Source organism: Myotis yumanensis, unplaced genomic scaffold, assembly GCF_028538775.1.
Source record: "Myotis yumanensis isolate MYYU_CA2020_CCGP unplaced genomic scaffold, mMyoYum1.0.hap1 SCAF_9, whole genome shotgun sequence".
Classification (NCBI taxonomy): domain Eukaryota; kingdom Metazoa; phylum Chordata; class Mammalia; order Chiroptera; family Vespertilionidae; genus Myotis; species Myotis yumanensis.
In genome coordinates, this window is record NW_027223760.1 from 6469174 (window position 1) to 6613352 (window position 144179).

At 42.6% G+C, this 144179-nt stretch overlaps 2 protein-coding genes and 5 pseudogenes across 3 annotated transcripts; 3 read left to right on the forward strand and 4 right to left on the reverse strand.

Annotated features, from left to right (window-relative positions):
• The first annotated feature begins 18961 nt into the window (after nucleotides 1-18961).
• On the forward strand, nucleotides 18962-20179 carry LOC139016707 (GTPase IMAP family member 7-like). The gene is given in 2 exon segments (XM_070424960.1): nucleotides 18962-19381; nucleotides 19384-20179. Coding segments are annotated over 2 exon segments (867 nt in total). The 5' UTR covers nucleotides 18962-19194; the 3' UTR covers nucleotides 20064-20179.
• Nucleotides 20180-49204: 29025 nt separating this feature from the next.
• On the reverse strand, nucleotides 49205-74544 carry LOC139016719 (GTPase IMAP family member 5-like; annotated as a pseudogene).
• Nucleotides 74545-81215: 6671 nt separating this feature from the next.
• LOC139016722 (neurofilament light polypeptide pseudogene) lies at nucleotides 81216-82069 on the forward strand (annotated as a pseudogene).
• Nucleotides 82070-92889: 10820 nt separating this feature from the next.
• Nucleotides 92890-95200, reverse strand: LOC139016723 (GTPase IMAP family member 5-like; annotated as a pseudogene).
• Nucleotides 95201-117500: 22300 nt separating this feature from the next.
• Nucleotides 117501-119785, forward strand: LOC139016725 (GTPase IMAP family member 1-like; annotated as a pseudogene).
• A 2134-nt stretch (nucleotides 119786-121919) lies between these two features.
• LOC139016107 (GTPase IMAP family member 7-like) lies at nucleotides 121920-129206 on the reverse strand. Of its 2 annotated transcripts, XM_070423732.1 has the most exons (3): nucleotides 129134-129206; nucleotides 124509-124618; nucleotides 121920-123609 (listed from the first exon to the last, which is right to left on the reverse strand). In XM_070423732.1, exon 3 carries the CDS (start codon nucleotides 123568-123570, stop codon nucleotides 122680-122682), a length of 891 nt encoding a protein of 296 aa, XP_070279833.1. In that variant the 5' UTR covers nucleotides 123571-123609; nucleotides 124509-124618; nucleotides 129134-129206; the 3' UTR covers nucleotides 121920-122679. The 2 variants fall into 2 exon arrangements, with proteins under 2 accessions (XP_070279833.1, XP_070279832.1); XM_070423731.1 differs by lacking the exon at nucleotides 124509-124618.
• A 2056-nt stretch (nucleotides 129207-131262) lies between these two features.
• On the reverse strand, nucleotides 131263-132498 carry LOC139016108 (lactoylglutathione lyase pseudogene; annotated as a pseudogene).
• Nucleotides 132499-144179: the final 11681 nt, after the last annotated feature.

Here is a 144179-nt window from a genome sequence, read left to right on the forward strand (position 1 = left end):
CATGCATAGGTTTATTTTGCGCTATTTTTTCCAAAGATCTATGTATCTGTCTCTATGCTGTGTCATACTGTTTTAATTACTGTTGTTTTGTACTAAAGTTTAAAATCATGCATGATGCCTCCAACTTTGTTCTTTCTCAAGATTGCTTTGGTAACTAGAGGTCTTTTATGTTTCTATACAAGTGTGAGCATTATTTGTCCTATTTCTGTGAAAAATGAACAAATAACCCTCACTATAGTTGTGCCTTTTCTAGAATTTCATACTATTGTAATGTAGAAGAAGCAGTCATTTGTACTTGGTGAGTTTCACTTAGCATTTTTGTTAAGATTCAACCATGCTGTGGCATGTATGTCTTTTTGTTCTCTTTCATTGCTGACTAGAAGTCCATAGTATGTGTATTGGTAACTTAGGGCTGCTGTAACAAACTACAGAACAACAGAAACTTATTCTCTCACAGTTCTGGAGGCTAGAAGTCTGAAGTCAAGTTGTCTTCTGGGCCATGCCATCACCATGGGCTCTAGGAGAGAATTTAATCTTAGCTTCTTACATATTTTTTAGCTTCTGGTGTTGCCAGTATCCTTGGTGCTCACTGCCTTTTGACTCATCACTCAGGTTTCTCCCACCATTATCATGTGACATTCTCTTCTTGTATGGACACCAATCATTGTAGATTAAGGGACCCCCCAGCTCCAGTATGACCTCATTTTAACAAATTATATCTCCAAAGGTCCTATCCTATCTAATAAAAGAGAAACATGGTAATTAGCCATACGTCTGCTACCCTTCCCATTGGCTAATCAGGGCGATATGCAAATTAACTGCCAGCCAAGATGGCGGCCGGCAGCCAGGCAGCTAGAAGCGAACATGAGGCTTGCTTGCTTCAGTGACAGAGGACTCCAACGTTCCCCGCCTGCCTTGCTGGCCTCTGAGCTTGCAGTTTGAAACATTGTAACAAATATAAAAGCTAAACAAAACCCCAGAAACCCACTTTCAGCCAGCCGGGATCTCAGAGCTGGAGTTGATACAGTGTTTCGATTATAATAGAACCCAAACAAACCAGATACCTGCTTTCAGCAGCAGAAGCCTCAGAGCTGGAGCCAAAGCTAAAGCTGGCCCAGAATAAAAAAAGAAAAAGAAAAAAAGGAGCAGTTGGGAGCTACAGTCACCCGCCAGCCTGAAAACAGCCCTAAGCCCCTCACCCAGACTGGCCAGGCACCCCAGTGGGGACCCCCACCCTGAAGAGGGTGTGACCAGCTGCAAACAACCATCAGTCCCTCACCCAGACTGGCCAGGCACCCCAGTGGGGACCCCCACCCTGATCCAGGACACCCTTCAGGGCAAACAAGCTGGCCCCCACCCATGCACCAGGCCTCTATCCTATATAGTAAAAGGGTAATATGCCTCCCAGCACCGGGATCAGCGGAGCCATGAGGCCTCCCGGCACCCAGATCACCATGACAGGGGGTAGAGCCCAAACCCCCTGATCGCCCTTCGGATCTGCGTGTGACAGGGGGTGTGACCACAACCTCCCTATCCGCCCTGCTCTGTGTGTGACAGGGTGCGGCGCCCCAACCCCCCAATTGGCCCTACCCTGAGTGTGACTGAGGGTGGCATCACAATCTCCCGATCCGCCCTGCTCTGTGTATGACGGGGGGGGGGGGGTGCCCCAACTCCCCAATCGGCCCTGCTCTGAGCCCGACCAGGGGTTGCACCTAGGTATTGGGCCTGCCATCTGCCACCTGGGAGCAGGCCTAAGCCAGCAGGTTGTTATCTCCCCAGGGGTCCCAGACTGCGAGAGGGCACAGGCTAGGCTGAGGGACCCCCTCTCCCCCCCGAGTGCACAAATTTTTGTGCACCGGGCCTCTAGTCTACACTAATAAAAGAGAAACATTCAAATTTGTTGTTACTCCGCTACACCCATCAGCCATTCAGGAGTGAGTACGTAAATTAGCCAAACAAAGATGGCAGGTTAATTTCCATATGCAGCAGAGCGAAGATTGAAGCCTCCAGCCTGAGCAAAGACTAAAGACTGAAAACTGAAGACTGATGATTAAAGAATGAAGACTGAAGACTGAAGATTGAAGACTGAAGAGTGAACAGGCTTGGCTTCTCTGCTGCAGCCAGAGCAAAGGCCTGGGTCCCGGGTGTCGGAGGAAAACCGGTGCTGGCAGCCAGGGGAAGGAAGACCTATTGCATAAATCTCTTCGTGCAACGGGCCTCTATTTTTTAAGTAAGAACACATCCTGAGGTCTCAGGTGTTAAAAATTTAACATATCTTTTTGGGGGCACAATTTAACACACAATGATATGGTTATAGCAGAATTTTTTATTCATTCACCAATTGAAGAACATTTGAGTGCTTCCCATGTGAGCTATTATGAATATTATAATTAGGTGACATTCATATACAAGTCTATGTTTTTATTTCTCTTAAGAAAATCCCTAGAAGTGGGATAGCTGGTTTGCATGTTTAATTTTATGAGATAATGTATTTTTTTCCCCCACACAAAATGTGGTAGCTTTATATTTTTTTCTTTTATAAAATCTTTATTGTTGAGATATTACAGATGTTCCCTTTTTTGCCCCCATTGGCCCCCTTTCACCTGGTTACTGCCCTACCCCAGGTCTCCACCACCTTATTGTGTGTGTCCATAGGTAATGCATATTTGCATGTAAGGTCTTTAGTTAATCTCTTCCTGGTCTCCCTCCTCCCTTTCCTTTGAGATTCCTAAGTCTGTTTCATATGTCCATGCCTCAAATTCTATTTTATTCATCAGTTTATTATGTTCATAAATTTCTTGTTCATTTATTTTGATTCATAGACTAAATTGTTAATAGATATGTATTTATTGTCATTTTAATGTTCATATTTTTTTATATTTTTCTTTTTCCTCATCTTAAAGAATACGCTTCAACATTTTATGTAATACTGGTTTAGTGGTGATGAACTCCTTGTCTGTGAAGCTCTTTATCTGACCTTCAACTCTAAATGATAGCTTTGCTAGGTAGAATAATCTTGGTTGTAGGTCCCTGATATTCATCAATTTGAATATTTCTTGCCACTCACTTCTGGCCTGAAGTTTCTGAGAAATCAGCTGGCAGTTGTATGTGTGGTCTCTTGTAGGTAACTAATTTTTTTATCTTGCTACTTTTAAGATTCTCTCTTTATCTCTAAACTTTGGCATTTTAATTATGATGTGTCTTGGTGTGGGCCTCTTTGGGGTCCTCTTGTTTGGGACTCTCTGTGCTTCCTGGACTTGTAAGATCATTTCTTTCACCAGGTAGTTTTCTGTTATTATCTTCAAATAGGTTTTAAGTATATTGCTCTATCGCTTTTCATTCTCTGCCCCCCCCTTTGATGTGAATGTTGGTGTGCTTGAAGTTGTCCCCATGGTTCCTTAGACTGTCTTCATATTTTTTAATTTTTTTTCTTTTTGCTCTTCTGTTTGGGTGTTTTTTGCTTCCTCATATTACAAATTGTTGATTTGATTCTTGGAATCCTCTATTATTGAAACCCTGTGAATTATCCTTTAGTTCTACTAGTGTAAGCTTAATTTCTGACTGGTCCTTTTTGATGTATTTGCCATTCTCACTATGATCCGTGAAAGCCTCAATACATCCCTTGATGCTCTCTTTCAGTCCCTTGAAGCTCTCATTAAGATCCTTGATTAACCTTATAACCATGGTTTTGAACTCTGTATTCAGTACTTTGCTTGCTTCCATTTCTTTCATTTGTGACATGTTTATTTGTTTCCATATTTTGGCTGCTTCCCTGTGTTTATTTTTATGTATTAGGTAGAGCTTCTATGTCTCTTGGAATTTGTAGAATGACCTTATATAGTAGGTGTCTCGTGGGGCCCAGTGGTTCAGGCTCCGCAGTCACCTGAATTGGGCACCTTAGGTGTGCCTTTGTGTGGGCTGTGTGCAAAGTCTTATAGGTGAAACTTGATTGTTGTTGGTGTAATCGGGAGAAAATAACCTCCAAGCCAATTTCCTCTGAGGACCAGCTGTGACTACAGTGAAAGAAACACTGTGCAGGGAACACCCCTATAGAACAGATTTTGCTTCAGTGGGGCTTTTATGCTCACTGAGTCTGCCCCTTGGGTGTGTTGCTAATGGATGTATAGAGTTGTAATATTTTATGATCTGAAGCTCTCCACCAGGTGCAATGGCTCTGGAGCCATCCGACAGGCACTATAAAGAAGTTTGTAGATGGCTGCTACCAGTATTGGACTTGTGAAGTACCCAGGTGAGGACATTACATAGTTAAGTAAGGTGCTAGTGCTGATTCTTAGGCCTTTTGTTGAAGGTGTGGGGCATTCTGATGCCAGATGCTGCTTGTTTCAGAGACTTTAGCAAAATCTGAAGCCTGAGGGATTGATTCAGAGAAAGTTTGGGCACTGGTCCTTTAAAAGCAACATCTGTGTCTCCAGCAGCCTCCATAACACTTAGTCACAATCCCTGCCAGTTTATACAGCCCCAAATTACAGGAATTTCTCTTCCCAGCTTTGGAACCCTGGGCTGAGTGTCTGGTTTGGACTGGGACCTGTTGCTCTTCACCTGAGGTAGGGGTGGGAGAAGGGAGGCTTTGCAGTGGAAATATCTCTCCAGATTAAAAAAAACGGCCCTCATGGTTGTTGGACCAGCCCAGCTCCACCCCTCCATCAGTCTTAAGGTGCTTTCCTCTTTACTTCTCCAGTTGAAGGACTTCCATTTAGCCAGCTTTCAGGCAATTCTAAATGGTGGATGTTTTGTATTTTAGTTGTAATTTTTATGTGTTGTGGGAAGCGCTGAGTATCTGAATTTACCTATGCTGCCATCTTGGTAGCTTTTTCTATGCTTGTTTGTAATCTAGGAGAGCATGTCCTTGCCAACATTGATCTTGTCAGTGTTTTTAACTTCAGTTGTCTTAATGGGTGTGTAGTGGTAGCTTGTTATGATTTTAATGTGCATTTCACAAGAGATTAGAAAAGCTGAGCATTTATTAATGTGCTTATTGGTCATTTATATTCTTCTTTTCGTTAAAATATTTTTACCATTTTATATTGGGTTAGTTGTGTTTTATAATTATCATAACCATCGTCATCATTATTATATTTCCAGAGGCCCAGTGACAAATTTGTGCATGGGTGGGGTCTGGCCAACCCACCCCTATTGGGGCCGATTGGGCTGGGCTGGCTGGGGAGAGGGGCCATGGGCAGTTGGGAGGTCAGCCCTGCCCCCGATAGGGCTGAAGGGCTTATTGGGGGCAGGGCCAGCAGGGGGGGACATCGATGGTTGGTCAGCTGGCCCCGCCCCTGGTCGAACTCCTGGTTGAGGGAACAATTTGCATATTAGCCTTTCATTACATAGGATATTTTTAATGAATATTCTCTATATTCTGGACAGATGCATATGTCAGATATGTTTTGCAAATATTTTCTCCCTGGCTTGCTTTTGCATTTTCTTAATTGTATCTCTAAAAGAGCAAAAGTTTGATGTCTGTTTTTTTGTTTTTTTGTTTGTTTGTTTGTTTTTTAATATGTTTTTTGCTTATTGTAGAGAGGAAGGGAGAGGGAGAGAGAGATATAAACATCAGTGCTGAGAGAGAATCACTGATTGGCTGCCTCCTGCATGCCCCCTACTGGGGATCGAGCCCAAAATCTGGGCATGTGCCCTGAGTAAGAATCGAACCCTGACCTCCTAGTTCATAGGTGGATGTTCAAACACTGAGCCACACTGTCTGGGCATTATGTAGCCTGTTTTTTGGTTTGTTTGTTTTGTTTTTTGTGTTTTTTTTTGTAGCATGTTTTGATCCCACTTCCTCCTGCTTCAGATTAGCAGGTCCTCTTGGACCTTTCTGACAATCCATTAAGGTACAAAGTTGAGGCAAGTGATGGGCTATCTCTTTCTCTCTAACAGAATCCGGAAGTGAAATATAATTTGAAAAAAGCTGTATACTCAGCCAGACATCTGTGAGACATGGAAAAGGGAAAAAATAGGGAATTTCTTTAAGGAATTCAGACTTGCTTGTGGAACAGGTGGGGCTGGAATAATTACTTCAGTATATGTGTGTTTCCTTGATTCGACTGGGGGCTTGTTGGGGGCAAGGGGTTCTTGTGGCCTGTTTACCTTTGTATCCCTCCCTGGGCGGAATGGGCATAGAATGATTACCTTGGGGTTTAGAGCAGCATTTCTGCTAAATGTCAGACTGGTGACTTGCCACCTCAAGTTCACAGAAATCTTTAGAGGACACCATTTACAGTCCTATTTAAAAGGTTCCAGTCAGGGGTAACCTTTTGTTTGTGTTCAAGGTTAGGTACCTGCTGACCCCACTGTAGGCTTCATTGGAAGCTGTGTGTTTGGTGGGTGGCTTGGAAGGAAGGCGATCCTGCATGGGAGGGGCTGACTTGGAACCCTATTTGGAAACCTGTTTCCTGAGGCAGCAGTGGTGGGACCTGGACTGTACTTAGTGACTCAGCCTGTGAGATATTCCGAAGGCGCAGACCACGTGCTGCTAGCAGACACAGCTGTGGAACAAATCATCACCAGCAATGGAGGCCGCTTTGAAAGAGACAAGGAAGGACTGATGTCTGTTTTTTTAGCTTTTTCATTTATGTATTGTATTTTCATAAGTGAATCTTTAAAAGAGAAAAATTTTGATGTCTGTTTTTTTAGCTTTTTCATTTACGTATTATACTTTTTTGTCCTAATTAAGGAATCTTTGTTCAACACTGTTTCACAAAGATTTTCTTTTATACATACTTTCCTGGAAGTGGAATTATGTTAGTTTTTACATTTAGGTATAAGTCCATTTTTTAAATTTATTTATTTTGTGTATGTGTGATATGAGCTAAGGATTTGGGCTTATTATTTTTCTCACAGATATCTTGCTATTTCAACACAATTTCATGAATGAACTTTTTTTCTTAGTTATATTGCTTTGACATCTTTATTGAAAATCAATTGATGATTTAAATATGGATCTGTTTCTTGATCCTCTATTCTTTTCCATTGATCTCTGCATTATTCTTATACCTCTATAGCATTATCTAGATCAGCGGTTCTCAACCTGTGGGTCATGACCCCTTTGGCGGTCAAATGACCCTTTCACAGGGGTCTCCTAAGACTATCCTGCATATCAGATATTTACATTATTATACATACCAGTAGCAACATTACAGTTATGAAGTAGCAACAAAAATAATTTTATGGTTGGGTCACAAAAAGAGGAACTGTACTTAAAGGGCCAGAAGGTTCAGGACCACTGATCTAGATTAATATGTCTTTATAGTAAGTCTTGATAACAAGTATTCTTATTCCTCCATATTTCTTCCTTTTAAAAAATTGGTTTGGTTATTCCATGTCTTCTGCCTTTCCATGCAAATTGAAAAATCTGCTTAACAATTTCTTTCAAAAATTCAGTTAGGATTTTGTTTGGGATTCTACTGAATTATAGATCAATTAGGGGAGGGTTACCACCTTAAAAATATTGAATCTTCAGTCCACAAACATTGCATTTACTTAGGTGTTGGTTTCCTATCACAATTGTCAGTGTACAGCTTTGTGCATCTTTTATTAAATTTATTTTTAACTTTTTATTTTGAATTGTATTATGTTTAAAATGTAACATTCCCATTGTTCATTACTAGAAAATAAATATATGTGTTGAATATTAAGCTTGTATCTTGAGATTGTGTAAATTCTCTTATCTACCATTTTTTTCATAGTCCTTAACATTTTCTACATACATGATCATGTCATCTGCAAATTATAACAGTTTTACTTTGTTCTATCCACACTTTGTGGTTTTTTTTTTTGTTTTTTTTTTTTTTGTCTTGTCCCATTGTAATGGTTGAGTCTCTGAGAAAATATTGGAGAAGTAGTGAGAACTGACATTCTTGCCTGAGGCCTAAAATTAAATCTAAAACAATTGGCCTGTTACTGTTAATTATCATGGTAGATATAGTTTTGTTTTCCCCTAGATGTCCTGAATCAGGTTGAAGAAGTTCCTTTCTATTCTTAGTTTGCTAAGAGGTTTTAATTATGACTAGTTCTTATATTTTATCAAATGTTTTTTCTGGAATGGTTGAAATAACTATATATTTTCTGCAATCTGTTGATGGTCAGTAATGTTTATTATGAAATGTTAAACAAACTGAGCAGATAAGATTAACCTAACTTAGTCATAATATAGTATTTTTATGTACATTGTTTAGTTTCATTTGCTAATATCTTAAAAAAGATTTTTGTCTTTTTTCATTATGGATGTTGGCCTATGGTTCTTTTTTGTGTGATGTCTGCATCTGGTTTGATTTTGTGGCATGTTTGGCCTAATAAAATAAAATGAGAAGTGTTTCCTTCTCTTCTATTTTCTTGGTTTGTGTTAGATTGGTACCATATATACTTTTTTTAGTCTGTGAGAGACACACTTTATTTTAAAATTCCATATCACTTTTCAACTTTTCAACACTGCTCTTTTATTCATTACTATATAAGTAGATTTTAGGTTAAAAAGAAATATTTATGAAATATATGTTTTTCAATCCAATGTTGTTTTTTTTACCAATACTCTTCAGATTGTGCTAGAGTCCATGGCCAGTGTGGCTTTCAAGGGTCCAAAGACTTGGAGGGAGGGCTGACGTGCAAATGATACACAAGGCGAAATATTATTTTTTATACCAGGGGAACCAGAGGACAACCCAACTAAAGAAGTCAAGTTCTCTCCATTGCTCCATTCCCAGCTGCTTTTATTAGCTAGAATACACAATTACCTTTAGGAATGCAAACAGACATATCAATGGTAATGCTTAGCAAACAGTAAGATTGTCAGGTTTTGGGGGAGTTTGCTTTAGGCCATTGAATCAGCAGCAGGTAATAAAATGTAGATATTTACCCTGTGAATATCAAAAGGAGCCCTGGTCAGCCTTCTGCCAGACTCCTCACATTTATATCAATTACTGTTAATCTTGGTCTCCATCAAGATTGTCTGAGTTCCAAGAATCAATATAAATTCTAAATATCTTTAATTTAAATTTTTTCTATTAGAGTTGATATTCAATATAATTTCATGTTAATTTCAGGTATATAGTATAGTGGTAAGATAGTGATATGATTTACAAAGTGATACCCCCAAAAATTCAAGTACCCACCACGCACCGTATTTAGTTTTTACCTTAAGTATGTGCCACAGCTTTTATCCTCTCATGTTTTAATTATATTCCCTATGCCGTACTATATAAAACCTGTGAATGATTTTGTGTTTGTATGTGGTTTAAATTCTTTTTTCACTCATTCTATTACAGGTTACATTCAATATTATTTTGTACTAGAGGCCCGGTGCATGAAATTCGTGGAAGGGGGTGATCCCTCAGCCTAGCCTGCACCCTCTCCAATCTAGGACCCCTCAAGGGTTGTCTGGCTGCCTGTTTAAGCCCTATCCCAGTGGGCTGCCCCCCCCCCCCAACTTTCCTGGTGGGATCAGGCCTAAATGGGCAGTCTGACATCCCTCTCACAATCCAGGACTGCTGGCTTCCAACTGCCTGCCTGCCTGATTGCTCCCTAACCACTCCCCTGCCAGACTGATCGACCCCAAACTGCTCCCCTGCTGGCCTGATTGCCCCTAACTGCTCCCCTACAGGCCTGGTCTCCCCCAACTGCCCTCCTCTGCAGGCCTGGATCCCCACAACTGTCCTCCCCTACAGGCCTGATCACCCCCAACTGCCCTCCCCTGGTGGCCATCTTGTGGCAGCCATCTTGTGTCTACATGGGGGTGGCCATCTTTGACCACATGGGGGCGGCCATCTTGTGTGTTGGAGTGATGGTCAATTTGCATATTACTTCTTTATTACATAGGATTGGTTTCAGCTGTACAACATTTTGGTTAGGCAATCAGAAAATTTGCAATGTGTTCTCCCTGATATTTTCAGTGCCCACCTAGCACCATACATAGTTATTACACTATCATTAACTATATTTCCTATGCTGTACTTTACATTTTGTGAATATTGTATAACTACCAATCTGTACTTCTTAAACCCTTCATCTTTTTCAGCCAGTCCCGCCAAGCCCCATCCCTCTCTTGCAATATTCATTCTTCTATTGAATCAACAAGTCTCTTTCTGTGGGTGTGCTTTTTTATTATTATTTATAATTGTCTTTAGGTTCCATATATAAGTGAAATCATGTGGTATTTGTCTTTCACTGACTGATATTTCATTTAGCATAATACCCTCTAGGTCCATTTATGATGCTTCAAATGGCAATATTTAATTCATTATTATGGCTGAGTAATATTCCACTGTATATAAGTACCACAGCTGTTATCCACTCATCTATTGATAGGCAATTGGATTGCTTCCATATCTGGGCTACTGTAAATTATGCTCCAATGAACATTGTAGTACATATATTCTTTTGAATTAGTGTTTTGGGTTTCTTCATATATATACCCAGAAATAGAATCACTGGGTCATAAGGCAGTTTTATTTTCAACTTTTTGAGGACGCTCCAAATTGTTTTCCATAGTGGCTGCACTAATCTACATTCACAAAGTGCATTCACACCAGCAGTCAAGAGAGTTCCCTTTTCTCCACATCTTCACCATCACTTGCTTTTTGTTGATTTAATAATGATAGCCATTCTGATAGGTGTGAGATGATATCCAATTGTGGTTTTCATTTGCATTTCTCTGATGATTAGTGACATGAACATGATTTCCTATGTTTGTTGGCCATCTATATGTCCTCTTTGGAGAATTGTCTATTCAAGTTATTTGCCCATTTTTAAATGGAATATTTTTGGGTTATTGAGATGTATGAGTTGTTTATAAATACTGGATAGTAGCCCTTATCAGTTGTATCATTGGCAAATACCTCCTCCCATTTAGTACGTTATCTTTTTGTTTTGTTGATGGTTTCCTTTGCTGTGCAAATATTTCTGAGTTTGATTTTGTCCCATTTTCCCTCCTTTGGTTTTTCTTGCCTGAGGAGATATATGAGAAAAAATATTTCTAAAAGAAATGTCAGAGATTTTATAGCCTGTTTTCTTCTAGATCAGCGGTTCACAACCTGTGGGTCGCGACCACTTTGGAGATCAAACTACCCCTTCACAGGGTTCACCAAAGACCATCGGAAAACACATATATAATTACATATAGTTTTGTGATTAATCACTATGCTTTAATTATGTTCAATTTGTAACAATGAAATTGGGGGACACCACAACATGAGGAACTGTATTAAAGGGTCATGGCATTAGGAAGGTTGAGAACCACTGTTCTAGATGTTTTATGTTTTTGTTTTGTTTTATTTTTTAGATTCCCCAAATCTTTAATTTTTAAAACCAAGAGATGTACAAGGACATCAGAAACTGCTACCCCAACATGCTGTTCCTGGTGACCAAGACACTTCAGTGCTACCATGTCCTTGGCAGTGAAAGACATAGTCGCAGTGAGGAAAGTGAAGAAGGTCTTTGGGGCAATATCCATGAGCATGTGGTATCCTGACAAGGAGAGCTTAAGGGCCATTTTCTTTGATTAGTATGTAGCCAAAAGGAGTAAATACAGCCCTCCGAGCCTGTTCCAGCAGTATGGGAGAATTTACTGTGCCTGCAAAAACTGGGCCACTCAGGGGGAGCAGAGAGAGCAGCTGGCAGAGCTGGTGGCTGCGGTAGAGATCCTGGAGATGGAGCATGAGGGAGCTTTCTACAGGAAGGAACTCTTCTTCAATTCCAAGATCCTCCCGGGAGGTGGGGGAGGATCTCATAGAGCAGACTCCAGGTACTATAAGGTGAAAGCACAGACAGTAAAGCAAAAGAAAGACATGAAGAAGATGTTACTGGGAGTAACTGAGTGTTGAAGGTAGTCCACAGAATCAAAAATTGTATGTTGTCTGATACTTGATCTTCTTTATTTTTTTTATTTAAATGTTCATGAAATAACTTTTCCATCTCTTTACACCCAGTTTCTGTGTGTCTTTTATTTTGTTGTGAGTCTCTTGTAGACAGCATATATGTATGTCTTTTTTCTTATCTATTTAACTCCCTTATGTCCTTTGATTGGAGCAATTCATAAATTTACATTTACATTTATTATAGATAAGTATGTATTTATCATCATTTAATTATTTGCAGCTATGTTCTTCTTCTTTTCTTTCTTCTTCTAATAGAAATTTTTTGATGGCTTTTCAACTCATTTAGGTTTTTCTTGTCTGGGAAGCTTTTTATCTTTCCTTCCATTTTAAACAATAATCTTTGTTGGGAGAGTAATCTTGGTTGTAGGTTCTTACTTTTCATGACTTTGAATATTTCATGCCAATCTCTTCTGGCCTTGAAAGTTTCTATTGAGAAATCAGCTGTCAGTTTTATGGGTGGTCACTTGTACAAAACTGTCTTTCTCCTGCTGCTTTTAAGATTCTCGCTTTGTCCCTAGCTTTTGCCATTTTATAGATGATGCCTGTTGGTGTAGGTATCTTTGGGTTCATCTTATTTGGGCCTCTCTGAACTTCCTGGGCTTTTGTTACATTTTCCTTCACTAGGTTAAGAAAGTTTTCATTCATTATATTTTAAAATAGGTTCTCAATCTCATGCTGTCTCTTTTCCCCTTCTGGTTTTCATATGATGTGAATATTGTTATGTTTTATATTATCCCAGAAGTATACCTTTTTGCTCCTCTGATAGGGTATTTTCTTCTACCTTGTCTTCAAAATTGCTGGTTTGATTCTTTGTTTTATCTAATCTGCTATTGAATCCTTCTAGTGTATTCTTTATTACCGATATTGTATTCTTCAATTCTGACTGTTTGTGTGTGTGTGTGGGGGCGGGGGTTATGTCCTTCTTTATGCTTGCTATCTCTTTTTTGAAATTCTCACTAACTTCCTTGAGGACTGTGTCTGGCAGATAGAATATCTCCATTCATTTCATTGTTTTTCTGGAGATTTCTCCTGTGTTTTTTTTCCCCTTTGGGGAATGTTTGTCTCCCCTATTAGGCCACCTCTCTGTACTTGTTTCTGTGTATTGGGTAAATTTGTTATGTCTCCTAGTCTCACATTGTAGGTGGGGCTCCGTGGCACAGTCTCCCTGATGACCTGAGCTACATGGTTCAGGAAATTTTCAAATGGTATATATGTTTGCCCTCTTGTTGTAGTTGAGTCTTGATTGTTGTTGGCCGATCCACGGGTTGGGTTGACCTTCACACTGGCTGACTATGAGGTCAACATCAACCACAGTGTACGATCTGACTCCATGAAGCAAAATTTGCCCCATCAGCACCTGATGCCTACCAATATATCTATTTGAGTGTGTTGCCTGAGGGCTCATTGGGTCATGCTCTGATGTGGTCTGAAGCTCTCTGGGACCTATTGGTAGGCACTATGGGTCAAGGCAATGACTGTATCTGCATGTGACTGAGCCTGGGTTACATATTTGGAACTACAAAATGATCTACAGGCTGTGGTTGTCTCTGCTGGGCCAAGCTGTCCACCAAGGATAGCTTCTACCAGCACCAAATCTGGGACAAGTTCAACAAAAGGCAGGTAGATTTTTTAGGTGTTAAATTGGGCCTGTCTCTTACCTGAGCAAGTATGGACAGCTTCTCCCCTCACTTCCTCTTTCCTTCTCAATATGTTTGCTTGGCATTGCCTTCAATGTCAGGCAAGGGAATAGGGCCCAGATTTTCCAGGTAAAGCAACATGGGTGTTTGTGTGTGTTTTAGGGGGAGAGGATGGAGGCAGGAAATGTGGGACTTGGTGCAGAGGGGACATCTATCCTGATTCTATATTTTAAACCTCCTGGCATACTTGCTCTCAGCATATGCCTCTCCTTGCTTGATCTTTCCTCTGTCTGCTGATATTAGCTGTGATCCATTTCAAAAGCTGAGCCATATAAAATAATACATCTTGCCCTAGTCAATTTGGCTCAGTGGATAGAGCATTGGCCTACTGACCAAAGGGTCCTGGGTTCAATTCTGGTTAATGGCATACCTCAGTTGCCGACTCTGCCCAAACCCGGGCCCTTGTTGGGGCTCATAGAAGAGGTAACCAATCAATGTGTTTCTCATTGTGTTTCACATCAATATTTCTCATCTCAATGTGTTTAACATCAATATTTTTCTCTGTCTTTCCCTCTCTCTTCCACTCTGCCTAAAAATCAATGGGAAAATATCCTCGGGTGAGGATTAAAAGAAATGAATAGGAAAATAGTACCTCTTTTAGGGATTGATGCTCAGAGGATAGTTGTACAAATAAATGATTTCTTTCACCATTTATTGAATTTATAAATAAATTTGATGCTTTCAGGGATAGAGTTTGGTGAACAGACAGAATAAGCTCTGAGGGCAATTGGTGGGTGAAGAGAACTGGGAAGTGTAAGAAGCACAACTCAGTGGGGTTCCCCTTCTGTACAGCCATCACCTACATCAATTTTGGCCAAAATTGATGGTAAATATTATTGTTTCTCTTCTTAGTTTTAAAAAAACTGTATCTAGCTCCCTATCCTTAAGGCATAAAGACATAACTCTTATTTCAAAAGGAGTGTTTGTCTTTTTAACAGTGATTCAAGTTTGTATACGATGGCCTTCTATCATAAGAGCCTGTCTTTAACAACTAGCATTTTCAGCCTGTCCCACCAAAGTCTGATCCAATACAAGTTCTTCAAACAGCTTTTCTCATTTCCAAACAATTCTGGATGGGAAGGAGAAAAATATTTGCAATGTCATACCATGTTTCTATGCCACTAAGCATTTATAAATAAAGAAAATATGATGTTTTCACAGATGTATGCTGGACATAAAGATCAGAGAGAAAGCAGGACTCAGAGGGATTTTGTGTTCTTGTTGCTTTTAGTCCTCAGGAGAGGAAATTTTTTCTTTGATTTTTTTAGAGAGTAGAACGGAGGGCAGAATGGAAGAACAGGACTGAGACCAAGGGACACATCAATGTGAGAGTGACACAGCAATTAGTTGCCTCCTGCATGTACCCCGATACAGGAAAATGACCAAACTTGCAGGGCCAGAGTGATTTTTAATCAATTTCTTTACTTACAAATATTTGTTGAGAACCCCTCTTTGTCCAGTATTGTGCTTGTTCTCAGGTAATAAGGGAAATACAAGACAGAGATGGACCTACAACTATCACATATTAAATTTATTAGGGCATCATAGGTTAATAATATTATATATGTTTCAGGTATACAAGTATATACTACGTCATCGGTATATTACATTGCATTCTCACCACACAAAACCCTCCCTCCTTCCATCATCATATGTTTGACCCCTTTGCTCTCTTCAACCTTTCACCACCCCCATTTTCTCTAGTAACCACCATACTGTTGTCTGTGTCTATGAGTTTGTTTGATTGTTTTGTTTTTTTCACTGGTTGACTTCTATTTTATATCCCAAATATGAGTGAAATCATATAGTTCTTCTCTTTTTTCATTGGTAATTTTTGCTTAGCATGATACTCTTTAGATCCTGTAAACTGGATAATTTTTAATTATATCACCCCAGGGTCATGTCTGGTAGTTAACAGGCTCTTGGGCATGCCAGGGTGATGGGGATTACTGGGCCTTGTGTCCTTCATCATCACGCAGGCTAGTTCGGGCCTCTTCATAAAGCAGTTGCAGGGTTCTGAAGACCAGAAGGAGACAGCAAGCCACATCACATCAGCACTTTTGGAGTCTACTTGCATCATGCTTCTACTGCCCTATTGTCCACAGCAAGTCACAGGGCCCACCCAGATGCAATCGGTGGAGAAACATATCAGCACCTTGTGGGAGGAGCTGCAGATCCACATCCCAAAGAGGCATGTGTACGTAGATGGGAAGAATTCATGGCCATATCTACAATGTATCACATAGATGGCCATATGCTGTCAGCATTGCAAATTGTTCCTCTGTTGGAGTTGGCCTTTGGTGCCTTTTTGCTTCCCCTCCCATGATTTTCCTACTACTTTTTCAATGATCAGCTAATGCCCTCAGGTTATCCTTAGGATGGAGCCTTCCATGGTGTTGCTAACTGAACAATAATCTGGACTCCCACCACATTTTCCTTTAATCTTAGTCAACCTGTAGCCGGAGGTCTCAGCTTCTGAAAATTTACTTCTCTCATCCCAGGATTCTGGTTATCACATGTGGGAAACTCTGCCTTAAGGATCATTTTGCTAATCCCTGGAAATGTGTGTGGTTGTCTGTTGTCTTCCATGGTCCCTCTCACCCCACTGTAGCTGCTACTGCTGGCTGCCACAGCTGCCAGCCCTCAGCCCTTGCTTCTTAGTGCTGGCCCCACCCCCAGCCCAATGGTGGGTGGGGGCTGATCTGGGGCCAGGCTGGCTAGGGGAGGGGCTGTGAGAGGTTGAGGCACAACAGGTTGCACCCCATCAAGCCTCTGTGGAAGTGTGGTGACTGGATTGGGCCTGCACGACTGCCTCTGTGGCTGCCTCTGTGGAAAGGGCAGCACTGGGACTGGATCACACTGTGGCTTTTCCTGCACCACCTTTGTGGAAGGTGCGTGGCGCCACCTTCTTGACACCTCTGCATAAGGGGCCACAGCACTGGACTGGTGGTGCCGGCCCAGCCAGCCCTTCCCACACAAGCGCCAGCCTGGCCCAACCCACCCCTCCCACATGAGTGCTGGACCAGTCTGCCCCTCCTGTGTGGCACAAGACCCGCCCACCTCTTCTGTGTGGCCCCGACCCTATGCCCTCACAGCCTCTGTGGCTGTGTCCGGATGGATGTCCACACTAATTGGCATATTACCCTTTTATTAATATACATAAGGTAATGTTGATAATTAGATAATTATCTATTAATTCCAATGGATAAAATGCTTTAAACATGGGTCAGTTTTGAGTTTCATCAAATGACTTGAGTGCACTATGTAATTTTCTACTTCATCTATCTACACTAATAAAAGATAAATATGCAAATTGATCATCATTTTGCAACACCCACCAGCCAATCAGGAGTGAGTAGGCAAATTAACCTGACAAAGACGGTGGGTTAATTTGCATAAACAGGCACTGAGTGTCCCAGGGCAGCAGTGTGGGGCAAGCAGTCCCCCACAGGGCCCCCACAGAGAGCAGAAACCAGGGCCCTGCTTTCCCCTGTGGCAGAGAGCAGACAGCAGGGTCCTGCTTGCCCCTGGCCCCAACAGCAAAGGACAAGCAAGCCCCCACAGAGCGCAGACACCAGGGCCTGTGGTGGCATCAAGCAGGCAGCTCCACAGAGAGCAGTGAACCACAGAAAGCAGGCCTAAGCCATCAGTAGGAAATCCCCTGAGGGGTCCCATATTGAAGAGGGTGCAGGTCGGACTGACGGACCCACCCCCAACCATGTGCACGAATTTCATGCTCCAGGCCCCTAGTCCTATCTAATAATAGACAAACATGGTAATTAACCGTAACTTCACTACCCTTCCCATTGGCTAATCAGCGAGATATGCAAATAAACTGCCAACTAAGATGGCGGCCGGCAGCCAGGCAGCTGAAGCAAACAGGAGGCTTGCTTGCTCCAGTGATGGAGAAAGCCAAGATTCCCTGTCTGCCGCTGCCGGCCTCTGAGCCGCACCCTAAGAAGCAATGTTGCAATTATAGAAGCTAAACAAACCCAGAAACCTGCTTTCAGCCAGCCGGGCCTCAGAGTTGGAGCTGTAACAGGGTTTCAATTATAGAATCCAAACAAACCCAGATACCTGCTTTCAGGAGCCGAGTTCTCAGAGCTGGAGCCGAGCCTCAGAGCTAAAGCTGGCTCTCAGTGCCAGTGACAGCCATAGAAGGTAAATTAATCCCAGAATAAAAAAAAAGAAAAAAAGGAGAGGTTGGGAGCTTCAGTCACCTGTGAGCCTGAAAATGGCCCTCAGCCCCTCACCCAGACTGGCCAGGCACCCCAGTGGGGACCCCTACCCTGAAGGGTGTGTGACCAACTGCAAACAGCCATCATCCCCTCATCCAAGCTGGCCAGGCACCCAAGCAGGACCCCCACCCTGATCCAGGACATTATTCAGGGCAAACCAGCTGGCCCCCACCCGTGCTCCAGGCCTCTATCCTATATAGTAAAAGGTTAATATGCAAACTGACCCTAACAGCAGAAGGACTGGAAATGACAGGTCACTATGACACACACTGACCAGCAGTGGGCAGACGCTCAATGCAGGAGCTGCATTCTGGTGGTCAGGGTGCTCTCACATGGGAGGAGCTTTGCTCAGCCACAAGCCAGGCTGATGGCTGCCAGCACAGCAGCGGTGGTGGTGGGAGCCTCTCCTGCCTCCTCAGCAGCGCTAAGGATGTCCTACTACAATTTAGGCCTGCTCCCCGCTGGCAAGTGGACATCCCCGAGGGCTTCCGGGCTGCCAGAGGAATGTCTGATTGCCATCTTAGGCCCAATCCCCCAGGGAATGGGCCTAAGAGAGCAGGTGGTCATCCCCTGAGGGGTCCCAGACTGTGAGAGGGTACAGGCCGGGCTGAGGGACCCCTCCCCCCCCACCCCAGTGCACAAATTTTTGTGCACCGGGCCTCTCTCTCTCTCTCTCTCTCTCTATATATATATATATATATATATATATATACATATATATATATGGCTAATATGCTAATTGTCCAGTCTGGAGTTCCACTGGGAGAGCAGAAGTTCCATCACTTGCTATGATGTGTGCTGACCAACAGAGAGAGGCACAGAACATGGTGGGCAACCATCAGCAGCTACAGGGCAATGAGGAACCAAGGGAACGAAGTGGAGAGGCAAGGAGGCTAGGCCTATGGTCCCTACCCTGCATAAATTTCATGCACCAGGCTTCTAGTCTACTAAAAAGATTTGTTGTAATAACTAATTTTGGTCTGGATATTTCCAAATGAGTCATGTCGGTAACTTTATTTATTGGTCAAATCTCTGTTAGCCTGTAGGATCGATATCACACTTGATTCATAGAAAGAATGGAAAGGTTTTCCTCTTTTTGTATTATCAGGAATAGCTCACATAACATTGAGATGAACATTTTTGTAGAGGTTTAAGTGAGTTCTCCTGTGAAAGCACCTGCACCCTGTACTCCTTTGTGGGAAAACTTGGCTTTATTATTTCTTCCATATGAATAATAGACCATTAAAAATTGCAAGGACAAGAATGAAGAAAAGACATTTGGGTCCCCACTTACCTAAGTACCCTTTCCCTTCTCATTCCCTTCCTTAAGGTGTTGTTGGTACCTGCATCTCAGAGCCTCTTGAGAAGATGGCTGGCCTTCAGGACAACACTCTGAGGATTGTTCTGGTGGGGAAAACTGGAAGTGGAAAAAGTGCAACAGCAAACACCATCCTTCGAAGAAGAGAATTTGTTTCTAAAATTTGTGCCCATGCTGTTACCAAGAAATGTCAGAAAGCAGAGCGAGATTGGAATGGGAGGAAACTTCTTGTCGTGGACACCCAGGAATGTTTGACACCAAGGAAAGACTTCAGACCACCTGTGAGGAAATCAGCAGGTGTCTCTGCTTCTCCTACCCTGGGCCTCATGCCATCATCCTGGTACTACAGCTGGGCCGCTACCGGGAGGAGGTTCAGAAAACAGTTGCATTGATCAAGGCCTTCTTTGGAAAGGCAGCCATGAATCACATGATCGTCTTATTCACTCGCAAAGATGATTTGGGTGATCAGACATTGCTTGAGTTTGTAGCATCATCAGACGTAAAACTGCAAAGTATCATCAAGGAGTGTGGGAACCGCTGCTGTGCCTTCAATAACAAGCAAAGTGCAGATGAGGCTGAGAAGGAAGCTCAACTGCAGGAGCTGGTGGAGCTGATAGAGGAAATGGTGCAGAAGAACAGAGGGGCTCACTTTTCTGATGCCATATACAAGGACACAGATGAAAAGCTGAAGAAAATCTATGCTGAGATATTGGCGATGGAAATTAAACTAAGAGAAGAGCAATGTGATCAGGGAAAAATATCACAGGAAGGAAAAGAGGAAGAAATAAAAGTGCTAAAGATGAAGTATGAAGAACAAATTAAAAATATAGGGGAACAAGCTGAAAGGAATGTATTTGCAGATATTGTACAAAGGATTTGGAATATGCTTTCAAATCTATGGCATAGCATTTTCAAATAGTGTAAATTTTATTTTTATTTTTTTATTTTTTTAAATATATTTTATTGATCTTTCAATAGAGAGGAAGGGAGAGAGACAGAGAGCCAGAAACATCGATGAGAGAGAAACATCGACCAGCCGCCTCCTGCACACCTCCCACCGGAGATGTGCCCGCAACCCAGGCACACGCCCTTGACCGGAATCGAACCCTGGACCCCTCAGTCCGCAGGCCGACGCTTCATCCACTGAGCCAAACCGGCCTCGGCGATTTTTAATTTGCATTTATTTGTTACTATGGTAGATTGTATTTTCAAAAAATGGTTATAACAGTATCTCCTATCCCACCTATTCTTCTTATAATCTCAGCTTGCTTTTCCTTTTGTTGAGTTATATGGGTCTGTGCCACAGCCTTGCAATTCCATGGACTTTCTGACTGATTTGGCAAATAGTGGATGGCTGTGACTTCTAAAGTTAGATAGGGGGGATGCCTCCTTGCTCTTTGCAGTACGTGCCCTTGGCCCTTGCCCACCATGTGGTGAGGAAGCCCAAGTTGTCCATCGAGTCCACATGAAGAGGACATGAAATCACTGGCTTACTCCTCTGGCTGATCTTTCATCTGCCAACAGAAACAACTTGCCAGCCATGCAAGTGAGGCAACATGGAAGCAAATTCTCCAGCTGCCAACTGAGCCATCTCAGATGAAGCTGCAAAGAGCAAAGATGGGCCACCTCCAATGCCCAGGTTTCAAGAGAAAAATAAACGATTGTTGTTGCTTTAAACCAATAGGTTTCAGGATGGTTTGTTATGCAGTGACAGCTAACCAGAAGCATACTCCCATCATTTCCCACCAATCCCCACAATGCGAACAAGCTGAAGAAGCTAGAAAATGGCATAATCATAAAATAATATATTATGGAGATTTCACAGGCTCAATTTAGGACAATTCAAATGAGAAATCCTTCATATATCAGTGTTAGCACCACTGGTGATGCACATTATTTTCGTCCACTTCTCTGAGTTCCTTTTTAGTGAAGCAGCAGGCTTCTCCAGCAAGATGGTTCTGTTGTCCACATGAGGCAGGATAATAAGAAGCTAGGAAATTTCCTGGGCAAGTGGGGAAACTGAGACAAGAAAATTAAACAAGGTGAGTCTATTTGGGTGTCTTGCAGCCAGCTTGTGAATCACAAAACTTTATCTTCACCAACCAAGGACACTTGAGAACAAATGGTTTATATTCTTCTCTCTAACCAGAAGATACATAGCTCACATCACCCTGGTCTGGGAAGTAGAGCACAAAGACCCAATTAAGGCCATTTGTGCCAGCTAAACCCAAGGGTAGAAGAAGTCAGGGAACAAATAACAGAAACCCATTAAAGCCAGACAGACCTAAGATAAAAGTAAAACAAATCAAAGAATAATTCAAAACTCACCCATACACTCATTTTAATGCATCAGCATATTAAAAATGCACCTGGAAAGCTGAAAAAAAAAAACAAGGGATAGAAAGCCCTCAGGATAAAAACTCATTGCTTTAGAGCAGGCCCATACCCTTTTCCACACATGAACTTTTTATTTCTTCCTAAATGCTAAGGGTCCCCAGGATAGACTGCAGCCAGCAGAGCAGTGGCAGTGACAGCTGGACCCAGGCTCAGCCCATGATCCTATCTCTGAGGCTCCCTTGTCCTTGACTTCCTAGAGAGCTGAAGCAGCCCTGCCATGGCTCATTTCTCTCTTATAACATTTCTAGAGCAAAAGCAGCCCCACCTAGGCGGTCTGCTGTGGCTTCTTCTACCTTAATCCCTTCCTTTATTTCACTGTTCCCAGATTTAATAAACATACTCACAAAATCGCCTGGACTTGTGTTTTGAAATCTTTCCTGCATCAAATCAAGAACCCACACACTATAGGGTAGAAAAGAGGACATATGTAATCTTCTCAACAATAAAGATTAATTTTTTTAAGAAAGACCCCACCCACTACAGGTCAGACTGAGAAGATCCACTTTGGGCTGGTCCTTGTCCAGTAACACATGGACATCTGGGAGTTATGAACTTTTCTTACTATTTCCCTCTTGCTTTTCTTTTTAAGGTACCTTACTTGGAATATCTATTAAAACATGAACTTGAAAATCTCTTCTCTGCCAAATGTTTTTCCTTTGCCTCTGCAGATCCATCCTCTGCCCTTCTTTACCCTAGCTCTTTGCCCAGGAGGCTGATCTATGTGGATCACATTGTTACCCAACCCAAAGGTTCTCCACTTGGGGTGTTGTATTCAAGAAGGAGACATGGTTGTCCCAAGACAGTTTTATTTATTTGTAGCAAATTAAGGAAACATGGGATTCATATAAAAAGATCTAATGCCTCAAAGGGAGTCTTGGCCATAGCTTACACTATTTGATCAATTACATGTTGGTTTATTCTTTGCAGTTGGCTACAGTTATACTGCTGAGTTCTTGTCAAGATCATCCTGTTTATAGCCGGACTGCTATATTTAAACATTTAGCAAGAAAAGCATCTACACTAATAATATACAAACATGGTAATTGACCGTACCTTCACTACACTTCCCATTGGCTAATCAGGGTGATATGCAAATTAACCACCAACAAAGATGGCGGTTAATTTGCATACATAGGCGCAATGCTGGAAGATGAAAGAGGAAGGATGGAAGAAGCTGCCTGCCGCTGAAGGTGATTGTTAACCAGGTGACAGCCAAGAGCCAGGTGGCAGGGCCGTGATTGGAGAACCAGGCTGCCTTTGCCTGCCCCAACCAGTAATCGGAGAAGCCGGGCCAGGGGCTGGGAGCATTGCCGCCTGGGCATGTGACCTGGTCCCCAGGGAGTGAAGCAGCCAGGCCCCAGGAGACCCAGAGGCTGGGGCTGTCTTCCCCACATCAGCAAGCGGGAAGCAGCTCTTCACCTGGAGGCTTAAGCTCAAGGTGGGAGACACCATTTTCTGTATGGAAAGGCAGGGGGCGTGGCTAAGCACAGGTGGCACCATGTTTGTGTATGGAGAGGCAGAGGCATTGCTCAGAGTGGGGTGGTCTCACGTATGGAGAGGCGGGGGCGTGGCTCAGAGCAGGTGGCACTATGTCCGGGGAGACCGGTGCTGAGGCCTGGTGTTCACCTCAGGATGCAAGGGGCAGGAGAGGAGCTGGAGGTAGAGGAGTGCGACTTCAGGCAAGTGAAGGAAAAGGGCAGGTTGCCCAGCCGTGATGCCGTTCCAAGCTTCCTGGCCCAGGTTTTCAAATGTAAATATTACTTCAGATGTTGTAGTTGCACATAGTTTATTCCCTTGCCCTCATCTTGGCTGTTAAAGTCATGCCCACCCTCTGGGCAGCCAGGCCTCACGTTCATGGCACAGAGGAGGTTTGGTTCTGGGGTCACCCTTTATATTTTTAGCGACTGCTACACTTGGTCGATAGGAAGAGTGAGACTTTAGCCCTGAAAAGACGGAAGGCTTGGGGCAGACGGTTTCCTCAAGGGCTCAGCCTGCTTTTGGGCCGTAGGCACAGGGAATATCCAGGGAAGCCCCAGAGCAGGCATCCCTCTGAGCTCGGACGAAGCGATTTTGCAGCCTCCCCTTCTTCTGTCCCAGGTGGTGGAGGCCGTGACTACCTCAGCTTGTAACTGTAAAACAGCACACACAAAGAGAATCTTTTTTGTGTCTCATGTTAAAAATTAAAATATATATATATATTAGAGAAAAAAATGGCAGAGGTTTAGACGGACGTGTCGGTGCCTTGTCCCAGAGCAGATAAGGACGAGCAGCTGAAAAGGGTAACATACAGCCCGAATAAGCAGAGGAGATTCAGCTGAGAGACAGTCTGCAGCCAGGAAAGACAGAGAACTCCTAGAAAAAGGGAATGGTTAGAGTCTAAGGCTGAAACCTCTCCCGGTGCGCCCGCTCAGCCATGGAGACCGCGCCATCTTGAGTGGCTGTTACCGGCATCCAGAGTCCAGCTACTAACCCAGAAGCAACGGCTCTCAAGCAGCGCGACTACATGAACTCAGAGGAGCCCTGCTTCTCCCCACAGAAAGGTTAGACTTCCCCCAAAGGTGCGGTTTGCAATTTAGGTTGGAGAGTGGAACGCACGCAGGGGAGAACTCTGCGCCCCACAAAGTCCGCTGCCTTTGGAGCCAGCGTGACCCACAAGTGTAGTATTTGTCTTTCACTGACCGATATTTCATTTAGCATAATACCCTCTAGGTCCATTCATGATGCTTCAAATGGTAATATTTAATTCATTATTATGGCTGAGTAATATTCCTATGTATATATATGTACCACAGCATTTATCCACTCATCTATTGGTAGGCAATTGGGTTGCTTCCATATCTGAGCACTGTAAATAATGCTTCAGTGAACATTGTGGTACATATATTCTTTTCAATTAGTGTTTTGGGTTTCTTCATATATATACCCAGAAATAGAATCACTGGGTCATAAGGCAGTTCCATTTTCAACTTTTTGAGGACCCTCCAAATTGTTTCCATATGGAATAAGTTACTGTGCCTTCAAAAACTGGGCCACTTGGGGGGAGCAGAGAGAGCAACTGGCAGAGATGGTGGCTGCGGTAGAGATCTTCTTTATTTTTTATTTAAATGTTCATGAAATACCTTTTCCATCCCTTTACACCCAGTCTCTGTGTGTCTTTCATTTTGTTGTGAGTCCCTTGTAGACAGCATATATATGTGTATTGTTTTTTTCTTATCTGTTTAACTCCCCTATGTCCTTTGATTGGAGCAATTCATAAATTTACATTTATTATAGATAAGTATGTATTTATCATCATTTTATTATTTTCAGTTTTGTTCCTCTTTCTTTTCTTTCTTCTTCTAATAGAAATTCTTTTGATGACTTTTTAACTCATTTAGGTTTTTCTTGTCTGGCATGCTTTTTATCTTTCCTTCCATTTTAAACAATAATCTCTGTTGGGAGGGTAATCTTGGTTGTAGGTTCTTACTTTTCATGACTTTGAATATTTCATTCAAATCTCTTCTGGCCTTGAAAGTTTCTATTGAGAAATCAGCTGTCAATTTTATGGGAGCTCACTTGTACAAAACTGTCTTTCTCCTGCTGCTTCTAAGATTCTCTCTTTGTCCCTAGCCTTTGCCAACTCACCACCAGGACATGCTGGTAGAACATGGAGATGTGCCTTTTGAAGTCCTGTAAATTATTGGAGTGAGAGAACCCAGTAGAAAAAGAGTTGGCTTCAAGTATCGTTATCCTTATATTAAATATTTTTATAAACCAGGAAAACTCACAAAGGTCTCAGAAACATTGGTTCCACACAATTTCTATCAGCACTTAATGAATGAATTCAGGGAGCATGTGGTCTTTGATGGGCAGATGGGTTAAGAATGTGTTTCAAACTCTTAGGGGAATGGAGAAGGGATGTCTTAGTGGGTAGACCAAGTAAAGCTTCAAAACCAACTTGAACTTTCACCAAAAAGTGAAATTCATTTCTGTGACCTCAGAAGAAGTATTATTGGTGTTTTCTCAGGTAAAACAGATTCCAGTTTTGCACACCTGTGAGAGAATAGAAAAGTTTTACTATAGTGAAAATAAACAAACAATTGAAATGGGTCGGGGAGCATTTTGCAGGTGACCCATCTGGCTGTAAGTATTCAAGATGATTGAGGTGTGGTGGCAACAGTTAGTTTCACAAAGTAGAGAGCTAGTTATTCAGCAAAGTGGATACTCTGTCATCTTGAAATTGGCTTTGCCATACCCTAAACCATTTTGTCCCCAATAGGACATATAACCCTCCTTTGCCCCCAAAACAAATGAATTTAGCCTAAACATTTAACAAAAGTTAGCAAAGTCTCAGTAATATGAGTAATAACCGCAGAAAGAAGCTCATGATTCTTTCTGAAATACTAACTCACAGTAAGACAGGTTTGGTTTCTCTCCAAAAAATATGGTGCACACTGTGTCTATTGTTTAATCATTGAGTTTTAGACAAATTTCTGAGATACGCCATTAACAACCTGTTGTATCACAGGCTTCTAGAATCATGTATTAAAAAAAAGAGCCACATATACCTTGCAATAAAAAGTAAATACAGGTTTAATGTGAAAAAAGACTTTAACAGCTCTGTGGTTAACTTCTGAGTAAATGCAAGTTTTTCTTACCTTACATTCAGGTTAATGCTGTAGATGAGGCAAAGTTAAAGGTTCTGCTCTTGAGAAGCTGTAAGGAGAGGAGAAGTCCTTGTGAAATACCCTGAAAACACTCTTACCCGTTTGTCTCCAAGGGCAGAAGACAGAAAAGAAGGTCCTTGAAAATACCATGCATTGTGATTAATATGACGGAAGAATGAGACATGTCCCCTTCTCTGGAGCGGGTTGGGAGTTTATACTATTCTTTCATTCATTAACAGTCAGTGATTGTTTAAAATTTGTGAAAGATTTCATACCAGATGCTGTGAATCTAGAGAAAGTAAAACAAAGTCCCTTTTGAGACTTCCTTCCTTAGCATAATGGTTTTGATAATCATTCAAGTTGCTTCTATCAAGAGTTCGTCTCTTTCACTAATGGATAATATTCCACCTTTTAGATGTACCAGTTTCTTTATCACTTCTACTTTCTCATTCTTATACCACTAATAGATTTGTCTTGTCTAAAATCTCCATTATGTTGTTAACTAGACGTGAATAAGCCTTCAGTTAAGTAAGTGAGGAACTGGACAGTAGCAGTATATGGTATGGGGTATGTGTGTACATCTATAATAATCCTATCTAATAATAGACAAACATGGTAATTAACCATACCTTCGCTATGCCTCCCATTGGCTAATCACCATGATATGCAAATTAACCCAACAAATATGGCGGCTGGCAGCCACGCAGCTGAAGAGAACAGGAGACTTGCTTGCTCCAGTGATAGAGGAAGCCAAGGTTCCCCGCCTGCCATGGCCTACTCTAAGCTACACTGAAAGCAACAAAGTTTCAATTATAGAAGGTAAATAAATCCCAGAATAAAAAAAAAGAAAAAAGGGAGAGGTTGGGAGCTTGAGTCCCAGGCCAGCCTGAAAGCAGCCATCAGCCCCTCACTCAGGTTGTCCAGGCACCCAAGCAGGACCCCCACCCTGATCCGGGACACCCTTCAGGGCAAACCAGCTAGCCCCCACCCGTGCACCAGGCCTCTATCCTATATAGTAAAAGGGTAATATGCAAACTGACCCTAACAGCAGAAAGACTGGGAATGACTGGTCACTATGACACACACTGACCACCAGGGGACAGACGCTCAATGCAGGAGCTGCCCTCTGCTGGTCAGTGAGCTCTCATATGGGAGGAGCTCTGCTCAGCCACAAGCCAGGCTGATGGCTGCCAGTACAGCAGTGGTGGTGGGAGCCTCTCCTGCCTCCTCAGCAGTGCTAAGGATGTCTGACTGCAGCTTAGGTCTGCTCCCTGCTGGCAAGTGGACATCCCCCGAGGACTGCCAGGCTGCCAGAGAGATGTCTAATTGCCAGCTTAGGCCCAATCCCCCGGGGAGCAGGCCTAAGCCAGCAGGTGGTCATCCCCCGAGGGGTCCCAGACTGAGAGAGGGCACAGGCCGGGCTGAAGGCCATCCCCCCCCGAATGCAAAAATTTTGTGCACCAGGCCTCTAGTGAAAGTATAATATGCTTTAATTTACTCATCTGCTGATGGGCATGTAGATTGTTTCCAAATCTTAGTTATTGTAAATTGTGCTGCTATGAACATAGGGGTGTGTATGTCCTTTCTGATTGGTGTTTTTGATTGCTTGGGATATATTCCTAGAAGTGGTATTACTTAGTCAAATGGCAGTTCCATTTTTAATTTTTTGAGAAAACTCAATAATGTTTTTCACAGTGGCTGCACCAGTCTGCATTCCTGCCAGCAGTGCATGAGTGTTCCTTTTTGTCCAAATCATCGCCAGCATTTGTTATTTATTGATGATAGCCATTCTGACAGGTGTGAGATTGTATCTCATTGTGTTTTGTTTTGCATCTCTCAGATGATTACTGACATTGAGCATGTTTTCATATGTCTTTTGGCCTTCTGGATGTCCACTTTATAAAGTGTTTATTTAACTCCTTTATCCATTTTTTGATTGGATTGTTTATCTTCCTTTTTTTTAAAGATGTATGAGTTCCCTATAAATTTTGGAGATAAGGCTCTTATCAGATATAACATTGGCAAATATGTTCTCCTATGGAGTGGGCTTCCTTGTTGTTTTGTTGATGGTGTGTGTTTTTTCTGTGCAGAAGCCTTTTATTTTTATGTAGTCCCATTTGTTTATTTTTCCTTAGTTTCCATTTTCCTAGGACTGTATCAGTAAAGATATTGCTATGACATATATCTGATATTTCGCTGCCTATGAATCCTTCTAATATTTTTATGGTTTCTCATCTTACATTTGAGTCCTTTAGCCATTTTGAGTTTATTTTTGTGCATGGTGTAAGTTGGTGATCTAGTTTCATTTTTTTTGCATGCATCTGTCCAATTTTTCCAACACCATTTATTGGAAAGACTGTCTTGACTCCATTGTATGTTCTTGCCTCCTATGTCAAATATTAATTAAGCGTAATGACTTGGGTTGATTTCTGGGTCTCTGTTCTGTTCCATTAGTCTATATGTCTATTCTTGAGCCAGTACCAGGAAGTTTTCAAAATAGTGGCTTTGTAATATAGCTTGATATCTAGTATTGTGATCCCTCCAACTTTTTCCCTCTTTCTCAAGATTGCTGTGGCTATTCAGGGATTTTTTTTTATTTTATATGAAATTTTGGAGTGTTTGTTCTGGATCTGTGAAATATATAGTTGATATTTTAATGGGGATTGCATTAAATCTGTAGATTGCTTTGTGGAGTATGAATATTTTAATGATGTTGATTCTACCAATCCATGAGCACAGTATATTCTTTCATTTGTTTATGTCTTCCTCTATCTCTTTTTCAATGTCCTGTAGTTTTCTGAGAACAGGTATATCACGTCCTTAGTTAAGGTTATTCCTAGGTGTCTTAATTTTTTTGTTGCAATGGTAAATGGGATTGTTTTTGTTGTTGTTTTTCAGTTTTCTGTGAGTTCATTATTGGTTCATTAAAGCTACAGATTTCTGGGTGTTGATTTTTTTTATCCTACTACATTGCTGAATTCATTTATTAAATCTAGTTGTTTTTTGATGGAGTACTTAGTGTTTTCTATGTGCAATATCATGGCATCTGCAAATAATGACAGTTTTACTTCTTCTTTTCCAATTTGGATGCCTTTTATTTCTTTTTCCGGTCTGATCACTATGGCTAGCACCTCTTGTACTATGTAAAAGAGGAGTAGTGAGAGTGGGCATCACTGTCTTTTTCCTATTCTTAGGGGAATAGATTTTACTTTTTGCCCATTGACTATGATGTTGGCTGCATGTTTGTCATATAAAGCTTTTATTATGTTGAGGTATGATCCCTCTATTACCACTTTGCTGAGAGTTTTTATCAAGAACAGGTGTTGCATTTTGTCAAATGATTTTTCTGCATCTATTGATATGATTATGTGATTTTTTTCTTTCAATTTGTTTCTGTAATGTATCACGTTTATTGATTTACATCCCCAGAATAAATCCCATCTTTGCATCCCTGAAATAAATCCCACTTAATCAGGGTGGATGATCTTTCTAATGTAATGCTGGATCTGAATTGCTAGGATTTTGTTGAGGATTTTAGCATCTCTGTCAGTGATATTGGCCTGTATTTCTCTTTCTTTGTAGTATCTTTATCTGGTTTTGGGATTAGGGAAATGCTGGCTTTATAAAAGAGCTTGTAAGTATTCCTTCCTCTTGAATTTTTTAGAATAGTCTGAAGAGAATAGATTTTAATTCTTCTTTGAGTATTTGGTCAAACTCTCTTATGAAGCCATCTGGCCCAGAGCTTTTCTTTGCTGGAAGTTTTTTGATTATTGCTTCAATTACCTCCATGGTTATTGGCCTATTCCAATTTTTTAATTATTCCTGATTGAGTTTTGGAAGGTCGTATTTTTTTAGGAATATGTTCATTTCTTCTAGGCTTACCAGTTTTTTGGATTAGAGTTGTTCATAGTATGTTTTTTACAATCCTTTGTATTTCTGTGGGTTCTGTTGTTATTTCACATCTTTCATTTCTGATTTTGTTTATTTGGGTCATCTCTCTTTGCTTCTTGGTGAGTCTGGCTAGAGGTTCATCAATCTTGTTTATCCTTTCAAAGAACCAGCCCTAGCCCTACCTGGTTTGTCTCAGTGGATGGAGCATGTGAACTGAAGGGTCCCAGGTTCAATTATGGTCAAAGGCACATACCTGGGTAGTGAGCTTGATCCTCAGTAGGGAACATGCAGGAGGCAAACAATGATTCTCTCATCATTGATGTTTCTATCTCTCTTTCCCTCTCCTTCCCTCTCTGAAATCAATAAAGATATAGATAAACAACAACAACAGCAGCTCTTAGTTTCATTGATCTTTTGTAACTTGGGTTTTTGGGGGGGTTTTGTTGTTGTTTGTTTTTGTCTCTATGTCATTAATTTCCGCTGTGATCTTTATTATTTCCTTCCTTCTGCTCACTCTGAACTTGCCCTGTTGCTCTCTTTCTAATTCTTTAAGTTGTAGAGTTAGATAATTTCTTAGCAGTTTTCTTTGTTTTTTGAGGTAGTCCTGTAGAGTTATGAACTTCCCTCTCAGGATTGCTTTCACTGTGTCCCATAGATTTTGGTTTGTTGTGTTTTCATTGTCATTTTTTTCCAGGATGTTTTTTATTTCTTCTTTGGTCTCTTTGGTAACCCAATCATTGTTTAATAACATGCTGTTTAGCCTTCAAGTGTTTGGATATTTGTGATTGTTTTTGTTTTAGTTTATTTTTAATATCATGCCACTGTGATCTGAGAAGATTTATCTTCTTGAATTTGAAGAGACTTTGCCTGTGTTCCAATCTGTGGTCTATCTTAGAAAATGTCCCATGTGCACTTGGGAAGAATGTATATTCTGTTGCTTTGGGGTGAAACATTCTGAGGATGTTGATTAAGTCTATTTGATCTAGTGAGTCATTTAGAATTGCTGTTTCTTTATGGATTTTTTTGTCTAGAGGATTTATCCAGTGATATCATTGGGGTATTAAGTTCCCTACTATGATTATATTGCTGTTGATCTCTTTCTTGATATCTTACAGAAGTTTATTTATGTATTTGGATGCTCCTGTATTGAATGCATATATATTTACCAGAATTATATCCTTTTGCTGTATCAATTCCTTTAGTATTATGAAGTGGCCTTTCTTATTCCTTCTTATGAACTTCACTTTGAGGTCTATTTTGTCAGATATAAGTATTGCTACCCCAAGTTTTCTTTCATTTCCATTTGCCTGAAAATCATTTTTTTTTCATCCCTTCACTTTCACTCTATGTGAGTCTCTTGTTCTCAGGTGGGTCTCATGTATACAGCATATATATGGATCATATTTTCTTATCCATTTAGCCACTCAATGTCTTTTGATTGGAGCATTTAGTCCATTTATGTTTAAAGTTATTATTAACAGGTACTTCTTTGTAGCTATTTCTATTCTTTTTCCCTGTGTTCTTTCTTTCCTTTCTATTTCTTATTTTAACACCATCTATTTAGCATTTCTTGCATTGCTGGCTTGATAGTGATAAACTCCCTCTGCATTTTTTTGTCTATGAAGCTTCTGATTTCCCCTTCAATTTTTAATAATGTCCTTGCTGTATAGAGTATACTTGGATTCAGTCCCTTGCTTTGCATTAATTTGTATACTAGTATTTCATTCCATTCTCTTCTGGCTGGATGTGTTTCTATTGGGAAATCACTTGATAATATTTATTTTTCAGATTATTACAGTTGTTCCTCTTTTTCCCCCCATAGCTCCCCTCCACCGGGTTCCCACCCCACCCTCTGCACTCACCCCACCACCACTGTCCTCATCCATAGGTGCACAATTTTTGTCCAGTCTCTTTCCGCATCCTCCACACCTCTTTCCCCCTCCCCCAAGAATAGTCCACTCCCTTACTATGCCCCTGATTCAATTATAATCACCAGTTTATTCTGTTCATCAGATTATTTATTCACTTGATTTTTAGATTCACTTATTGATAGATGTGTATTTGTTGTTCATAATTTGTATCTGTACCTTTTTTTTCTTCTTCTTCTTATTCTTCTCAAGGGATACCTTTCAGCAATTCATATAATACTGGTTTAGTGGTGATGAACTCCTTTAGCTTTTCCTTATCTGTGAAGCTCTTTATCACCTTGACTTCTGAATGATAGCTTTGTTGGATAAAGTAATCTTGGTTGTGGGTTCTTGGTATTCATCACTTTGAATATTTCTTGCCACTCCCTTCTGGCCTGCAAAGTTTCTGTTGAGAAACCAGCTGACAGTCATATGGGTACTCCCTTGTAGGTAACTGACTATCTTTCTCTTGCTGCTTTTAAGAATCTCTCTTTTTCTTTTGCTCTTGGAATTTTAATTATGATGTGTCTTGGTGTGGTCCTCTTTGGATTCCTTTTGTTTGGGGTTCTCTGCACTTCCTGGAGTTGTAAATCTATTTCTTTCACCAGGTAGGGGAAGTTTTCTGTCATTATCTCTTCAAATAGGTTTTCAATATCTTGCTCTCTGTCTTCTTCTGGCACCCCTATAATTCAGATGTTGGTATGCTTGAAGCTGTCCCAGAGGCTCCTTACACTATCTTCCTATTTTTGGATTCTTTTTTCTTTTTGCTTTTCTGGTTGGGTGTTTTTTGCTTCTTCGTATTTCAAATCGTTGACTTGATTCTTGCAATCCTCTAGTCTGCTGTTGGATCTCTGTATAATATTCTTTCTTTCAGTCAGTGTATGCTTAATTTCTAGTTGGTCCTTTTTCATATCCTCAAGGGTCTCACTAGATTTCTTGAGGGTCTCATTAAGTTTATTGGCAGTTTCTAGAAAATTCTTGAAAAACCTTAAAAGTGTGGTTTTGAACTCTATATACAGTAGTTTGCTTTCCTCCATTTCTGTCATTTGTGTCCTGTTTCTTTGTCTCACATTTTTTATGCTTTGCTGTGTTGATAGAGTGGCTTTCTGTGCTAGGTGTCCTATAGGGCCAGTGGCTCAGCCTCCCCAATTACCTGAGGTGGACACTCTTGGTGCACCCCTTCGTGGGCTTTGTGCACAGTCTTGTTGTAGTTAAGCCTTGATTGTTGTAGGTATCACTGGGAGGAATAGACCTCCAGGCCAATCGGCTGTGAGAATCAGCTGTGTCTGCAGTAGGAGAACTTCTGTGCTGGAGACACCCTTGTGGGGCAAGACTTGCTTCAGTGGGGCTTTGGTGCTCACTGAGTCTGCCCCCTGAGTGTGTTCCTTATGGATCTGAGGAGTTGTAATCTGGATGGTCCCACTCTGACCACCGGGCACACCGGCTCCTGGATCTCTAGGGAGGTGCTAATCTAGCCTCTGCCTGAGGCTACTCAGCAGGAGCCAGCTGTGAAGCAATGCAAGTTTCCGTGGGGCCTTGGGCCAGTTGCAGTTTGTTAGGTAATTTTCAGATTGCAAAGGGCCAGGCCTTTCATATGCAAAAGCCTCCGCACACAGCTTGGGCGGGGTGGGGTCCCAGGGGATCAACAGGGCGGAGCGAGCAGTTATGGCTGCTCTCAGTCCTGCCCTCAGAGGCCCTGCTTCTCAGTGTCCCGGCAATCACTGCAAGCACCTCCGAGAGAAAGCTGCCATCTAGTTCCGACCAATGCCAGACAGTCCAGTTTCTCCTGTATGAGTCTGGGTCCCCAGAGACTTGCCAGGAACTGGAGCTCAGAGCTTGAGACTCCCTCCTGATTGAAAAAGACAACCATGTCCTCAGCTGCCAGCCCTTTCCACGTGCACCTCTGTACCTCTGTATTTACTTCCGCACCGCGCCTCGTCTGAGTCTCAGTATGCTTTTCTCTTTCCTTCTAGTTGTAGAATTTCCACTCAGCCAGCCTTCCTGTGGTTCTGGATGATGTCCGTTCCATCTTTGAGTTGTATTTTTGAAGTGGTTGTGCAAGGCAGCAATCTCCAGTGTTTTCTATACCACCATTTTGGTTCTCCTCTCTTGCAGTCTTTAATATTCTCTCTTTGTCATTAATGTTTGCTATTCTAATTATGACTTATCTTGGTGTGGGTCTTTTTGGTTCATTTTGTTTGGGACTCTCTGAGCTTGTGTGAGTTTTTTTCTTCCCCAAATCAGGGAAGTTTTCTATCATTACTTTTTCAACTAGGATTTCTGATCCTTGCTCCTCTTGTTGTCCTTCTGGCACTCCTATTATACATATGTTACTTTGTTTCACAGATCCCTTATGCTCTCCTCCTGCTTTCTAATTTTTCTCCAGTTGCTGTTCAGATTGGATGTGTTTAACTACCCTATCTTCTAACACACTAATTTGGTCCTCCGCTTCTTCTAGTCTACTGTTGAAACCTTCCATCATGTTTTTGTTTTTCGTTGTTGTTGTTTTTTACTGTAGCTACATCACTTTTTATTTCTGCTTCATTCCTACATAAGTTGATGATTTTCTCATCCATCTGATTTATGAACTGCATGTCCCTTCTTCTGAATTCTTTTCCTAACATATTGCATGCCTCCATTTTATTTAGCTCCTTTTCTGGCTACTCCTCCTTTTCTCTCCTTGGGGGTTGTTTTATTGTCTCCCCATTTTTGCTGTCTCTTTCTGTCCCTGTGCACCCTGCTGGGGTTTGAGAGGTTGTAGACCCTATCAGGGCATGGTCCAGAAATTGTTAGCCCAAAACCTGGATCTGCCTTGAGTCTCACACTTTTATTGTCTCTACTCTGAGTTGTATCCACTTGTCCCTGGATCTGGTCCCTCAGTTGTCTCCTTCAGTTGCTCAGGGTGGTGGGAGCATGTGCATAGTTGCTCTAATGTGCAATGCCCTTTGAGGACCCAGAGCCCTCTGGCATGCAATTTGCTCTGCACCCTGACACACATGGCAGGGTGGCACCATGGTCCCTCTGACAGTTCACTTGCAGGGTGGTCCTGTGGCCCCTGGCTGGGCACACCAGCTTGCTTCATGTTGCCTCCTTAGCGTTTTCCTATGGCCCAAACAAAGTGAGGCATGTGCTGCATTGTTCCAGATTTCCTCTGCAGGACTGTCCCAAGGGCTTAAGAGAGAGAGTTGGGGTTGCTCAGGGTCACACAGTCCTGTTTTTTTGTAGCTTGAGTGAGACATGTGCTGCATTGCTCCAGTTTGCCCTTCATCATTGTGGAGTGGGGGTTCGTTCCCCTGGGTCACTCAATCTGTGCTCCTCTTTCACCCAGAGTGAGGGACGCATTGGATGGCTCCAGATGGCCCTTGCAGGACTCTCCTGGGGGGTGGGGTGGAGCAGGCATGGATTGTTCTGGAATGCACAGTCAGAGATACCTGAGGCAAGCTCTTGGTTGCTCCGGGACACTCCGGCAGTAGTTACCTGTGCTGGGGGTAGTGTGGGTGCTGGGTAGCTTCAGGTCAGGCTAACAGAACAGTTCTTGGGTCTGCTTCAGGGGTGGGGCACAGAGTTCTCCCTGGCTTGCATTCACTGTGGAGTCTTGGAGCCAGATCTAGGACACTGGATACTGGCAGCTGATGAGAAGGCCTGGTGTGGGGGTTCACTCTGTCATGGCATGCTCCCTGCAGACATCAGACAGCCTGCCCAAAGGTACTGTGCTACTCATTGCCTGGGCATGGTGGTAGTTCCACATGGGTTATGCCTGGAAGCGCCATTCTCTAGGCATCCTCTGTCCTTATTAAAAACTAGAGACCTAGAGCACAAAATTTGTCCACTTAAGGGAAGTCCCTCAACTCAGCCTGCACCATCTTTCATTCTGGGACCCCTTGGGGGATGTAGCAGTGTGCCAAGTGGCAGGAAGCCAGGGAGGAGCCCACATTGGGGCTGAATGCCACACCATTCACACTGTGCCTCCTGCCACTGCTCAGGAGTGCTGCTTTGGACTCTGGAGAGGCTCCCACCAGGCAGCTGCATTCACCAACCATTAGCCCGGCTTCTAGCTGACAGTGCTCCCCCTGTGGGAGCACACTGACCACCAGAGGAAGCTCCTGCATTGTGTGTGTGCACCCTGGTGGTCAGTGCACATCATTGTGACCAGTTGTTACAGTTCTTCCACCATAATGGTTGCTTAGGCTTTTATTATATTGAGATTGTCTCCTCAACTGTGATTAATTTGTTATTTCAGGGTGGATATTCTTAGCTTTAATTGCTTTTCTGGCCCTAGGAGGAGGTCCATGACATTGCTGCCTATCTGCCACCATTTGTCTCTCCACTTCATTTTGTCAGCTCCCAAAATGCTTGTTATCACATGACGACATAAGCTTCTCTCTTGTCCTCCTCATTGGATATTTAACCTATGGACACATTTGGTGTATGTGGTTTCCTCAATGCACAGCTTCTGCATCAAAGAGAAGTTCTCCAGAGTTTGGCATCACAGGTTGCCACCCAAGAACCACATAGATGAATTTAAAAGCATTTGACAAAATTAATTGCTGTGAATGATAAAAACTCTCAAAAAAATAGTGATTGGGGGGATATTTGCTTAATATGATTACACACACACACACACACACACACACACACACACCTTATACTCCTGTTTTCCAGTATCTCACTCACTTAACAGGGAAACACTAAAGGCATATCATGGAACAAAGCAAGCATGCCCTTCCACTTCTATTCAATGTTCTAGTGGAGGTTTTAGCCAATGCAATTGAGCGGGCCTAAGCTGCAGTCTGGCCTCCCTCTGCTGGAGGCAACTGGCTGATCAGGAGATACTTTCTGGAGGTAGCACAGACTCCTTCCTTATTTCTTTCCTCTGTGGTTAGAGAACAGGGAACTAAAAGGTGGAGACAGAACTGTGGCTGAGCCTGGGCTTTTGTAGGCAGCAGAAAGAAAGAGAGGGCTGGGGAAAGTCTAAATAAATTTTCTTCAATTGTCCTCTGGGCCCCTCCCTTTGTTTTTTCCTTCTTGTAGTGGACGCTTAGTCCTCGGACTGACTGGAGCACCGTGACAGTTGTGTTCATCCCCCTCACTTCTCAGCTGAATGTACAGCCACCTCATATTCCAAGCATGGCTGTTTCAAATGACTAAAGTGCTGTTAGTCCACAGTTCCTAGCCTCTCCTCTCTCAGTTTCCTCCTTGAGTCAGTTGCAAAGTTCACTGAGACACCGAAGCAGCTCTGTGCTTTGGGGAGGGGGGGGGCAGGGGGAACACACACAGGCAGCACCACTGTCACGTCCCAGGTCAGGGACACAGGCAGACAGCGTCATGTCCCTGGTCAGGGATACATGCAGGCAGCTTCACCTCAACACTGGGCAGAACGTTAGTGCTAGGCAGGCCTGGGTATGCTTCCACTGGGCCAGATGTCCCTACCCCCCAGCTCCTGTGTGATGCAATCCATTGACTGGTTGGGACTCAAACACCATAATGGAAAAATTAGCATATTATTTCTTTATTATATAGGATGTCATCCTAATAAGTTTAACCTGTGATGATGGTAAGACCATCTCCATCTTGTATTTCCACTATTACCCGGGGACAATACTGGACAAAGACTGGTTATAAATAAATATTTGTTAAATAATGAAATTGATCAAAATTTCTCTGATTCTTGCTTTCTCTTTGATCTTTATGTCCAGCCTACATCTGTGGAAAAGATTATCCTTCCCTTATTCATCAATGTTTAGTGTCACAGAAACAAACTCTTACATTTTTTGTTGTTGTTAATCTTCACCTGGGGATATTTTTAAGATTGATATTTTTTAGAGAGAGTGGAAGGGAGGGGTGGAGGGAGAAGAGAGAGAGAGAGAGAGAGAGAGAGAGAGAGAGAGAGAGAGACAGAAAGAGACATGTGAGAGAGACACATTGATTGGTTCCCTCCTGCACAAGCTTCAACTGGTGCCTCCTTCAGGAGCCCTAACTGGAGCAGGGGATCTAATCTGCAACCCAGGCACGTACCCTTGACTGGGAATCAAACCCACAACCCTTTGGTGCATGGGATGACACTCTAAACACTTAGCCACATGGGTCAGAGCCAAACTATTATATTTTAAATATTTTTTCTCCTTTCTATCTAGACATGTTGACAATGGGGAAAGCCATTTGAATAACTCATACTGGAGCAGACTTTGACAAGGGCAAGATGAACATGCTGGTTGTTAAAAACTGGCTCATCTGATAGAAAGCCATGAAATACAAACTTGAATAAATATTAAATAGACAGGCACTCCTCTTGAAAGAAGAGTTATGTCTTAATACCTTAAGGATAGGGAGTAGAAAACAGCTTCTTATCAGCTAAGAAGAGAAATGTTTACAATTCAGCTTTGTCCACAAAGTTGATTTTGGTGATGGGTGTTCAGAGGGATAACATGCTGAGCTGTGCTTCTTACACTTCCCAGTGCTCTTCACCCACCAGCTTCCCTCAGAGCTAGTTCTGTCTGCTCACCCAACTCTATCTCTGAAAGCTTCTAGTTTATTTATAAATTATATGAATGGTGAAAAAGTCATTTATTTATACAAATATCCTCTGGGCAGCAATCCCTGAAAGAACTGTTATTTAGTAGGGTTTAGTCTTTAAAATGGATTACAGCCTAAAATTAGCAGAAACAGAAAATAGAGAGAAGGATAAATCTATGCTGAACCCTATTAGTATAGCTCAGTGTCAACATATGAACCAGGAAGTTTCAGTTCAATTCCTGCTCAGGGCACATGCCTGGGTTATGGGCTAGATCCCCAGTAGGGGCATGCAGGAGGCAGCCAATCAATAATTCTCTCTCACCGAAACCGGTTTGGCTCAGTGGATAGAGCGTCGGCCTGCGGACTGAAGGGACCCAGGTTCGATTCCAGTCAAGGGCATGTACCTGAGTTGCGGGCACATCCCCAGTAGGAGATGTCCAGGAGGCAGCTGATCGATGTTTCTCTCTCATCGATGTTTCTAACTCTGTGTCTCTCTTCCTTCCTCTTTGTAAAAAATCAATAAAATATATTTAAAAAATAATAATTCTCTCTCATCAGTGATGTTTCTATCTCTTTCTCCCTCTCCCTTCATCTCTGAAATAAAATATATGAATATATTTTAAAGTCCATGCTAAGAGAAAATTTGCCAGGAGGTTTAAGAAATAGATTCAGGAGAGAGGTCCCCTCGACACCAAACCCCACATTTCCCTGCCTCTTCCCACAACATACACACAAACACCCATCTTCTTTTACCTGGAAAATCTGGGTCCTGCTCCTTTCTGTAAATGTGAAGTGAATGCTAAGCTGAGGGTATTGAGGAAGAGGAGGAAAGAGGAAGTTAGGGGAGAAACTGCATAAACTTGTTCATCTAAGAGATGGGCCCACCACACTATCTAAAACAAATTTCTGCCTTTTATTGACCTCCGTCCAGATGTGGTGCTGATGGATTCCATCATTGCTGCACAGCTTGGCTCTTTCCACACATGCTCAGGCCAAGTAGAGCCAGTTAAAAACTAGTTTGTTTTGTAGTTCCAAACAGGTGCCCAGGATCCGTCACAGTCAGGTCCTGACATTGGCCTACACCAGAGTGCCTACCAAAAGGCCCCAAAGCTAACACACCTGGTTGTGAGCTTTAGAACATATCAGAGCATGACCCAATGACCCCACAAGCAATACACTCAGAGGGACATCTTGGTAGGCACCAGACCCTGATGGGAGAAATTCTGCTTTATTGGGTCAGACCCCTCATAGCAGCTTATACACTGTGTTTGATGTTTATCCTCATAGTTAGCCAGCATGACGGTCAATTCCACCCATGGATGGGCCAACAGCAATCAAGACTCAAATACAATAGGAAGGCTCACATATTCCTCACATGGAACATTCCTGGGACACCTATCTCAAGTGATCAGGGAGACTGTGCCACTGAACCACAAATGACACCTAATATGTAAGGTCAGCATAGCAAGACTGGGAGACATAGCAGAACTACCTAATACACAGACACAAATATAGAAAGGCAGACAAACTGGGGAGACAAAGAAACAAGCTCAAACAAAAGAACAGGAGAAATCACCAGAAAATCAAGTAAATGAAATGGAGGCAAGCCATCTACCTAATACAAAGTTCAAAACAACGGTTATAAGGATAATTAGGAATTTAGTGAGAACTTCAACAGAGAGATAGCAAGCATAAAAAGGACATAGAAACCATAAAAACCATAAAGCAGAACCAGTCTTCATTTATTGTATAAACTAGAGGTCCAGTGCACAAAAATTTGTGCACTCGGGGGGGGGGGTAGGGGCCCCCCAGCCCTGCCTGTGCCCTCTCACAGTCTGGGACCCCTCGGGAGATAACAACCTGCTGGCTTAGGCCTGTTCCTGGGTGGCAGAGGGCAGGCCCAATCCCTAGGTGCAGCCCCTGGTCGGGCTCAGAGCAGGGCCGATTGGGGAGTTGGGGTGCCGCCCCCTCTCATGCACAGACCAGGGTGGATTGGGAGGTGACGATGCTACCCTCAGTCACACTCAGGGTAGGGCCGATTGGGGGGTTGGGGCACCGCCCTCTGTCACACTCAAGGCAGGGTCGATGGGGAGGTTGCGGCGCCAACCCCTGTCACGCACAGAGTAGGTCCCATCAGGGGGTTGGGGTGCTGCCCCCTGTCATGCACAGAGCAGGGCCCATCAGGGGGTTGGGGAGCTGCCCCCTGTCATGCACAGAGTAGGGCCGATAGGGGAGTTAGGGCACCTCCCCCTGTCACACACAGAGCAGGGCGGATCAGGGGGTTGGGGCGCCATCCTCTATCACCCACAGAGCAGGGTCGATCAGGGGGTTGGGGCCCCGCCACTGTCACACTCAGGGCAGGGCCAATGGGGAGGTTATAGCTCTACCCCGTCACACACAGAGCAGGGCCCGTGGGGGTTTGGGTGCTGCCCCCTGTCACGCTGATCCTGGTGCTGGGAGGCATATTACCCTTTTACTATATAGGATAGAGGCCTGGTGCATGGGTAGGGGCTGGCTGGTTTGCCCTGAAGTGTATCCTGGATCAGGGTGGGGGTCCCCACTGGGGTGCCTGGCCAGTCTGGGTGAGGGGCCGAGGGCTGGTTTCAGGCTGGCGGTTGTTGACTGAAGCTCCCAACCGCTCCTTTTTTCTCTTTTTTTTATTTTATTCTGGGCCAGCTTTAGCTCTGGCTCTAGCTCTGAGGCTTCATATCTGGTTTGTTTGCCGTTCTATAATCGAAACAATGTATAACTTCAGCTCTGAGATCCCGGCAAGCTGAAAGCTGGTTTCTGGGGTTTTGTTTAGCTTCTTATTTGCAACATAGTACATAGTTGCTTAGAGTTGCAACTCAGAGGCCGGCAAGTCAGGCGGGGAACGTTGAAGTCTGCAGTCACTGGAGCAAGCAAGCCTCATGTTCTCTTCCAGCTGCCTGGCTGCCGGCCGCCATCTTGGATGACAGTTAATTTGCATAAGGATATGCTGATTAGCCAATGGGAAGGGTAGCGGTCGTACGCTAATTACCATGTTTCTTTTATTAGTGTAGATGAAGAATACAATAACTATAATGAATACACTAGCCCTAGCCAGCTTGGCTCAGTGGATAGAGCATCAACCTGCGGACCGAAGGGTCCCACGTTCGATTCCAGCCAAGGACACATACCTGGATTGCAGGCTTGATCCCCAGTAGGGGGCAGGCAGGAGGTAGCCAATCAATGATTCCCATCATTGATGTTTCTATCTCTCTCTCCCTCTCCCTTCCTCTCTGAAATCAATAAAGAAATTATATATATATAAATATATATATATATGTGTGTGTGTATATATATATATATATATATATATATATATATAACACTAAAAGGAATCAACAAGAGGTTTGGTGAAGCAAATATTCAAATTAGCGATTTAGAAGACAAGGTAGCAAAAACATTCAATTAAAGCAGCAAAAAGAAGAAATAATTTTTAAAAATAAGAATAATTTTAGAGACTTGAAACCAAGATGGCGGCATAAGTAAACCCCAGAGTTTGCTGCCTCAAACAACCACTTCAAAAATACAACTAAAAGATGGAACGGACATCATCCAGAACCACAGGAAGGCTGGCTGAGTGGAAATTCTACAACTAGAAGGAAAGAAAAAAGCATACCGAGACTCAGAGGAGGCACAGTGCGGCAGTAAAATACTGAGGTGCGGAGGTGCATGTGGAGCGGGCTGGAGGCTGAGGGTGTGGTTGTCGTTTTCAATCCAGAGGGAGTCTCAGGCTCTGAGCTCCAGTTCCAGGCGAGTCTCTAGGGACCTAGACTCATATGAGAGAAGCGGGACTGTCTGGCATCGGTCAGAACCCGAGGGCAGCTTTCTCACCAAGGGGCTTGCAGCGATTACCCGGACACTGAGAAGCAGAGCCTCTGAGGGAAAGTCTGAGAGCAGCCATAACTGCTAACCCCGCCCTGTTGATCTCATGGGACCTGCCTCACCCAAGCCCTGCAGGGAAGCTTTTGCTGACTAGCCGCAGGCAAAGGCTAGATTAGCACCTCCCTAGAGATCCAGGAGCCAGGAAGCCCAGACGTCAGAGTGGGACCGTCCAGTCTGCAGCTCCCTGGAAACATAAAGGACATACTCAGGGGGCAGACTCAGTGAGCACCAAAGCCGCATTGAAACAAGTCTTGCCCCAGAGGGGTGTCTCCAGTACAGAAGTTCTCCCACTGAAGAAACAGCTGATTCTCACAGCCAATTGGCCTGGAAGTCAATTCCTCCCAGTGATAACTACAACAATCAAGGCTTAACTACAAGACTGTGCACAAAGCCCACAAGGGGTTGCACCAAGAGTGTCCTCCTCAGGTAATTGGGGAGGCTTAACCACTGGGCCCTAGAGGACACTCAGCACAGAAACCCACTTTTTCAACACAGGGAAGCATAAAAAATGCCGAGACAAAGAAACAGGACACAAACGAAAGAAATGGAGGAAAGCAAACTGCTGGATATAGAATTCAAAACCACACTTTAAGGTCTTTAAAGAACTGTCTAGAAGCTGCTGATGTATATAGTGAGATCCTCAAGAAATCTAGTGAGACCCTCGAGGTTGTGATAAAGAACCAACTAGAAATTAAGTATACACTGACTGAAATAAAGAATATTATACAGACTCCCGACAGCAGACCAGAGGATCACAAGAATCAAGTAAAAGATTTGAAATACGAAGAAGCAAAAAATACCCAACCAAAAAAGCAAAATGAAAAAAGAATCCAAAAATACGAAGATAGTGTAAGGAGCCTCTGGGACAGCTTCAAGTGTACCAACATCCGAATTATAAGGGTGCCAGAAGAAGAGAGAGAGCAAGATATTGAAAACCTATTTGAAGAAATAATAACAGAAAACTTTCCCTACCTGGTGAAAGATATAGACTTACAACTCCAGGAAGCGCAGAGAACCCCAAACAAAAGGAATCCAAAGAGGACCACACCAAGACACATCATAATTAAAATGCCAAGAGCAAAAGACAAAGAGAGAATCTTAAAAGCAGCAAGAGAAAGAAAGTCAGTTACCTACAAGGGAGTCCCCATACGACTGTCAGCTGATTTCTCAACAGAAACTTTACAGGCCAGAAGGGAGTGGCAAGAAATATTCAAAGTGATGAACAGCAAGAACCTAAAACCAAGATTACTGTATCCAGCAAAGCTATCATTCAGAAGTGAAGGTCAGATAAAGAGCTTCACAGATAAGGAAAAGCTAAAGGAGTTCATCACCACCAAACCAGTATTATATGAAATGCTGAAAGGTATTCTTTAAGAAGAGGAAGAAGAAGGAAAAGGTAAAGATACAAATTATGAACAACAAATACGCATCTATCAACAAGTGAATCTAAGAATCAAGTGAATAAATAATCTGATGAACAGAATGAACTGGTGATTATAATAGAATCAGGGGCATAGAAAGGAAATGGGCTGACTATTCTTGGGGGGGAAAGGGGTGTGGGGGATGCAGGAAGTGATTGGACAATAATCGTGCACCTATGGATAAGGACAGTGGGTGGGGAGTGAGGGCAGAGGGAAGGGTGGGAACTGGGTGGAGGGGAGTTATAGTGGGGAAAAAAGAGGAACCAATGTAATAATCTGAACAATAAAGATTTAATTAAAAAAAAGAATAATTTTAGGTGGAGAAACAAAGATGGCGGCATAGGTAAACACCGGCAATTGCTGCCTCCGACAACAACTTCAAAAGTACAACAAAAAGACAAAACGGACATCATCCAGAACTACAGGAAGGCTAGCTGAGTGGAAATTCTACAACGAGAAGGAAAGAGAAAAGCACACTGAGACTCAGAGGAGCTGCGGAAGTAAAGTGCAGAGGTACGGATGCTTGAGCGCTCGCAGAAAGGGCCTGGCACCTGAGGACACGGCTGTCTTTTTGAATCAGGAGGGAATCACAAGCTCCCGACTGCTCTGAACTCCAGTTCCAGGAAGTCTCTGGGGACCCAGGACTCATATGGAGAGAAACTGGACTGTCTGGCAGCAGGCAGAACTCGGAACTTAAGGGCAGCTTTCCCTCAGAGGTGCTTGCAGCAATTACTGGGACACTGAGACATGGTTCCCTTTAGGGCAGAGCTGAGGATCAGCCATAGCTGCTTGCTCAGCCCTGTTGATTCCGAGACCCCGCCCCACCCAGGCTGCTACAGAAGCTTTTGCGTATGAATGCCCTGGCCCTTTGCAATCTGAAAATTACCTAACAAACTGCAGCTGGGCCAGACAGACCCAGAACTTCCAAGAGAAGGCCCAAGGCCCCACAGAAGCTTGCATTGATTCACAGCTGGGCCTCATCTGGGCACCTCCAAACCCCCCAAAAAGGAAGGGGAATCTGCAGATCTCTTCATAGCTCCTGCTGGGTAGCCTCAGGCAGAGGCTAAATTAGCACCTTCTTAGATCCAAGAGCCAGTGTACCCAGTGGTCAGAGTGGGACCATCCAGATTACAACTCCTCAGATCCATAAGGAACACACTCAGGGGGCAGACTCAGTGAGCACCAAAGCCCAACTGAAGCAAGTCTTGCTCCAGAAGGGTGTCTTCAGCACAGAAGTTCTACCACTGCAGTCACAGCTAACTCTCACAGCCAATTGGCCTGGAGGTCAATTCCTCCCAGTGATACCTACAACAATCAAGGCATAACTACAACAAGGCTGTGCACAAAGCCCACAAGGGGGTGCACCAAGAGTGTCCACCTCAGGTAATTGGGGAGGCTGAGCCACTGGCCCTATAGGACACCTAGCACACAAAGCCACTCTACCAACACAGGGAAGCATAAAAAATACAGAGACAAAGAAATAGGTCACAAATGACAGAAATGGAGAAAAGCAAACTACTGGATATAGAGTTCAAAACCATGGTTATAAGGTTTTTCAGGAATTTTCTGGAAACCGCCGATAAATTTAGTGAGACCCTGGAGGATATGAAAAAAGACCAACTAGAAATTAAGCATACACTGACTGAAAGAAAGAATAATATACAGAGATCCAACAGCAGACAAGAGAATCCCAAGAATCAAGTCAAAAATTTGAAATGCGAAGAACAAAAAATACCCAACCAAAAAAGCAAAATGAAAAAAGAATCCAAAAATACGAAGATAGTGTAAGGAGCCTCTGGGACAGCTTCAAGTGTACCAACATCCGAATTATAGGGGTGCCAGAAGAAGAGAGAGAGCAAGATATTGAAAACCTATTTGAAGAAATAACGACAGAATACTTCCCCTACCTGGTGAAAGAAATAGACTTACAACTCCAGGAAGCGCAGAGAACCCCAAACAAATGGAATCCAAAGAAGACCACACCAAGACACATCATAATTAAAATGCCAAGAGCAAAAGACAAAGAGAGAATCTTAAAAGCAGCAAGAGAGAAAAAGTCAGTTACCTACAAGGGAATACCCATACGACTGTCAGCTGATTTCTCAACAGAAACTATGCAGGCCAGAAGAGAGTGGCAAGAAATATTCAAAGTGATGAATAGCAAGAACCTACAACCAAGATTACTTTACCCAGATAAGCTATCATTCAGAATTGAAGGTCAGATAAAGAGCTTCACAGATAAGAAAAAGCTAAAGGAGTTCATCACCACCAAACCAGTATTATATGAAATGCTGAAAGGTATGCTTTAAGAAGAGGATGAAGAAAAAGGTAAAGATAAAAATTATGAACAGCAAATACATATCTATCAAGAAGTGAATCTAAAAATCAAGTGAATAAAAAATCTAATGAACAGAGTAAACTGGTGAATAAAATAGAACCAGGGGCATGAAAAGGGAGTGGACTGACAATTCTTTGGGGGAAAGGGGTGTAGGGGTGCAGGAAGAGATTGGACAAAAATCATACACTTATGGATGAGGACAATGGAAGGGATAAGGGCAAAGGGTGGGGTGGGAACTGGGTGGAGGAGAGCTATGGGGGGCGGAGAGGAAAAACTGTAATAATCTGAACAATAAAGATTTAATTAAAAAAAGAATAATTTTAGGTACTTATGGAGCAACAGGAAGCATAAAAACATTCCCTTCATAGGATTTACAGAAGGAGAAAAGAGAGAGCAAGTTATTGATAACCTCTTTTTAAAAATAATGACTGAAAACTTTCCTAATCTGGTGAAGGAAAAAGACACACACGTCCAGGAAGTGCAGAGAGTCCCTAACATGATGAACCCAAAAAGGCCCACACCAAAGTGCATTATCATTTAAATAGCAAAGCCTAGAAATGAAGAGTGAATCTTAAAAAACATACTATCTAATAAAAGAGAAACATGGTAATTAGCCGTACCTCCGCTACCCTTCCCATTAGCTAATCAGGGCGATATGCAAATTAACTGCCAGCCAATATGGCGGTTGGCAGCCAGGCAGCTTGAAGCGAACAGGGAGGCTTGCTTGCTTCAGTGACGGAGGACTTCTTGCCGGCCTCTCAGCTGCTCTCTAAGAAACAATATTACAAATATAGAAGCTAAACAAAACCCCAGAAACCTGTTTTCAGTTTGCCAGGATCTCCGAGCTGGAGTCGCAACAAAGTTTCAAATACAGAAGGTAAACAAAGGCCAGAAACCTGCTTTCAGCAGGGGAGCCTCAGAGCTAAAGCTGGCCCAGAATAAAAAAAGAAAGAAAAAGACAGGTTGGGAGCTTCAGTCACCCACCAGCCTGAAAATGGCCCTCAGCCCCTAATCCAGGCTGGCCAGGCACCCCAGTCGGGACCCCCACCCTGAAGGGGATGTGACCAGATGTAAACAGCCATCATCCACTCATCCAGGCTGGCCAGGCACCCAAGCAGGACCCCCACCCTGATCCAGGACACCCTTCAGGGCAAACCAGCCAGCCCCCACCCGTGCCCCAGGCCTCTATCCTATATAGTAAAAGGGTAATATGCCTTCCAGCATGGGGATCAGTGGAGCCTCCCAGCACCGGGATCAGCAGAGCCGTGAGGCCTCCAGGCATCAGGATCAGCGGAGCCATGAGGCCTCCCGGCCTGGGATCAGCGGAGCAGTGAGGCTTCCCAGCACCAGGGTCAGTGGAGCTGCGAGGCCTCCCAGCACTGGGATCAGCAGAGCCTCTAGGCCTCCTGAACCCGGGATCAGAGGAGCCGCAAGGCCTCCTAGCACCAGGATCAGCGGAGCCGTGAGGCCTCCTGGTCCCTGGAGCAGCGTGACAGGGGGCAGCGCCCAAACCCCCTGATCACTCTGCGGCTCTGTGTGTGACTCGGGGTGGGGCCACAATCTCCCCATCTGCCCTGCTCTGTTCGTGACAGGGGAAGGCGCCCCAACCCCCTGATCAACCCTGCTCTGTGCATGACAGGGGGTGGCGCCGCAACCTCCCCATCGACCTTGCCTTGAGTGTGACAGGGGGCAGCACCCCAACACCCCAATCGGCCCTACCCTGAGCGTGACTGAGGGTGGCATCGCAGCCTCCTGATCCGCCCTGCTCTGTGCATGACAGGGGGGAGCTTCCCAACCCCCTGATCGGCCCTGCGCTGTGTGTGACAGGGTACAGAGCCAAAACCCCCCTGATCCGCCCTGCTCTGTGCATGACAGGGGGCAGCGCCCCAACCCCCTGATCAGCTGGCTCTGTATGTGACAGGAGTGGCGCCACAACCCCCTGATCCACCCTGCTCTGTGCATGACAGGGGGCGTTGCCCCAACTCCCCAATCGGCCCTGCTCTGAGCCCAACCAGGGGCTGTGGGGAAGGCACCTAGGGATTGGGCCTGCCCTCTGCCACCCGGGAGCAGGCCTAAGCCAGCAGGTCATTATCTCCCGAGGGGTCACAGACTGTGAGAGGGCACAAGTGGGGCTGAGGGATACCCCCCCAACCAGTGCACAAATTTTTGTGCACCGGACCTCTAGTCTATACTAATAAAAGCCTATGTGTTCCTCCTGCCCTTGTGCTCGACATCATCACAAGATGGCCGTCATTAAATGTGAGCCACAAGATGGCCTCCACAAAGATGGCCACCACAAAATGTCCGCCACAAAATGGCCACAAGCACAGGGAAAGCAGAGCCCGGTGGCCATTCGGCACATGTGGCCTGGGAGTCCCTTGGCTCTACGTGGCATAGAGGAAGCTGGTCCTGGCGTCTCTGCTACCTCACGAGGAGGAGGCAGGTCCCGGTGGAGGTGGCGGGTCGCAGGAGGGGATGGCAGGTGTGAATTATCAGGCTGGCAGGGGAGGGCAGTTGGGAGTGATCAGGACAGCAGGAGAGGGCAGTTAGGGGCAATCAGGCTGGCAGGCAGAAACGTTTAGGGGCAATCCAGCAGGCAGATAGGCGCATGGTTAGGAGCCAGCGGTCTCAGATTGTGAGAGAGATGTCCGACTGCCAGTTTAAGGGGTCTGGCCTAAACCAGCAGTCGGACATCTCCCAAGGGATCCCAGATTGGAGAGGGTGTAGGCCGGGCTGCAGAACCCCCGCCCCGCGCCCCTGTGCATGAATTTCATTGCCTAGGCCTCTAATATATATATATTAAGGAACACAGGTGTAAGTTTTTAAAATGGCAATAAAAACATACTTATCAATAATCAATTTAAATGTAAATGGATGAAATGCTCTAATCAAAGGGTATAGGATAGCTGAATAGTGACAAAACAAGAGATATATATGCTGTTTATGAGACACTCCCCACAAAATGAAAGACACACAGAGACTGAAAGTAAAGGGATGGAAAATATATTTCATGAAATTAAAATGAAAAAATAAAAAAGCTAAATACACTTTTTGACTGTGTGCACCGCCTTGGATGCCCCGTGACTCCCAGTCTCCTTCAGGTCTCGCTTTTGCTCTTCAATGTGCACTTGAACTTTGCCCAGGTAGCTCCTGTGCTCTTCTCCTAGGGTGCCTTCCCCACCTCCCTGGGGCACCTGTGCATCACAGAAGAGGTCATTTGTGTAGAAGTTAACCTGGTTATCCCTCTCCAAGTTCTCAACCACAGCCATCAGCTTCTGCAGCTGCTCCCTCTGCTCCTCCCCAGTAGCCTGGTTGTTGAGACCACAGTACCTCTTCCCACACTCCTGGACCAGGATCTGCAGGCTGAGGTTGCCTGTTTTGTGCATCCCTTAAGTCCTCCTTGTGGGTGAAGATGACCACCACCTGTCTCAGGCTCCTGCCCCAAAGACTTCCTTCACCCTCCTCATTGCCATCGTGTCCCGGGTAGTGAAGCGCCCCAGCTGTGTCACCAGCAGAAGCATATGGGGCCCTGGGGCTGAGAGCAGGTAGCAGTCTCCGATGCCCTTGTACATTTCTTGATCCTGGGCTAGGCCTCAAAGATAGAGGGTGTGTCAACCACCAGGATGTTCCTTCCATTCCTCATGCCTGTGAGCAACTGACACATTCTGGCCACAGCCTGGGCCCCCAGCCTGGACTCAAACACAGGTTGACAGAGGCACTTTTTCTCAGTGGCACTTTTCCTGCAACCAGATTGGCCCACCAGGATGAGCCTCAGTGAAGAAGATGATGCAAACTGGTTGTCTTCTGCACTGCCTGAAAGAGAAAAATTATGTCTTATTATGCTAGTGCTGCTTCAGATTTTATAGTCATGGACCCTCATGTATCTCATTAAAGCTGTGGACCTCCCTCCCAGGAAACTGTCATATCTAAATACATACAAAAGTTTCCAACAACTTTAGGAGGTTCTTGGGTCATAGTAAGTCTATGTAGGAAACCCCCCTTGGACCCATATCCAACAGTAAGAACTGGTACACTGAGGAGGTTGCTTCAAGTCCTTCAACAAGACCAGGGAAGATAGTTAAGAAAAGTGGTTCCTGTGGTTCTCCAGAGATGGTGCCTGGCCCAGTTGCATGTTAAATAAATGTGAGATTAGAAGAATGCAAAGGATGAGAAGTCACACATGGGAAAATATTACCACTTCCTTTCACTCACAAATAACCAGGAACACTTGTGTAGAAGAGCTCAATATATTCACCTCAACCTTGGGAGAAAAGGAAGTGTCAGCTGTGACCTTCCACCAAGGACCAGCTGAGGTCCCTGGGTCTCTGTTCTTTGGGTGGGGAGTCCTCTGCTTGAAATTCAGATAACAGGAAGGTCATAGTTACTGTCAAAGGCAAAGCCTGAGAGATGACTCAGGAAGGGTGGCTGAAGAGGATGGAAGTTAAGACCATTAGTACATGGGATGGAAAGGTCACCTACTTGGCTGATTGAATGACAGGAAGTTAACAAAAGTGGTGTTGGAGAGGGCGACACTGAGCCAGGAGTTAAACCTTCCAGGACAAGAAACCGTGGAGTTCAAGAGTTCTATGAGCCCAAATGGATTCCAAGTTCATTGCAGTGTCCTAAAATCTATTATTTTAATTCTTCTACCCTGTGTTGGCTCTTCCTTTTCTGCAGTGTTCTGGGGTGTTTTGTAGCCTGCATGATTAGTAAATCTTTCTGGGAGGTATTTCCATTTTCTGCTCAAAGTGGACAAGGAAAGCGAAATTTTATTCACAATTCAGTTCAAAACCCTGCAACTTCTGACCTGAGGTTTCATTTCCACATTTCCCACACCTCATGAGCACGGAAAGCATTGTACTGAAGGGGTTGGGTGGAGGAGGGGGTGAAGGTGGTGGGGAAGGTAAAGAAGAAATGAGCGCTGACTTTTTCTTCTTCAGTTTAAAACACTGGGTTTCTGTCACTGTGTTTGAGGTGAGGAAACGGTGCCTCTTGAGAACTTGGAACCTTTCAGCCTTAGTTCCATAGCTGCTCTTTGGAAGTCCTTCCATCCTCTTCTGGGATAAAAACAGGAAAAGAGTAAAAAATAAGCTGGTAAGGCTTGAGGTCACATCCAGTTCAGACTCCTAAGAATAATTCTCCATCGAGGAACCATTTCCATGCTAGTTTTCTAACTGGCATTATGCCCTCAAAAGTCTATACATAACTTTAAGCGAACCTGGTGATGCTAACACAATGCACTGTGAAAACAATGCTTGGTCCCTTTTTTTCTGTGCCAGCTTACAGAAAAGCAGGAAATGTTTTAAAACCAATCCATTGTTTAACTTCCTCCAACTGGAAAAGACATGATATGAAAAAAGCATTATTTGTGGAATGAGGAAGGAAACATTATCTTATTTTATATTTTGGATTCATAGTAGGCCAACTTTCAGGAAAAAGTACTTCCCCTCATGTCAGTCCTTGAAGGACTCGTGTCCCAGATCCAACCTTCCCCTGGGACGGTGCACTGTACTTTTCCTCTTGGCCACTGGATACCCATGTGACACAAAGCGTGTTTGGCCCTGGAAATTCTCATTACTTCAAACAAGCCAATGTCATTTACAGCAAGGCAATTTTTTTCTCTGTTCTAGCAAGTTTGTGATTAGCCCCCTGAGTAGTTGGTGGAGAGAAGTGGGTGCCATATCCAAAGAGAAAGAATCAACACTGAGGACAAATTCAAGAAAAACTCATTTCCTGCTCAGTATATAATCAACTGTTTTTCCTGGCTGGCTCTGAGGCCCTTGTCTCCCAGTGATCACCATTTTGTGTCTCAGAAGATTTAAACAGAAATTGGCACAACCATTGGCAACAATTGGCATAAATGTCTCATTCAACTGAGGCATAATATTGTGTCACTCATTTTGGTGTTAGAAAAGGCAAGATGTTACATACCTAAGATGAGGTTATATTTACTTTTTTAGTTTTAAATATTATGCAGTTATGAAACAAGTTTTTAAGTGAACTTATGAAACAAAACAAAAACCTACAATTTGCAATGAACAATTGTACTGGTAAGTATTTTGGTATTTTTACTGCAAATATTTGATTAAAAAGTTAACACATTACACATGAATTTCATTTATGTTTTTCTCCCTCCCTCTGCCCTTCAGAGGCAACCAATATTCTGAGCTTTTTTCTGTATCATCTCATGTGAGTATTTACACTTCTACATACACATGTATCTGTAGGTAATGTCTAATACTGATTTTGTATTTTAAGCTTTTACATAATAGACATTATTTGTATAAAATTGTATCCAATTTTTTATTAACAAAGTTTAAAGATGTTCCAAAATATATGCTTCCTGCAAAATAATCCCCACATACTGCATATCTCTGTGCAACAATTGATGGGTGGCTTTCATCTGACTAGATATTGTCAATATGGCTCGAGACCACTATGCCAATTCTCACTGACACAAGCCATGTGTGAGAAGTCCCCAAATCTGCACTTGCACATGGTGATATTCCACTGTTAATTTTTTATCACCTTACGGACATAATGTCTTCGTCCATTTAGACATCCACTTTACTGATTACCATTGAATTTAAAATGGTTTTCATAGTTTGTTTTCTATTCAGGTTGCTTCTGTTATATAGAAATGTTTGCACACTTTTCTATTACTACAGTGGGATTTTTTTTGGCCCTCCATAGGTAAACCTCAGGTGGGTTCTGGCAGCTGGAATCTGTCAGCTAACTGCTAGTAAATTTTCTTTTCTACTCTTGCTTTTTTATGCTGTACATTAGATTCCTACAAGGACACAAGCTGCCGAAACCGGTTTGGCTCAGTGGATAGAGCGTCGGCCTGCGGACTGAAGGGTCCCGGGTTCGATTCCGGTCAAGGGCATGTACCTGGGTTGCGGGCACATCCCCAGTAGGAGATGTGCAGGTGGCGGCTGATCGATGTTTCTCTCTCATCGATGTTTCTGACTCTCTATCTCTCTCCCTTCCTCTCTGTAAAAAATCAATAAAATATATTAAAAAAAAAAAAAAAAAAAAGGACACAAGCTACTGAAGGTGACTTAAGCCAAAATTAAATCGAAAAGAGGTTAAATTAAAATAAAAACCTACAACCAAAGAAAAGCCCCGTACCAGATGGCTTCACTAGTGAATTCATTAAACATTTAAAGAATTAACACCAATACATTGCAGACACTTTCAAAAACCAGGAGAGGAGGAAGTACTTCATCATTCATTCCATGAGGTGAGTATCCTTCAAAGATACTGCAAGAAAAAAAAACTACAGACCAGTATCCTTTATGAATATAGACATAAAAATCCTCACCAAAATAGTAGCAAATTGAATGAGGCAACTTACAGATACAAGTACATATGTGAGAAGTATGTACTATATATAATTATAGATATCTGGGATTTATAATATTTTACTTATCAAATTACACCCCAATATCCAATATCTCCAGGGCCCTCAATAATTTGTTGGTCGTATATAAGTTGAGTGTCCCCCACTCCTTGGTGACTTGGTGAAATTGGTCCAAGCTACCATTACACAGCACGGAAGACTTCACAGTCCTCCCCTCTGTTTCTAAGAGTTCCCCTTCCTTTACCTCAGCCTCTCCTGTTTCCTCATTCCTGTGACATTGTGCACTGTTTCTACTTCAGCCTGTGACTCTGAAGGCCCCAAATGCACCATTTTTACTGTTTCTTAAAACACACTAATATTTATGCAGAACTATTCACATTCAGCTATTTCATTCTTAGTTTTAGAAACTTTACTGGAAATGCTACAGAATACAAGATTCAGCACACATACTTTCTCATTCTGATGACTCTCTTCTCTTTGCTCTTCCCTCTTTCCCCCCTCTAATTTTTAAGACGCTTTTATTTGTGTATATGAGATTTTGTCCTTCATAAAAGTGGATAAAAATCATGTCTCTTTTAGACACTCCAGCTTTGGTTTAGAAAGCAACAAACCAAAACACCTACTCTCCGTGCTCCCCACTTTATATTGAAAGGCAGGAACAGTTGATTTAACAAACATTTTTAAATTTTCCACTAGTTGGAAATATTGGATAAATTATAGACAAATATCAAGTGTGGACCAAAAAACATTCAGGTTACTCCCTTCCTGATTAAAAGAAACATATGTGTGGTTATTTCAGGTAACCATTTGTTTTCTTAGACTTTTAAAAGACTCCATTCAAATCTCCTAGCTGCAGGAAAAGGGCTGTCTCCTTTGGAATTTTCTCCAACTGGTTTTCCTATCAATTTGCTGGCTGCTGCCTGTTATTTCAGTTGTCTGATTGCTTTCTCTTTCTTTTTCATTCTTGATTTTGTTTAGAGTCTCAAGCTGTTGGCTGAGAAAAGCGTTTTGTGCTGTGCTTCCTATTTTGCAGCTTTTGGCCTCATCGTCCTTTGTTTTCTAAGTGACTGGGTTTGACATTGGCTTATACTTTGCCCTTGTGGTTTCACACTCTGGGTGGCTTCTGGTGCGGCTTGAGACCAGGCACTTGTTTGTTGCTCAGAGCTGTAGTTCTAAAGGTCGTTCCAATATGGGTTCCTCGCTGGGCACTTCACTAACAACTGCTGGATAAGTGATCAAGTCCATTGGAAACACTTTGTCTGAAAATTTCTGCAGGGAAAAGCCACCATAATGCAGAACCTTGTACCTGTTATTCACACATATTCTGGCACCACCTGTAACACTTACATTGAGCTCCTCCAATCTGGGCACCAGGAAAAGTATGTAAAATTAGAGGCCACTGCTTTGGAAATAAGTTGGTGTTTTTTAACGTTTCACCCCAACCTTTGTCTTAAAGTTAGGATCACATAGCAAAAAGCAACAAGCAAAACGTTACTTTGAGAAGAGTTTGGCTACAAGGCCAAACTCATCATAAAGGGGTCGTTTTAGTCATTGCACTATAGCATTTTCTTCATTTGTTGCAAGTAGAGGAGTGTTTGTTTTCCACAGCAGGAAACTATTGTTTGGTTAACATCTGTAATAGCTATTGTTAACGCACCAGCAACTCTTAGATCTTATATCTTCTAACCTGTCTTGGACTTAGTCACTTTGTGGCTAAAGTTTCCTGATGTTACTCAAGGCTTTCATGCTTGGATGCTCTATTTAAGCACAAGACATGGTTTAAGCGAGGTAGTTTTATTTTCTTCATCAAGTAAAGGAGATGGAGGATTCACAGACAAAGCTCTGTCTCCCCAAAGGGAGTGCTTTTATACACTATCTGGTTAATTAAACATTGATTTTTCTTTTATTTTATTTTTCCTTATTGATTAAAGTATTACATATGTGTCCTTATCGGCCCATTATCCCCTACCACCCCCCCACACTCATGCCCTCACCCCCTGTGATCTGTATCCATTGCTTAAGTTTATATGCAAGCATACAAGTCCTTTGGTTGATCTCTCCCCTTACCCCCATCTTCCCCTAACTTCCCTCTGAGATTTTACAGTCTGATCAATGCTTCTTTGTCTCTGGATCTGTTTTTGTTCATCAGTTTATGTTGTCCATTATATTCCATAAATGAGTGAGGTCATATGATATTCATCTTTATCTGACTGGCTTATTTTGCTTAGCATGATGCTCTCCAGTTCCAACCATGCTGTTGCAAATGGCAAGAACTCCTTCTTTTTTAATGGAGTGTAGTGTTCTATTGTGTAGATGTACCACAGTTTTTTAATCCACTCATCTGCTGATGGGCACTTAGGCTGTTTCCAAATCTTAGCTATGGTGAATTGTGCTGCTATGAACATAGGGGTGCATATATCCTTTCTGATTGGTGTTTTTAGTTTCTTGGGATACATACCTAGATGTGGGATCACAAAGTCAAATGGGAGTTCCATTTCTTGTTTTTTGAGAAAACTCCATACTTTTCTTATCTCCATATCACCTTACACCATACACAAAAATATACTCAAAATGGATAATGGACTTAAACATAAACCATAAAAATACTAGAGGAATCCACAAGCAGCGGAATCTCAGACATATGCCAAAGCAATTTCTTCACCAATACAGCTCCCAGGGCAATGGAAACTAAAGGGAAAATAAACAAATGGGACTACATCAAAATAAAAAGCTTTAGCACATCAAAAGAAACCATCAGCAAAACAACAAGAAAGCCCACTATATGGGAGAACATATTTGCCAATGTTATCACCAATAAGGGTTTAATCTCCAACACGTACAGGGAACTCATACAACTTAACAAAAGGAAGATAAATAACCCAATCAAAAAACAGGCAACAGACCTAAATAGACACTTTTCGAAAGAAGATATAAGGATGGCCAAGAGGCATATGAGAACATGCTCAAAGTCACTAATCATCAAGAAATACAAATCTAAACATTGATTTCTTCTTTGCAGTTGGCTACAATTGTGGGGTTGGGTTGGGTTCCTGTCAAGCTCATCTTGCTTCCAGCTATGCCTACAAAATACTGTGCTACATTTAAACACTTCGCAAGATGCATTTAGAAAGAGCTTCCATACCTTAAGATTCTTGTCCTAACTAACAATGATATCCACCATAGCGTGGTACAGGTTTACTCTAATAACAGGAAATTCACCCTTATTGAAATCCCACTTGATGGTAGCCTATGATCCTTTTAATGCGCCCTTGATTTCTGTTTGCTAATCTTTTGTGGAGGGTTTTTGCATTTATATTTATCGGGGAGATTGGTCTGTAGTTCTGTGTTGTTGTTGTTTTTCTCATATAGTGCCCTTGTCTGCTTTTGATATCAGAGTTATTCTGGCCTCATAAAATGAGTTTGGAAGTTTTCCTTCCTCTGCCCTATTTGGGAAAGTTTGTGAAGGATGTGTAATAATTGTTCTTTGAATGTTTGCTACAATTCACTTGTGAAACTGTTTGGTGTGGCCTTTTCTTTGTTGGGAGATGTTTTATTCCTGCTTCAATCTCCTTACTCATTACTTGCCTGTTCATATTTTGTGTTTCTTTATGACTCAGTCTTGGTAGGTTTTATGCTTCTAGGAATTTTATCCCTTTCCTCTAGTTTATCCATTTCTTGGCACATGACTATTCACAGTAGTCGCTTATGATCTTTGAATTTTTTTTGTATCAGTTGTAATGTCTCCGTTTTCATTTATGATTCTATTTACTTGAGCCTTCTTTATTTGAAAATTTTAGTCTAGTTATTTGTTTGTACATTTTGATTATCTTTTCAAAATACAGCTCTTAGGGTTTTTTTTTTTTTTTTTTTTTTTGGTTGGTTGTTTATTTTTTAATCTTTTCTATTGTTTTTCTTATCTCTGTTTCCTTCCTCTGCGGACTTTGGGTTGGTTGGTTCTCTTTTTTTCTGAGTCCTCAATGTAAAGTAAAGTTGTTTATTTGAGATCTATCTTCTTTCTTAATGTTGTGTCTATCATTACACCCTTCCTCTTAGAATTGCTTCTGCTGAATTTCATGTTTTTATATGTGTGTTTCCATTTTTGTTTATTTCAAAATATTTTTATTTCCTTTATGACTTCTTCCTTGTATCCATTGGTTGTTCAGGAATATATTGTTTAATTTTCATGTTTTTGTGAGTTTTTCCATTTTTTTCCTGTTAGTGACTTCTCTAGTTGAATAATAGTGTAGTCAGAAAAGATATTTAGTGTTTTTCAATACTTTTAAATTTGCTAAGACATATATATATATATATATATATATATATATATATATATATATATATATATAATCAAGTCACTGAACAACAGGCTGCTCAGGACTGACTCAGACATTGCTCAGGTTTGCAGAAAATGAACATGTGTGACAACAGGCACCTCAACAAAGGATCAATTCACCTAAAATTGTGAATAGATGGATAAACTGAAAATATTTTTATCAATTAAAAATGTCTGCAAAAGCCAAGTGATTGTTGAAAGCAAAATAATACTATATAGTTGAGTTTATATTTTCTGTAAATATATAATGTATAACAGTAATGCAGAAGGTGGAAGAGACCTTACAACATATGTGTTATGATATAAAATTCGCTGAAGGTAGAATATGGTAACTTAAGTTGCATATTGCAAACTGGGGAGCAATGAATAAGAAAACCAAATGAGATATAGAATAACGCAAAAAATGAAATAAAACAGAATTTTAAAAATTCACAAAAAAAACACAGAAAAAGGCAAATAAAGGATAGATGGGACAAGCTGAAACAAATAGCAAGAGGATGAATTTAAACACAACCTTTTCAATAATCATAATAGATGTAAATTATGCTAATGCTCTAATTGGACAGTCAGATTGGATTTGGAAAAAGCAAGACTCAACTGAATGCTGTCTAAAGAAAATCCCACTTTAAATATAGGGACACAGACAGGTTAAAGGAAAAGAATTCAAAAAGATATATCATGAAAGGGACACACCATGAACGGATTAGGCACATGAAACTTGCAGGGCTGTATTAATATCAGACAAAGCAGGCTTCAGATTGATACCATATTTACACCCTGGATTAGGAAGTACATTTCATAATGATAAATAGGTTAATTCATCAATAAGACAATAATACTAAATTTTCATGTACCTCCTAAATAACTGAGCTTCAAAAAAAAGAGAGAGAGACAGCTTCAAAATTCAAGAAGTAAATGCTGACATAAACAAATGGAGAAATAGTCAAATGCACATTTACAGTTGGAGATTTCATCACTCCTCTTTCAATACTGGAATTATTTTCCTTTTTTCCTAAATTGAGCACAGACAAGGGAAGAGAAGCTGGGTTTTCTAGTTCAGATACATTCCCACCCAACTCTGACTTGTGGTTTCATTGCCATATTTCCCACAGTCTTATGTGAAGAGGTACCTGAGGGACAGAGGAACTCTAAGCCTTAGATTTGCTTCCTGATCTGGGCAGTGTGTGGCTTGGTATGTGCTATCTACTCTTTCTAGGCTGCTGTTTCCTCCATTGTCAGAAATAAACAGCAGTCTTTCCTGTTTAAAGATCTCCTGAAACCACTGTGAATGGACTGAGGAGGAGACTGTTCACAGTGGTGCTGTTGACAGTGTTCTGTGAGGATGATTGTCAACTCAGCTGGGAACAGGTCTTCCCTGACCAGGCTGCTGCTCTCAGAAACTGTATAAAGAGGCTAAAGAACACCAGGCCGCTCATGCTCACAGAGCTAGCATGCCATAAATAATTGGGAAGGGCTGTCCAAGGGTGAGCAGAGACTGAAGTTGTCCCTTCTTGAGCAAGGCCATCTGTCCTCTTAGTGTAAAAGGGGTGAGTGAGTGAGTGTTGGGACCAGGAAATGGACTTGGGGTGGAGAACATCATCCGCTGTTTTCAAAAAGAGAGATTTGCTTCAGCAATGGGTAGCAAAAACTGGGGGAAATGAGCATTTATCCCTTACGTTCCATCCTTCAGTGATAGTGTAGTGTGTGTCTTCCAAGCTCAGAAAACTCCATATTCAGAGGTAGAATTTGACCTTTGTAGGACCATCATCAAGGCCTTTTTCTAGATTCTGATGACCATTGAGATTCATGACACTGCTGATAGGGCAGTGAAGAAAATATTTCTGCTACCTTTCCATTATGGAGTTCCAGCTCAATTCCATTGTAGTCTGAGAACATATTCCATATGATTTCAATTCTCTTAAACATTGTGATATTTTTTTATGGCTCAGGATATGGCCTGTCTTGGTATATGTTCCATGTGCACCTGAAAAAATATGTCCTCAGCAAATATCAACTTCTACAAACCTCAATAGATGCGTTCATTGGGGATGTTATGGAATTCTTCTAATCCTGGTTCTATGTAGCTCTTCTGTCAATTGTTGAGAGGGTGGTGGAGTTTCTAACTATAATTGTGGATTTGTCTGTTTCTCCTTTCAGTTGTCAGTTTCTACTGCACATAATTCACATCTCTGTTGTTTGGGAAATACATTTAGGATTGCTCTGTCTTGAAGGAATCACCTATTTATCATTATATAATGTTCCCCTCTGTTTCTGGTAATTTTCTTTGTTCTGAGGTCTAATTTATTTGCTATCAATACAGCCATTCCTTCTTCCTTTTACATGAGTAATACTTCTACCATTGATCTTTTCTCTTTTTTTTTGTTTTATTGCTTAAAGTATTAGAAAGAGTATTACATATGTCTCCTTTTTTTCTCGCCCTTAACAATCCCCCAGCCTCCCCTACCCCCCAGTGTCTTATGTCCATTGGTTATGCTTATACGCATGCATATAAATCCTTCGGTTGATTTCTTACCTACCGTTCTGCCCCCCAACCCTCCCCAGCCTTCCCACGGTAGTTTGACAGTTTGTTTGGGGCAGTTCTGCCTCTGTATCTATTTTTGTTCATAAGTTTATAATGGTCTTTATTATCCATAAATGAGTGAGATCATGTGGTATTTTTCCTTCATTGACTGGCTTATTTCACTTAGCATAATGCTCTCCAGTTCCATCCATGCTGTTGTAAATGGTAAGAGTTCTTTCTTTTTTACAGCAGCATAGTATTCCATCATATAGATGTACCACAGTTTTATAATCCATTCATCTGTTGATGGGCACTTGGGCTTTGCCTCCTTTATTAAATATTAATTGAGCATAATGGCTTGGGTTGATTTCTGGGTACTCTGTACTGTTACATTGGTCTATATGTCTTTTCTTGTGCCAATATCAGTAAGTTTTGAGAACAGTGGCTTTGTAATATAGCTTGATATCTGGTATTGTGATCCTTCCAACTTTGTTATTCTTTCCCAGGATAGCTGTGCCTATTCTGGGTCTTTTATAATTCTACATGAATATTTGGAGAGTTTGTTCTAGGTCTATGGAATATGCCATTGGTATTTTAATTGCGATTGCATTGAATCTATCGACTGCTTTGGCTAGTATGGCCATTTTAATGATGTTGATTCTACCAATCCATATTCTTTCACTTGTTTATACCTTCATCTATCACTTTTTACCACATCTTGTAGTTTTCTTAGTACAGGTCTTTTACCTCCTTACTTAAGGTTATTCTTAGGTATCTTAATGTTTTTTGTTTTTTTTTTAATATATTTTATTGATTTTTTACAGAGAGGAAGAGAGAGGGATAGAGAGCCAGAAACATCAATGAGAGAGAAACATCGACCAGCTGCCTCCTGCACATCTCCTACTGGGGGTGTGCTCGCAACCAACGTACATGCCCCTAACCGGAATCGAACCTGGGACCCTTCAGTCCGCAAGCCGACGCTCTATCCACTGAGCCAAACCGGCTTCGGCAGGTATCTTAATGTTTTTGCTGCAATGGTAAGTCAGATAGTTTTGTAGTTTCTTTTTCTGTGAGTTTATTATTGGTATACAAAAACCCATAGTTTTCTGAATGTTAATTTTGTATCTTGCTACATTGGCAAATTCATTTATTAAGTTTAGTAGTGTTATGATGTAGTCTTTGTGTACAATATATCATTTGCAAATAATTATAATTCTACTTTATTCCAATTTGGATACCTTTTATATTTTCTTCATGTCTGATCATATGGCTAGCACTTTCAGTACTATGTTGAATCAGAGTGGTCAAATCGGATATCCCTGTCTTGTTCCTGTTCTTAGGGTAAATGAGTTTAGTTTTTGCCCATTGAGTATGATGCTGGCTGTAGGTTTGTCATATAAGGCTTTTATTATGTTGAGGTATGATCCCTCTATTCCCACTTTGCTGAGAGTTTTTATCAAGAAACGGTATTGGATTTTGCTTTTTCTGCATCAATTGATATGATTATGTGATTTTTGTCTCTCAATTTGTTTATATGATGTATCATGTTTAATAATTTGTGGATATTGTACCAGCCTTGTATCCCCAATAAATTCTACTTGGTCATGGTGTATGATCTTTCTCATGTAATGCTGGATCTTATTCGCTATAATTTTGGTGAGGATTTTAGCATCTTTGTTCATCTGGGGTATTGGCCTATAATTCTCTTTTTTGCAGTGTCTTTATCTGGTTGTAGGGTAATGCTAGCTTTATAGAAAGAGCTTGAAAGTGTGCCTTTCTCTTGAATTTTTTGTAATATTCTGAGGAGGATATGTTTTAGTTGTTCTTTGAATGTTTGATAAAACTCCCCTATGAAGCCATACGGGCCTGAGCTTTATTTGCTGGAAGGTTTTTTTTATTTTTTATTACTGCTTCAGTTTCATCCATAGTTATCAGCCAATTCAGGTTGTGTGTTTTTTTTTTTTTTATTCTTCCTGGTTGATTTTGGAAGCTTGTATTTTTTCTTTTAATATGATATGTCCATTTCACTACATTGTCCAGTTTGTTGAAATAGACTTGTTTGTAGTATTTTTTACAATCCTTAGTATGTCTGTGAGGTCAATTGTTTCTTTACTTCTTTCATTTCTGATTTTGTTTATTTGGATCCTCTCTCTCTCTGTTTCTTTAAGAGCCTGGCTAGAGGTTCATCAATCTTTCTTATGATTTCAAAGAATTAGCTCTAGCCCTAGCTGGTTTGTCTCAGTGGATCAAGCATCAGCTTGTGGACTGAAGGGTCCTAGGTTTGATTCTGGTCAAGGGAACATGCCTGGGTAAGGGCTTGATCCTCAGTAGGGGACATGCAGGAAGGATTCAATCAATGATTCTCTCTCATCATTTATGTTTCTATCTCTCTTTCTCTGTGCCTCCCTCTCTGAAATCAACAAAGATATATGTGAGGAAAAAATGCTACTAGTATTTCTATTCTTTATGCCTGTGTTCCTTCTTCCCTTTCTATTTCTTCCTTTTACATCAGACCCTTTAGCATTTCTTGCATTGTTGGCTTGGTAGTGATAAACTCCCTCTGCATTTTGTTTTTGCCTGTGAAGCTCCTGACTTCACCTTCAATTTTAATGATAGCCATGCTGGATAGAGTATTGTTGCAATCAGTTCATTCTTTTGCATCACTTTGTATACTTCATTCCATTTCCTTCTGGCCTGATGTGTTTCTGTTGAGAAATCACTTGATAATCTATTGTGAGATCCTTGTAGGTAACTCTTTGTCTCTCTCTTGCAGCCTTTAAGATTCTCTCTTTGTCATTAATGTTTGCCATTGTAATTACGACTTGACTTGGAGTGGGTCTTTTGGGGTTCATCTTGTTTGAGGCTCTGTGCTTCTGTTAATTTTTCTTTCCCAAATCAGAGAAGTTTTAAGTCATAATTTATTCAATTAGGTTTTCTGATCCTTGCCCCACTTCTTGTCCTTCGGTAACCCCTATTATATGTAGATTACTTTGTTTCATGTTGTTCCTAAACGCCCTGAGGCTCTGTCCTGCTTTCTAATTTTTTACTCAGTTGCTGTTCGGATTGGGTGTGTTTAACTATCCTATCTTCTAACTCACTAATTTGGTCCTCCACTTCTTCTAGTCTACTGTAGAAACCTTCCATTGTGTTTTTTATTGTAGCTATATCATGTTTTTATTTCAGCTTCATTCTTACATAAGTTGTTGATTTTTTTCATCCATCTCATTTATGGACTGTATGACCCATTCTCTGTGTTAATTTCCTAACATATTGCATGCCTCTGTTTCACTTAGTTCTTTTTCTGGTGATTTTTCCTTTTCTTTCCTTGAGGGGTTGTTTTATTGTCTCCCCATTTTTACTGCCTCTTTCTGGCCCTGTGCACCCTGCTTGGGGTTTGTGAGGTGTTAGATGTTATCAGGGCAATGGTCCAGAAATTGTTAGGCCAAAGCCTGGGTCTGCCTTGAGTCTCTTGCCTTTATTTTCTCTACTCTGAATTGTATCCACTTGTCCCATGGATCTGGTCCCTCAGTTGTCTCCTTCAGATGCTCAGGGTGGTGGGAGGGTGTGTACAGTTCTCTAATGTGCAATGCCCTTTGAGGACCCAGAGCCCTCTGGCATGCAATTTGCTGTGCAGCTTTGGCATCCATGGCAGGGTGGCACCATAGGTCCTTCTGGCAGTGCACTTGCAGCACAGTCCTGTGGCCCTTGCTCTGCACAACAGTTTGATCCAGGTTGCTTCATCAGTGCTTTCCTATGGCATGGAGTGAGGCGTGTGCTTGGTTGCTCCAGGTAGTCCCTGCAGGACTGTCCCAGGAGCTGAGGAGAAGAGGGCTGGTATTGCTCTGGGTCTCACAGTCCCATTTTCATGTAGCTGGAGTGAGAAATGCACTGGGTTGCTCCAGTTTTCTGCTCATCAGTGTGGAGTTGGGGCTGGTTGCCCTGAGTCACTCAGTCTGTTCTCCCATTTCACCCAGGTCCTTTCTCTGGATGGTCATGGCAGTATTGTCCTGGGGGATGGGGTGGAGTGTGCATGAGTTGCTCTAGGTTTCACAGCTCCCCTATGGCATGCTCTAGGTTGCTTGAGGTCATCCCAGCAGCAGGTCCAAATGCTGGGGGTATTGTGGGGGCTTGGTGGCTTTGGGTCAGGGTAGACACACAGTTCTGGGGCCTGTGGTGGAGGTGGGGCACAGGGTTCTCCCTGGCTTGCACTCACTGTGGAGTCTTGGAACCAGATCCTAGGACACTGGGTCCCAGCGGGTTGGTGAGGAGGCCAGGTGTGGGAGCTCACACTGGCATGGTGTGCTCCCTGCAGACATCTAAGAGCCTGACTAGAGGTACTTTACCACTCACTGCCAGGGCACGGTGGTGGTTCCACATTTGTTATGTCTGGCATTCTCCATTCTCTAAGAATCCTCTGCCCTTTCTTATTAAAACTAGAGGCCTGGTGCATGAAATTTGTGCACTTGGCAGGTGGTCCCTCAATCCATCCTGTACCTTTTCACAGGCTGGGAAGCCTGAGGGATGTAGCAGTGCACCAAGCAGCAGGCAGCCAGGGAAGAGCCCAAATCAGGGCTGCATGCCACTCCACTCACATGGTGCCTGCTGCCGCTGTACAGTAGTGCTGCCGTGGAGTCAGGAGAGGCTCCCCCCATGGTAGCTGCACTCATCAGCTGTGAGCCTGGCTTCTGGATGAGCGATGCTCCCTCTGTGGGAGCACACTGACCACCAGGGTGCAGCTCTTGCATTGAGCGTCTACCCCCTGGTGATCAGTGAGCATCACAGAGACCTGTCATTCCAGTCATTCAACCATAATGGTTGCTTAGCCTTTTATTCTATTGAGATTGTCTCCTCAACTCTGGTTAATTTGTTAATTCAGGCTGGATATATTTGGTTTTAGTTGCTTTTCTGGCCCTAGGACGAGGTGCACGACACTGATGCCCATCTGGCCGCCATTTGTGTCTCCACTTCATTTTATCAGCTCCAAAAGTACTGGTTATGACATGAGGACATGAGCTTCTCTCCTGTCCTCCTCATTGGATATTTTACCTATGGACTCACTAGGTGTATGTGGTTTCCTCACTGCCCAGCTCCTTTATCACAGAGAACTCCAGAGTTTGGCTGCACAGGCTGCCACCTAAGTACCACCTAGTTGAATTTTAAAAACCTTTGACAAAATTAATTGCTGTGAATGATAAAAACTTAAGAAAATAGTGATTTGGAGATATTTGCTGCTTAATATGATTACACACACACACATACAAATACATACCATATACTCCTGTATCCCAGTATCTCACTCACTTAACAGGGAAATACTAAAGGTATATCATGGAACAAAGCAAGCATGCCCTTCCATTATTATTCATTGTTATAATGGAGGTTTTAGCCAATGCAATTTGACAAGATAAATCTCTCAAGGGCATAAGAATAAAAAAAGAAGTGATAAAGGAACTGCAGTACATCCATAACGTGGAATACTATTCATTAGTAAAAGAGAACATCTATTGACAAGCAACTTAAATGATTCTCAAAATCATTATGCTAAGTGAAGGAAGCCCATCTCAAAAGGAACTTTATTTTACTTTCTCTAAGTTCTCAATGTCTGGTATGAAATCTTCCATGAACTTCAAACAATCACTGACTGTGAGTGAATGTATGAATAGTATAAAATCCCACCACTTTTCAGAAAGAGTAAAATGCCTCATTCTTCCATCATATTAACCACAATGCATGGTATTTATCAAGACCTGTCTGCCTTCTGTCATGAGAGAAAAATGGGCAACACTGCTCTCAGGGTTTTTCACATGAGCTACTCATCTTCTCACAGCTTATCAATAGTAGACTGTTTACTTTGCCTCATCTACAGCATTAACCTGAATGCAAGGCTAAGAATAAGTGAATGTATTTACACAGAATAAACCACAGAGCTCTTAAAGACTTTTTTCATATTAAGCCTGCATTTAATTTTTACAGGCTAGGTATGTGTGGCTCTTTGGTTCAATATATGCTTTGAGAATCTCCTTGCCAGAGTCCATTCATTGTCTTCACTAGCTGAGTTTAGACAGAGACCCCCCAAAAGCTAGTAGCCCTTGAAAAGTCCTAGCAAAGGTCAGGGCTGTGCACTACCCAGTCAATTAGACACCATCCAGATAATGGTAACTAAAGCATCATCCCCACCTTAATTCCTTAGATACTTGTGTAGATCCTTGTTGATTATTGTTGACTAGAGGCCCGGTGCACGAAATTCGTGCACTGGGGATGGGTGGGGGGTCCCTTAGCCCAGCATGTGCCCTCTTGCAGTCCGGGACCCCTCCCTTGTTACTGCCCAGCTGCTTGCTGCTTCCTACCGCTTGGCTTGCTGCTCCTTAGTGCTGCCACAAAGGCCTCAGGTCTGCTGGGTGCCAGGCCTGCCGGTTTGTGTCTCTGATACCCCCAGCAGCCCCAGCACCAAGGTGGCGAGCCTTGGAACTGCTGGGTACAGGCCCCCCGTTGCGTGTTTGTGTCTTCTATCAGGCCCCCAGCAGCCCCAGCAGCCCCAGCACCACCTAAATAACTTAAGGGAAACTTTATTTAGTCTTCTTTTAAAAGCAATCTATTTTAAAAATGAGTTGCAGTTAAGACAGAACAAAGAACATGGTACCTAAGAGTGAGATAGACTGACAGAGGAGAGGCTGGGCACTGGTCAGGGGCTTACATGCCAACTGTTCTCCACCTGGGAAATGATGTAAAATCGGTTTCTTTAGTTTTCTGCTTAATCGTCTTCTCCAGCACTGAGGTCAGAGGAGCCGCCTTCCAGCTCCCAGGCTGCTTCTCAGAGTCAAAAATTTCGCCATTGGCCTCTGCCTAGGACAGGATCTCTGCACCCCCAGGGTGCATAAACACACAGGGCTTGCATCAGGATCCGCTGATATCCGGGCGGGAGGCCTCTCGGCTCCGCTGATCCCCGGGCAGTGAGGCCTCTGGGCTCTGCGGCTTCAGGGCTGTTTGGCTTCGCTCTACCGCTTGGAGCCTGAGTTTGCAGATTAACGGCTGTCTTTTAGCTTCTACTTGAAACATTGTATCTTTTGGAACTGTTGCTTCAGGAGCTCAGAGCCTCGCAGCTGCAGGCGGGATCCTTGGTTTTCTTTATCGCTGGGGCAACCAAGCATCCTGTTCTCAGCTGCCTGGCTGCCCGCCGCCATCTTGGCTGACAGTTAATTTGCATATACTCACTGATTAGCCAATGAAAAGGGTAGCAGTCGTACGCTAATTACCATGTTTCTCTTTTATTAGTGTAGATTAGATACCCTCCCTATTTCTGGAAATTGTCTACCAATGAGCTAATCCATGTGTCATTCAAACCACCTTACCCTAGGGCTACCCCAGACAAAGCTCCTTACCCTAGGGCTATCCGAGCTCAATAAAAGATCAGAGTGGCCTGAGCTTAGGTGGAAGTCCCTCTCCTTGAGTTGGACTTGCCCACCTGGCCCTCCCATACTGCAAAATTATCTTGTGTCTTTCTTATTTGTGTGGTATCCTCTTTCAGATACTGAACCCTACTCCATGCAGGACGTCGAGGAAGTCCTACGCGACAGCTCCTGGTACAAGAGGATGTTAACTTCCAACATCATAATTATGTGTAAAACTTTAATGAATTTTAATAGACACAGTGCACTCCATGTTCTGCAGAGTGAAATCAAATATGTCTCACTGTGAGTGACTATTTCTGAAAGAATCAGTCACTGGTGCTTCCTTTAAGTAATCATGCAACTCCATACCATCCAAGTCATCTTTCCAGGTGAATAATAGAATTATATATCTCATATCCTTGAACCTTTGCTAACTTATGTTAAATGTACAATCTAAATTCATTTGTGTTTGGGGAAAGTAAGGGGTAGGTATATTGGGGAAAAAATTGAGTGGGAAATGGAAAAGATACTTTTAAGATGGCAGAACAAGGACAGTGGCATGTGAACACCAGGACATACTGGTAGAACATGGAAACATGCGTCGTGAAAGCCTATGAATTTTTAGGGTAAGAGTATCAATTAGAAAAGGGATAAATTTCAAGTACTGTTATCTATATATTAAAGGGATACCGCCCCCCCCCAGGAAACTCACAATGATCTCAGAAAGCATGGATACACATAATTTCCATCAGCACATAATTAATAAATCCAAGGAGAATGTGGTCTCTGATGGGCAGAGAAATTAAAAATGTGGTTCAAATGGAGAATGGAGGAGATACATATTAGGGTGTAGACCAGCTGTGGGCAAACTATGCACAACAGTTTGATCCAGGTTGCTTCATCAGTGCTTTCCTATGGCATGGAGTGAGGTATGTGCTTGGTTGCTCCAGGTAGTCCCTGCAGGACTGTCCCAGGAGCTGAGGAGAAGAGGGTTGGTATTGCTCTGGGTCTCACAGTCCCATTTTCATGTAGCTATGAAACTATGGCCCGCGGGCTGGATCCGGCCTGTTCGGCTGTTCTATCCAGGCCGCGGAGCCGGAGCCGAAAGAGCAGAGGGTTCTCTTGCTCTCCCCTCCGCTCCTTCACCAGCAGCAGTGTTAACATGGCAACGTCGGGAAACACGGCCGCAGCTCCTTCTTCTGAGTGGGCGGATTTATATCCGCCCACTCAGTAGAAGGAACAACCTCCCAATCTCCCAGAGGCTCCTTGTAATGCCCACGAACGCGTCTCCCGACATCACACTGGGAATGCGTAGACACATTATCTTGGTGATGTAGGGAGACACGCCCCTGGAGAGCACAGTCTCAGAGCCTTTCTGAGGTAAGATTAAGAGCTCTACTCAAACACAATTTTTTCCTGTTCCCACATTCTGTACATCACAATGACTTGTTAATAAAACAACAAAGACTTTCAGCTTTTAGGGCTTGTATCCACTGCATTTTTTTTTCCCACTGCGGACGCGTGCAGCAGGGAAAAAGACACACAGAGGACATGTTACACTAGCCATGCTGCGGCTGCATTTTTTTGCTGATACGGATGCAATATCAGTAACGCTACCGTGGCCACTAACCGCATGTGTTAGCGGCAAAACAAATGCATTTTGGGCTGCGTTTGCTTCTCCCCCTTGCACCTGTAAAAATGCGTGCTACAGGGCATTTGTGTTAACATGCACCACTGCACATTAGCATCAATGCAAACATGATGGAAACCTGTGTACCCTGCATTAACCCTAGCTGCGCTGCATTGCAGTATTGCACCACACTGCAACGGCAGCACGGCTAGTGTGAACGAACCCTAATTCAGTGGGTTGAACAAAAAGATTGTATAGAAATGTGATGAACTAAATATTTTATTACAAAATCGCTTACTTTCAGGGTTTCAGAAGTAATTGGAAAAACTGAAAATCAAATGTTCATATCTAATACTTGGATGAAACCCTTTCCTGGTAATGACAGCCTGAAGTCTTGTACTTATGGACATCACCAGATGCTGGGTTTTCTCCTTTGTAATGCTCTGCCAGGCTGTCACAAAAGGGGTATATATATAAATATCCTGCCATTTCCAGCTTTTAATAAGAAAAACTGCTGCAATGGGCATTTAAAAGTGGCACTTGGTTGTTTTTATAGAGTCCAGTGGATGCAATCTGACATTGATAATGGGCTCTTTCACACTATGTGCACTGCGGCTGTTTTTTGCCAGTAACAGAAGTGCTAGTGGTAACTACTGGTTACCCATGTTTTGCACTGCCCTAGCACCTCCCATACAAGTGTGTCTGGAAGACACAGCAATGTGCAGCTATGTGTGTTCCCATAAACAAAGGGCCTGTGTGAAAGATGCACAGGTTTCCTATGGAGGAAAGGGGTTGTTCTCTATGGTCAGGGTGTGCCTCTGTCCCATGTCTGAACTTTTTCAGGTGATTTTGTTATATATATATATATATATTTTTTTTTTAAGAAGACCAAAAATGTTATAGTAGAGCAAATTTAATCACTTATTTTTATAATTTACTGTCTTATTTTAGTAAAGAATTTAATAAGAGAACGGTACTGTTGGTTTTAGCCCAATATTAAACATGAGTGGACCAAAGAAAAGGAAAGTGGACAGTGAATGCCGAGTGTTTAAGAGGGAGTGGACAACAAAATATTTTTTCACCGAAGTCTGATCAATGCCGGTATGTCTGATATGCCAGGAAACACTTGCAGTCTTCAAAGAGTACAATCTCAGCCGTCACTTTGCCACAAAGCGTGGCAACTATGCTAGCAAGCAGTCACCTCAAGAACGGGAGGCTACTGCACAGAGGTTGATGGCTAAATTACAGGCTCAGCAAAATGTCTTTCACAGACAAACTGCAATTCAAGAGACAACTACCAAAGCAAGTTTTATGCTATCATTCAAATTAACAAAAGCTAGCAAACCTCTCTCTGAAGGCGAGTTTTTGAAAGAATGTATGATAGAGACAGCAGGTCTCTTGTGTCCAGAGAGCAAAGGCAAGTTTGAAAAAACTCAGCTTACCACGCAGGACAGTGACTCGTCGAGTGGAACTGATTGATGAAGACTTGGCCAGCAAGTTAAATAGTAAAGCAGAGTTCTTTAAGTTTTATTCACTAGCATTTGATGAAAGTAATGACGTAAAGGACACTGCTCAGCTCTTAATTTTTATCTGAGGGATTAGTGACAATTTTGAAATTACGGAGGAGTTTTTAGCCATGGAGCCACTGAAAGGAAAAACACAGGGAGAGGACTTGTATTACCGGGTGTCTACTGTCATCGAGAAAATGAAGCTACCATGGAGTAAACTTGCTAATGTCATGACAGATGGATCTCCAATTTTAACTGGAAAAAATGTTGGACTGCTAAAAAGAATTCAGGATAAAGTGAAAGAGGAGAACCCTAACCAAGATATTATTTTTCTTCACTGTATTATTCACCAGGAATCATTGGTCAAGTCTATATTACAACTTCATCATGTTGTTAATCCAGTCGTAAAGCTTGTTAATTTCATTCAAGCAAAGGGACTTCAGCACAGTCAGTTTATTAAGTTTCTGGAGGAAACTGATGCGGATCACCACGACTTACTTTACCACTCTCGTGTCCGCTGGTTGAGTTTGGGCAAAGTTTTCCGACGAGTGTGGGAGCTCAAAGAAGAGATTGGTGCATTTTTGAAATTAAAGGGGAAGTCTGACAAATTTACTGAGCTGAGTGACAAGCATTGGCTGTGTGACTTTGCATTTGCTGTAGATATATTTTCACATTTGAATGAGCTAAATGTGAAGCTACAGGGAAAAGATCAGTATGTACATGACACGTACACTAATGTGAAAGCCTTTAAATCGAAGCTGATGTTCTTTTCCAGACAAATTTCAGACAAAGTCTTCACTCATTTTGCCACACTAGCCACACAGAAGGAGACCATCCAAAACGTGAAGAAATACAGCAAATCACTGTATGACCTGCATGCAGAATTCTGTCATCGGTTTTCTGATGTTGAAAAAATTGACCAGTCACTTCGACTGGTAGCCTGTCCTTTGTCACAAAACCCTGAAACAGCACCAGAAGAGGTGCAACTGGAACTCATCGATCTTCAGTCTGACTTTGTCCTAAAGGAGAAATTCAGCTCTCTTGAACTAAGAGACTTTTATGCTTCACTTAATGAAGCCACTTTTCCAAACATACGGAGGATGGCATAGAAGATACTGGTGCTGTTTGGGTCAACCTGTTTGTGAGCAGACATTTAGCATCATGAACATCAACAAAGCCCCTCAAAGATCCAGCTTACCTGAAGAACACCTCAGATCTATCCTGAGAATAGCCACAACAAAACTAACTCCAGTCTTTGATGCATTAGCTAAAAAAGGAGACCAACAACACTGTTCCCACTGAAGTTGATGTTTTAAAGACCAAAAACCTTTCAACCCAGTCTACATTGCCATCTACATCTACGTCCCGGGCATAATTTGGAAGTTTCACTAAAGAAAATGTTTAATTTACTGTTTACACATTTTGTTCTTTTCTATTTGTTTTAGTTTTAAATTATTTTATTATATTTAAGTTTAATTTGAAAGGCTTTTGTACCTTTCTTTTGTTAGGCAATTTTATTTTGCCTTTGCCATCTTCAATATAAGGTATGTTATTGTGCTATGATTCCTCCATTTTTTGAAGTTTCAAATTATAATAATTAGTGTTTACATTCTTCTTGTTAAAATGTTTGAAATGAATAAAACTATTGAAATAAAAAAAAAGACCTTACCCTTTTATGTAATGATGTTTACTTTGAATTTATATTAGTTCACACAAACACTCCATCCATGCTTTTGTTCCGGCCCTCCGGTCCAGTTTAAGAACCCATTGTGGCCCTCGAGTCAAAAACTTTGCCCACCCCTGGTGTAGACCAAGCCAAGCTCCATAATAATCTTGATTTTTTTTTATCAAAAAGTGAAATTTATCGCAGTACCCTTAGGACAGCGGTTCTCAACCTGTGGGTCACGACCCCTTTGGGGGTCAAACGACCCTTTCACAGGGGTCACCTAAGACTGTCGGAAAACACGTATATAATTACATATTATTTTTGTGATTAATCACTATGCTTTAATTATGATCAATTTGTAACAATGAAAATACATCCTGCATATCAGATATTTACATTATGATTCATAACAGTAACAAAATTACAGTTATGACATAGCAACGAAAATAATTTTAAGGTTGGGGGTCACCACAACTTAAGGAACTATATTAAAGGGTCTTGGCATTAGGAAGGTTGAGAACCTCTGCCTTAGAAGAATTGGTGATATTTTATAAGGTAAAAGAGATTCCAGATTTGCACAAATATGAGAAAATAGAAAAATTTTATTATAGTAACAATGATCAAACAATTCAAAAGAATGGAGGTGGCAGTGTGGGGTTGACTTACCTAGCAGTAAGTAATCAGGCTGTTGGGTGATGGAAGTGTGGTAGCAACAGTTAGTTTCACAAGAAAAGAAGAGAACAAGTTATTCAGCAAAGTGGTTATCTTGAGATTGGTCAACTTCTTTCTAAAGAAACATCTGAATATACTGAACATTTTTCTGTTAACTGTGAATCTCTTGTCTTTTGCTCTTTCTGGCATTTCACTTAGTTGAGTTCTGAGAAAACTTTTCCAGACAAATCTTTGTTCTCCAGTGGGCAGATGATAAGGACCAATTTCAGTCCTTCCATAAAAATCAAATTCAACAAATTTATGTATATATAGAAAGAATTCCATAAGCATCTCTATCTATAGATTATCTAAGATTATCAAAGCATAATTATCAAAGCATTGATTTCTCTAACCACATGTGTAAAATGAGCATTGTGTTGCTAAAGATAAAAATAAGGAGTAGAAGCCACAGGTGGAGATTATGTGCCAATCTAGAAAGAATCAAAATGAGGAAACTTTATAAAGATAAATAGAGAAAGCTTGGGGTCTTTTGATTTCCTGCATTCATTCTCTGTCTTTGAGAGTTCAGAAGATAGGGAGCATCCATACTTTCTGCTTTGGAGTTTTAAAAATTGAGAATATGTTCCTTCCCTCTTACATCAACCAAAAGTCTACCAATTTCCAAGACTGAATTTTACTACACGCCCCAGTCCTGAGAACCTGAGAGACAGAAACAAAGAGCTCTGACTTTGGGGAGTGAGTTATATGGGGCAGACACACCTGAAAATACACAGGAAATATAGACAGATTTTCATTAGCCTAATCTGCCTTGAACAGAGATGAGGTTCCTTTCCAGATTACTCTCAATCTTCTGAAGATTAAGTCAAGCATTCATTCCTGACTCTCAACTTCACCTCTGGCATTTGGCTGTCTGAGGAATAGTAATTCTCCCTTTCTTCAAATTCACTTTCCATTTCTGCCTTTCTCCTTTCCTGCAACAGTTTATCCTCCAGCTTTCTGATTTTCTCTTCATGCTCCTCTCTTAACTTTCTTTTTTCCCTCTTCAGCTGAGCTCTGTATTTTTCTGATATAGCTAGAACCTGTTTCTGAATCTCCACCTCTGCCCTTTGGTACATTTTATTAGAGTATAATCCTCCCTTGCTCTGCATCATCATGGCCTGTACAAGGTCCAGCAGCTGTGTCCTCTGAGCCTCCTGCTCAGCCCCTGTCACCTTATTGTTGAACTCACAGTGACGATCCTTGAACTGCTCCATCAGATCTTGAATGCCTTCTGGTGATTCCTGTAAGAAATCATGGAACTCCATGCCATCCAAGACTTCTTTCTGGGTGAATAAGAGAATCATGTATCTCCTATTTTGGGGTCCAAACATTAATAGCATCTTCTCCATGGCCTTTTGTTCTTCCTTTGTGTACCAGCCCAGCAAAGACCACCAGGAGCACAGTGTGAGGCCTGGGGGAGGACAGTAAGATTAGCAACCTCACTATGTGTGTCAGCATCCCATATTTCAGTGTTGAAAATGCCAGGTGTGTCCACAATGAAAATTTCTCATTCCATGTGAGGCTTACTTTCTGACAGGCCTTGGTGATGGATTTTGCTGCAATGCTGGAATGAAATGTTGTCTTTCCAAGGATGCTGTTCCCTGTGGCACTTTTTCCTGCTCCAGTCTTACCCACTAAGACAAGTTGCAGTTTTGAATCTCTGGATTCTTGATTTCTAAGCCCTGGGACAGCAGGAAACAAAACCACAGCATCAGCACTGACTTCCAACATTTCCCACTGCAATGCCTCTGCCCAACAGTGTCCTTCTCTATTGGCCACTAGTGTCCTGTCTGTGAGCAAACTCTGAACTCACAGTAGATCTATAGAATGTTTGTGTCTGAACTCTCTCCTAAAGGACTTGGGGAATACCGGACACTTCTCAAGTGTCCCTTTGGCTACTCACTTTGTCTGACCTTTGGAAGCTAAGTGCTCACAGATGAGGAAGCAAAATCATTCAAATGAGAACTCTGAGCTGCTGCTGGTAGCTGTTCCTCATAAGCTAATGTAGGAAGTAATACAAAATCTGACTTTGGGACATCACAGTGGAAACTCCCCTCTTCCTATTAATATTCAAAATGGAACATTTCTTCTTCCCATTAAGAATCTAAGTAGCCCAACTGGCATGGCTCACTGGTTGAGCATCGACCTATGAACCAGGAGGACACAGTTCAATTCTATTCAGGGAAGAGTCCCAGGTTGGTGTCTTCATCCCTGGGGTGGGGGATTGGCAGGAGGCAGCCAATCAATGATTTTCTCTCATCATTGGTGTTTCTACCTCCCTTCCCCTTCCTCTCTGAAATCAATAAAAATATATACTAAAAAAAACAAAAAGCACAAGTAGGTGTGTGATTCAATCTATCCCTTCCTTATAGGAGAGAAAAAGGCACATGGACAGTAAGGCAAAGTGTTCCTTTAGATTTCATGTATGCAGCCATCTCCTCAGGGTTTCTGAACCACAGGAGAACAAAATGTCTTACTTTAATATTACCACTTTACCATAGAAATCTAATGAAGTTTTTCTATTATAAATAAATATGTTGAAGAGGTATAGATCAAAGTATTGACAATTCTATTGACAGCCCGTGGGCCACATGCAAATACAAATATTGTTTTTGTTCCCATTTTGTTTTTTTACTTCAAAATAAGATATGTGCAGTGTGCATAGGAATTTGTTCATAGTTTTTTTTTTTTTAACTCTGGTATGGCCCTCCAAGGGTCTGAGGGACAGTGAAATAGCCCCCTGTTTAAAAAGTTTGAGGACCCCTGCTCTATAGTCTCTTGATACATAAATAATAATAACAACTCTTACAGAATAACATGAGTTATTAGTTTCACTTCTGTAGGCATGTCTATTTACCAGGACACTGGAAATTTGATAACAGAACAGCATAGCCTACAATCTGAATGATGTTTTAAAGATCACTGTCTTAAATTAAACACCAAATCATCTATATAGCTCTTTCTCTATTTCTATTCAGTAATTCTCTGCTTATCTTTTTAATGTGTCTATAAAGTTAAAGTCTTCAGGATTTGATAAGCACAGGCCCGAGCCATGGAAAACAACCAACAACCACAACCACATCTGTTTCTTCCAGAAGGAGGACCCTTCCTGCACAGCCCTTGAATAAGACTGATACCTCAATATAGGAGCACCCAAATACATAAACTTTAATGGACTTTAAAGGAGAGGTTGATCGCAATACAGCCATAGTAAGGAATGTTAACACCCGCAGATATCAGTGGATAGAGCTTACAGACAAAAAGTTAACAAGGAAACAGAGGCTATAAATGAAACACTAGGTCAGAGGGATCTGAGAAATATTTATAGAACATTTCTCCCCAAAGCAACATAATATACATTATTCTCATGTGTCTCTTCACATGAAACATTTTCAAAGGTAGACCACATGTCAGGACACAAAACAATGCTACACAAATTCAAGAAGATTGCTGTAATACAAAGCATATTCTAACATCAAATGGCATGAAGTTAGAAACCAACTACAATAAAAAAAAACTCAAGAACACTAAAATACATGGAGGCTAAATAGCATATTATTAATTAATTAATGGGTTACCAATGAGATAAATCAAAAAATTAAAGACATTCTGGAAACAAATGAAAACGAACACACAACCAATGGAACACAGTGAAAGCAAACCTGAGAGGGAAGTTCATAGCACTACAGGCCCACCTTAAGAAACAAGAAAAATCACTAATAAAATATCTACACCTACCACTAATTTAATTAAATAAAATCAGAAAGAAAAGAGGCAATATAACAATAGACAGCACAGAAATAAATTTCCAGCAAATAAAAGTCCTGAACCAGACGGATTTGTAGAAGAATTTTACCAAACACTCAAAGAATTAGCACCTATCATCCTCAAATTATTTCAAAAAATTCAAGAGAAAGCTCTTTTTATGAAGCCAGCATTATCCTAATTCCAAAACCAGATAAAGACACAACAAAGAAAGAAAATTACAGGCCAATATCCCTGATGAACACAGATGGTAAAATCCTCAACAAAATATTAGCAAATCAGATCCTGCAATATATTAAAAAGATTATACACCATGTTTAAGTGGGATTTAATCCAGGGATGCAAGGCTGGTACAATATTTGCAAATCAATACATGTAATATATCAAATTGAAAGATAAAAATAATATAATCATATCAATACATGCAGAAAAAGCATTTGACAAAATCGAGCACCCTTTTTTGATAAAAACTCTCAGTAAAGTGGGAATAGATGAATCATACATAAACATAATAAGGGTAATTTATAATAATAAAAACGTAACATGCACATCAACCAAACAGCCAAACAGCAGAACGACCATCCAGATGACCATCTGGAGGACCACGCTATGACACTCATTGGCGCCAGGATAGCCAAGGCAGGTGCAATGTGATTGGTTGGGGCAATCAATCAATCGGGGGCTCCACAATCACCCCATAGAGGGTGGCCCAGGCTGCTGACTGGCAGGCTGTGGTGGGTAGGCAGAGCCTCCCTCTGTGGGGTGCTATCGATCATATGAAACCCCTGCAGAGTGAGTCCCAGGCCACTGGCCACCAGGACGATCAATCAGTGGGTGCCACAATGTCCCCAAATATAAAGGCCCAGGCTACCCCTACCGGTGCCTCAGTGGGTGGGCAAGGCCTTCCTCTGTGGGGGCAGTTTCCATCACACAGCCCTAGCCAGGTGAACTGGGCCTTCCTCAAAGGGGCAATCGATCATGGGTCTGCCAGATTGTGAGAGGTCACAGGCTGGGCTGAGGGATGCCCCCTTAAATGCACATTTTTTGTTCACTGGATCTCTAGTATATGATAAACCTACAGCCAACATAACACTCAATGGGCAATAACTAAAAGTGTTTACCTGAAGAACAGGAACAAGACAAGGATGTCTGCTTCCACCACTCTTATTCCACATAGTGCCGGCAGTCATAGCCACAGCAATCAGACATATAGTAATAAAAGGTATCCAAATTGGAAAGGAGGAAGTAAAACTGTCTTTGTTTGAAGATGACATGATATTGTACCTAGAAAACCCTAAAGAAACCCAGGAAACTATTACACTTACTAAATTAATTTGGCAAGGTAGCATGATACAAACCCAACATCCACAAATTGATAACATTTGTATACACTAATAATAAACTTTCAGGGAGAGACACTAAACAAACAATACCATTTAACCTTGCAACAACAAGAAAAAAGATACCTAGGAATAAACTTATCCAAGGATGTCAAAAACATGTACTTGGAAAACTATAGGACATTGAAACGGTGCAGGCACTGTAGAGAACAGTATGGAGTTTCCTCAAAAAACTAAAAATGGAACTCCCATTTGACCCTGTGATCCCACTTCTAGGAATATATCCCAAGAAACTAGAAATACCAATCAGAAAGGATATATGCACCCCTATGTTCATAGCAGCACAATTCACCATAGCTAAGATCTGGAAACAGCCTAAGTGCCCATCAGCAGATGAGTGGATTAAAAAACAATGGTACATCTACACAATGGAATACTATGCTGTGATAAAAAAGAAGGAATTCTTACCATTTGCAACAGCATGGATGGAACTGGAGAGCATCAGGCTAAGTGAAATAAGCCAGTCAGAGAAAGATAAATATCACATTATCTCACTCATTTATGAAATATAATGAACAACATAAACAGGTGAACAAAAACAGATCCAGAGACAGAGAAGCATCGATCAGACCATCAAACCTCAGAGGGAAGGTAGGGGAGGGTGGGGGTAAGGAGGAGAGATCAAACAAAGGACTTGTATGCATGCTTATAAGCCTAAGCAATGGACACAGACAACAGGGGAGTAAGGGGGGAAATGAGGGATAAGGACACATATGTTATACCTTAATCAATAAAGCTATTTTAAAAAGTAATAGAGGAAGATACAAACAAATAAAAGCATATACCATGTTCATGGATTCAAAGAGTTAACATCATTAAAACATCTATACTACCTAAAGCAATCTGCAGATTCAACACAATCCCTATTAAAATACCAATGGAATACTTTACAGAGCTAGAAAAAATACTCCAAAAATGTATATGAAACCATAAAAGACCCCAGATAGCTGAAACAATCTTGTGAAAAAAGAACCAAGTCAGAGTGATCACAATACCGGATATCAAACTATGCCACAAAGCCATTAAAACCAAAACAGTCTAGTACTGGCACAAGAGCAAGCATATAAACCAATGGATCAGAATAAAGACCCCAGAATTGACCCTCATCATTACAGTCAATTAATATTTGACAAAGGAGGCAAGATCATACAATGGAGTAAAGACAGTCTCTTTAACTAATGGTGCTGGGTATCAAAAACATGAAACTAGACCACCAACTTACATAATACAGAAGAATAAATTCAAGGTGGATAAAAGACTTAAATGTAAAACAGGAAATCTTAAAAATCTCTGAGGAGAATATAGGCAGTAAATGTCAGACATCTCACATAGCAATATGTTTAGAGATAAATTTCTTAGAGCAGTGGTTAGCAAACTGCAGCTCGCTAGCCACATGCGGCTCTTTGGCCCCTTGTGTGTGGGCCTTCCACAAAATACCAACTTCTGCGCATAGGCCGCAAAGTTTCAATCCCACTGTATGTGCGGGCCCGCACGTGGTGTTTTGTGGAAGAGCCACACTCAAGGGGCCAAAGAGCCGCAGGTGGCTCGCGAGCCACAGTTTGCCAACCCCTGTCCTAGGTCAAAGGAAATTAAGTAGAAAAGAAACAAATGGGACTACATCAAAATAAAAAGCTCCTGCACAACAAAAGAAACCACCATCAAAATGAAAAGGGAACTGTATGAGAGAACATATTTATCAGTGATACATCTGATAAGAGGTTAATATCCAAAATATATAAAATACTCATGTAAGTCAACAAAAGGAAGAAGAACAATTCAATTAAAAAATGGGCAGGAGACCTGAATAGACTTTTCTCAAAGAGGACATGCAAATGGCCAAGAGCCATATGAAAAAATGCTCAAAGTCTCTAATTATCAGAGAAATACAAATTAAAACCAGTATGTTATATCACTTCACACCTATCAGAATGGCTATCATTAAAAAATGAACAAACAACAAGTGCTGGAGAGGATGTGGAGATAAGGGAACACGAGTTGGCTGCAAGTGGGAATGCAGATTGGTGTAGCCCACGGGTGGGCGAACTTTTTGACTCGAGGGCCACAATGGGTTCTTAAACTGGACTGGAGGGCTGGAACAAAAGCATGGATGGAGTGTTTGTGTGAACTAATATAAATTCAAAGTAAACATCATTACATAAAAGGGTACAGTCTTTTTTTTTTTTTTATTTCAATAGTTTTATTCATTTCAAATGAGCCAGATCCGGCCCGCTGCCATAGTTTGCCCACAGCTGGTGTAACCACTACGGAAAGCAGTATGAAGTTTCCTAAAATAATTTAAAATGGAACTTAGATTTGACTCAGTGACGCCATGATGGGAATACATCTTAAAAACCCAAAACACCAATAAGAAAATATATATGCACCCCTATGTTCAAAGCAGCATCCTATCTAATAAAAGAGTAATATGCCAATTAAGCATCCCTCTGTCACATAGATGGCAGCACCCATAGCCACAGAATGGTGGTGCCCAGTCCTCCCAGCCCCACCAGGAGTCTTGCAGCCCCAGGCAGGAGGGCAGGTGCTGGGAGCAAACAGCATCAGTGACCGCCCTCCCAGGAGTCCTGCAGCCTGGGCCTGGGGGACAGGCACTGAGAACAAGCAGCATGAGGAGAGGAGTCCCAGCGAGGAGAGGGCAGCAGGATTGGAGGTGCAGCCTTGGGACCTGGTTAGGAGGCACTGGGGCTCAGGTGGGTCTGGGAGCAGAAGGCTCTGGTCGCAGGCCTGGCAGCAGGATGCACCCGCCATGCTCAAGGACATCTGTGTCCAGTAGGAGATTCTGGCTACCAAGAACATGCAGAATGCTGAAGAATGGCTCAAGAGCCGCTTCACTGTGCTGACCGAGAGCACTGCCAAGAACACTGAAGTGGTGTGTGCCGCCAATGACAAGGTGTTCGAGAGCCGCTGCCTGCTCAAGGCCAAGTCCCTGGAGATTGAAGCATGCTGGGGCATGAACGAAGTGCTGGAAAAGCAGCTATAAGAGCTGCAGGATAAACAGAATGCCAACATTAGTGCTATGCAGGACACAATCAACAAATTAGAAAATGAGTTGAGAACTGCAAAAAGTGAAATGGCATGATATTTAAAAGAATATCAGGACCTCCTCAATGTGAAGATGACTTTGGATGTTGATATTGCAGCTTATAAGAAACTCTTGGAAAGTTAGGAGACCTCCCTCAGTTTCACCAGCATGAGAAGCCTAGCCAGCGGCTACTCCCAGAGTTCCCAGGTCTTTGACCAATCTGCCTACCGTGGTTTACAGACCAGCTCCTACTTGATGTCTGCTTGCTCCTTCCCTTCTTAATACACCAGCCACGTCCAGGAGGAGCAGATCAAGGTGGAGGAGCCCATTGAGGCTGCAAAAGGTGAGGAAGCTAAGGATGAACCCCCCTCTGAAGGAGAAGCTGAAGAGGAGGAGAAGGAGAAGGAGGAGGCTGAGGAAGAGGAAGGAGAGAAAGAGGAAGAAGATGACAAGGAAGAATTTGAGGATGCAAAGGAGGAAGAAGGAGGTGAAGATGAAGGATAAGATACTCGAGAAACTGAGGACAAGAAGAAAGATGAAGGTGCTGGGAGGAGCAAGCAACCAAGAAGAAAGATTGAGGTCCCCTTTCCTTAATTATTTCAGGAATAATCCACCTGAAACCAGGTCAACCCCATCACCAACCAAGCAGTTGAGTTCCTGATATTATATGAATAAAGAAGTCAATATATGTAACATTCTGAGGTGACTCAGGTTGGAAATTAAATAATGTGTTATGATTTTTTCTCCTTATGCAGAGTATCTGTTTGTTTGCAGAGTGGTTTCCTGGCTTGCTGCCAGCCTGTGCATGGTCCACGCTTATGAGTTCAATATCTATGGCAATGTGAATAATTCAGATGTTTACAATAAAAACACATGAATACATGAATTCACTAATGTTAATGTTAAACTTCATGGAAAAAATAGTCCTTTCAATCTTTGGTGTTTAGAAATTAAAGACCTCAAATCATGTGCAATAAACCATAAATAAAGTTCCACAGAATGACAAAAAAACAAAACAAACAAATAAAAAAACATCAGGGGCCAGGAAATGTTCAAAAAAACAAGGAAGCATTCCTAAATCAGGAAGAGAAGTCACAGGGTGTATATTATTGCTACGAATACAGTATTTCCTACTACATACAACATCTACAATGTAATTTATTAGATGCCTTCCTATCTCATGAAGTACATATTCTCATAGAGTAATACTGGTAGATATGCTGTAGTTATGGCACTATATCATATCCTATCTATACTAATAAAAGGGTAATATGCTAATTATACCATGAGACCTTCCAGATGTGATGTCTTTCCGGACAAAGCCATGGTGGTAAGGCTGAGGCAGAGGTGGTTAGGGCAATCAGGCCAGGAGGAGAGGGCAATTGGGAGTGATCAGGCTGGCAGAGGGGCAATTGGTGGCGATCAGGCCAGCAGAAGGGGCAGTTGGGGGCAAGCAGGCCGGCAGGGGGGAAGAAAGTTGGTTTGAGCAGAAATTCACTGTCTCCTAACTTTCCAAGCAGGCCGGCAGGGGGGAAGAGTTGTTAGGTGCTATCAAGCAGACAGGCAGGTGAGCAGTTAAGAGCCAGTGGTCCTGGATTGTGAGGGGGTTGTCCAGCTGCTGGTTTAGGCCCAATGGGATCCCATTGGGCCTAAACGAGCAGTCAAACATCTGCTGAGGGGCCCCAGATTGGAGAGGATGCAGGCTGGGCTGAGAGACACCCCCCGGCACAGTGCATGAATTTTGTGCACAAGGCCACTAGTTATTTATAATGGCTAAGACTTGGAAACAGCCCAAGTGAGCATCACCAGATGAATGGATAAAAAAGCTGTGGAATATTTACACTACAGAATACTATGAAGCTGTGAAAAAGAAGGATCTCTTTCCAGGTCCAGCATGGATGAACCTGGAAAATAATATGCCAAGTAAAATAAGCCAAAGGTAGAAAGACAAATATCGTATGATCTCACTTATTTGTAAACTCTAATGAACAAAATGAATTGACAACAATATAAGAACTGAAGCATGGAGGCACGGAACAGACTGACATACCTCGGGATTGGAATTGGGGAAACAATACAAGATAAAGAACTTGTATACTTATATGCATAGCCCTTGAACACAGGCAGTAGTGCAGTGACATCCTGGGGTGGGTGGGTAGGGGCTCAGAGGAGGAGGGAGAAGAGGAGTAAATGGAAGATATCTGTAATACTATCAGCAATAAAAATATATTAATAGGAAAAAAAGACTTATTCCTCACAGGGCAGTCCTATATTACATCCACCTGTTTCTGCTTGAAGTCCATGTAATCAACATCACATTGAATATAGCAGACATGATTGTAAACACTGTATTTTTCTGAGATATCATCACCTTCATCTAGTTCCTCAAATCAAAAATCTAGGAATCTCACTTGATTCCTCTCTTTGTCTTACTTGTCAGAAACAATACATCTACAAGTTCTCCTGGTTCTATCCACAAGCCTGACAACTTCTCTCCATTTTGAAGTCCATCGTAAGGCCAAGCTACCAACACCATCCATGACTCAGCAGTCCTCTAACTTGCCACTTTCGTCAATTCTGTAAATTGGAATGATTTTTTTAAAATATTAATCAAATGGAAGAGAGATTTTGCAGAACCCCCCACTCTGGCTTCCACAAAATCAGTAGTTATTCCCCATCTCCCACACACTTTATGGTGAACCAGCTGCTAATCCAAGGATTGGCAAAAACATCCCTGAAGCACAGTTTCCCACATTTGATCGCCTCCTTTGATGAGAGAAGTAAATTTCCAGAAGCTGAGAGCACTGGCTTCAGGATGGCTAAGATTCAGGGAAACTGTAGGTACAAGTTCGGATTATTATTTAGTTAACATCTCAATGGAAAACTCCAGCCTGTGGATATCCTGAGGGCATTATTGGGTCATCAAGATGGGGAATAGGAAAATCTGGGAGGTGAAACAATAAGCCATCAAACCTCAGCTCCAATGCTGATACCTTATGTTAATCTGTGTGGCAGATGGCAGATAAGGCCATGAATTATTCCCATCTCTGTACACTTGCCTCTTTGGGTTGTGGATTTGTAGCTCCTCCCACTAGGTGCTGAGTCTGTTTCTTTACTCCTTGCATCTGGGTGGGCCCTGTGACTTGCTCTGGACAATAAGGCAGTAGAAGCATGATGCAAGTAAACTCCAAAAGTGCTGATGCCCTGTGGCTTGCTGTCTTTTTCTGGTCTTCAGGAACCTGCAACAGCTTCATAAAGAGGCCAGGACCAGACTGATTGATGGTGAGGGACACAAGGCCCAGTTATCCCCATCATCCGAGCCTGCCCAAGAGCCTGCTAACTACCAGACATGTCCATGGGCAATCCAACTCAAAACTACCCAGTTGCTGGATCTTGAAAGTATCATACTCAGCAGAAATGTCTGATGAAAAAGTACAAGAAGCATATGATTGCACTCATACTTGGGATATAACATAGAAATCAATCAGCCATCAAACAAAACAAATAAACTCATAGCCTTGGATAGCATTGCTAAATGGTTAGAGCATAAGACCAAAAACCAAAGGGTCATGGGTTTAATTCTGTGTCAAGAGCACATACCTGGGCGAGGAACCAAGATGGCGGCATAGGTAAACACCGGAGATTGCTGCCTGGCACAACCACTTCAAAAATACAACTAAAAGATGGAACAGACATCATCCAGAACCACAGGAAGGCTGGCTGAGTGGAAATTCTACAACTAGAAGGAAAGAGAAAAGCATACCGAGACTCAAAGGAGGTGCGGTGCGGAAGTAAAATACAAAGGTGCAGAGGTGCGTGCGGAGAGGGCTGGTGGCTGAGGTCACAATTGTCTTTTTCAATCAGGAGGGAGTCTCAAGCTCTGAGCTCCAGTTTCGGGTGAGTCTCTGGGGACCCAGACTCATACGGGAGAAACGGGACTGTCTGGCATCGGTCAGAACTCTAGGGAAGCTTTCTCTCGGAGGCACATGCAGTGATTGTCGGGGCCTCTGAGGACAGGACTGAGAACAGCCATACTGCTCGCTCTGCCTGCCCAGTTGATCCCCTGGGGCTCCGCCCCACCCAAGCCTTGCGCAGAGGCTTTTTCATATGAAAGGCCCAGCCCTTTGTAATCTGAATATTACTTAACAAACTGCAGCTGCCCAAGGCCCCAGGGCAACTTGCATTGTTTTACAGCTGGCTTCTGCAGGGTAGGCTCAGGCAGAGGCTAGATTAGCACCTCCTTAGATCCAAGAGCCAGTGTACCCAGTGGTCAGAGTGGGACCATCCAATTATAATGCCGCAGATCCATAAGGAACACATTCAGGTGGCAGACTCAGTGAGCACCAAAGCCCCAATGAAGCAAGTCTTGCCCCATAAGGGTGTCTTCAGCACAGAAGTTCTCCCACCATAGACACAGCTGATTCTCACAGCCAATTGGCCTGAGGTCATATCCTCCCAGTTTTACCTACAACAATCAAGGCTTAACTACAACAAACCTGTGCACAAAGCCCACAAGGGGGTGCACCAAGAGTGTCTACCTCAGGTAATTGGGGAAGCTGAGCCACCGGGCCCTATAGGACACTTAGCACAGAAAGCCACTCTATCGACATAGTGAAGCATAAAAAATGCCAAGACAAAGAAACAGGACACAAATGACAGAAATGGAGGAAAGCAAACTACTGGATATAGAATTGAAAACCACACTTTTAAGGTTTTTCAAGAACTTTCTAGAAACCGCCGATAAATGTAGTGAGATCCTCAAGAAATCTAGTGAGACCCTCGATGTTGTGATAAAGAACCAACTAGAAATTAAGCATACACTGACTGAAATAAAGAATATTATACAGACTCCCAACAGCAGACTAGAGAATTGCAAGAATCAAGTCAATGATTTGAAATATGAAGAAGCAAAAAACACCCAACCAGAAAAGCAAAATGAAAAAAGAATCCAAAAATACGAAGATAGTGTAAGGAGCCTCTGGGACAGCTTCAAGCGTACCAATATCCAAATTATAGGGGTGCCAGAAGAAGAGAGACAGCAAGATATTGAAAACCTATTTGAAGAAATAATGACAGAAAACTTCCCCTACCTGGTGAAAGAAATAGACTTACAAGTCCAGGAAGCACAGAGAACCCCAAACAAAAAAAAATCTAAAGAGGACCACACCAAGATACATCATAATTAAAATGCCAAGAGCAAAAGACAAAGAGAGAATCTTAAAAGCAGCAAGAGAAAAAAAGTCAGTTACCTACAAGGGAATACACATACGACTGTCAGCTGATTTCTCAACAGAAACTTTGCAGGCCAGAAGGGAGTGGCAAGAAATATTCAAAGTGATGAATACCAAGAACCCAGAACCAAAATTACTTTATCCAGCAAAGCTATCATTCAGAAGTGAAGGTCAGATAAAGAGCTTCACAGATAAGGAAAAGTTAAAGGAGTTCATCACCACCAAACCAGTATTATATGAAATGCTGAAAGGTACCCTTTAAGAAGAGGAAGAAGAAGAAAAAGGTAAAGATAGAAATTATGAACAACAAATACACATCTATCAACAAGTGAATCTAAAAATCAAGTGAATAAAAAATCTGATGAACAGAATGAACTGGTGATTATAATAGAATCAGGTACATAGAAAGGGAATGGACTGACTATTCTTGGGGGGGAAAAGGGTGTGGGGGATGCGGAAAGAGACTGGACAAATATCGTGCAGCTATGGATGAGGACAGTGGGTGGGGAGTGAGGGCGGAGGGTGGGGTGGAAACTGGGTGGAGGGGAGTTATGGGGTGGAAAAAGAGGAACAAATGTAATAATCTGAACAATAAAGATTTAATTTAAAAAAAAAGAGAGAGCACATACCTGGGTGGGGTGTTGCATCCCCAGCCCTAGACAGGGCCCCTGCAAGAGGCAATCAATCAATGTACTCTCTCACATCCATGTTTCTCTTTCTCTCTCTCTCCCATTCTCCCTCTTTTTTCCCCTACCTCCCCCTCTATTCCCCTCTTCTCTCTTCTACTCTCTCTAAAAAATCAATTTAAGAAAATCCTTGGGTGAGAAAAAAAACTAACTAACTAACTAACTGACAGACACCGACAACAGTATGGTGGTTAGTGGTGGGAAAGGGGTTGGAGAAAGGTTGAAGAGAGTAAAGGGTCAAATATATGGTGATGGAATAAGGCAAGGTTTGGGGCTATGAACATACAATGCAATATACGGATTATGTATTTTACATTTATACATGTGAAACTCATATAATATTATTAACCAATGTCACTCCAGTAAGTTTCATCTGTGAGGATGGTAGGACCATCTGCATCTTGTATTTCCACTATTACCTGTGGACAAGCATAATACTGGACAAAGCATGGTTCTCAATAAATATTTGTTAAATAAAGAAATTGATCAAAATCTCTCTGATTCTTGCTTTCTCTTTGATCATTATGTCCAGCCTACATCTGTGGAAAGGATTATCCTTTCCTTATTCATCAATGTTTAGTGTCACAGAAACAATTACATTTTTTGTTGTTGTTAATCTTCACCTGGGAAAATGTTTTGATTGATATTTTTTAGAGAGTGTGGAAGGGAAAGGTCAAGGGAGCAGAGAAGAGAGAGAGAGAGAAAGAGAGAGAGAGAGAGAGAGAGAGAGAGAGAGAGAGAGAGAGAGAGAGGAGAGAGAGAATGAATGAGAGATGTGAGAGAGACACATTGATTTGTTGCCTCCTGCACAAGCCCTAACTGGAGCAGGAGATCTAATCTGCAACCCAGGCATGTGCCCTTGACCAGGAATCAAACCCACAACCCTTTGGTGCATGGGCTGACACTCAGCCACATGGGTCAGAGCTAAACAATTACGTTTTAAATATTTTTTTCTCCTTGCTGTCTAGGAACATTGGCAATGGGGAAAGCCATTTGAATAACTCTTATAGGTGCAGACTTTGACTGGGGCAAGTTGAACATGCTAGTTGTTGAAAACAGGCTCATCTGATAGGAAGCTATCAAATACAAACTTGAATCACTATTAAATAGACAGACACTCCTTTTGAAAGAAGAGTTATGTCTTAATACCTCAAGGATAGGGAGTAGAAAACAGCTTCTTATCAGCTAAGAAGAGAAATGTTTACAATTCAGCTTTGTCCACAAAGTTGATGTTGGTGATGGGTGTTCAGAGGGATAACATGCTGAGCTGTGCTTCTTACACTTTCCAGTGCTCATCTCCCACCAGATTACCTCAGAGCTAGTTCTGTCTGCTCACCCAACTCTATCCCTTAAAGCTTCCAGTTTATTTATAAATTATATGATTGGTAAGTGAAGTCATTTATTTATACAAATATACTCTGAGCAGCACTCCCTGAAAGAATTACTATTTTGTAGGGCTCAGTTTTCAAAATGGATTACAGCCTAAAATCAGCAGAGACACGAAATAGAAAGAATGAGAAATATATGCTGAAACCAATTGGATTGGCTCAATGTCAACATATGAACCAGGAAGTCTCAGTTAAATTCCTGGGCAGGGCACATACCTGGGTTATGGGCTAGATCTTCAGTAGGTGCCTGCAGGAGGCAGCCAATCAATAATTCTCTCTCACCATTGATGTTTCTATCACTTTCTCTCCCTCCCTCCCTGAAATTATACATATATATATATACCAGTGGCCTGGAGCATGAAATTCATGAGGAGGGGGGGTGTACCTCAGCCCGACCTGAACCCTCTCCAATCTGGGACCCCTCAAGTGATGTCCAACTAAAGTGGCAGTCTGACATCCCTCTCACAATCTGGAACTGCTGGCTCCTAACCACTCACCTGCCTGCCTGCCTGATTGCCCCTAACCACTCTACTTGCCAGCTTGCTTGTCCACAACTGCCCCCCCCCCCCCGCAATGGCCTGCTCACCCCAAACTGCCCCCCTGTGCCAGCCTGATCACCCTCAACTCCCCCCCCCCACCGGCCTGATCGCCCCCAACTGACCCCCACTGTTGGCCTGCTCACCCCCAACTGGCCTTCCCTGCTGACCTGCTCACCCACAATGGCCCCCTGCCCACTGGCCCGATCACCCACAACTGCCCTCCCCTCCTGGCCCCTAAGTGCCTCTACCTTGGCCCTGCCACTGTGGCTTTGTCCAGAAGGTCTTCTGGAAGGTCTCCTAGTCTAATTAGCATATTTCCCTTTAATTAGTATAGCTAGAGGCTTGGTGCATGGGTGGGGTCCAGCTGGTTTTCCCTGAAGGGTGTCCCAGATCAGGGTGGTGGTTCCCTTATGGGGCAGGCATTCTGGGAAAGGGACCTGTGGTGGTTTACGAGCTGGCAATGGGGATGGTACTGGCCTGGGTGAGGGGCTGGGGCAGTTTGCAGGGCAGTCATGCCCCCATGGGTTGAGGGTCCCAACAGGGGGCCTGGCCAGCCTGGGTGAGAGTCTGAAGGCTATTTTCAGTCTGGCCACACCCTCCAGCAGGGACCCTCACCCCATGGGGGTATGGCAAGAATGGGTAAGGGGTTGGGGGCGATTTTCAGGCTGGCCACACACCCTTTAGGGTGGGGGGGTCTGCTGGGGTACCTGGCTAGCCTGGGTAAGGAGCTGATGGCTGTTTGCAGGTTGGCCACGCTCCCCAGCAGGAACTCTCACCCCATAGGGATGAGTGCAGCCTGGGTAAAGGGCTGAGGGCCTTATTCAGGCTGGCCATGCCCCCCAAAGAGGACCCTCACACCGATGGTGGCGCGGCCAGCCTGGGTGAGGGCTGAGGGTTGTTTGCAGGCCCCTCCCTCAGCACCCGACTCTGGTGACTCAAGCCTCCCAGGCCCACAGGCTCCTCCTTCAGCCTCCAGCCAGGTCAGGAGGGAAACTTGGGTTGCCCCTGGCAATTCAAGCCTCCCTGCACTCTGGCCTGCTCCATGGCTGCTACCAACAGGCCCCTCTTCAGCACCGGCCCAGGTGGGTATGAAGCTTGGCTTCCTTTGTTGCTGGGGTGACCCAAGCCTCCTGCTTGCTCTGGCTGGCTCCGCAGACTCCACCATCCTTGTCCCACTAATATGCATACTCATTCCTGATTGGCGGGTGGGCATGGCTTGTGGGCGTCATGGAGCAATGGTTAATTTGCATGTTTCTCTTTTATTAGTGTAGATATATATATAGATACAGATAGATATAGATATAGAGAAAGAGATAGAGTGAGATAGAGATAGAGATAGAGATAGAGATAGAGATAGAGATAGAGATAGAGATAGATAGAAATAGAGATGATAGAGAGTGATAGAGAGATAGATATAGATATATAGATATAGATGATATAGATATAGATATAAATATAAATATAGATGATATAGATATAGATACATTTTTAAGTCCATACTGAGAGAAAATTTTCCAGGAGTTTTAAGATATAAATTCAGGAGAGAATTTCTCTCAACACCAAACTTCACATTTCCCTGCATCTCCCCACAACATACACACAAACACCCATCTTGCTTTACCTTAAAAATCTGGGTCCTGCTCCCTTCTGTAGATGTGAAGTCAATGCTAAGCTGAGGATATTGAGGAAGAGAAGGAAGCAGGAAGTTAGGGGAGAAGCTGCACAAACTTGCTCATGTAAGAGATGGGCCCACCTTACTATCTAAAACAAATTTCTGCCTTTTGTTGACTTTTGCCCAGACTTGCTGCTTGTGAATTCCATCATTTGTGCACAGCTTGGCCCCTTCCACACATACTCAGGCCAAGTAGAGCCAGTAAAAAACTGGATTGTTTTGTAGTTCCAAACAGGTAACCCAGGATTGGTCACAGTCAGGTAATGACATTGGCCTATACCAAAGTGCCCCCCCTCCAATAAGTCTCAGAGTTAACACACCTGGTTGTGAGATTTATAACATATCAGAGCATGACCCAATGAGCCCACAAGCAATACACCCAGAGAGAGATGTTGGTAGGCACCAGACCCTGATTGGGGAATTCTGCTTTATTGGGTCAGACCCCTCATAGCAGCTTGTACACTGTGGTTGATGCTTATTCTCATAGTAAGGCAGGATGAGGGTCAACTCCACCCATGTATCGGACAACATCAATCAAGACTCAACTACAATAGGATGGCTCACATATTCCACACATGGAACATTCCTGGGACACTTAGCTCCAATGATCAGGGAGACTGTGCCACTGAAACACAAAGGTATGCTGACCTAATATGTCAGGCCAGCATACCAAGATTGGATACATCACAGATCTGCCTAATACACAGACACAAATATAAAGAGGCAGGCAAACTGGGGAGACAAAGAAACAAGCTCCAAACAAAAGAACAGGAGAAATCACCTGAAAAAGAATTAAATGAAATGGAGGCAAGCCATCAAACTGATACGAAGTTCAAAACAACAGTTATAAGGATGATCAAGGAACTTAGTGAGAACTTCAACAGAGAGATCGCAAACATAAAAAAGGACATACCAGTAGAAACCATAAAGAAGAACCAGTCAGAAATGAAGAATACAATATCTATGATGAAGAATACACCAGGATGAACTAACAGGAGATTTGGTGAAGCAAATAATCAAATCAGCAATTTAGAAGACATGATAGTGGAAATCATCAAATCAAAGCAGCAAAAAGAAAAAATAATTTTTAAAAGTGAGAACAATTTTAGGTATTTCTGGAACAATATGAAGCATAAAAACATTCCCATCATAGGGACACCAGAAGGAGAAAAGAGATTGATAACCTATTTTTAAAAATAATGACTGAAAAATTCTCTAATTTGGTGAAGAAAAAAGACACATAAGTCCAGGACTTACAGAGAGTCTCTAACAAGATGAACCCAAAATGGCCCACACCAATGTGCATCATCATTTAAATGGCAAAGCGTAGAAACAAAGAGTGGATCTTAGAAGTAGCAACAGAAACACCTCTAAGGGAGCTCCCATAACACTACCAGTTAATTTCTCAATAGAAACTTTCAAGGCCCGAAGAGATTGGTATGAATTATGCAACTCCGTGAAAAGTAAGGCCCTACAAGCATGAGTACTCTACCTAGAAAGGTTATTATTTAAAATTGAAGGAGAGATAAAAGGCTTCCCAGGCAAGAAAAAGCTCAAGGAGTTCATCACCACTAAACTAGTATTACAAGAAAAATTTAAGGAACTTCTCTAAGAAGTATCAATTTTAAAAAAAGGAACTTGGGTATAAATTTTAAAAATGTCAATAAATACATACTTATCAATAATCAATTTAAATATATGAAATGGATAAATGGATGAAAGGCTCCAATCAAAGGGCATAGAGTACCTGAATAGATGACAAAACAAGACTGATATATATGCTGTTTTCAAGACACTCCCCACAGAATGAAAGACAGACAGAGACTGAAAGTAAAGGGATGAAAAATACATTTCATGAAATGAAAATGAAAAAAGAAAAAAGCTAAAATAGCACACTTATATCAGTCAAAATACGTCTTTTAACTCTGTGCACCACCTTGGATGCTCAGTGACTCCCAGTCTCCTTCAGGTCTCGCTTTTGCTCTTCAATGTGCACTTGAACTGTGGCCAAGTAGCATCTGTGCTCTTCTCCTAGGGTGCTGTCCCCCCCACACACACCCCCCGGGGCACCTGTGCATCGTGGAAGAGATTGTTTGTGTAGAAGTTACCCTGGTTATCCCTCTCCAAGTTCTCAACCACAGCCATCAGCTTCTCCAGCTGCTCCCTCTGCTCCTCCTCTGTGGCCTGGTTGTTGAGGCAACACTGCCTCTTCCCACACTCCTGGACCAGGATCTGCAGGCTATAGTTGTTCATTTTGGCTACATACTCATCCAAGGACACGTCCTCTAAGTCCTCCTTGTGGGTGAAGAGGACCACCACGTGTCTCATGGCTCCTGTCCCAAAGGCCTCCTTCACCCGACTCACTGCCAATGTGTCCAGGGCAGTGAAGTGCCCCAGCTGTGTCACCAGCAGAAGCACATGGGGCTCTGGGGCTGAGAGCAGGTAGCAGTCCCCGATGTGCTTGTACATCTCTTGGTCCTGAGCCTTGGGTCAAAGATGGAGGGCATGTCAATCACTAGGATGTTCCTTCCATTCCAGGTTCCTGTGGCCAAGTGGCACGTCCTGTCCACGGCCTGGGCCCCCAGCCTGGACTCCAACACAGGTTGACAGAGTACGCTGTTCCCAGTGGCACTTTTTCCACAACCAGACTTGCTCACCAGGATGAGCCTCAGTGAGGAAGATGATGCAAACTGGTTATTTTCTACACTGCCTGAATAAGAAAAACTGTGTGTCTTAGTAAACTAGTGTTACTTCCGATTTTTCAATCGTGGACACTCATGATATCTCATTAAAGCTGTGAATCTCCCTCCCAGGAAACTGTCATATCTAAATACATACAAAAGTTTCCAACAACTTTAGGAGGTTCCCAGGTCAAAGGAAGTCTGCATAAGAAGCCCACTTTGGACCCATAATCAACAATTAGAACTGCTACATTGAGAAGGTTGCTCCAACTCCTTCATCAAGTTCAGGGAAGACAGTTTTTCTGAAAGAAAGCTGGTCCCTGTGTTTCTCCAGGGATGGTGCCTCTGCGAGTTTCATGTTAAATGAATGTGATATTAGAAGGATGCAAAGGATGAGAAATCACACATGGGAAAATATTACCACCTCTTTTCACTCACAAATGACCAGGAACACTTGTGTAGAAGTGCTCAACATATTCACCTAAACCTTGGGAGAAAAGGAAGTGTCAGCTGTGATCTTCCACCAAGGACCAGCTGAGGTCCCCGGGTCTCTGTTCTTTGGGTGGGGAATTCTCTGCTTGAGATTGAAACAACAGAAAGGTCATAGTTACTGTCAAAGGCAAAGCCTGAGAGATGACTCAGGATGGGTGGCTGAAGAGGATGGAATTTAAGACTATTAGTAGTACATGTGATGGAAAGTTCACCTACTTGGCTGATTGAATTATAGGAAGTTAACAAAAGTGGTGTTGGAGCCCTGACTGGTTTGGCTCAGTGGATAGAGTATCAGCCTGTTGACTGAAGGGTCCCGGGTTCGATTCCAGTCAAGGGAATGTACCTTGGTTGCGGGCATATCCCCGGTGTGCGGTGTGCAGGAGGTAGCTGATCAATGTTCCTCTCTAATCCATTTTTCTAACTCTCTATCCCTCTCCCTTCCTTGCTGTAAAAAATCAATAAAATATATTTTTTTAAAAAAAAAAGTGGTGTTTGAGAGGGTGACACTGAGCCAGGAGCTAAAACATTCAAGGGAACAAGAAGTCTGAGAACCCAGGGAGCTCAAAAGGATTCCAAGTTCATTGCAGTGTCCTAAAATCTATTATTTTATTTCTTCTACTCTGTGTTGGTTCTTGCTTTTCTGCAGTGTTCTGGGATGTTTTGTAGCCTGCATGATTAATAAATCTTTCTGGGAGATATTTCCATTTTCTGCTCAAACTGGACAAGGAAAGAGAAAATGTATTCACTATTCAGTTCAAAACCCTGCAACTTCTGACATGAAGTTTCATTTCCATATTTCCCACACATCATGTGGAAGGTGAACATTGTACTGAAGGGGTCGGGTGGAGGTGGGGGTAAAGGTGGTGGGGAAGGTAAAGAAGAAATGAGCACTGACTTTTTCTTCTTCAGTTTAAAACACTGGGTTTCCGTCACTGTGTTTGAGGTGAGGAAACGGTGATTCTTATAGGCTTTCTTACCTTCAGCCTTAGTTCCATATCTGCTCATTGGAAGTAATTCCATCCTCTTCCAGGATAAAAACAGGAAAAGAATAAAAAGTAAGTGTCCACATGGAGCTGGTAAGGCCCGAAGTCACCTCCAGTTAAGACCCTTAAGAATAATTCTCCATCGAGGAACCAATTCCATTGCTAATTTCCTAACTCAAATTATGCCCTCAAAAGTCTATACATAACGTTAAGGGAACCTGGTGATTTTAACACAATGCACTGTGAACACAGTGCTTGGTCCCTTTTTTCTTCTGTCTCTACTTACAGGAAAGCAGGAAGTATTTTAAAACCACTCCATGGCTTACGTCCCTCCAACTGGAAAAGGTATGAAGAGAAAAAAGCATTCTTTATGGAATAAGGAGGGAAACATTATCTTATTTTATGTTTTGGATTCATAATAGACCAACTTTCTGGAAAAAGGACTTCTCCTCATGTCAGTCCTTGAAGGACTCATGTCCCAGATCCAACCTTCCCCTGGGAAGGTGCACTGTACTTTTCATCTTGGCCACTGGACATCCATGTGACACAAAGGGTGTTGGGCACTAGAAATTCTCATTACTTCAAACAAGCCAATGTCATTTACAGCAAGGTAATTTTTTTCTCTGTTCTAGCAAGTTTGTGATTAGCCTCCTGAGCAATTGGTGGAGAGAAGGGGGTGCCGTATCCAAAGAGAAAGAATCAACACTGAGCACAAATTTAAGAAAAACTCACTTCTTGCCTCAGTGTTTAATCAAAATTTTTTCCTGGCTGGCTCTGACGTCCTTGTCTCCCAGTGATCACCATTTTGTGTCCCAGTAGATTTAAACAGAAATTGGTACAACAATTGGCATGAATTGGCATAAATGTCTCATTCAAGTGAGGCATAATATTGTGTCACTCATTTTTGTGTTAGAAAGGACAAGATGTTACATACCTAAGATGAGGTTATATTTATTTATTCAGTTTTAGGTATTAAGCAGTTGTGAAACAAGTTTTTAAGTAAACTTATTTTAAAAAAAAAAAAAACACAACTTGCACTAAAACCTATCCTACTCAGACAACTACAAAAAATTCAAGAGGAAAGAACACTTCCAAGCTCATTCTATGAAGCCAGCATCACCCTAATACCAAAACCAGGTAAAGACAACACAATGAAAGAGAATTACAGGCCAATATCCCTCATGAACATAGATGCCAAAATCCTCAACAAAATCTTAGCAAATCGGATCCAGCAGTACATCAGAAAGATCATACACCATGACCAAGTAGGATTTATCCCAGGGATGCAAGGATGGAGCAATATCCGTAAATCAATAAACGTGATACATCACATAAACAAATTGAAAGAAAAAAAACCACATGGTCATATCAATTGATGCAGAAAAAGCATTGGACAAAATCCAACACCCATTTTTGATAAAAACTCTCAGCAAGGTGGGAATAGAAGGATCATACCTCAACATAATAAAAGCCAAATATGACAGGCCCACACCCAACATCATACTCAATGGTCAAAAACTAACACCATTTCCCCTAAAAACAGGAACAAGACAGGGATGTCCACTCTCACCACTCCTGTTCAACATAATACTGGAAGTATTAGCCATTGCAATTAGACAAGAAGAAGAAATAAAAGGCATCCAAATTGGAAAAGAGGAAGTAAAACTGTCCTTATTTGCAGACGACATGATATTATACATACAAAACCCTAGAGACTCCATCAAAAAACTACTAGACTTAATACATGAATTTGGCAATGTAGCAGGATACAAAATTAACCTCAAGAAATCTGAGACATTTCTATACTCGAGTAGTGAACTTTCAGAAAGAGAGATTATAAAAACAATCCCATTTACCATCGCACCAAAAAAATTAAGCTACCTAGGAATAAACTTAACTAAAGAGGTAAAAGACCTCTACTCAGAAAACTACAGGACGTTGAAAAAAGAGATAGAGGAAGACATAAACAGATGGAAGAATATACGGGGTTCATGGATTGGTAGAATCAACATCATTAAAATGTCCATACTACCCAAAGCAATCTATAAATTCAACGAACTTCCCATTAAAATACCAACGGCCTACTTCACAGATCTAGAACGAACTCTCCAAAAATTCATCTGGAATAAAAAAAGACCCCGAATAGCTGCAGCGATCCTGAGAAAGAACAAAGTAGGTGGGATCTCAATATCAGATATCAAGCTGTATTACAAAGCCACTATTCTCAAAACTGCCTGGTACTGGCACAAGAACAGACATATAGATCAATGGAATAGAATCGAGAGCCCAGAAATCAGCCCGAACCAATATGCTCAGTTAATATTTGACAAAGGAGGCAAAAACATACAATGGAGCCTAGATAGTCTCTTCAATAAATGGTGTTGGGAAAATTGGACAGATATATGCAAGGAAATGAAACTAGACCACCAACTTACACCATACACAAGAATAAACTCAAAATGAATAAAGGACTTAAATGTAACACGGGAAACCATAAAAATTCTAGAAGAATCCAAAGGCAACAAAATCTCAGATATATGCCGAAGCAATTTCTTCACTGATACAGCTCCTAGGGCACTTGAAACTAAAGAGAAAATGAACAAATAGGATTACATCAAAATAAAAAGCTTCTGCACAGCAAAAGAAACCATGAACAAAACAACAAGAAAACCCACTGCATGGGAAAACATATTTGCCAACGTCATATCTGATAAGGGCCTAATCTCCAAAATTTATAGGGAACTCATACAACTTAACAAAAAGAAGATAAACAATCCAATCAAAAAATGGGCAAAGGATCTAAATAGACACCTTTCAAAACAGGACATTCAGAAAGCCAAGAGACATATGAAAACATGCTCAAAGTCGCTAATCACCCGAGAGATGCAAATCAAAACAACAATGAGGTACCGTCTCACACCTGTCAGAATGGCTATCATCAGCAAATCAACAAACAACAAATGCTGGAGAGGATGTGGAGAAAAAGGAACACTTGTGCACTGCTGGTGGGAATGCAGACTGGTGGAGCCACTATGGAGGACAGTATGGAGTTTCCTCAAAAAAATGGAAATGGAACTCCCATTTGACCCTGTGATCCCACTTCTAGGAATATATCCCAAGAAACCAGAAACACCAATCAGAAAGGATCTATGCACCCCTATGTTCATAGCGGCACAATTCATCATAGCTAAGATCTGGAAACAGCCTAAGTGCCCATCAGTAGATGAATGGATTAGAAAACGGTGGTACATCTACACAATGGAATACTATGCTGCTGTAAAAAAGAAGGAACTCTTACCATTTGCAAAAGCATGGATGGAACTGGAGAACATTATGCTAAGTGAAATAAGCCAGTCAATGAAGGAAAAATACCACATGATCTCACTCATTCATGGATAATAAAGACCATTATAAACTTTTGAACAATAATAGATACAGAGGCAGAGCTGCCTCAAACTGATTGTCAAACTGCAGTGGGAAGGCCAGGGAGGGTTTGGGGGCAGGAGGGAGGGGGGTAAGAGATCAACCGAAGGACTTGTATGCAGGCATATAAGCATAACCAATGGACATAAGACACTGGGGGGTATGGGGAGCCAGGGGATCGTCAAGGGCGGGGAAGAAAAAAAAGGACACATATGTAATACTCTTTGTAATACTTTAAGCAATAAAAAAAAAACACACAATTTGCAATGAACAAATGTAAGTACTTTGGCATTTTTCCTGCAGATATTCTATTTGATTAAAAAGTTAACACATTACACATGAATTTCATTTATGTTTTTTTTCCTCCCTCTGCCCTTCAGAGACAACCAACATTCTGAGCTTTTTGTGTATAATCTCATGTGTGTATTTACACTTCTACATACACATGTATCTGTAGGTAATGTCTAATACCGATTTTTTATTTTAAGCTTTTACATAAATTACATTATTTGTATAAAATTGTATCCAATTATTTATTAACAAACTTTTAGGCTGTTCCAAAATATATGCTTCCTGCAAAATAATCCCCACATACTGCATATCTCTGTGCAACAATTGATGGATGGCTTTCATCTGACTAGATATTGTCAATATGACTCAACCACTATGCCAATTCTCATTGACACAAGCCATGTGTGAGAAGTCCCCAAATCTGCACTTGCACTTGGTGATATTCCACTGTTAATTTTTTTATCACCTTAAGGACATACATAATGATGTCTTTGTCTGTTTACATGTCCATTTTACTGACTACCATTGAATTTAAAAATGGTTTTAATAATTTGTTAGCTATTCAGGTTGCTTCTGTTATATAGAAACTAGAGGCCCGATGCACGAAATTCGTGCACTGCAGGGTGGGGTTCCCTCAGCCCAGCCTGCCCCTCTCACAGTCTGGGAGCCCTCAGTGGATGTCTGACTGATGGCCACAGTCTGGCAGCAGAGGCTCGGAGCAGGCATCGTGTGTGTGTGTGTGTGTGTGTGTGTGTATGTGTGTGTGTGTGTGTGTGTCTTCTAGGGCCTGCCCCCAGCCGTGCCACGTAGGCTCGAAGCAGTTGCTGTGTGTGTGTGTGTGTGTGTGTGTGTGTGTGTGTGTCTTCTGGGGGCCTGCCCCCAGCCACACCATGGAGGCTTGGAGCAGGAACCCCTCTGTGTTGATCTCTCAGGCTCCTGGCCTCCTCTGCGTGTTGTACTCTCCCTTGAGCTATGGCCAGGATGGGGGTGCTGCTTGCAAGCCGGGCTTTCCTACTCCTGGATCGCCATGGCGACTGGGGAGCAGGCCCAGCTGGGGGCTGCCCACAGGCCGGGCTTTCCCCCTCCCAGGTGTCCATGGCAACCAGGGAGCAGGCCCAGCTTGGAGCTGCCCACAGGCCGGGCTTGCTCTCCTGCTCCCATTTCAGGCCCAGTTTGGGGCTGCCCGCAGGCCAGGCTTGCTTTCCTGCTCCAGGATCAGGCCCAGCTGGGGGCTGCCCTCAGGCCGGGCTTGCTTTCTTGCTCCCGGATCAGGTGCAGCTGGGGGCTACCTACAGGCCGCACTTTTCTACTTACCAATGGCCGGATCACCACAACAACCCAGGGCCCAGTGGCACTTTCCTGCTCTCCAATAGTCATAGGGTCCCAGCTGGGGAGGGGCTTAGCAGTGTGGGGCTTAGGCAGCACGGGGGTCTCGGCTGGGGGCTCAGGTGGCACACAGAGGTCCTGGCTGGAGGTGGGACTTATGCCCTGCTGCCCAGGGCTGCACATGGGGCCCGGATGGCAGCTTGCGCTGTCCCGCCCTGCCTGTAGTATAGGATAGAGGCCTGGTGCACAGTTGGGGGCCGGCTGGTTTGCCCTGAATGTGTCCCAGATCAGGGTGGGTGCCTGGCCAGCCTGGATGACGGGCTGATGGCTGTTTGTAGCTGGTCACACCCCCTTCAGGGTGGGGGTCCCCACTGGGGTGCCTGGCCAGTCTGGGTGAGGGCCTGAGAGCCATTTTCAGGCTGGAGGGCAACTTAAGCTCCCAGCCTCTCCTTTTTTTCTTTTCTTTTTTTATTCTGGGATTTATTTACCTTCTATAGCTGTCACTGGAGCTGAGAGCCGGCTCCAGCTCTGAGGGCTGAAAGCAGTTTTCTGGGTCTGTTTGGCTTCTATAATTGAAACTCTGTTGCCATCACTGCAGCTCTAAGCTCTGAGGCTGAAGCTGGCTGAAAGCAGGTCTCTGGAGCCTGTTTAGCTTCTATAATTGCAACATAATTGCTGAGAGTGCAGCTCAGAGCCAGGCTGCGGCAGGCTGGGAACGTTGGCTTCCTCCATCGCTGGAGCAAGCAAGCCTCCTGTTCTCTTCAGCTGCATGGCTGCAGGCCGCCATCTTGGTTGGCAGTTAATTTGCTTATCCTACTGATTAGCCAATGGGAAGGGTGTCAGAGTTATGGTCAATTTGCATGTTTCTCTTTTATTAGATAGGACTAGGGGCCCGGTGCACAAAAATTTGTGCACTGGGGAGGGGGGTTCCCTCAGCCCAGCTTGCCCCCTATCACATACTGGGAGCCCTAGGGGATGTCCTGCTACCTTTTCCCTGCTCCCCTTGGGGAGTGTGCCTAAGCTACAGTCTGGCCTCCCTTTGTGGGAGTCGACCGGGCTGATCAGGGGAAGGCACCAGCCCCATCACCGCACTGTTGCAGCCACTGCCAGTCACCGCAGCCACCAAGGTGTTTTCATCAACACGGACTCCAGTCCCTTCACCATGAAAAAATGACAACTTTCTTTAGGCATTTTCAAGAAGTGTCTTTCATAGGATATGACATTTCTTTATTATTATTTTTTTATCCTCACCTGGGGATATGTTTCCATTTATTTTTAGAGAATGTGGAAGAGGAAGGGAAAGACAGAGAGAAACATCAAAGTGAGAGGAACACTTTGATTGGTTGCCTCCTGCATGAGCCTTGACCTGGGCCAGAGCCAGGGAGGAACCTTCAACCTAGGTACATGCCCTTGGTCAGAATTGAACCCAGAATCTGCGTTGGGCAGGCCGAGGCATTATCCACTGAGCCAAACTGGCTAGGACAGGATATGACATTTCTTAACCCTCTAGCAGCAGACCTTCATTTTTTTCTCCAGGAGTGTGGTAAAAAAACCCTAGATCACTTTTTGGACTCTTATTACCCAAGTTACTAAGAATATTACCAGTGGCATACAGGGAGCTTAACCAATCAGCAGTCAGAAAAGGTGTTTCCTCTGTAGTTCACACCAATTGGGGTTTGGCCCCTGCCCAGGCCTAACGCCTCTGGCGAGTCATTAGCCCTGGGCCAGGGCACCCTCAGCTCTAAGCCACCGTGGCCATCAAGGATCGCTGGTTGGCTGCGCCCTGGTTCGGGCCACCAGCACCATCAAGGATCACTGGCTGGCTCCTCCCCGGCCCAAGCCTAAAGCCTCTGGCCGAGGCATTAGGCCTGGGCCGGGGCACCCCCAGTTCCCCGCCGCTGCCATCAACAATTGCTGGCTGGCTCCACCCTGGTCCCCCGCCTCCGCCGCCATCAACAATCATTGCCTGGCTCCTCCCCAGCCCAAGCCTAAAGCCTCAGGCCGAGGTTTTAGGCCTGGGCCGGGGCACCCCCAGCTCCCCTCCACTGCCGCCATCTATGATCACTGGCTAGCTCCACCCCGGTTTCCCCTGCCATCACCGCCATCAACCATCGCTGGCTCAATGATCGCTGGCTGGCTCCTCCCTTACCCAGGCCTAAAGCCTCAGTCTGTGGCTTGGAGCTGACATATGCAAATTAGCCGCCATCTTGGTTGTCAGTTAATTTGCATATACTCACTGATTAGCCAATGAAAAGGGTAGCGGTCATACGCTAATTACCATGTTTCTCTTTTATTAGTGTATATGTTTGCACACTTTTCGATTAATATAGTGGGATTATTTTTGGCCCTCCTTAGGTAAACCTCAGGTGGCTTCTGGCAGCTGGAATCGGTCAGCTAAATGCTAAATAAATTCTTTTCTTCTCTTGTTTTTTAATACTGTACGTTAGATTCCTAGAAGGAGACAAACTACTGAAGGTGACACAGACCAAAATAAAATCTAAAAGAGGTTAAATTAAAATAAAAACCTACAACCAAAGAAAAGCCAAGTCCAAGATGGCTTCACAAGTGAATTCATTAAACATTTAAAGAATTACCACTAATACATTGCAGACACTCTCAAAAACCAGGAGAGGAGAAAGTACTTCATCATTTATTCCATGAGGTCAGTATTCTTCAAAGATCCTACAAAAAAAAACTACAGACCAATATCCTTTATGAATATAGACATAAAAATTCTCACCAAAATAATAGCAAATTGAATGATGCAAATTGCAAATACAAGTACATATGTGAGAAGTATGTACTGTATATATATATATATATACATATCTGGGATTTATAATAGTTTACTTATTGAATTATACCCCAATATCTGATATGTCCAAGGTCCTCAATAAATTGTCAGTCATATGTCCTCTGAGTGTCTCCAACTCCTTGGTGACTTGTTGAAATTGGTTCAAACTACCATTACACAGCACGGAAGACTTCACAGTCCTCCCCTCTGTTTCTAAGAGTTCCCCTACTATTTCCTCAGCCTCTCCTGTTTCCTCATTCCTGTGACATTGTGCACTGTTTCTACTTCAGCCTATGACTCTGAAAGTCCCAAAAGCACCATATTTACTGTTTATTAAAAAACACCAGTATTTCTGCAGAACTATTCATATTCAGCTATTTCTTTTTTAGTTTTAGAAACCTTACTGGAAATGCTACAGAGTACAAGATTCAGCACACATACTTTCTCTCTCATTCTGATGACTCTCTTCTCTTTGCTATTCCCTCTTTCTTCCCCTCTAATTTTTAAGATGCTTTTATTTGTGTATATGAGATTCTGTCCCTTAATGGATAAAAATCATATGTCTCTTTTAGACACTCCAGCTTTGGTTTAAAAAGCAACAAACCAAAACACCTGCTCTCCCTGCTCCCCACTTTAGGTTGAAAGGCAGGAACAGTCAATTTAACAAACAGTTTACAATTTTCCACATATTGGAAATATTGGAAAATGATAGACAAATATCAAGTGTGGACCAAAAAACATTCAGGTTACTCCCTTCCCGTTTAAAGAAGACATATGTGTGGTTATATCAGGTAACCATTTGTTTTCTTGGACTATTAAAAGACTCCATTCAAATCTCCTAGCTGCAGGAAAAGGGCTGTCTGCTTTGGAATTTTCTCCAACTGGTTTTCCCATCTGTTTGCTGGCTGCTGCCTGTTATTTCAGTTGTCTGATTGCTTTCTCTTTCTTTTTCGTTCTTGATTTTATTTCTTTGTCTCACAGTCTCAGGATGTTGGCTGAGAAAAGTGTTTTGTGCTGTGCTTCCTGTTTTGCAGCTTTTGGGCTCTTCGTCCTTTGTTTTCTAGGTGACTGGGTTTGACATTGGCTTGTACTTTGCTCTTATGGTTTCACACTCTGGGTGGCTTCTGGTTCAGCTTGAGACCAGGCACCTGTTTGTTGCTCAGAGCTGGACTTCTAAAGGTCGTTCCAATATGGGTTCCTCGCTGGGCACTTCACTAACAACTGCTGGATAAGTGACCGCGTCCATTGGAAATACTTTGTCTGAAAATTTCTGCAGGGAAAAGCCACCATAATGCAGAACATTGTACCTGTTATTTACACATATCCTGGCACCACCTGTAACAGTTACATTGATCTCCTCTGATCTGGGCACCGAGAAAAAAGTATGTAAAATTAGAGGCCACTGCTTTGGAAATAAGTTGGTGTTTTTTAATACTTCACCCCAACGTTTGTCTTAAATTTAGGATCACATAGCAAAAAGCAACAAGCAAAACGTTACTTTGATAAGAGTTTGGCTACAAGGCCAAACTCATCATAAAGGGGTCATTTTAGTCATTGCACTATTGTGAAAGGACAGAACAGGACTGATAGCTATGTCCCTAACCCCTCTTTCAAGAAAAAGCCACAGAATGTATCAGTTACTCAGTCTGCCCTTATCTCAGCCAATGGGAAAGTGGGAGAAACTAGCCCAAGGCCAAAAGTATGCTAACCACCCCCCATGTCTTTGTGTAACCAGACCCTAGCTGCACCCTGCCCTTGCATCACTAGCCCCTGGCCCTCACTCAACCAACCGGAATCGGCCAAATCAGTGGTCATAGTGTGCCCCCACCCCCCGACCCCAAGCCCTATAAATTCTTTGTTCTCTTGGAACTTGGGGCTCTCTTGCACCCTATCGCTGCATTGGTAGGGGAGGCAGAGAGACCAAGTCCCGGGCTTGAATAAAGACTCTATGCTTTTGCATTGGACTCTGTGCTCCCTGGTGATGTCCTTTGGGGGATCTTGAAATCTGGGCATAACAATAGCATTTCTTCATTTGTTGCAAGTAGAAGATTGTTTGTTATCCACAGAAGGAAAATATTGTTTGGTTGAAATCGGTAATAGCTATTGTTAACTCACCAGCAACTCTTAGATCCTATATCTCCTAATCCGTCTTGGCCTTAGACACTTTATGGCTAAAGTTTCATGATGTTACTCAAGACATTCATGCTTTAGATGGTCTCTTTAAGCACAAGATGTGGTTGTTGTAAGGTAGTTTTAGTTTCTTCAGCAAGTAAAGGAGATGGAGAATTCACATACAAAGCTCTGTCTCCCTAAAGGGAGTGCTTTTATACACTATCTGGTTAATTAAACATTGATTTCTTTGCAGTTGGCTACAATTGTGGGGTTGGGTTGGGTTGCTGGCAAGCTCATGTGCATACCGCTATGCCTACAAAATACTGTGCTTCATTTAAACACTTAGCAAGATGCATTTAGTAAGAGCTGCCCATGCCTTAAGATTCTTGTTGTAACTAACAATGATATCCACCATAGCATGGTACAGGTTTACTCTAATAACAAGAAGTTCAGCCTTATTAAAATCCCACTTGATGGTAGCCTAAGATCCTTTTATATTCCCTTGATTTCAATTTGCTAATCTTTTGTGGAGGATTTTGCATGTATATTTATCAGAGAGATTGGCCTATAGTTTTTTTTTCTCATGTAGTGCCCTTGTCTGGTTTTGATATATGAGTTATTCTGCCCTCACAAAATGAGTTTGGAAGTTTTCCTTCCTCTGTCCTTTTTGGAGAGTTTGCAAAGGATGGGTAATAACTGTTTTTCGAATGTTTGCTACAACTCACTTGTGAAACTGTTTGGTGAGGGCTTTTCTTTGTTTGGAGATGTTTTATTCCTCCTTCAAGCTCCTTACTCATTATTTGCCTGTTCACATTTTGTGTTTCTTTATGACTCAATATTGGTAGGTTTTATGCTTCTAGGAATTTTATCCATTTCCTCTAGTTTATACTTTTCTTGGCACATGACTGTTCATAGTAGTCTCTTATGATCCTTTGTATTTTTGCTATATCAGTTGTAATGTCTCCTTTTTCATTTATGACTTTATTTATTTGAGCCTTCTTTATTTGAAAATTTTAGTCTAGTTAAATGTTTGTACATTTTTTATTATCTTTTCAAAACTACCTCCTAGGTTGTTGTTATTTTTTTAAAAATCTTTTCTATTGTTTTTCTTATCTCTGTTTCCTTCCTCTGCTTAATTTAGGTTGGTTTGTTCTCTTTTTTTCTGAGTCCTCAATGTAAAGTTAAGTTGTTTATTTGAGACCTTTCTTCTTTCTTAATGTTGCATCTATCATTACACCCTTCCTCTTAGAATTGCTTCTGCTGAATTTCATGTTTTTGTATGTGTGTTTCCATTTTTGTTTATATCAAAATATTTTTACTTCCTTTATGACTTCTTCCTTGTATCCATTGGTTGTTAAGGAGTGTATTGTTTAATTTTCATGTTTTTGTGAGTTTTTCCATTTTTCTCCTGTTAGCGACTTCTCTAGTTGAATAATATTGTAGTCCGAAAAGATATTTACTGTTTTTTCAATACTTTTAAATTTGCTAAGCCTCATTTATATATATATATATACTATGTCCAGTCACTGAACAACAGGCTGCTCAGGACTGATTTGGACATTGGTCAGGTGTGTGGAAAATGAAAATGGGTGACAACTGGCTCCTCAACAAAGGATTGAGCCACCTAAAATCATGAATAGGTGGATAAACAGAAAATATTTTTATCAATTAAAAATGTCTGCAAAAGCCAATTGATTCTTGAAAGCAAAATAATAATATATGGTTGAGTTTATATTCTCTGTAAATGTATAATAGTAATGTTGAGGGTGGAAAGATACCTTACAGCATATGTGATGTGATATAACATTTGCTGAAAGTAGACTATGGTAAGTTAAAGGTGCATATTGCAAAATGTGGAGCAACCACTAAGAAAATCATATGAGATATAGCTAATAATGCAAGAGTTGAAGTAAAATAGAATTTTAAAAATTTACAAAAAAAGCAGAAAAAGGCAAAAAAAGGATAGATTTGGCAAACTGAAACAAACAGCAAGAGGATGAATTTAAACACAACCTTATCAATAATCATATTAGATGTAAATTATCTTCATGCTCTAATTATACAGTCAGATTGGATTTGAAAAAACAAGACCCAACTGAATGCTGTCTAAAGGAAATCCCACTTTAAATATAGGGACACGGACAGGTTAAAGGAAAAGAATTAAAACAGATATACCATGTAAGGGACACACCATGCCCAGATTAAGCACATGAAACCTGAAGGGGCTGTCTTAATATCAGACAAAGCAGACTTCAGAATGATACCATCTGTATACCCTGGATAAGGAAGGACATTTCATAATGATAAATAGGTTACTTCATCAATAAGACAATAATATTGAATTTTAATGTACTTCATATGTAACTGAGCTTCAAAACAAAAAACAAGAGAGCTTCAAAATTCAAGAAGTAAATGCTGACAAAAACAAAAGGAGAAAGAGTGAAATGCACATTTACAGTTGGAGATTTCAACTCTCATTTCTCAATACTGGAAAATTATTTTCCTTTTTTTCCTAACTTGAGCACAGATAAGGGAAGAGAAACTGGGTTTTCTAGTTCAGATATCTCCCCACCCAACTCTGACTTGTGGTGTTTCATTGACACATTTCCCACAGTCTTATCTGAAGAGGTACCTGAGGAACAGAGGAACTCTAAGACTGAGATTTGGTTCCTGAATCCTGCACAGTGTGAGGCTTGGTGGGTGCCATCTACTCTTTCTAGGACCCTGTTTCCTCCTTTGTCAGAAATACACAGCAGTCTCTCCTGTTTAAAGATCTTCTGAAACCAATGTAAATGGACTGAGGAGGAGACTGTTCACAGTGGTGGTGTTAACAGTGTTCTGTGAAGCTGATTCTCAACTCAGCTGGGAACATGTCTTCCCTGACCTGACCGCTGCTCTTATAACCTGTATGAAGAGGCTAAAGAACACCAGGCCGCTCATGCTCACAGAGCTAGCATGCCATAACTGATGGGCAAGGGCTATCCAAGGGTGAGCAGAGACTAAAGTAGTCCCTTTTGAGCTAGGTCATCTGTCCTCTTAGTGTAAAGTGGGTGAGTGAGTGTTGGGACTAAAAGATGGATGTGGGGGTGGAGAACATTATCCGCTCTTTCAAACAAGGGAGATTTGCTTCAGCAATGGGTAGTAAAAACAGGGAAAAATGACCATTTACCCCTTACATGCCATCCTTCAGTGACAGTTTGGTGTGTTTCTTCCAAGCTCAGAGAACTCCATATTCAGAGGTATAATTTGGGCCATCAACAAGGTCTTTCCCCAGATTCTGATGACCATTTAGGGAGTCATGACGCTGCTGATAGGGCAGTGCAGAAGATATTGCTGTTTCCTTCCATTAAGGAGTTCCAGCTCAATTCCATTGGGACCTCTGCTGAGCTTGGCCTGGGAAGGGCATGGCTTTTCCTCAAAAGCTCTTGACAGTGTGGAAGCTGGAGGCTGTCAGCAAACTGAGGAATAAACCAAATTGTCTTTTCTGCTTTTGCTTTTTTATGCTGTACATTAGATTTCTAGAAGGATACTAACTACTCAAAGTGACTCAAGCCAAAATAAAATCTGAATATATCTATAAAAGGAAAGAGATTAAATTAAAATAAAAATCTACAACCAAAGAAAATCCCAGATGGCTTCACTGGTGAATTCATTAAACATTTAAAGAATTAACAGCAATACATTGCAGACACTTTTTCAAAAACCAGGTGAGGAGGAAGTGCTTCCCCATTCATTTCATGAGGTCAGGATCCTTCAAAGATATTACAAGAAAAAAACACTACAGACCAATATCCTTTATGAATATACTAGTAGACATAAAAATCCTCGCTAAAATAGTAGCAAATTGAATGTGGCAACTTATAAATACAAGTAATTAAGTGAGAAGTATGGACCATATGTAAGTATAGATATCTGGGATTTATAATATAGTTTACTTATTGAATTACATCCTGATATCTGATATGTCCAAGGCCCTCAATATATAATTTGTCAGTCGTATGTCAGTTGAGTGTCCCTCACTCCTTGGTGACTTGGTGAAATTGGTCCAAACTACCATCACACAGCACGGAAGACTTCACAGTCCTCCCCTCTGTTTCTAAGAGTTCCCCTTCCTTTCTCGGAGCCTCTCCTCTTTCCTCATTCCTGTGACACTGTGCCCTGTTTCTACTTCAGCCTGTGACTCTGAAGGCCCCAAATGCAGTTTTACTTTTTTAAAAAAAACTTGCATTTATGCACAATTATTTCTCTTTTAAATCTTTATTGTTGAAGTATTACATAGGTCCTCCTTTTTGCCCCATTAACCTCTTCAGCCCGCTTTGACCCCCACCCCCAGTCCCTCACCACCCCATTGTCGGTGTCCACAGGTTATGCATATATGCATTCAAGTTCATTGGTTGATCTCTTCCCACCCATCCTCCCCTGCCTTCCCTTTGAGGTTCGACAATCTGTTCATGCTTCCAGTTTTTACTTTATTTTTTTTGTCGGTTTTTTTTTATTGCTTAAAATATTACAAAGAGTAGTACCACAGTTTTCTAATCTATTCATCCGTCAATGGGCACTTAGGCTGTTTCCAAATCTTAGCTATGGTAAATTGTGCTGCTATAAACATAGGAATGCATATATCCTTTCTGATTAGTGTTTCTGGTTTCTCAGGATATATTCCTAGCAGCGAGATCAATAAGTCAAATGGGAGTTCCATTTTTAACTTTTTGAGGAAACTCCATACTGTCTTCCATAGTGGCTGCACCAGTCTTCATTCCCACCAGCAGTGCACAAGTGTTCCTTTTTCTCTGCGAATGAGAAAATGCATATATATGTTGGCAGCACAGTGCTGAATTCTCTTCTGTAGGGTTTGGACTGTTTTTCCATTCTCACCAGCCATGCAGAAGAAGGCCTGCTTCCCTCATACCTTTACTAACAGATTATGCTAGCAAACATTTGGACTTTTGCCAAACCTGGAGGTGTCAAATAGTATCTCACCTCAGAAATAGAGGTGTAATTTAATTAATATTTTTAGTGATTTTTATTTTTTGTTTTGATTTATTTTTCTGAGTGTATGTCTTTTGATATATTCAAGGTACATTTAAATTTGTTTTTCTCTGAATATTTATTTTCACCTCTTGCTCCATTTTCTATCAAGTTGCTATTATTACTCTCTGTACTTTTAAATTTTCTGTGTAAAACAGGAATATTTACCCCCTTTGTTGTAAGCTGAAAAATATTACTGACCCTAATTTGACATTGTTGCTTTAATTTTTCCAAGTTTTATTTGTCCCACATTATCTGTGATATTTTTTTAATCACTTATTCATCCTTTTCCTTACTCTATTTCAAATATTAGAAATATTTTCTTTACTTCCAGGTTACAAATAAGTTACCCATGGTTTTTCCTTTTATTTTTATGCCTTTTTATTTACATTCAAACTTCTATTCTGCTTGAAATTTGAATGGCATGAGGCAATGGATGCAATTTTATCTTTTTTTTTCTGTATGATTATACAGTTACTAGAGGCCCAGTGCACGAAATTCGTGCATGGGAGCAGGGGGGTCCCTCAGCCTGGACTGCACCCTCTCCAATCCAGGACCCCTCAGGGCTGCTGGCACCTAACTGCTCACCTGCCTGCTGGCCTGATTCCCCTAACTGCTCTCCCCTGCTGGCCTGATCCCTCTAACTGCTCTCCACTGATGGTCTAATACCCTTAACTGCTCTCCCCTGCCATCCTGATCCTCCTAACTGCTCTCCCCTGCCTGCCTGATCACCTTTAACCACCTCTGCCTCAACCCTGCCACCATGGCTTTGTCTGGAGGGAAGTCCAGAAGGTCATCTGGAAGAGGTTCAGTCTGATTCACATATTACCTTTGTATTGTATAGATGCCACCTTGCCTAAAAATGCAGGTTGTTAGCAGGTTTTCCTATCATGGAAGGGGAGCCCGCAGTAGCATCATGGGTTCTGACCAGGGCTTATGCAGTCATGCTTCATCTCAGCAGATGAGATTCCTAGAAGAAGACTCTTGGATGTACCTTGAACATTTCTATTGATTTTACCAAATCATCCTCCAAAAATGTTGAACCACTTTAAACTCCCACCAGCAGCCATGCGTGTGCCCTCTGTTCTACTTTGATGCCAGTATCATTGATTTCCCCCTAGAAGCTTCCCTCCCCTCAGCCGGGACTGCTTGGCACTTGAGCCAAACTCACTGTTCAGCCCGGGACTTGATTTCCCGAGGTAGAATTATGGAGGAAGAAAAATAGTTTTTCTCTACCCTCCTGAGTTCTTAGCAGAGGCCCTTATAATGAAAGACAGATTAACAAGAGAAAAACTAAAGTTCATTAACATGTGTACCTCATGTATATGTGGGAGATCCCAGGGAACAATGAATAACTCCCCAAGGTGTCTTAGAATCCAGATTTAAATACCTTCTTCCTAGGGAGAGGGGACGGGAGATGTAGGCCTCTTAGAGGAGAGTAAATGATTTTTAGGAAAGATGAATGGGGGTGGGAGAGATAGTTTTTAACAAAGTTTGGGTGTGATGTCAACTTCTAGTCTCCTGTCCTGTGACAGGAGTCAGTCTTCACTGGCTGATGGCACTTTTCCCATCAAGGGGACCTTTTGGGGGGGGAGGAAGGTGTCTGATTTTAGGCAGAACAGGAGACTTCAGTGAAAACCTCTCCTTGCATTTGCTGTTTTTCAAGCATCTGCAGGTCAAGATCATCAGTATAACAACACGGCATCTGTTGGGGTGGCCTGTTCTCTGACCTTCAGAATAAACCCAAAAGCTTGTTTCCTCTCTTAGATGATTTGCCACAGTAGCCTTATTCCCTGGAGACAGTATTCTGACCAGACCTTCCTGGGAGTGGTCATAACATACCCTGTGCTTGTAGAAAGGTGTGGGCCATATCACTAAGTAAATCAGGGTCAGTTTTCTCATCTTGTGGAAAGGGAGAGAAAGTTATGATAGTTTATCTCCTTTTCCAGAAGTTTCTTGCCGGTTTGTGTCTCTGCTGCCGCCCCAGTGGCCCCAGCGCCTCTGTGACCTTGGGGCTAGGGGTTGCTGGGGGCCAGCCCCCCTAAGGGCTGTGTCTCTCCTCTTCCAGCCCCAACACCCCCGTGGGGCTTGGGGCTTCTGAGTGTCGGGCCCCCCTGCAGGCTTGTGTCTTTGCTTCTCTGGCCCCAGCGGCCCCAGCGGCCCCAGAGCCTCCTCAGCAATGGGTTTTGGGGCTGCTGGGTGCCGGGCCCACTGCGGGCTGTGTGTCTGCTCCTCCATCCCCCCGGCAGCACTGACCAAGCAGGCCCAGAGACCGTCCACCAGCGGGTTGGGGCAGAAAGCCTGCCTCATTGACAGGCTTCGCTCAGCCACTTGGAGCCTATGTATGCAAATTAGCCGCCATCCTTTTTGGCAGTTAATTTGCATATTGTGCTGATTAGCCAATGGGAGGAATAGCGAAGGTAGGGTCAATTACCCTGTTTGTCTATTATTAGATAGCACTAGAGGCCCGGTGGACAAAAATTTGTGCACTCGGGCGAGGGGGGGCCCTCAGCCTGGCCTGTGCCCTCTCGCAGTCTGGGACCCCTCGGGAGATAATGACCTGCTGGCTCAGGCCTGCTCCCGGGTGGCAGAGGGCAGGCCCAATCCCTAGGTGCAGCCCCTGGTCGGGCTCAGAGCAGGGCTGATTGGGGAGTTGGGGCACTGCCCCCTGTCATGCACAGAGCAGGGCAGATTGGGAGGTTCTGATGCCACCCTCAGTGACGCTCAGGGAAGGGCCGATTGGGGTGGTGGGGAGCTCCCCCCTGTCACTCACAGAGTAGGGCCGATAGGGGAGTTGGGGCACCGCCCCCATCATACACAGAGCAGGGCGGATCAGGGGGTTGGGGCGCCACACCCTGTCACACTCAGGGCAGGGCCAATGGGCAGGTTATGGCTCTACCCCATCACACACAGAGCAGGGTCTGTGGGGGCCAGTTGGGGTGCCGCCCTCTATCACCCACAGAGCAGAGCCGATAAGGGGGGAGGGGAACTACCCCTATCAGGCACAGAGCAGGGCGGATCAGGGGGTTGGGGCACCTTCCCCTGTCACGAACAGAGCAGGACAGATACAGAGGTTGTGGCCCCGCCCCCTGTCACACACAGAGCTGCAGGGTAATCAGGGGGTTTGGTCGCTGCCCCCTGTCATGCTGATCCCGGTGCCGGGAGGCCTTGCAGCTCCGCTGATCCTGGTGCTGGGAGGCATATTACCCTTTTACTATATAGGATAGAGGCCTGGTGCACGGGTGGGGGCTGGCTGGTTTGCCCTGAAGGGTGTCCTGTATCAGGGTGGGGGTCCCCACTGGGGTGCCTGGCCGGTCTGGGTGAGGGGCTGAGGGCTGTTTTTAGGCTGGCAGGTGACTGAAGCTCCCAACCGCTCCTTTTTTCCTTTTTCTTTTTTTTATTCTGGGCCAGCTTTAGCTCTGAGGCTTGGATCCAGCTCTTAGGCCTCGGCTACTGAAAGCAGGTATCTGGTTTGTTTGGGTTCTATAATAGAAACACTGTTTCAATTCTAGTTCTGAGATCCCAGCTGGCTGAAAGCAGGTTTCTGGGGTTTTGTTTAGCTTCTGTATTTGTAACAATGTTTAAAACTGCAAGCTCAGAGGCCGGCAGCTGAAGGCGGGGAATGTTGGAGTCCTCTGTCACTGAAGCAAGCAAGCCTCATGTTTGCTTCAAGCTGCCTGGCTGCCGGCCACCATCTTGGCTGGCAGTTAATTTGCATATCGCCCTGATTAGCCAATGGGAAGGGCAGCATAGGTACGGCTAATTACCATGTTTCTCTTTTATTAGATAGGTTTCCAAAATTGCTTTATTACATCTTTGGCCTTTTTGATGTGTTGTTATGCTGCCATATTGAATTGAACTGTAACATAGTGTAATTGAATTGAATATAAATAAATAATTTATGATTAATTTGGTCTCTATGAATTATCTGTTCGTGTTTCACTGTTCTCTCTATTCGTACAACATCACACTTTTATAATCATAGAAACTACAGTGCTTGACTCATGGTAGAGCTAGTCCTTCCACCTTGTTCTTTTTCTTGATGGTGCTAAATAACTTACTTTTTTCTTCATCAAAATGAACTTTATAATCCACTATTTAACTTTATAATGCAATATATTTCACCGGCATGAAAAAAAAAATGGTGATCAGTCATAACCAGTTTGGCTCAGTGGATAGAGCATCGGCCTTCGAACTGAAAGGTCCTAGGTTCGATTCCGGTCAAGGGCATGTACCTTGGTTGCGGGCACATCCCCAGTAGGGTGTGTGCAGGAGGCAGCTGATCAATGTTTCTCTCTCATTGATTTTCTAACTCTTTATCCCTCTCCCTTCCTCTCTGTAAAAAACAACAACAACAAAAATTAATAAAATATATTAAAAAAATGGTGATGCCAAAAATTTAAATTTACAGTTATCCTGTATAATAAAAGGCTAATATTCAAATTGACCAAATGGCAGAATGACCAATCATTATGACTTGCACTGACCATCAGGGGACAGACACTCAACACAGAAGCTGCCCCCTGGTAGTCAGTGTGCTCCCACATGGGGAGCACCGCACAGCCAGAAGTCGGGCTCAGAGCTGGGGATCGGGCCTAAGCAGGCAGGCAGACATCCCCTGAGAGGCCCTTGACTGGGAGAGGGCACAGGCTTGGCTGTGGTATTTCCCCTCTAGTGCACGAATGTCATGCACTGGGCCTCTAGTATAAAATAATGTTAGAGAAGTATCTAAGTTTTCTTCATCCCAAAACTTTATAACCCGTTCTTTTAACTTTACAATTCACTCTTTCTCAGATACAGGGAAAAAAGTGATAATAAAAATTTATAGTTATATAAGATCACGTTAGATAATTACCTATTAATTATAATGTGTAAAATGCTTTAAACATGGATCAGTTTTGAATTTGGTCAAATGTCTTGACTGCACTAGGTAATTTTCTACATCATCTTTTAATAAGATGTGTTATAACAACAAATTTTAGTATGAATATTTCGAAATAAGACATATCTGTAGCTTTATTTATTGGTCAAATCTCTGTTAGCCTTTAGGATCAATATCACACTTGATTCAGAGAAAGAACTGAAAGATTTCCCTTTTGTTATGATCAGAAAAAGCTCACATAACATTGAAATGATCAGATTTGTAGAGGTTTAGGTGAATTCACCTGTGAAAGCACCCTCCTCCTGGCCGGCCCTGCCCTTATCCCCCCACCCTCATTGGGGCAGGGCTGGCTGACCAACTCCCATGACCCCTCCCCCTGGTTGGCCTTTCCCCCGATTGGTCCCACCACCCCAATCGGCTGGACCCCACCCATGGATGAATTGGTGCACCAGGCCTCTAGTAGTTAATAATCCTGTATTATGTACTTGAATGTTGCTAACAGAGTAGATCTTAATGTTCTCACCACAGAAAAGATATAGTAATTATAGCACCTAATGCAGGTGTTAGCAAACACTATGGTAGTGATTATTTTTAAATATATAAATGTATCAAATCAACACATTGTATACTTTAAACTTATACAATGGCACATGCCAATTATATCTCAGTAAAGCTGATGGGGGAAATCTAGGTGGAGTTCAGTGACAGTTGGTTCTTCACTAGAGATAAGGTGCTGGCAAGAATGGGTGAAAATCAGACCTCAGGCGATTAACCTCACCCTAAGTGAAACCCCTCACTATATATGGGCAAAGTCAACTCAGAGAGTGTGAGTGAGTTAGGCATGGCCACATCCTTGTTAATGACCTAACCAGGTCAGGCCCCCTATCACCATAATCCTGTGGTAGCCTTCCTTCCTCCATTCAGTAACTGGCTAATTTCTGCACCTTTCTCATGACCTTCTAGTAGGAGAGACCTACAAGGATGGCCAGAGTAAGTCCTGAAGGAAAGGTTTCACACTCTCCCTATTGTTCCATTTTTGATAGTTGGAGAAACCATCCTTTCCTTTGAGAAAGATGAAATTTTCATGTGATATCCTGGCACTAGGACCACCTTGGTGTCACTGTCCCAGGGAAGGAGGCTCTCAAGAGGCCAGTTTATAGGTAAAGACCTAAAAGCAAAAGGAGTTAAGATTAGTGATCCAGGCTAAAAGTGAGAACAGGCCTCAGAAACCTAAAATGCTCTTCTCCCATGAGGTTACAGCCCCTGTGGGGGACAAGCTGTTGTGTCACAGAGACCTTCTGAGGACATCACCTCAGCCCCAAGCAGTGTTTCACAGTGGGAACTTCCCATTCTAATGCCTCAGTGGTGAGTGTTGCTGTCTCTTTAAATTGTCACTCCTGGGCCCCACCCCTTGGGGCATCCAGAGAGGTAAGACACTTCCCTGTGTGCTGGGAAGTAGGTCAGGGGCTTCTGGGCCAGCCTCAGAGCCTGTCACTGATTCTGCAGGAAAGGTGAGCACCAACAGGGGAACGGTGTGGGCCAGAGGGGAGCTGTGAGGACCTGGAAGAATTCAGTGCCTGTAAGAAGCTCAGAGTGTGCACCTTGGTTCTAGTAGGTACCAGGAAGGGGAGCGGGATCTAGCAAGAGTAACTCCACACTCCCAGGTGTGTAAGGATGCCCGAGTTTCACACACAGCAGCTCAGGATCAGCAGCAAGTATCTCCTGCAGCCTGGGTGCCCACCTTCTTACTTGGGACTGTGCACTGTGCACAGGGACTCGGAGCACAGAAGGTCCCATTGTGTTAAACGATGACTGATGGGCTGGAACCACTTTACTTGGAGAAGCCTCAGCTTGGGAGCAGGATGTCAGGAGTTAGAGGGGAGGGTCTCAGTCTCTCCAGGACACTGATCATGTTTAGACACATTGGGACAGGACAGTGAGTTTACTTCCCAAAAGCATTGTCAGAGGCTCCAGATCACCTGGGACATATGTTTCTTTTCCAATTTTCAAGACAAAAATTCCAGTTCTGTTCTTGTACCTCTCCCAGGCCACCCACCCTAACTGGATCCCTAGTTCACTGAACAAATTTTCAAGTTCTTGTGGTTTTCCAAAGTCTCCCCTGGCTTCTGAAGCTCCTGGGAAATTGAAGAATCTACAGATTTTATCACATAGAATTACCAGGGAAAATTTAATGTCTAAAACTTTCTCACTGGCATGAGTCTTAAAATTTCACTTCCGCCCTTTAGATTTTATATCCCTGAAAAAACAAAGTCAAGCTCATGAAATGTTCTCACAATATCATTCCAACTCGAGCCCAGCCCTTCCAGTGTTTTTCCTTCAATTCTGAAGTTCAGGGGAAGCAGGAATAATGACTTTGTCACTGTGTTGTCACCAGCTCTTTGGAGTTGAGCTGACACATCATAGGTAGTTCTACCTATTTGAAGAATGAATGAATGGTGTTTGGAACTCTTTCAGGTAAGCATGGGAAAACAGAAGATGGCAAGAGATGAAGAAAGTGTCTATGGTAAGGACATGTGTACTGCATACTTGCTTCCAGGTATGAGCCCTGGATAATAATGGAAATGGGCAAACTCAGGACTGCGCAGGTAACCCCAAACAGGTCTCTGAGGTGTCTCGGGTAAAACAACAAGAGCCCTAAGATGTGCATATTAGTTGGGTCCCTGCCTCTGTCAAGCTGGGAGAATATGAACTTCCTTGACTAGCCTGGACCTCCATTCCCCAAGTGTAAAATGAGGATAATAAGCTACTGTGATCTCCACAGAAGAGGATGCAGAGGGTATTAGATCATGCACTAGAGGGGGTGTGATACACCAGGGAGAATGTTAGAGAACATGGTAGGTTAAACAGGAGTTTTAGAGCATGCAGCAGGATTATGAGGGAGGGGAGGCAGGAGGAGGGAGAGAGGGAGAGAAGGAAGAAAGAGGTGATTTCATTCAATCCTCTCAACAGCCCCAGGAGAAACAACTGTACTATTATTCCTATTTTTGCACAAAGGTTTAACACTTGATTGGCAACTTCCAAGATGGCATAACTGACCCAGGAAAGAGCAGTGAATCAAACCCAGTGTGTCTGGGACTCCAGACAGCCCTTCACCACCAGGCCTACTGCCTCCGCCTGCCCATCTTCCATGGCATCTGGGAGAAGTATGACAGAGGCCACTGAAGCCTCAAATAGGGACAGCTCACAGGTTGTGGGGGACCAGGGATAATGGGTGAGGCTATATCTGGAATTATGAAGGAGTATCCTCTGGAGCAAAGTTGGAGAACATCTTGCACTCAGGCTGTTTAAGGCCCGCTGAATCATTTGATCTGGTCCTGCCAAGGCAACAGCAGGCAGGACTCAAAATTCAATAAATCTAGGTGCTTTTTTTCATAGCAGCATAAATTTATATTAAGTGAATTATATTAACCAAATCCTATCCAATGAAGAGCTAATATGCTAATTAGACTGAACAGCAGAACGACCATCTGGATCTTCTGGATGAAGCTGGGGCTGTGAGGGCCAGCTGAGGCAGCCAGGGCTGTGAGGGTAGAGCTCCTTGCATGAATTTCATGCATCAGGCCTCTAGTTATGTTATAAATATGCAAATAGCCCTTGGCAAAAAAAAGATTCCCCAACCCTGCTCTAGAGTAAAGCCCACCAGGTGTTGAGCATCTCCTGATGCATGTGGTGAAACCAGAGATGACAGGAATAGGTGCTGAAGATTCCCTGGAGTTCAGAAAGCTCTGACCAATGACCTCAGTAAGGCTTTGGTGGGAAAGCAGAGTTGAGACACTGTTGTTCTTGTTCAAAGGCCTCAGGGAATCCAGGTAACCAGGATAATTTGCTTCAAGTTTTGGAAGCTCACAGATCACTTGTCCTCCAGGTTCGGAAGACACCACACAGGCCCTGCAGAAGCCCCAGCTGAGGCTCATCCTGGTGGGGAAGACAGGGTCTGGGAAGAGCGCCACCGAGAACAGAATCCTGGGCCACAGGTGCTTCCTCTCCAGACTCACAGCCACTTCAGTGATCAGAACCTGTGAGGTGGGGAGTTGCAGGTGGGACAGGTGGCACATGGAAGTCATGGACACCCTAGACCTTTTTAGCTCCCCAAGACCCAAGACAGACCCAGGGGCCAGGAGCGAGCCCGCTGCTACCTACTGTCAGCGCCTGGGCCCCACGCTCTGCTCCTGGGGACTCAGCTGGGCTGCTTCACTGCACAGGATCAGCAGGCCATGAGCATGCGCAAGGTCCTGTTTGGGGACAACATGGTCGCTGGCACCATTGTGCTGTTCACACAAAAGGAGGACCTGGGTGGGGACTCTGCAGGATTTCCTGTGCTACACTGACAACCATGCTCTTCGGGCTCTGGTGGCCAAGTTCAGGGGCTGAGTGTGCTTCTTTGACAACAGGGCAGTGGGCTGGGAGCAGGAGGCCCAGGTGCGGGAGCTGGTGGTGCTGGTGGAGTGCCTGCTGCAGGACCATGGGGATGCCCTCTACTCCAACGAAGTGTACCACCTGGCACAGACACTGGCCTTCTCAACCCCTGATGAACAACTGTGATGGGTGGCAGAGAGGCTGGTGGGCTGCACCTGGGGGCGACAAAGGCAGGAGCTGCTGGGCGAACTGTGGGACTGGGTGATGGCTTGGAAGCTGCGCACCCCCCCGCTGCTGGGCGTCCTGTTCAAGCCTGGAGACTGCTCTCCAGAGACTGGTTCCAGGCTGTGGAGGAGACCTCTCCCGAGTCACGGAATGTATCTAGGTAGGACTTGGACCCATTACCTGACAACCACATTCTTCCCTGGTGTCTGTGCCTCTGAGGCCCACAGGTTTTCCTTGTGTCCCTCACCTGGCAGTAGCCTACCAAATCAAAGACAAAAATCCTGCCCACTCCCAACTCCTCTCCCTCCCCCCAACCGCCCCCCCCCCAAACAAACCAGCCCATGGGACCTGGCCCTGCCAGAGTTCTTTCCTGAGCTCTTCTCTTACTGAAGCCTAAACTGTTGATGCTCTTGCCTGTTTTCCACTGACCTCAGGCTGCTGTGGGGATCCTGAAATCATCCCTGGTCTTCCCAGGGGATCAAAGGCCAGAGCCAACACAAAGCCTCAGTCCAGACCCATTTATTTCAATTGAATATGAATTGTATGAATAAATGCCTTGGGCATTCATGTTGTGTTAATGGAAATCAATATTTGCAGATGTTTGTTCATCTGCCTTATATGCCCATTGAACAAAGACAGTCTCTGTCATTCCTAACCCCTTCTGCAAAAACCACACACCCAAGTGCAGACACACACACACACACACACACACACACACACACACATGCTGGGGTGTGTGCCCATAAGAATACAAAGCACTTAGGAACTGGTCATCTGTCCCCGGAAGGCCATCTTCCTTTGCGTCCCCATTCAGACCCTTCAGCAACTTGAATGCAGAGGCTTCTGCAAGTTCAAGGAAAATTGAACTAGAGACTCAAATTCCTAGGAGCCACTGAGGCCTCCGAAAAGTCTACTTCCAAAGAGGAGTCTTCTCACTGGCTGACACACTGACAGGGTGAGCATAGGCTTTTCAAGTCACAGGTAAATAAAAGAAATGGAAAAATTTGGACATTTTTATTTCAATATCAAAGTAAAGGACAAACAGGTCTTAGTGGGCTGCGAATTGGTGATACAAGATGCGGTAAAGAGTCATTCCCTCTGTTCCATGCAGGTCTGGGGGAGTCAGCTCTCTGGTCCAGATTAGATGAGCCAGGTTAGCCCGGCTCTCCTGTCCACCCACACTTGCACTGCCCTCAGTGTCTCTACGCTCACAAACAAACTCAAACCCGCCTCCAATTCTGCTGGGTAATCCCAAATATTTCCCCTACAGTATCCTCTGCCTTGTGTCTTCACGGACAAACTCTCCCAGGGGCCTTCACATCACTACAGAGACAGGTAAAAGGGGGGAAATAATCTGCAACAGCGTAGTGCATATGGGAGTGAGGCCCACAGCCCTGCCTGGAAACCATTGGGAACACAAAGGGGAAAGCCAGTGCCAAATGCTGAGACTGGACATTTCCTCTGCTGCCAAGGGCATTGTGGTTCAAGGCTTGTGCACAGATGCCAGGGAGGCACTGAGAGGAATCTGGATTTTGGGCTTGTCCACTTTTCTGGCGAGTTCTTGTCCTGAGGACTTTTTATCCTTTTTTTTCTGATCGGCTGTCCAGGTGCATTTTTAATGTGCTGATGCATTAAGGTAAGTGTATAGGGGAGTTTTGGATTTTTCTTTGGTCTGTTTTACTGTTTTATTTTATATTAGGTCTGTCTGGCTTTAATGTGGTTTTTGTTATTTTTTCCCCTGACTTCATCTGCTCTTGGGTTTAGCTGGCACAAATGGCATGAATTGGTTCTTTGTGCTCTACCTCCCAGACCAGAGTGATTTAAGGTATGTAGTCTCTGGTGAGGGAGGAGACCTACAAACCATTTGCTCTCAAGTGCCCTTGGTTGGGGAAGATAGCGTCTTGTGGTTAATAAGCTGGCTGCAAGTCTCCCAAACAATTAATTTTCTCATCTCAGTTTCCATTTGTCCAGGAATTTTTCTAGCTTCTTACTATCCTGCCTCACATGGACCACAGAACATCTTGCTGGGGAAGCCTGCTGCTTCACTAACAAGGTGCACACAGACGTGGACTGAAATAATGTGCATCACCAGTGGTGCTAACACTTGACACAGGCAGGATTTCTCATTTGCATTTTCCTAAGTTGAGTCTGTGAACTCTTCATAATATATTATTGCCCGATTATGCCAATTCTGTAACTTCCTCAGGTTGTTAGCCTTGTGGGTATTGGTGGTGAGTGAGCCGGGAAGATGCTAGTGGTTGCTACCACAGCATAACAAACCATCCCAAAGCCTAGTGGTTTAAACCAACAACAATCTTTATTTTTCTCACAAGTCTGCAATCTGGGCAGGATGCAGGGGGGTGGCCCATCTTTGCTCTTTGCTGCTTCATCTGAGGTGGCTCAGTTGGCAGCTGGAGAATCTGCTCCCATTGTTGCCTCATGGGCATGGATGGCAAGTTGGTTCTGCTGGAGATGAAAGACCAGCCAGGGGATGGGCCAGTGACTTCAAGTCCTCTTCATGTGGCCTCTCAATGGGCAACCTGGGCTTCCTCCCCACATGGTGGCCAAGTGCCAAGCCCACAAACCCTAGAGAGAAAGAGGCATTTTTCCTATCTCACTTTTTAAAAAATATTTTGATTTCAGAAAAGAAGGGAGAGGGAGAAAGAGACAGAAACATCATTGATGAGATAAATCATTGATGGGCTGCCTCCTGCATGCCCCACACTCGGGATCTAGCCCACAACCCAGGGATGTGCCCTTGTCCGGAATCGAACCAGGGACCCTTCAGCCCAAATGCTGACGCTCTACCCACTGAACAAAACCAGCGAGGGCCCTATCTCGCTTTTGAAGTCACAATCATACACTAGTTGTCAAAGCAGTCACAAAGTCCATTAAATTTCAAGGAAGGGGACAAACAGTATAATTCAACAGAAGGAAAAAGAAACTGATTATAAGAGAAATGGATGGGATAGTATATATTGTTTCAGTCATCTTTGGAAAATACAATTAATCACATTAACAAATCATAGTAAGTTAAGAAACAAAAATAAAATTTACATTATTTCCTAAACATATTCAGTATCTCTGAAAGCGTATTCCGAATCCAATTTACAATATCTTCAAATATATTCCTTCCAGCTTCTTCTCTAACATTTTGAATATTTACTTTATACTTCTCCCATGAGGATTTTTTTCTCTCCTTCATTTCTTGCTCTGATATTTTTCCCTTAGCATGTTGCTCTTCAGCTAGTATAGTTTCCTTCTGTAATTGATCATCATAGATTATCTTCAAGGCCTCTTCCTTACTTTGCAGCTTTTTCCCTACCTCCTCGTAGATGGCATCAGAAAAGTAAGCCCCTCCGTTCCTCCGCACCATTTCCTCTATCAGCTCCACCAGCTCCTGCAGTTGGGCTTTCTTCTCAGCCTCATCTGCCCTTTGCTCGTTATTGAAGGCACAGCAGCGGTTCCCACATTCCCTGATGATGTTTTTCAGGTTTATATCTGCTCCTGCTAAAAAGTCATTCAGTGTCTGATTACCCAAACTATCTTTGCGCGTGAACAAGACGATCATGTGATTCATGGCTGCCTTCCCAAAGATGGCCTTGATCATTGTAACCGTTTTCTGCTCCTCCTGCATGAAGTGGCCCAGCTGTAGTACCAGGATGATGGCATGGGGCCCCGGGAAGGAGTTGAGGACACACTGGCTGATTTCCTCACAGGTGGTCTCCATTGTCTCCCTGGTGTCAAAGAGCCCTGGGGTGTCCACTACAAGAAGCTTCCTCCCCTCCCATTGTCGCTCTGCTTTCTGACAGCCCTTGGTAACAGCATGGGCAGCAATTTTAGACTCAAATTCTTCTCTCCCAAGGATGGTGTTTGCTGTTGCACTTTTCCCACTTCCAGTTTTCCCCACCAGAACAATCCTCAGAGTGTTGTCCTGAAGGCCAGCCATTTCTTTCAAGAGGCTCTGAGGTACAGGTACCAACAAGACCTTAAGGAAGGGAATAAGAAGGGGAAAGGGTACTTAGGTAAGTGGGGACTATTCCCAAACCTCTTTTCTTCATTCTTTCCCCCCCCTGAAAATTTATAATCGTCTATTACTCATCTGAAGGGAATAATAAAGCAAAGTTTTCTCACAAAAAAATACAAGGTCCAGGTGCTTTCATAGGAGAACTCATTTAAACCTCTACAAAGCTAATCATCTCAGTGTTATGTGAGCTATTCCTGCTTTCAATTCTTTCTGTGAATCAAGTGTGATATTAATCCTAAAGTCTAACAGATATTTGACCAATAAATAAAGCTACAGATGTGTCTCATTTGGAAATATTCATACCACAGTTTGTTGTTTCAACATGTTATTAATAGATGAAGTAGAAAATTACCTATTGCAGTCAAGATATTAGACTGAATTCAACATTGATCCATGTTTAAAGCATTTTATACATTGGAATTAATAGATCATTATCTAAAGTGATCTTATACAACTAAAAATTTAAATTTTATCATCACTTTTTCCCTTTAGCTGAGAAAGAGTAGATTATAATGTTAAAATAATGGATTATAAAGTTTTGGGATGAAGAAAAAGTAGATACTTCTCTAACATTATTTTATATAACTGTAAATTTAAACTTTTACCATCACCATTTTTTTTCATGCAGTTGAAAAATAGTGGATTATAAAGTTAAATGGTGAATTATAAAGTTTATTTCAATGAAGAAAAAAAGAAAGTTATTCAGCACCATTGAGAAAAAGAACAAGGAGAAAGGACTAGCTTTACAATGAATCAAGCATTGTAATTTCTATGATTACAGAAGTGTGATATTGCTGTATGAATAGAGATAATAGTGAACAAAAATCAGAAAATTCAGAAACAGACCAAATTAATCATACCTTAGTCACTTATATTCAATTCCATTACACTATGTTACAGTTAGGTTCAATAAGACAGCATACCACATCAAAGGGGCCAAAGTTGATGTGATAAAGCAAGTTTGGAATATCTGTATAACCATAAAAAAAAAAGATAAAATTGCATTTATTGTCTCATGCCATTCGAATTGCAAGCAGATTAGAAGTTTAAATGTTACAAAAAAGCATATAAATAAAAGAAAAAAACATGGGTAACTTATTTGTAACCGGGAGGTAACGGAAATATAAGATTTGAAATAGAGTAAAGAAAAGGATGGATAAGTGTGATTACATAAAAATATCACAGATAATGTGGGACAAAAGACACCTTTGAAAAATAGAAACAAAAATGTCAAATTAGGGACAGTAATATTTTTCAGCTTACGACAAAGGGGGTAAATGTTCCTGCTATACACTGAAAATTAAAAAGTATGGAAAGTAATAATAGCAACTTGATAGAAAATGGAGTAAGAGATGGGAATAAATATTCAGAGAAAATTGAATTTAAATGTACCTTGAATATATCAAAAGACATTAATATACACTCAGAAAGACAAATCAAAACACAAAATAAAGTCACTAAAATATTAATTAAATTACACCTCTATTTCTGAGGTTAGATACTATTTGACACCTCCAGGTTTGGCAAAAGTCCAAAGGTTTGCTAGCATAATCTGTTGGTAAAGGTAAGAGGGAAGCAGGCCTTCTCCTGCATGGCTGGTGAGAATGGAAAAACAGTCCAAACCCTACAGAAGGGAATTCAGCACTGTGCTGCCAATGTACATATGCATTTTCTCATTCATTGCTAATCCCCCATTTTAATACTTATCCCTTAAGTACACTGACAAAAATGCAGAAAAATAACACATAAGGCTATTTATGGCATCACTATTTGTAATAAAAAAAGACCCCAAAACCATCAAATGGTATTCAGTAGGAACTGGTTGTATTATCACAGAGGTCCTCAAACTTTTTAAACAGGGGGCCAGTTCACTGTCCTTCAGACATTCCACACATGCGCACTGCGGTCCCCAGACGAGTCGGCTGCTAAGCAGGACCGGCAGCAGCGGCAAAAACACCACGCGGGCCAGATAAATGTTTTCGGCGGGCTGCATGTGGCCCGCGGCCGTAGTTTGAGGACCCCTTATATATTCACACAGTGAAAGATTATCCAACCTTGAAAAGGAATGTGTCTCTCTATATAAGCATGGAGAGGTCTCCAGGATACATCATTAAGTGGGAAAAGCAATGTGAAGAAAATAATATAGAGTTTACCTACCATTTCTCTAACAAGGTAGAATATGCACTACATATATAAAATATAACACATATCTTTTTCATATATATGAAAAGGCAATAACAGGATACTCTGAAAACTAAACCAACAAAAATTTACTTTCATAGGGATGGGAGAAGCAGAGTGGAGGGAACAAGGACAGAAGCTGGAAATTGATGTCTTGGTTACATAATATTTCATAGATTTGATTTTGAAACCATGTAGGTAGTTTACATAATTACCAAAAATTATGTTTTAAAATTCTAAAACCAAAATCAACTGGCAAACAAATCTTATTGTGTATTGTGTAGTGGATGAACCATATAAGCAATTGGTCGAAGATACTTAAAAAAGCAATAATGTCTTTGTCCATCTTGAAAAGGCATAGAGATAATATGATCCCAGTGACAATGACCCCCCCCCAACCCCCGCCTTGGTGCTTAGAGTGTGGTTTTCAAATGCCATTTCCTACAAAAGTCAGGGTTTTATAAATAAACTACTGATTCTAGGAATAGGTGCGAAAATGCTTCAGTTGAGCCTTCAGTCTCTTGACAACAAGAAAGCCAGGATGCTCTCAAAAATCACTGGGATCTCATGGAAAGGACTTAAGAGCCAACCTCAAGAGAATGCAACTGGACATTGATGGGACAGTGTGAGCATCGATAATAACTCCAATGAATCAAAATATAGTATCTCAGATATCTTAAAATACACGAGTTCAAAACAAGGCCTTCTGCTTAAAATAATCAATCGCTCCCTTGGGAGTGTGCTAGGAAAGCATCTTCTTGTTATGAATGTTGACAAATAAAGGGAAAAAATTGAGCATTTATCCTGTCTTTCAGATACCACTGTACTTCATGGAAATGAGAGAATGGTTGGTGGGAACTTTCTCTTTATACAATTTTTCCATTTAATAACTAAGGGAAAAATGATAGAATTTGATATCATCACTGTTAGGTTTGATTGAGTAATTTAATCACTACCCCTTCTCTGGGAACTGGCTTTTCAGGCTATGTCACTATGGACATTCCCTTTGCTGAGACCACATTTCACTTGTGGTGACCACATTCCATTATCTCCCTTCCCGGTATGCATAAAGAAGTCTCCATCTAGAAAAAGCCTTCCAAAAATCCTTTAAAAGCCACTGACTCCAGCCACTGGGGCTTGGAGCCATCCAGGCTCAGCCACCTCATGTGTGGATGATCCAATAAATTCATAATCCCTCAGCACTCTGGCCACCTGCATTCCTCCTTCGGCAACCTAACAATCACTTCTGACCCATAATGAAACTTAGGCCATCATTAATGTCGATTACTATCAAGAAAGTGAGACAACTAAACATTATATGCCTTCTGAGGGAAGTTTCAACTGAACCTATGATGTATTCCCACCAAATAGTCAAACCTAAGTCAATCAAGCCTCCCCTTAAATATAACTTCGCCGAAAACACTAAACTAGAAGAGTAGGTGAAATGACATGTGAGAATGTTTATCAACAAAATGTAAACTGCCAGGTTCTTTTGGGAAAAAGACTCCTCCTTCTTACACAGAAAATTTTTCCAGAAAGGTACAGGGAAGGTGAGAAAGCTATATATTAAATTAAACATAAGAGAAACCAAATAATTGCAATTTATGAATCTTAGTTGGATCCAACTTCAAACAGTTTTTTAAAATTATGAGACAATCAGGGAAATCTGAAGGCAACTGGTAACTATAAAAAATCCTATTTGCTTTTAAAGTCTGATTATGGTCATATTTTTTAATGATCTAAAATATTTACTGATAAAATGAAACAAAATAATGCGGGGTGGCTGGGGAGTGGTCAGTATATAGATGAAACAAGATTGGCATCAATAATTGTGGAAGCTTGGTCTAGGTCAGTGATGGCGAACTTTTTGAGCTCGGCGTGTCAGCATTTTGAAAAACTCTAACAACTTTGGTGCTGTGTCACATATAGAAATTTTTTGATATTTACAACCATAGTAAAACAAAGATTTAAATTTTGATATTTATTTTATATATTTAAATGCCATTTAACAAAGAAAAATCAACCAAAAAAATGGGTTTGGGTGTCATAGGTTCACCATCACTGGTCTAGGTACATGAAATTTCCTTGTATTGTTTGTTTATCTTTGAGTAAATTAACATTTTTTAACAATAAAAATTGGATATGTGTGTAATGTAACCACGGCTGACACTCTATACCAAGCACCCTAATAATTTTTTTGTACATTATCTCACCTACTCCCCCATAATAGCCTGCAAAAAGCTCATTTTATTCTTCTAACTTTTAAAATAAAGACATTGATGTGGCTTGAAAATGCTGAGACACTTGCCCAAGGTGCTAATAGGTATAAGGCAGAGCAGGGCATCAAATTCAAAGTCCATCTGACTACCACCTTCCCTCCTAACCATTGCACACATCGGCCTCCTCTCAGTGTCTTCTCAGGCCCAGGATTCTAAAATTACATGGAATCAGAGCTAGATCAAGAGAGGGCAGGGAGGAGAGTCCACACTCTTTCCAGACAGAACACTTTTAGGAAGCCTGCAACTAGGGCCATTAAGTGGAGGGTTTCATATACATTGTTCCTGCAGATTAGCCAACCTCTACTCATGACACCCCCTCTGCACCTCACATGTCACACTTACTCGGCTTAAAGTTTCTCTCTGCTGAATGATGAAAAGCATTCAGCAAACGGCAGTCCAGATTTCCTCTGGCCTTAGTGATGTGGGCAACCCCTAGAGTCACCACACTCCTTGGGACCTTGCTTCTTTTTCAGTAGAAAGAGGGAGTTAGACAGGGTGGTGTCTAAATTGCCTTCAAGCCCTAAAGACCTGCCTTGGGGACACTCATTTCCTATCCAGGGAAAAGGAAGGCTTGTCAGGCAGCCCTCAGTGTGTATCAGCGCAGCAAATGCATGGAGGTGCACCAGTCAGCACAAAAGTATCCTGTTCAATATGAGACATGTAACAACTATAATAATAAAAGCATAATATGCTAATTAGACGAAACAACCTTCTGGACGTCCTTCCAGAAGAAGCCCGGGCTGCAAGTGCCAGCAGAGGCAGGCTGTCAGGGCTGCGTTGGCCAAGCCCCTTGCACGAATTTCATGGATCAGGCTTCTAGTTGTACTAATAAAGCTCCTGACTCCCCTCCCTACCCTCCTTCACTACCCTCTGACAGCACCCTCCTCCCCCCACACCTACAACCCCTCTCTGCTTCTGCCACAGAACCTGGTCCTTCCTGGGACCAGAACCCACACCATGTGCACTCCATGGACCTACTGCCCAAACAACGCTAGTGCTCAGGGCTGCTTCTCAGCCAGACTCACCTTCTTTTCAACCAGTTGATGAGTTCTCAAATGTTCTCCAAAGACACTCTTCCAGCTGGTGCTTTTGTTTTAACTGTGAAGAAAAAGAGTTCACAGCCTCTTAAACCATTGAGCCAGGAAGCATAGATTGGGTGGAGCCTGTGGAAGAACTGTTTGCCTTTAAAGAGACAGTAATATTTCCCCTAATTTGGTGGATGCTTTCATTTTGCCAAGTTGAAACCTTTTCTTCCATGTGCTTGCTCTTGTACCAAAATTACCAAAGCTATATTTGGTGTTTTGGGTTATGGTAGTAGATCGAAAGGCCCTTATTAAATGACATAAATCTTGCCCCCCAAAAGCCAGACACAGTGTCTATCACCTTCCCTGGTGCATTGGGAGACTGCGGGGTCATTCTGGAAGAAGAAAGTTTGACATAGGACTTGGTGTATCCTTGGGTCTTGCTGGTGATGGTACAATATGGGTTTTGAGTCTATTCTTTTAGGAGCGTCTCAAGTTATTCATTCAGAAATTAACAAAACTCAGTTACAAAGCCAAAGGGGTATAAACCATTGGGAGCCAAGTGGAAACGAGGAAGGAGAGGCCTGGGGAAAGTCTTCCAATGACCACAGTCTCTCTGTTTTTGTTTGTTTGTTTATTTGTTTGTTTTGTCATATGGTTCTTGCATGGTTGAAAGTCTACATTGCATGACATATAAAGATGCATCCTGGGAGTAGATGCTTCCTTCTCTCCCAGCCTTCCTACCTTCTCCGTCTCCAGGCCCAGACAGAGGCAGCTAATCCTAGATTTACCTGTGGATGGATCCAAAAGCTGGGAATTGTTTTCAGCTGGGAGAGAGGCTATTGACTCTCTCATGGTTGACAAGATGTTCTAGTTCTCTGTTGCATCACCACAAATGGATTAAATTTTGATTATACATTTTGCTTCACTGGATTCAGAAAGTGGGTTAGTCAATGCTTAAGCTTGAGGATAGGTACTAAATGGACCAGATGTGCCATGAACTAGAGGACAATAGGGTTGCTACCCATGGAGGGAAGCAGACAGATTTGGAAATGGTGTTGTAAATGCCCATATTATTGGACCAATTATTGGTATTTTTTTTATTTAAATGCTTATTTTATTTCAGTCTATAAGTATGGCCATTTGTTTGAGTTGCTCACATAAATCCATTCCATCCAGAAAGGAAATGTCAAGTGCTTCTAGCAGTATAAGCACAGTTGGCATGGCCTACCCAAAGATCTCCCACCACAGTCTATAGAAAACCTAAATGTAGTTAAACAAATTGGATGCTCTTATTCTCTGGGCCTTAAGAGATTTTTTTAAAATCAGTTTGTTTTTTTAAAAATAAATAAAATGTCAATCATGGCAGAGAAGACCACTGAGCTGATTTCTGATACCTAAGTTATCACTGGTCATAATTTATCCTAAATGACGACCGGCATCTGAAAGACCTTAGTGTAGGGCTCTTCACAAGTAACACAAACACCACTCACACAAGAACAACCGGGCACCCCCAGAGCAGGTGAGGGCTACAGACTTCCTTTCTCCACTGCTCCCTCCCTCACCGCGGTTCTCAGGCCGAGAGCTGAGAGGATAAGGCTAAGTCACTGAAGGTTTTACAACAGGAGGCTAGCGGGGGACGTCCTGTGAGGTACTCATTTATGAGGTACATCTGAATGCTAAAAATAATGAAGGAATTTTGAGTACTCATGCCTATTTGTATTGCCTTCCATTAATGAGAGTTATTTTACATGTCTACCCTGTGTTCTTTCTCACAGGATAGTTGGGAGGATTAAACAAGATAAAGCATGTTGACAGCCTAATCTGGTGTTTGTGAACCCAGGAAAAATATTCCTACCCTTCTCCCAATCCCCGAAATAAAGAGGTTAGTCCTTGAACTTCGAAAGCACTTTATACATAAGAAGAAATTAGTCTTTCTGTCAGCATCCTCCTCAGCATGATTCTGAGTTCCTCCCAAAAGTGTCTTCTCTCTTGTAAAATAAACACTTTATACTATTTGAAGTGCACAGAAAGTTTTGTTTTTGTTCAGGGCTCTTTACTTTCCACTGTGAAACGTTATTTCTGAGGACTGAAACCCCAGAAGGAAACATGTAAAATGCGTGTGTTTTTAAATGATGATTGAAAGGTAGACGTGTAGAGAAGTCAGGTTAGGAGGGAGAAGGCAAATGCAACCTCTGAAGGGAACTGTTCTAATTATTACCTAAAAAACTAATGTTACACAGCCACATTCAAGGACACAAGGCAAAGCACTACTTTAAAACTAGAGGGACTGATCAGGTCGGTGAAAAGCACAGCTGACACAGAAAGGGAAATGCACTTAAGAATAATTTGAATTGAGACAATGAACCCTCAGTCCTCGATGCTTCTGTTATCGGAATATATCCAAACTCCCTGTCTCTCTTTTTTAACTCCCTCAGTATCTTTATGGACATCTCAAAAGCAGTATTCTCACAGACCTAAATAATAGTTATCATTTTGTTAGGATTCAAAATTTCAATCCAGTAGCCATCAGGATCTTGAATAAATGCCAGGCCTTTCATTTTACCATCGTCAGGCTTCTTCACAAATTTGACTCCCAGTTCTTCAAATCTTTTGCAAGCACCGTGTACATCAGGAACTGCAATTCTGATGTGACCAAACCCTCGAGGGTCTGAGTTGCCGCTGTGGTAACTCTGGGTCTCATCCTCCTCGCTGCCCCAACTGTGTGTCAGTTCAAGTGTAGCTTTTCTGGAGAACACCCACGCTACCTTTTCATCTTTCTCTTTTGGGATGTCATTTTTATCCTCATAAGCCAAGAAATAGAGTGAAAATTTCATGGTGGGAAAACCTAATTTTTGGAGTAGCATCATTCCAAGACCTCTAGTATAAAAATCCAAAAACTTCTTAGGATCCTTAATTCGTAGCATGGCCTGCTGCAACAGAAAATCCTTGGTGCTGGGGTCCGGGTCCGAGCAACAACCGAGGGCAGCCTGGTCGGTAAGGCCGCCCGACGCGGGCTGTGGCTCTGCCATGGCTGCACTGCTGTATCACGGACGAAGGTACCCGGGAACGCAGTGAACTCCACACTCCGCCCAGCCGGGGGTTGCCTCCACCCCAATTATTGGTATGAATGACTTTGGTCACCTTGAAGGAACCCAGGTAACAGTTTTCCTATTTCCAATAAAGACACAGATCAGGACCAGTTATATAATTCATAAGGTCTGGCACAAGAAAATACCAAGCCCATTGTTTAAAAATCATGAAGAATTTGAAGATGACATTACAGAGCTTTAAACCCTCTAAGCACAGATCCTTGAGCAAACCTACAAGTCACGCATCCATGAAGCTCACCTTGACAGGCTGCATATATATGAGTCCAGAGCAGAGCCAGAACTGCATTTCGTGCTCAAAATGCTTCCACCACTGCCCCAGTTCACTTCATTCTCCATATTCCCTGAATGAAACTTGTCCTGATAGAAGCTGCCTTTTATGTTTTCTTGGACAAGTAGTTGCTCCTCCGAGCACACTCATAGGTTCCCAAAAGGGAAGAGGGATGTGGTTGAAATAGAATCCATAGATGCCATAGGGAACAGAATGTGGGTCTTGAATGGTCCTCGCCCTGAGGTCCTTGACCATGGAGGAGCATCTGGAACCTGGCTCCCACCCCTGAATCCTCTCTTAGGACTGGCCTCCCGCTAGGAGTCTTTTGATAGAAGGAATTTTGCCTCATGTCTCTCCCTGTGCTGTTCACTTGGCCGTGCTTCTCATCCTTAGGAGCTCCTTTCCACACCCAGCTCTGCTGTGAGCCACCCGTCTCTCTGCTGCGGGTCCCCACCTGCAAGTCCAGGAAGGTGCTCTCCCCCCTCACAGGAGACCCCCAGACCGCCGATTGCAGGCTCCTCCCCTCCCAGGATGCTGCTCCTTCCACAGTTAGAAGCAAAGAGATGAATGTAGAGAAAGACATGGCTTTCTATTTTACATTTTATTCTTCTTATTTTTCCCCCTTTATGCTTTCCATCATAGACACGTATGTCCATGTGGAAATATGTGGATTTTTAAAAAAAATGTTGGGGTTATTAAAATACATTTCTTTAACTTCTATCAGAGTCTGCCTTGTGGAGTTCAAGTCTTTGTATGCTGCTATGTTCGAGATAAATTCAAAGCTCAAAATTATTACAACTTTGCAAAAATAATAACAGGAGGTGAAAGGAATTGTTTCTTGAACTGTCCTGACACTTCCATAATGAATAATTAACCTTGGTATATCAGTTGCCTATTGCTGCCATAACAAATTACCAAAAATTTAGAGTCCTGAGACAATGGAAATTAATTTTCTTAGAGTTCTGGCGGTCAGGAGCCAGAAATTAGTCATACGCAGATAAAATGAAGATATCCTCAGGGCTGAAGGTTCTCTAGGAGAGAATCCATCGCTTGCCTCTTCCAGCTTCTAAAAGCTTCCAGAATCCCTTGTTTTGTGATCACATCACTCCAATCTCTGCTGCCATCATCACATTGCCTTCTTCCTCCTTTGGTCTTTCCTCCCTCTTCTGAGGGCCTTTGTGATTACATGTAGGACTCACTCAGATAATCCAAGACAATCTCCCCATCTCAAAATCATTAACTTCGTCACTTCTGCAACGAGGAAACATTTATATGTTCTGAGGATTAGGAATGCTTATATGGGGTTGGGGGGTGTGATTTTCAGCCTTCCACATGTGTTACTCCCTTTCTGATCTTTAAAATGAAGTATTGACTTCATAGGGTCATTGTTTAGAAATTTGAATATTAAAGGTGAGATCTCAGTTCAAAGTGAGGACCATGGTGTTGGACACTGGAAGAAATGTGATACTTGATACAATGTGGGAGAGAAGTCTCTGAGTTATGTTCCACTACTGGGTGCAAAGAAGAGCTTGAAAGCAATACACTTGCGTTTCCAAAGACAGTTTGGGAGGTATAGCCTGGTTTCTCCTTGTAAAATGCAACAGTCAAGACATGAGAGCAATGCATCTACAAGCCAAGGACCTCCAAGGGTTGCCAGCAGCCACAAGGAGCAGGACCCAGCAAAGATCCTCCCCAGCACCTTCAGAGAGAGATTGGCTCTGCCAACCTTTTGATGCTGGAGCCCTAGAACTATGGGACCATAAGTTTCTGTGACTTTAAGCAACACAGTAAGGGGTACTGTGTTACATCAGCCCTAGGAATCTCACACAACACCTTTCTCCTTCCTCCACCTTTTCTCCTGCCCTTCTCATGTTCCATCCACTCAGCATCCCAGAGATTTTCCCTTCTGCATGAGCTTGTGTTTACTAGAATAGTCTTTCCCACCGCCACCCGCACATCTGGCCCAGGTGGACCACAGAGGCTGCTGATGAGTGAAGTGCTGGCTTTCTCAGAAAGACCTTTAAACTCTGCCTGACCCTGTCTCTCAGCAATGCCTCACTGTCCAAGTTTCCCAGGCCCTATAATCAGCTCCACCCTATTTTCATTACTTTTACAGTTATTGAACTCAGGCCTTTTACTAAAGAATTTAGTGGTTGTCAGTAATATATGCAGCACCAAAACAAACCCCCAAATTCTTTCTCTTTGAGAGAGAAAGTGGAAATGAAGGGCTCCTGGACTCTTAAGGGAGTGGGCAGACTCCCAGGCTGGTGTGAGCACAACAGGTCCTGAGACCACCTCTGCCTGAGAGGATGCCCCGGGCGCACTGGCAGGAGCCCACCTCACTCTCCCACAGAACAACGGATTCACACAAAAGAATAAATAGTTTTACAAAAACTCGCAGACAAAGACAACAGTATGGTGGTTACTAACAGAAAGGAGGATGGAGGTTTGGAAGGGGTAAATGGAATCAAATATATGGTGAAGAAAAGAGACCAGAATTTTGGTGGTGGGAACACCAAGTAATATATAGATAATGTGCCACAGGATTTCACACTAGAAATACACATAATATTAATAGCCAATGTCACCCCAACTAATTTTAAAAAGTATAAATAGTTTCATCTAAAAAACAGAGTAGGGCTTCATTCTTTGCAAAGTAAAACAAAAAGAGCATTTGTGCATTTAAATACACAGGAGTCACCTTCCTCAGCTGGCAGCACACAATGCTAATGTGTCTGACAGTGTGTCCCCTTCTGTTAACATCAGTGACACTGGTTTTGTTCCATGAGCAACAGAGCAGATTGTCACATTAGCACTCCAGCACTAGTGTCTGCCATTAACACGTGAAATGCAGTCAGGAAAGCTATGTGGGTCTGGTTCTGCCACTAGTAGCATCTATGGTTTTGGACAAAATAATAACCCCTCTGAGGTCTGGAATCTCTACAGATAAGAAGATAGATAAGTGTCAGATCATCTCAGTCTGATGCTTTCCAAGGAATTACCCCATACACTAATAGGTGGGCCTTGCCCATGAGAACAAGTCCTGACTCTCCCAGTGGTTTGAATCCTGATCCCGGGGTACTTACCCACATTTCCTCTCAGATGTTGTTTGGTTGTAGTGATAAACCTATGACAGCGAACAGGGCTCCTCATGGAAGTCCACCTGGAGGGACCAGTCATGGGATTCTTGGCTTTAGGGTCTGTGTGAAGGATTAATATCACTGCGGGCCTCTGCTCCCATCCTTTGAGTGCCTGGGGTCATCAGAGTCAGGTATAGTTACAGACAGCGACAGATCCCAGGCCCATTACCATGTGGCACCAACAGCTGGAAAGGCAGGAAGCAGGGCAGCAAGTGTGCTTCTCCCACAGTCTCTGCCACTCTCAGCACACCTTCCACTCCCTTCCTTACTCATCTGACAAGACTATTTAGTCCCCTTCCTCCAAAACTCATTCATTTGCTCGGACAACCCTGGATTCTTAGCCCTTCCTTGACCCTAGGGGCAGAAGAAGAGGCTGCTTAGAACAGGAACCTAAAACTATTCAGAGGCTGTGGGATCCATCTGCTAACATTCAGTCACTTGCCTCTTTTCTGGGATTTTTCAGTTTGGTTTCCACAATTTCTGATGTTATCTGCATTTCTTCCTTTTGGGTTTAGTTTGATGTCCTTAGGTGCTTTCCTACTACTGATAAATGCTGTTTGTACCAAGGGACAAAGGTGCAATTTTAATGTATATCCAAAATGTATCATAGCACAAATTTTTTTTTTTTGCTTCTTATTATCCACCCAATTTCCAAGAAATGAGCTACAGGATGTTATTGTAAATGAACTTGTGCACCGGAAAGCAAACATCCTGCCTCCATCACAGCACTTTCCGTCATTTCCTCCTTGTTCTGTTTAAGTCATTTCTTAAAGTTTTGGACACAGCACAGTCTAGAAAGGCTAGGTTGCAGGGCCCATGTCCCATGAATTGTACCTGCTGAAGTGTTCAGAGGGGTGAGAAGAGAAGGCTAGGCCAAGAAGAAATATCACCATGGAGATCAGCCTGAAGAGTGTTTAGGATCAATTTGGAACCCTCCTATGGTGGTGCTGGTGTGTGGATGAAATGGAGGAGTTCTCCTGTGAACCTCCAAACCCTCACCTGTTCCTCCTCCAGAGCAGGCACAACACTTAGTACTTTGACTCTGACATGAGCCAAACAAAATATATTCTCATGGATGTTGCCATCTTTCAAGCTCTAACAATGACATTCTCAAAGCTTAACTTGTGAATAAACACCTAATGCAGCCTCACTGTTTTGGAATATTTATTGAAGAAATATCACTTGGAAATATCACTTAAAATTAGAATTATGGGACTCGTTTCTGAGCTGTGAAAGACCATAAATGGCTATCCTGAAATATAAGGAGACACCAGCATTTCTCCTGTCCTCTACAGGTATAACACCTCTGCATTGATTGGAAAGCCTAGGACTCCAGACAAACATAGCAACCTGGAAGGCAATGGCACCTGTCACCTAGGCCCTATTTAGCAATAGTTCATTGAACCCCACTGAACAAACATAAAAAGGGAAAACTAAACTATATAAAACCCATGCACTCAGCAGGAAGGAAGATGAGGGGAGCTAGCAGAGTAACCATCATTAAATCTAAAACTACTGACTGGGTTTCCATTTCCAGACAGCATTGTGAGGGGCCCTGCAAGAGTGATAGCTGGTGGAACAACCATATCTGGTAAAATTTTTTACAATTGAAGTCTCTAAAACTGCCCTAAGGTAATATAGCAAATGAAGAAATGTTAATTTTTTACAGTGGACCAAATTGTAGTCACAAGTGTGAGAATCTGGGTGGTACCTAATCCATGACTCCCCCACTCACCTTCAGCTCAGCTTAAAGGAAACTCCATTCTGGGCAGATGTGATAAAGAAGATGGGGCTACTGCTCCCCTCAGTTAACCATCAAGTATACGCTACCTTACCAATAGGGGCAGGCTGGCAGCATTTCTCATGCCCTTTAACTCTGATTTGCAGAACTAAACTGGTGAGCACAACCAGCAGCACCCTCCTGCTTCTCTAGTCATAGCACAGAGGCTCTATCCCAGACATAACAGGCTAAGAATACTGGTAACCCAGCGGCCCACACTCCAGCTCCCTCATATGATAGAGGATCCATGCTGGGAGAGGCAGGTTAAGAAGACCAGAGGCAAGCATCCTTTGGTCAGGCCCCAGAGCTCTGGCTCAGAGCTTTTGTACAGGAAGAAAAGAAGTCCATAATTACAGAGAACTCCAAAGCTCTCCTCAAAAGAAGTGACTTTATTTGAAGCAGAGTGAAGGAAGTTCCCAGGCACTCTTGAAAACTGTGAAGGTTTTCATGGTAAGTAATTTAGAGGAGCCTGGTAATCCGATACGAGCTTTAAGGGAAACCATCGGTCAGCCATTTACTAGAGAGAACCAGGAAAATAGGCATGTACAAAGGGTGGTTCTAGGATCAGAGAAAATCTGAAAGAGTGGTCCCCGAACAACGCCTGTAAAGGAAACCAATTTTATTTATATCAGACTGTGGAGCATTTTATGCCCAAAGACATTGTCAAAAACAAGAGAGAAAACAGATGGCAATTAGTAGACCTAACAGCTGGGTATATTACCAATGGAGACATGGAGCTTAACTGACAGTGAGAAAAGAGAGAGAGAGAGAGCACGGCTAAGACTATTGTCATTCAAGGTGACATCTCAAGGCTGCGCTTTCTGAGGAGCATCATCAGAGGTTTCACACTGAAGGGGAAATAGACTTCTCCACAGGAGTCCAGCCATGTCACTAAACCAATTTGAAAACAACAGCAACTTGAGCCCTAGAAATGCAGAGGTGAATCACTATCCAGAGCACTGCACTACATTACTTAAAACACCCAGTTTATTAATGAAACTGCAAGATATACTACAAAGAAACAGGAAATTGTGACCCAGGGAGTGACAAAAATTCAGGCAACAGTAACTCTCTGTGAGAGGGCCAACATATTGGCTTTGAAAAGAATGCTTCAAATCAGTACTTAGAAATATGCTTAAAGAACTGAGGGAAATAATGCTTAAAAAAGAAAGGAAGCCATGATGACAATACCTCATCAAATAAAAATGAAAATTTTACTAGAGAGGCTCAATGGTAGGTTTAAACCAGCAAAAGACAGAATCAATGATTGGTGTAAAAATAACAGAAGTCAAGAGCAACTAATCAGGAGGTCAACAAAGATGAGATGTGGGGACCAAATAGATATAACACTAGAACATTCCACCCAACAACACCAGAAAACACATGCTCTTCAAATGCACAAAGGACATTCTCCTAAACAGACCATGTGTGAGGCCGTAAAATAAGCCTTAGTAAATTTAAGTAGCTTGAAATCATACCGAGCATGTTCTCTGGCCATAATGAAGGAAAGTTAGCAATCAGTAATAGAAAAAAACTTGAGGAAAAGGACTATATATATGGGTTTTTTAATCCTCACCTGAGGATATTTTTCCCATTGATTTTTAGAGAGAGTGAAGTGGAAGGGATGAGGGAAGGAGAGAGAGAAAGAGATAGAGAGAGAAAGAGATAGATGATAGATAGATAGATAGATAGATAGAGAACAGTCACATGAATTTGTTGCCCCCCCACACCCATCCTCCTATCCTGACCTTGGGCCATGGATTGGACCTGCAACCTAGTTACATGCTCTTGACTGGGAATTGAACCTGCAACCTTCTAGTGTTCAGACCTATGCTCTAATCCAGGGGTCCTCAAACTATGGCCCGCGGGCCACATGCAAATACAAATATTGTATTTGTCCCTGTTTTGTTTTTTTACTTCAAAATAAGGTATGTGCAGTGTGCATAGGAATTTGTTCATAGTTTTTTTTAAAACTATAGTCCGGCCCTCCAATGGTCTGAGGGACAGTGAACTGGCCCCCTGTTTAAAAAGTTTGAGGACCCCTGCTCTAATCGCTGAACACCCCAGCCAGGGAAAAATCAATATTAACCAACACAATTCTAAATTATCAAGGAATCGATATTTAGAGGAAATTTTTTATCTGGAAATATACATGTAGCAATATTAAACCAAGATTAAAGGTCTCAAACCAGTATCCTTATTTTCCACATTAAGGCATTGATTAAGGGAGGAAACAAAACCTAAAGCAATTACAAGAAGGATACAATAAAGACTACAAGTGGAAATTAATGAACTACAAAATAGAAAATCAATACAAAAAAACAACAAAACCAAAACTTGGTTCTTTGAAAATATCAGAGAATTGAGAAATAGTTAGCCAATTTGATCAAAAAATATATAGAGAATTAGCAAAATCAGGAATGAAAAAGCTTATAGAAAAAACAATTATTACTGAGCTTATAGGAAAAGATAATTATTATGATATTTTATAAACAATCTTAGGCTCTCCAAATTAGATAGCATAGATAAAATGGAAAAATTCATAAACTACCAAAATTGACTCAAGGAAATATGGACATTTAAATAGATCTATAGTATGTAAAGGGATAAAATTACTAATACAAAACATTACCTACAAAGAAAACCTCAAGCCCAGATTCTATCAAACATTTAAGAATGATTCATATAAATTCTTCACAAATTCTTCCAAAAAATAGAAGGGGGAGAACACATCCATTTATTCTATAATGCCAGTATTGTCCTGATATGAGACCAGAAAAAGATAACACAATAAAAGAAAATCATAGGTCAATATCTCATATAAATATGGATGCAAAAATCCTCAACAAAATACTGGCAAAAATAATCCAGCAATATATAAAAAGGAGTATACACCATGACCTAGTGGAATTTATCACAGGAATGCAGTTTTGGTTTAACATTCAGAAATCAATTAGTTTAACAAACTGTATCAATAGAATAAAGAATATCAGTTCATGTGACATAACATATTAAACAATATAAGAGATAAAATTTATTTGATTATCTCAATAAATAAAGAAAAAGCATTTGACAAGATCCAAAGTCCTTTCATGATAAAAACTCTTAGGTACAAAAGAAATGTACCTCAACACAATAAAGGACATATTTGACAAGCCCACAGCTAAGATCATACCCAAAATTAAAAAGCTGAGAGCTTTTTCTCTAAGGTCAGAAAAAATACAAGTATGCCGACTTTTAACACTTTTATTCAATATAGTACTGGAAGTCATAACTAGAGCAATTATGCATGAAAAAGGGCATCTAAGTCAGAAACAAAAAAGTAAAGTTGTCTCTATTTGCAAATGACATGATCTTATGTCCAGAAAATCCTAAAGACTTCACAAATACAAACAAAACCATGAGAAATAATAATTAGATTCAGCAAATTTGCAGAATACAAAATCAATATCTTATATAATAAATAGGTAATATGCAAATTGACCATCACTCCAACACACAAGATGGCTATCCCCATGTGGTCAAAGTTGGCCGCCCACATGTGGGCACAAGATGGTTGCCACAAGATGGCATGCAGGGGAGGGCAGTTGTGGGCAATCAGGCCAGCAGGGGAGAGCAGTTAGGGGTGACCATGCTAGCATGGGAGAGCAATTAGGGGGGATGGGGCCAGCAGGGGAGGGCAGTTGGAGATGACCAGTCCTGCAGGGGAGGGCAGTTGGGGGGCACCAGGCCTGCAGGGGATGGCAGTTGGGGGTGACCAGGTTGGCAGGGGAGGGCAGTTGGGGGCAATCAGGCTGGCAGGGGAGCAGTTAGGTGTTGATCAGGCTGGCAGAAGAGTGGTTAGTGGGTGATCAGGCTCGCAGGCAGAAGCAGTTAGGGATAATCAAGCAGGCAGGCAGACAGGCAAGTGGTTGGGAGCCAGCAATCCTGGATTGTGAGAGGGAAGTCTGACGGGCAGTCGGACATCCCTAAAGAGGTCCCAGGTTGGAGAGGGTGCAGGCTACGCTGAGGTACACCCCCCAGTGCACAAACTTTGTGCACCAGACCTCTAGCAAAAATATAAAAAAGCAAGAGAGAACCAAAATGGTGGCATAGGTAAACACCTGTATTTGCTGCCTTTCACAACCACATCAAAACTCCAATTAAAAAACAAAACAAATATCATCCAGAACCACGGGAAAGCTGGTTGAATGGAAGGTCTACAACTAGAAGGAAAGAAAAAAAGTGAATGGAGACTGGCAGGAGGTGTGGAAGTGCGGAAGTGCAGAGGTACCCTGTGCCCCCTAACTGCTCTCCCACACCTCCAGCCACTTAATGGGCTGGCAACTGGGTGCGTTGTTGTTTTTTTCAATTGGAAGAAAGATACAAGGCCCCTATTGTTCTGAACTTTAGTTCCAGGTGAGACTCTGGGGACCCAGACTCATACGGGGAGAAACTGGACTGTTTGGCATCGGGCCAGAACACAAGGGCAGCCTTCTCTCAGAGGTGCTCACAGCAATCATTGTTCCTGTACAGGACCGCAGAAAACAGAGACCCGGGGACCTCACCGGGGCAGGGCTAACTAGCAGCCATTGCTGTTTGCTCCACTCTGGTGATTCCCTGATACCCCACGCTGCCCAATTTACAACCCCACCCAGGCTGTGCACAGTCGCTTTTGCATACAAATGGCCTGTCCTTTTGAAACCTAAAACTGAACAAACTGCAGCTGGGTCAGAGAGCTCCAAAGCTTCCAAAAGAAGGCCTAAGGCCCTGCAGTAGCAGCCTGCATTGCTTCATCCCTGAGCCTCATCTGGGTACTTCCAAACCCCAAACAAAGAGGAGGAATCTTCATATCTCTCTGTATCCCCTGCAGGTTGGCCTCAGGCAGTGGCTGACTTTGCACCTCCTTGGAGGTCCAAGAGCCAGTGTACCCAGTAGTCAGTGTGAGACTGAATCAGATTACAACTCTTCACATCCATAAGCGACACACTCAAGGGGCAGACTCAGTGAGCACCAAAGCCCCACTGAAGCAAATCCTGCCCCATAAGGGTGTCTCTAGCACAGCAGTTCTCCCATTGTTGACACAGCAGGTCCTCATAGCCAATTGGCCAGGTATCCTCCCAGTGATACCAACAGCAATCAAGGTGTAACTGTAACAAGACTGTGTACATAGCCCACAAAGAGGTGCACCAAGAGTGTACACTTCAGGTAATTGATGAGGCTGAGCCATTGGGCCCTATAGGACACCTAGCACACAAGGTCACTTTATCAACATAGGGAAGCAGTCAAAATGTGGAGACAAAGAAACATGTCACAAATGAAAGAAATGGAGGAAAGCAAAATACTGGATATAGAGTTCAAAACCACAGTTTAAGGTTACTCAAGAATCTTCTAGAAACCTCTGAGAAATTTAGTGAGACCCTCAAGGATATGAAAAAGGACAAATCAGAAATTAAGCATACACTGACTGAAATAAAGAATAATATACAGAGATCCAACAGAAGACTAGAGGATCCCAAGAATCAAGTCAAAGATTTAAAATACAAAGAAGCAAAAAACACCCAACCAGAAAAGCAAAAAGAAAAAAGAATCCAAAAATATGAAGATAGTGTAAGGAGCCTTTTTTATTTTTGACTTTTTAATTTTTTAATCGTTTCACTTCTGCAAGGTTTATTATAACTTATGTTAATAAAGAACAATATTCCTTATTATAAGCATAGCAACAAAGTTCAAGTAAAACAAATTCACCAGGTAGCAGTAATATAGTGCTCTCTTGAAACCATTATAACAAATATAGTTGGTAGATTTTGTAATACTACATTTACAAGTTCAAGGTAAAATGATATTCCAAATTAAAGTACATGGAGATTCTTTGGTTTTTAAATTAAGAGCAAATCAGAGAATGTTGATGAAGTTCCCAAAACTATTACCTTTCTCATCAACCTAATTATCAATTACATATATTGAAGAATTTTTTAGAGTGACATATTAAGTTGTATAAACTATATAAAGGTATTGTTCTCTTTTTTTTCTTAGATACACATATCCCAACTAAATTTCTTTTACAATGCGAACCATAAAAATCACCTTGTGATTAATAGGTATAAAACAAGGCATAAGTTTTTCACCATTTCCCAAATATATTACTCCTTTTGGTAAACTAATATGAAAAAAAAAAATGCAGCTGTCACAAACATCCCAACATCCCAATTATGGGGTTGCCAGAAGAAGAGACAGAGCGCAAGACATTGAAAACCTATTTGAAGAAATAATGACAGGAAACTTCCCCCACCTGGTGAAAGAAATAGATTTACAAGTCCAGGAAGTGCAGAGAGTCCTAAACAAGAGGGACCTAAAGAGGGCCACACCAAGACATCATAATTAAAATGCCAAGGGCAAAAGACAAAGAGAGAATATTAAAAGCAGCAAGAGAAAAACAGTTAGTTACCTGCAAGGGAGTACCCATATGACTGTCAGCTGATTTCCCAACAGAAACTATGCAGGCCAGAAGGGAGTGGCAAGAAATATTCAAAGTGATGAATAGCAAGAACCTACAACCAAGATTACTCTAACCAGTAAAGCTATCATTCAGAATTGAAGGTCAGATAAAGAGCTTCACAGGTAAGAAAAAACTAAAGGAGTTCATCACCACCACACCAGTATTATATGAAATGCTGAAAGGTATCCTTTAAGAAGAGGAAGAAGAAGAAAAAGGTAAAGATAAAAACTATGGACAACAAAGTGACAACAAATACATATCTATCAACAA

Bases quoted from the DNA above. Each gene is read 5' to 3' on its own strand.
- LOC139016107 (XM_070423731.1), bottom strand. From the start codon at position 123,570: ATGGCTGGCCTTCAGGACAACACTCTGAGGATTGTTCTGGTGGGGAAA.